The following is a 144,179-nucleotide window of genomic DNA, read 5'->3' on the forward strand; positions in this document are numbered from 1 at the left end:
CCATACAGTATTTGCAATTGTACATCTGTGGAAAATTTCTCAGATTGCCTTAACATTAAAATTTGTTTCCTGTACCATATCAAATCTTCCTTTAAATACTTTAATCAATCAAACACTTGTTCTGTTGATTAAAGTATTAAGTCCATTTATATCGTATGTGCCTTTCTGGAATTTGGCTATACCAAATTATTTCTTTACATTTATCTAAATACAGTGGGGTAAAAAAGTATTTAGTCAGCCACCAATTGTGCAAGTTCTCCCACTTAAAAAGATGAGAGAGGCCTGTAATTGGCATCATAGGTAGACCTCAACTATGAGAGACAAAATGAGAAAAAAAATCCAGACAATCACATTGGCTAATTTGCAAAGAATTTATTTGCAAATTATGGTGGAAAATAAGTATTTGGTCACCTACAAACAAGCAGGATTTCTGGCTCTCTCCTTCTTTAAGAGGCTCCTCTGTCCTGCACTCATTACCTGTATCAATGGCACCTGTTTGAACTTGTTATCAGTATAAATGACACCTGTCCACAACCTCAAACAGTCAGACTCCAAACTCCACTATGGTGAAGACCAAAGAGCTGTCGAAGGAAACCAGAAACAAAATTGTAGACCTGCACCAGGCTGGGAAGACTGAATCTGCAATAGGCAAGCAGCTTGATGTGAACAAATCAACTGTGGGAGCAATAATTAGAAAATGGAAGACATACAAGACCACTAATAATCTCTCTCGATCTGGGGCTCCATGCAAGATCTCACCCCGTGGGGTCAAAATGATCACAAGAACGGTGAGCAAAAATCCCAGGACCACACAGGGGGACCTAGTGAATGACCTGCAGAGAGCTGGGACCAATGTAACAAAGGCTACCATCAGTAACACACTACGCTGCCAGGGACTCAGATCCTGCAGTGCCAGACGTGTCCCCCTGCTTAAGCCAGTACATGTCCGGGCCGTCTGAAGTTTGCTAGAGAGAGTTTGGATGATCCAGAAGAGGATTGGGAGAATGTCATATGGTCAGATGAAACCAAAATAGACCTGTTTGGTAGAAACACAACTCGTCGTGTTTGGAGGAGAGAGAATGCTGAGTTGCATCCAAAGAACACCATACCTACTGTGAAGCATGGGGGTGGCAACATCATGCTTTGGGGTTGTTTCTCCGCAAAGGGACCAGGACGACTGATCCATGTACAGGACAGAATGAATGGGGCCATGTATCGTGAGATTTTGAGTGCAAACCTCCTTCCATCAGCAAGGGTATTGAAGATGAAACGTGGCTGGGTCTTCCAACATGACAATGATCCCAAACATACCGCCAACAAAGGAGTGGCTTCGTAAGAAGCATTTCAAGGTCCTGGAGTGGCCTAGCCAGTCTCCAGATCTCAACCCCATAGAAAACCTTTGGAGGGAGTTGAAAGTCCGTGTTGCCCAGCGACAGCCCCAAAACATCACTGCTCTAGAGGAGATCTGCATGGAGAAATGGGCCAACATACCAGCAACAGTGTGTGCCAACCTTGTGAAGACTTACAGGAAACGTTTGACCTCTGTCATTGCCAACAAAGGATATATAACAAAGTATTGAGATGAACTTTTGATATTGACCAAATACTTATTTTCCACCATAATTTGCAAATAAATTCTTTCCAAATCAGCCAATGTGATTGTCTGGATTTTTTTTCTCATTTTGTCTCTCATAGTTGAGGTCTACCTATGATGCCAATTACAGGCCTCTCTCATCTTTTTAAGTGGGAGAACTTGCACAATTGGTGGCTCACTAAATAATTTTTTGCCCCACTGTACATCTATTTAACCACTTACCCTCCAAAGGATTTACCCCCCTTCCTGACCAGGCTATTTTTTTGCGTTACGGCACTCTGTTACTTTAATTGACAATTGCGCAGTCATGCAAAGCTGCACCCAAATTAAATGTATGTACTTTTTTTCCCCACAAACAGATCTTTCTTTTGGTGGTACTTTATCACCTGTGCGTTTTTAATTTTTTGGGCTTGAAAAAAAAAAGTCCGACAATTTTGAGAAAAAAAAAATTTGTTTTTACTTTTTTCTATTAAACATGTCCAGTAAAAAATTTTAAATAATCTAATTTCGTCATAAATTCAGGCTAAAATGTATTCTGCTACATGTCTTTGCTAAAAATTAAAATCCCAATACGTGTAAATTAATTGGTTTACCTGAAAGTTAGAGTGTTTACAAATGGCGGTATATATAGTGGGATTTTTTTAATTATTTTTTATTTTTACTAGTAATGTGGCGGGCATTCTGACACTGAGGGGAACTGACCTGGTGTCACTGACATCCCCAGTGACACCAATGACACTAATAAAAAGCACTGACACTGTATTAATGGCACTAGGCAGGAAGGGGTTAGCATGTGGGGCAATCAAAGGGTTAGCTGTGTGCTGTGTGCCGTTTTACATAGTGTGCTGTGTTAGTGCTTCACTCTAAGCACACTGGTTTGCATGGCTGTGCATAGCACAGCCATGAAAAGCAGTGTGCGGGAGCTAACAGGAGAGAGAACTGTTTTGTTTACAAACAATTCCCCCCCCTCCATCGTAGATTCTTAGCAATCACCGGGCGCCGGTGAGTAATTGACAGCCAAGGCCGTGTATGGTGGCGTAGGTAGCGCGCACGCACCGCTTGCACGCACGCACCCCCAACCCTGAAATGCAAAGTCACGAATATATACGTGATTTTGCACACCCGTGCCGCACCGTAGCAGTGCTTCTGCTGTAGGGCGGATGGGAAATGGTTAAATACAGCAATACCTTGTTTTTATTTCTGTTTTATAATGTCCAACTGTAGGAAATGTTTTATTTATTTTTAATAGCAATTTCACCTCACTTGCTGCCAGGACAGAAAGTGATATTCAATGTCTTCAATGGAAACGCAAAGACCCTTTTATAGAGTAAAGACAGGTTAGAAGTTCTGAAAATGCTTTATTTCTGTCCATGCTTTCCTTTTCTGGGGACAATCATTACCCAATTACCTGTGTGGGTGTTACAGGCACAGGAATTGAGGGAAAATCTCTCCAGTGAGGTCATAGACAGAAATAAAACCTGACAAATAGTTTAACTCTAGAGCTAGAAAATAAATTGGATCGAGTTAGGCTTTAAGGTAGATGTAGATGCCTTCAAAATATAATTTAATCAGTATCCTAGGGTCTAAAATACTTCTTTACTGACTACCCAGCAACTAACAATTAACTTAGCATGTTAAGAAGGCATCTGATTCTATTCTGGGTCATTAACAGCAGATAGTATGGGCAGGAGAGAAAAACATATGGAAGAGGATTGTGGATTGTATGACAGGAGGAAACTTGGAGGAGTGTGAAGAGTATGCCAGGGGGCAATATATGCAGCAGGAGAGTGTGCATGTTATTAAAGCAGTCAGTATATGGAAAGGAGAGCTGAGGGTGTTATGGGGAAGGAAGGGGAAATTTGTGAAGAAGAGGCATACAAAGGGTGTGGTAGTTGGCATGAAGTACCCCCTAGTTGTGGGTTGAATAACCAGTTCAAGCATAGAGGCATACAGTCCAATTTTCAGTAATGGAGGGTCATGGTACTGGCAATGCAAGAGGCAAAGGTGGTGGTGCGCACGAATCACATCCTCATAAAATACTGGTGGTAACCAAAGTCACATTACTGCTGTTTCCATTCAGTCCCATCCTAGGTAGTCTCCAATGTGTTTTCCCCCAGGAGAAGGTGTGTTATAATTCAGTTCTCGTTATGATTTTGTCTCTTCTCTGTCTCTCTTCCCAAGAACCCCTGACCCTTCCCGCCAGGCTCTAAATCTCCTAAATCTCCTACTTGGGAGCATGGTTGAAAGATATAACAGCTACCTAGCAATCTCTGGATAGGACTACTCATTACTGATCTTTCAATAAATAGCAATCAAATCAATAAAAAAATTGGTCATAGCTATGCAGATGGATGAGAAATGCAGAGACATTTTGATCAAAATGCATTAATTAACAGTAATTATAAAGCGGCAGCATGGGAGCCAAGCTACTTACATAGAATGTTTTATGCAGTAAGAATGGAGATTAAATTCAATGTCCAGGAAAGGGGCTCACTAAAATTGAACCAAGTAATGCAGGGACAGGGGAACAAGCCTGGATTCTGTCAGCAATATCGTGGTCATCAAGGTAATGGATACTGAAACTGAGAAGGCTGAGTGTGTCCATGGAATTGGGGAGACAACTGAGGTAGAAAGGATACACCAAATTTGATCAGTTTAATTGCAGTCCAGGAGTCCAGGAACAGAAGAGGTAGTGCTGAGAACATTGGAGATGGGGCAGGGTTATGTTGCCAGGAATTCCTTTGACAAGAAATAGAGCAGTGGAATGGAGATTTCCACTGGACCAGAGACAGTGAAGTTAAGATTGATACTCGGTGTTGTTCGAAATATATGTGTTTATTTGACACGCGCTGGAGATATGTGGCTGAGGGATTACCACACATGTGCTGGGCATACAAGGGTTATTCAACATGCACTGAGGACTAACCACTGTAGGATAAATGCACATGTGCTACTGGTATCTAAGAGATTAATATGCATAAGCAGAAAAATAGGTGCTTTTAGAGTAAAGTACATACAGTGCTCAGCATAAAGGAGTACACCCCTTTTGAAAAGTAAAATTTTAATCAATATCTAAATGAACACAATAACAATTTCCAAAAATTTTTAAAAAACTGAGTCTTCTAGAATATTTGTTTAGCTCATCACATTAAAGCAGTGTTTCTCAATTCCAGTCCTCATGGACCCCCAACAGGTCATGTTTTCAGGATTTCCATTATTTTGCACAGGTGATTTGATCAGTTTCACTGCTTTAGTAATTACCACAGCTGTTTCATCTGAGGGAAATCCTGAAAACATGACCTGTTGGGGGTCCATTAGGACTGGAGTTGAGAAACACTGCATTAAAGTAAGGTTAATAATATAACTTAGATTACAAAATCTTCAGTTTTACTCAAATTAGTTGATGCAAAAATGAATACACCCCACAACAAAAACTACTACATCTAGTATTTTGTGACCTCCATGATTTAGAAGGACAGCACCAACTCTTCTAGGCATGGAATGAACAAGTTGGTGACATATTGCAACATCTATCTTTTTCCATTCTTCAAGAATGACCTTCTTTAGAGCCTGGATACTGGATGGAGAGTGATGCTCAACTTGTCTCTTCAGAATTCCCCATAGGTGTTCGATTGGGTTCAGATCAGGAGACATACTTAGCCACTGAATCACTTTCATACTGTTTTTCTTCAGAAATGCAACAGTGGCCTTAGATGTGTGACTTGGATCATTGTCATTTTGGAAAAGTGCACGACAACCAAGGACATGGAGTGATGGTAGCATCTTCTCTTTCAGTACAGAGCAGTACATCTGCGAATTCATGATACCATCAATGAAATGCAGCTCCCTGACACCAGCAGCACTCATGCAGCCCCACAGAAGGACACTGCCACCACCATGTTTCACTGTGGGCACCAGGCATTTTTCTTTGTACTCCTCACCTTTGCAACGCCATAGAGTTTTGAAGCCATCAGTTCCAAAAACATTTATTTTGGTCTCATCACTCCAGGGTACAGAGTCCCAGTAGTCTTCTTCTTTTTCAGAGTGGGCCCTGGAAAATTCTAGGTGGGCTTTTTGTGCATGGGCGGTTGGAGAGGCTTCCTTCGTGGACGACACTCATGTATGCCATTCCTCTGTAGGGTACTCCATATTGTGTCACGGGAAACAATCACCCCAATCTGGCTTTCTACTTCTTTAACTAACTGCAGTGAACTTGCCAGGCGATTTTATTCAACCCTTCTCATCAGAAGACACTCCTGTTGAGGTGTTAACTTCCGTGGACGGCCTGGATGTCTCTGTGAGATGGTTGCAATTCCATCTTTGGTAAATGTTTGTATCATTTTTGCTACAGTATTCTGACTTATAAGTAAAGTTTTGTTGATCTTCTTGTAGTCTTCACCTTTCTTGTGTAAAGAAATTATTTTCTTTCTTAGGCCTTGTGACATTTCTCTTCCATGTGGTGCCATTGCTGACCGCATGCATGGGAAGGAGTTTTCTTTGTTAAGTAACACCTTTTTATAATGAACTGTCTGCTGGACACCTGTTTAATGAATAATTAGACTCCCTCTTAGTTTAATTATTGTTAATTAAGATTTTGTTGTCTAAAATTTAGCTTTGCTCCTAAGACTTTCACTAGGATGTATTCATTTTTGCAACATGGTCTTGAATTAATTTGTTAGGAAAAATACTTTTTTTGTGTGTGCAAATTAACAAATTGTGTTTGCAAATCAAGGGCCAGCATTTTTGGGAGTATGTTGTAGTATAGTGTCCCATAGAAAATGTTGATTCTAAAAGTAAAGGTTTTCTGACAAATCTGTTGAGGTGTACTCATTTATGCTGAGCACTGTACACTAAGTACTGGGTACTGAGGGGTTTACCTACATGAGCTGGGTACTGGATGCTAAGGGGGAACATACATGCCTGGGTCTGAGCGTTGAGGAGATAATGGACATGCTTAAGGACTGGACACAAAGATATAATGGATTTGCTGAGGAATGGAGATTGCGAGGGGTTATCCCATATGTGCAATGGAATGAGCGCTGAGGGATTACAGCGTTTGAGCTGGGGCTAGGAATTAAGAGGTAAATGCTTATATTATAGGGGCTAGCTCACTGAGGGGTAATGCACACACACTGAATAATTATCAGACAGGTCACTGAGTAGTTAGTGCTTACAATGTGGGGGGGCTAGGTGTATGCAAGGTGCAAGGTACAGTTGAGAGATCAATGTGTGTTCTACATACAGGGTGTGCCGGAAAAGAACAATGATGAAAACAAGGGCCTCTTTCCCACATCCCTGACCCAGTGAAAGCGAGGATCGGTGGGAAAGTGGCATTGATGTCAGTGGAGAAGAACCATGAAGAAGCTGATTTGCACAGCGGCAAAGTGAAAGTAGAACTTACACATTATATAATATATATAGAAAATCCTGAAGCAAGGGTTAAAAGCCTGTGCTGGCAGCACATAGGCAAGTTAGACCACAGCTCTCACACACACACACAGCTCTCCTGTGGTTCTACATGCTCCACTCAATGCCATTCTTTCTGAGTTGAGCTGTTGATTAGAACAGTGTTCAGGGGCATGTGACCGTTTGCCTGTTGTTTGTGTTAAAGCAGCAGCCCAGCTGCTACAAGTCCAGTTTTTAACTTAACAGATAAATATATAGAATAAAACAGGCAAAAAGTGACCTATTTATTACTGCAATTGAGCTTTTGACTTATTCAGATGGTAGATTTTTACCGCCCTCCATGGAAAGCCATTGGCAGATGCATGTGCGTCCATCTCAGAGCTGCATGCAGGTGGACTATTACAGTGGATGCACATGTAGTGCCAGCACAGACACAATCTTTGATCGTGTGGGCAAGAGTAGATGTATGGATATGAACACAGAGGCTCTGTCCCTATGTCAGACCTTGACATGGGTTTATGTCTGTGATGATGCTGCATGCACATCCAATTCTATGGGTTACCTGCACACAGCTCTGAGCAGTTCTGTGTAATGAACAGAGTGCAGGGTTCAGGAGTACATAATGCACAACGCCCAGTGGTCAGGAGAACATAACAAACACCTGTAACGTAGGCTGCACAGGGCCCCATGATTTCTAACAGCAGCCCTGGGCCTACTCACAGAAGTTCTTACACCTGTTTAAAGCTACAGCAGCTGTTCTTAAGAAGTTGTTGCCCTTGGGGTATCCTATATCTCATCCTGTCTCTCATGATGCATTCCTTCCCACCCGGCCTATAGTAAAATGATGGCCGGGTGAGCCTCTCGACCCTCCAGGAGGGCGTCATATGATCACCTCCCGGATCGTGCCTCGTGCGTGCCTGCAGGGCCGCTCTGTGGCAAAATCTGTCAACAGCTGTGTACCTCAGACATGGCCGGTGACAGATCTGTGTACCGACCCCGTTGCCAGTACCATGTGACCTGCTGTGACCAATCACAGCAGGTCACATGACAGTTGTAAACAATGAATGGCTTCCTTTCATATCATCCATTGTATACAAGTGTGTCGAGCCGTGAATGGTCACAGTGATCACATGCACAGGTTGGGCTAATCACAGCCCGTCATGTGTCATGTGATTAGCCGTGGCCAATCACAGCTAATCACAACAAAAAAACCTGAATGAATCAATTTCATTCAGTTAAATGCTTGCTTATAGCAAAAAAATAATTTGCAATAAGCAATAAAATTGTGTAAAAAAATAAAATACTGATCACTTCCTATGGTAACATTATACTACTTTTGTCATAGTGTAATATGAAAAAAAAATCTTAGAGAGAAAAAAATGTAATAAAAAAAAACTGAAAAAAAATTATAATTTTTTTTTTCATACTGTCATCATTCAGTGTCCCTGATCACCGCCACACCAGTTATATGATGATGCTGTACTGCACTGGTGACAGTATGTAAAAAAAATTTGAGAAAATAATTTTTTTTAATTTCTTCATTGTTCAAAAAATTATGACAAAAAAGTTACAACTTCAAAAACTCGCCATGCCTCTTATGAAATACGTTAGACTGTCTACTTTGCAAAAAGTGGTCATTTGGGGGATATCTGTACTGTCCTGACATTCTTGGGCTTCAAGAAATTAGATTGGCTGTCAGTACTTCAGGATTGATCAATTTTCAGATATATCCCATAGTTTGTGAACTCTATAACTTTCCTACAGACTAAATAATAAATACTGATTAGGGTTATTTTCACCAAAGAAATGTAGCAGAATACATCTTGGTCTATATTTATGAAGAACAATTATTTATTTGCAAACTTGTTTAACAGAAACAAAGAAAGATGTGTTTTTTGTTAAATTATCAAAAAATAAAAACTCCAGTGGTGATTAAATACCACCAAAAGAAAGCTCTAGTTGTGTGAACAAAATGATAACATTTTAGTTTGGGTACAGTGTTGCATGACTGCGCAATTGTCATTCAAGGTGTGAGAGTGCTGAAACCTGAAAATTGGCCTGGGAGGGAAGGGGGGAAAGTGCCCGGTATTGAAGTGGTTAATATTATATTTATTGTCATATTTTTCATCCTTTGTTGAATCTTAGTGCTGGTGATCTGTTACAGGCTCTTTGCAGCCATTTCCTCTCAACATGCACACAAGCAATGGCTGCACACAGGGGTGGACTAATCATTTGGGCACTCGGGCACTGCCCGAGGGCCCAGGGTCAGTAGGGGGCCCCATGAGATGCCCCTAGTACCTTTTATAGGCTTATTTGGGTGTGGTTTTGAGTGTTGGTGAGGACACAGGGGCCCCATGATCTCCTATTGCCCGGGGGCCCCATGAGTTGTCAGTCTGCCCCTGGCTGCACAGCATTTCTCTGGATGGGTTTCCTGATGGTGATGACAATGGACCATGCATGTGTAATGCATGTTGAAACGGCCATTTGTGGTCTCTATCAGAAGCCCATATGACAACACGAGTATAACTGGGGGCGGGAACAGAGAGATGTCACAGGAAGTGCCTGTACAAGGAATTTCATGCAGAATGCAAAATAATATTTTATTGCAAGCTGCAAATGTTATAAACATTATAAAATTATTAAATCTCAGGTGAGATTTTAGTAATTACTTTTACATATACCTTAACAAACATCACAGCATCTGATGCCTTCCTGACTAGAGGACTAGTGAAAATGAGTGCTCTCAGGCACGATAAATTGTAGAATCTGTTGATAATTAGGATACTAGCATTTCATTTCCAGGATGCCGCTCTTCCCTCTGTAAATGTATAAAGTATGAGTCCTTGTAAATCAAACAATTTTTAATCAGCAGTTCATTAGTGCTTGAGAACAAAAAGTGGAATGTTTTAATGAGTATTATTTGCATATCATCAAACATTTATTTTTCTCCCCTTTACATGCTTTTTTCCTACAAAGAGACAAGAGAACATTTACTAAATTCAATTTGGAACAATTTGCTATTATGAAAATTTTTATGTGAATGTGCCCGTTATAAACAGAAGGACTCATACATCCAATACAGTGATGTAAATTATTGCTTCAAAGATATCTAACCCCAAGAACAGATCTAATACATTACTGCCTGGCAGTACTAAGGTCATTGGTTTGAATCCCAACCATGGCACCACCTGCCTGGGGTTTGCATGTTCTCCCTGTAGCTCGGTGACTTTCCCCTGGGTATTGATGGTGATGTTAAAATATTTTTAATGGCTAGTCAAACACAGTCATGCTGGGTATCTTTGCTATGTTATTCATATTCTGATGTTGATGCTGTACAATGACTTTGGATGATGTATTGTATGTTGTGTCTACATGTTAAAAAAAAAATTTTGACAAAATAAAAAGCTTGTACTTTTTTTAAAACCTCTTTTGATACATATTCAAGCCTTCAAAGTCCAAAGTCCTATAGGGGGTTCCTTTGCTTCACTTATCTTCCTCCCTGTACTCTGGTCTCCTCCCACATTTCAAAGACATGCTGATAGGTTAATTGGTTCCTATGTAAATTGGCCCTAGTATGTAAATATATGAATGTGAGTGAGGGACCTTAGATTGTACGCCCCTTGAGGGTTAGGGACTGTTGTGAATGTAGAATATATATGTAAAGCGTTGCATAAATTATAAACAACGCTATGTAAGTACCTGTAATAAAAGAATAAAGTATAATAATAGTCCTTAGATGTGGTGACTGCATTAGTTTTCTGTTTCATAGGCTAAGTACATTTTCTATAAGAAATATAAATAAACAGCGCAAAAATAGATTTCTAAATCCACTCATAAAAAATTGTTATATAAAGTGCATGAATTAATAGTGAATATCCTCAATTATATTATTATAAAACACCAAAAGTCCATGTGTAATAAAGATCAAAAATTCCAGAAATTCTTCAAATATAAAGAAAAACTTCCACCTGTCACCTGTGCAGAAACCAACATCAAATGCACTCACCAGAACTTGGTGAGTAAGAAGCCTTTAAGGAATTTTAAAGGGATCCTAAACCCTCTTTAGCATCCACTCTATAGAATTCTTCACCATCCAAATAGGCTACACCGTTCACCAAGAGAAAAAAATCTCAAATAGTGTAATATTGCCAAATAATGGTAAAATTTCAAAGCACAGATTAAAGCCACTCACATGTCAGCAACTTGTAAAAGGCACATTTATTGAATATAATAGCCTCCAGATAAAACATGAGCGTTTTAACAGCCTCCTTATTCCAGGAATCTCACATCAGCCACAGGATAGAGCAGAGAATTCACACAGACCAACACAGCTCCCAAAGATGGCCGCTGGAACGCACCGCTCGGCGTGTGCTCCACTCATCGGAAGTGATGTCAGACGTACGGGGTATTGACCGGAAATGCGTCAACGCGTTTCGCCCCTCCCATCGGGCGTTCTCAAGACCTTTTGAATCTTATGAAGATTTTGTAGTTTTTGGCGCAGGAATAAGTTTTATTAAGTACATTTTCTGCAAGTACAGTGCAGGTACCTTGATTCAATCATGTACAATCTAGGACTGTTAGTGCAATTGCAGGCCAGAGTGCCTTAGAAAAGTGGCTTCCAGGGACTGGTTGCACAGATTGAGGGAGCCTGTCCGAGCTAGAAATAAGGTAAGTGACACAGCCTATTCTTCCACCTCTGAATTCAAATATGACTTACCTCTGCAAAGTCCCTCACCAGCACTGGCATTTTTGTTCTCTGCTTCTTTTCGGTGCCGGTGTTCTTCTTGATTGGCCGTAGCAAGATGATATCACTCCTTCACATGTGTGGGAGCCATCCATTCCTGCACACTGGTACTGTGTCAAATATTTAAACTAAGCTGCACATGCACAGATCAGTATGCATTGTACATAAGATTGTGAACAGGATGATTTCTTTTTTGCAAACAAGAACGTGCCTGCTTGTAAGGGGTTTTCTTAGCATTAATTCTGCTTTAACAAGCCTTTAGTCTTGCAGGGTGGGGGAAGGGGCCCATGGCAAGGGTTTTTTTTTCTTATGCTCAGAGTTGGGAAACATCACCTTGCTTTTCTTAGGCAAAACCAAAAGAGAGGGTTATAACCCCTGTCAGATTTTTTTTTCGTGATCTATGTCCCATTGCAGAGATTTCCCTTCACTTCTTGTCCCATAGCCAAACAGGAAGTGAGAGGAAACCCCTGCAAATTAAGGGAATTTCTTGGGGAACTAGTGTCCCCATTGGAAGATCTCCTCTCTATTTCTTTTTCTGGGGATATCCCAGAATTTGGGATTTTTACTTTCAATGATAATGGTAAACAAAACAAATAGGAAAGATGAATCTCTCAAATGGGGGGCACAGACAGCAATAAAAACCGACAGGTGTTCTAATCCATCTCCACTCTATTCAAAACAAACAAACAAAAAGTTTTGCCTTTAGTCATACTTTAAGCTGACCATACATGGATCGACATTTAGCCCGTTCAACATGCACCAGCCAAATCTTCACCCAAGTGCGTGCACTGTGGTTGAACAGAAGATCTAATGTTGGTATTAACTACTACTAGAGCCTACTTGAAGCGTGTTAAAAAATAACCCCAAAGAAACACCTTTCTCCTTTTTTCTGAAACTTAACCCTTTGGTGACCAGCATTCATTGATGCCTAGATGCCCAGAAAAAAAAGCACACTCAGCATGCACCAGTTAAAAGGACAACAATTGCATTGCTAATTTGAAAAACTAAATTTTAACCATTAGATTAGCTATATGATGTATATATATATATATATACTGTAATATAAATATATTTATTATGTATTTACTTTTTGTTAAGGACATAAAAGGCTTTTATGTTGTACAATTTTTTTCAAGCTGAAAGATCATTTTGTCAGTGAACTACTCTGGTTAGTTCTTGGTCCTCAGTGGGGACCAGATCTGGCATGACTGAGAGCCAGTTGCTTGACAAAGCTTTGGCTACTGGCTAACAAAGGGAAGATGTTTATCAATGTATGTCCGCTACTGGAAAACAGTAAATAGATTTTGGGTGGGAGGGGATTAAAACTAACCTCCGTACAAATGAAAGATAACTTGGAAGATAAATGATACCATTTGAGGTGTTCAAAGCATGATTAAAGAGATGTAGTAATTTCCCAATAACTGTACATCCTACAGGTATTTTTGTGGCCCCTGTGAACGTTATCCATTACATTACATTCTTTTGGCCAGTAGAGTGTCCACCGTAGCAGCAGGAAGTGCAGCTGTTCCCAAGGCCTTGGATATGAATATGGCCAAGACTAAAACCTAGTACACCACTCCCATATCAAAGAATAAGAGGTCTTCCATGATTTTTCTGTGCATCAAGAAGCTTTAAAGTGGTTGTAAAGGCTCAAGATTTTTTACCTTTATGCATTCTATGAATGAAGGTAAAAAAAAAACCTTCTGTGTGCTGCTACCCTCACAGCCCCCCTAATACTCACCTGAGCCCCCTCTGAAAACAGCACAAGATCCTCAGGTGTCCTGGGTCTCTCCTCCTCATTGGCTGAGACATAACAGCAGGGGCCATTGGCTCCCATTGCTGTCAAGCACAGCCAGTGAGGAAAGAGCAGGGGGTGAGGCCGAGCCGTGGCTCTCTATGTCTTGTGTCTTATGGGTGCATAGAGCAGGATTAAGGAGCGTTCAGGCTCCAGTGCCCCCATAGAAGGCAGCTTGCATTTGTGGGCACTGGTCAAGGGAGAGGAGCCAGGAGCACCAGTGGGGGACCTGAGAAGAGGGGGATCATGGCTGCTCTGTGCAAAACCACTGCACCCAGCAGGTACGTATAACATGTTCGTTATTTAAAAAAAAAAAAGATGAAACTTTAATATCACTTTCATTTAATTTCACTGTGGGAACTGGTCAGTTAAGCATTCTACAGAAACAGTTTTTTTGTCAAAATAATGACACATGTGGACGTGCTTCATGTTTCTAAAAAGCATTCAGCAGCTTTATTAAGTTACAGCTACAGAAAGCTAATAAAATAGCAAATATAAATAATACACAGCTTCTCTATTATTATATACATGAAAAAGGTGACTGTTATTTTTTTCTCAAACAATGATACAGTGCATTAATTATCAGTTTGTGGAACCATATGACTTGAAGTAAAGCTGCAACTTAAAGAGCAGGAGTCTCCAAGACACAGCGGAGACATTCATTTTGAGTGTCAAATCAGTATTCAGATTCATGGCTCTAATGCCTAAGGGCACAATGTGAAAAAAATCATCCCTGACATTAAAACACACCAGTTCACATTCCTATGTGTGAACAAACTAACTCAAGCCTATGGAACCAATACTTTATATATGTTGCAACCAAATGACAACTTCTTAGCCATATGGTGCCCAAGTGCCGAATTAAATAGGATTCAGTCAATTGTGTGTATTGAGGAGCCTGAAGGAACTCAAAAAATCACAATGCTGTCAAAGAGAAGCCCATTTAGCAAAAAACCTATAGGTGGCATCCTCCAGCTCTCAACATGGCTGCCTCCAAAGTGTATAAGGTGTGTCCAGAAAGCAATAAGAATATTTTTAAAATTCTATTATTGAAACAATTTGCCATTGAACATTGTATGTTTCAAAGTATGCACCTTGTGAGTGTACACAATGCTCCCAGTGATTTTTCCATTCTTCATAGCATCCCCTTGAACATAGAAACTTCATTCTCATTATATTCTGGAGACCCATCGTACACATAACAGATGCTCTTGAAGACCACATGTACCGATCATGTTACATCCCAAGGTAAGTGCAGGATGGAAGAACACAATTTATACAAATATATTTATGCAGAAATACTGTCTAAATCTACATTGTTGTATATTTAACAACAAATGTCAATTTATGTGCTTTACAGTTGCATAGCCATGCAGGCTCTGTGTAGAAATTTAGACTTGTGCTATTTACAGAATATATATACTGATCTCTTTGCATTTGATGGTTATGTAACAAGTTAACAAACAGTATTGTCATTTATTTGGAAGAGGCAACTGCTGAAAGAGCATACAAAGGGTTACAAGGTGCTCCACACCAGTAACTTTTCCTAACAAGTTAAAAACATACTACACAAGCGTAATATAAATTAACAATATAATATTAATAACAGCAATAATAAACTACAACTACTCTACAATGAACATTTATGTAAAACACACAAACAGGTCCTCGGGAGCTGCAGAGTTACACACCCAGAGAGATACCTTATTGCTCAATTTTATTGCCTATGCTTTAATTAGGGACAATCCTAAGAGCCATTATAGTCCCATGCCTACAATGTACAGTCCTCAAGTTTGGTAAAAGTTTTCAAGTGTCACAGGATATATTAACCTCATGTATAAAAAAATACTGGAAAGACAAAGTGGAGATGTGGCCCTATAAAAATGACAGGTGTAACTGGACTGGGAGTTGAGGGCATCACCTTCACTTTACTTTCCTCCAGGTTTTAAAAATGAGACCAAACAACCACCCATAAAATCACTCATAAACCTATATTCAAAATATATGCCAGCCTAATAATTTACAGGGGTAATTATATACAGTATATATATAAAAAAAATACTTGTCAATATTAAGGCAGTGTGTTGCCTGGGATAAATAAAATATATTCTTTTATTAGGGGACTTTATTGGATACAGATAGTAAATAAATTATTGATGTGTTTATTTTTAATTGCTAACTATGTGCCACATCAGTTACACAGTAAAGATTCTGTAAGCCATTACTAAATCCCAAGTTCACTCAGCAAATACGCTTCCTGCGAAGAGTTTTTTTCTCTAAATGTTTCCAGCAACAGAACTGACTACAAAAATGACGTGTAATAATCTGAAGCTCCACTTTTGAACCGTTCTCAGTGATTTCTCAATCTTTTTTTATATTATTCACCTACCTCTGTCCAAACAAATGTGTCAGGCCCCTAAAAAGATTCTCCTATCTTTGGCCATGTCATATAACAAAGGTGTCAAGCTGTCGGAATTACATAAAAGACTTTAGTTGTCTTTTATGTAATACATATATATATATATATATATATATATATATATACTAAATATATAATATTTTACGTAATTCTTAATGTAAAGCTTTGTAGACTGACAGCAGGACACGGAGTGTGCCTACTGCCCCAGTTTATAACCTGGTACAAAGCTAACAAGGAGAAATGTGAATGTGAATAGCATCAAGCACACCTATCCCTGAGAGATTGGGCTATACATTGTAACAAGTTAAAACTGGAGATTCAGAATCTTGCAAATGCCTATCCAGCTTTGTTTCTTGCACCTCTTGCTTTGTAATAACTGCAGCAAGCTCAAATGAATTGAAAAACCTCCATGTGACTGTATACTGGCATTCGCTAAGTGTGTTGCATGAGGAACATTTTTAAACTTTGCAAGTAGAAACTGAATAAGGCTCTATTGAAATGCCAAAACTGCTCATGTGGTATTTTTCCATTTGAATATACACATTAAATTTGGCATTTTTTAATTTAAAATATAAAATTATATTGTATAAATGTTAATTTTAGACATTTTATAGTGTGACTGCATCTTTAGTATAGATTATGCTTTCCCTTTTTTGTCTGTGTTTCCCTTTCTATGTGCTGACACCTGAAGAAGCAGACAATGGAGCTAAAGGGCACTAAATTCTTCACACTGTGCTACCAGAAATCTGTTTTTTATGAGAACAAAGTTCCTGTGTTCATCACTAGTATACTGCTGAAAACAAAGATGTGATGTTTTTATACAAAAAGCCGTGTCATAATTTCCAGGTCACCCATTTTTATCTCTATACTGTGAGATTGCTTGGCGGTAATGAAATCTGTCCTTGCGAGGACAAATTAATTAAAAGTACATTTTAACTTAGATTTCAATTAACACCAAGTAATAAAGGAACAATATGTTTCATAACATCTCCTACCAATTTGGTATAAAGGAGCACACTGTAATTTCTCCTTGCAAATTTTGTTTTGTAAATTAATTTCGAACTCCACTAAGAATTGCCAAAAAACGCTGTCACTCAATGACAACAATGTGCGGGGTTGACATTGGCACTATTATGTGTCTATAACCCCTATCTGGCATCTAGATTATCTGGATGTTAAAGACATCAAATAATTCAGAACAATGACAGCCATTCACAGGTTTTGACTAAATGTTACCAACCGGTGTGCATTAGTCTAGCCAATTTCAATTTCTCTAGTTGGGATCTAAAAAATTATCTTATTTGCTTATTGGTAAAACTAATTAAAACATTACTGTGCATTAAAACGAATACTGGTGAATCCAGCCATTGCTACCAGCAGTGATATATTATGAAGGCCATCCAACTTCATTTACCAGTTTAAGATTGGCCCACCTTTAGGGATTTTTAGGTTATTTTTGTGAAAATGGTATTATGTATGGCCATTATGCATAAGCAGATCTGTCACCCTATACAATAAAAAAATCTGACATTGTCTTTATCGCACTACAGTTTCTTGGGCCAGGAGTTTAAAGCAAAAACTGAATATTTCCCAACAACTAGCAGCAAAGCATGGAACTCAGTGTTCTGTAACACTGGATCGCCAATGCTATTTCCAATGATCTATCCTACAAAAATATATGACCTATTTACAATATAAATTTTACTGGTCAACTACATATTCCAAATCCTTGGTGGCATAGGTTGTGTCCAGGAATGTCACTGATGGCCCAGTCCAGTTGAGTCTATAGCATGTGATGGTATAACAAATTGTGGCGGTGTAAGGAGTCTGTAACATGTACAGGAATGCAATAGTTGAATCATAGGCCTCTCCTGCTCTAGCGTTGGCCTGCTTCCCGGATCCTGCATGCCACGGCTGTGATGAGTGCTGCTCCCTTTCCACTGCCATCTTCTGACTGCATAAAGGTCACCTGACACTTTGGAGACAGTTCTTTCACAGTTTGGTGCATGATGGAGGAAAAGCTGCAAAGAAATAAAAAAAAAGTATTACACTAATGAAGTGAGCTATAGAAAACACTACACATTTGTGGATGCACAAGTATGCTTCATAGAGACATTTATTTATTTATTTATTATAGGTACCTATATAGCGCCGTCAATTTACGCAGTGCTATACATATATATTGCATGTTCACATCAGTCCCTAACCCTCAAGGGTTGTACAATCTAAGGTCCCTAACTTACATTCATACACACACATACTAGGGACAATTTAGACAGGATCCAATTAACCTGCCAGAATGTCTTTGGAGTGCCTCTCTGCAATGCATTGACTTTCTGCTAACTTAGGGTAAATGCTTAGATATTTTAAAGTATATATCAATACACAAGCAGGAATGGAATTTATTAGACTGTTAATGCATAATTGTTTATTTAAAATTAACAACAGAGTCTGTGAGATAAACTGTGTCCAAGCAAGGGTACAACTATTGCCATAGCAGGCAATGCAACTCTTCTGGGGCCCAGAAACACAAGAAGAAACACAAGTAAAGCTGGATATCAAGTGATTTATGCAGGTGGCAAAAGCATTTGTTTAACTTGATTGTATATAGAGTTTGAAAAAATATATTTAACTGATATAAAAGCATTTAGTATTCTCTATTGCTAGAGGAATTAACTTGGGGAATAGAGAAGCAGGAAATACCATTGATTCAGTTGCCCATTATACATAGTTTTGGTCCTATGCAAAAGGATGGCAAGCTCTGTTGTTTAAAGGCTAATCATTTTTCCCTTTAAGACCTCCAGCTAAGACATACCATATATAGGTGTTAGGCATCACATGATGGTATTGTACCAGTGGCAGAATGGCTGGGCTGCTTGAAGCACATCTGGATCTTAGATGGTAGATCCAGACACATTTTTAGCTGTATATTTGACTAACAAGTCAACGCAGATAGGATAGGAAATGTTGAGAATCTACATTACTTGATTATTCAAATTTCTTGTAAGTTTCATAGGACTTACTGTGGGTGAAGCTTATAGAGAGTTCCATCCACTCCCACTGTGACCTTTAGGGTCTCCAGTCCACGGTTTTCCCTAATCTTGTCAACCACAGCGGCCACTCCAGCTCCACATAGCTGAGCACCTCTCCGGGCCACGACTGTGCACACCTCCTTCACAATGATACTGTCATCACACGTGCTGTCCAATCCAAGGTGCTGGAGAATGGAGCGTACCTGCAGCAATGCCAAGCGATCACTGGCAAGAGAAGACATAAACTAAGTATACAACTTTTAATCTTCTTAAAATAAACAGAATAATGTCTTATAAATCAATATGGCCCATATAAATTATGACAGTTTCGGATCTGCAAAGTTCTGCTTTGGATGAGGTAAAGAGCGGTCATGACACGAATCCCACTTTGTCCAATCAGAGAACGCCTTGTATTCTTAGAAAAAAATACAAGGCGTTCTGTGAATGACAGCAGTACCAAGAGAGCAACTCCCTGTGCACAGGCCCTGGACTTGGAAGTTTGCGGTGATCACTGTAGAAGTCAGTGATTGTTAGCTTCCACAGTTGGACCAATGTAGGTAGGCAATTGATATCATACATGGAATTCAGCATCAAGTCATAATTAAACTTTGCCCTTACTGTAGTTAAGCATTAGCTGCCCTCTGCCTTTGCTTAGCCCAACCTTTCTCAACCAGGGTGCCCAGGCACCCTGGGGTGCCTTGAGGTTTCTTCAGGGGTGACTTGGCAAAAGGTCTAAAAATTGTCCAAAACTTGTTATACAAGCCAGCGTGTGGAACAAGCCTGTCTTTTAGTTACACAAAGTCACAGGTTTCATTGTGCACCATTACAACCTTCTAGCCACTGAAATCCTAACAACCAATGACATCATCAGTTGATAAGGAGGATGTCACCTGTCTGCACAGAATCCTAGTTTGACCCTCCCCTGCCTCTCTCCATCAGTGCTGGGGGTCACATTAGCTCAGTGATGGAGAAAAACTGAGGGAGAAGAGAAACACTCAGTAACAGTGTGCAAAGGTGTATTTGCTTTGGAAGAATAAATCACTTCTAATGTTGGGTGTCCTACATGTGTGGATGTGTTATATAAAACCATTAGATTAGTTTTTCACATTTTATAATGGGGTTCTCTTTTAAAATTATAGACAGTCTTGAGGCACCCCATTTTAGAATGGGGTGCCTCAAGACTATCCATAATTTTAAAGGGTGCCTCAGGACTGTCCTTAATTTTAAAGAGTGCCTTGACTGAAAAAAGGTTGAGAAACACTGGCTTAGCCTATACTGCCCAATCACATTTCAGCACCTGACTGCTGACTGAGGGGATGGGGTATATTCCTGAAAGCAGCTGGGCTAAATCTAGACTTGAACAGAAGTGGAAGAAAATGTCCAGCCAAGGCCTAGGATCCAAGAGGGTTCCACAGGTTTATGCTTTTATAATGCTAACTATCAGGACCACAAGGTGTTTACATCTCAATAGTACTGTTTACTTAGAAAGTTAGGTCTAGTTCACTTTACGGAGGACTAAAGTAACATTCTGGAAACCTTTTTATTTTTTCTAAAGGTGCACGTGATGATACTCTTACAGGTGGGAGCTGGGCTACACTATGCACACGCACCTCGCATGTAGTGCATGGCTTCCACACCTACTGAAAAATGTGTACAGTTAAAATCTCTATTTTTATTAAAATGTTAGAAACAGGTTTTTATTAGGTTATTTCTGCTGGATGGCAAGGGTTGAGTGATTTAGAATATGGTTAATGCACGTTTGTTGATTTCCTCCGTCCACATGCAACAAACTTGCTAGCTTTATACATTTGTTAATATGTTATTCACTATGTTTTAGTTAAGGGAAAGAATGTATGTCAGTAGAAAAGGAAATGGAACTCTCATTATAGGATCATTCTACAATGTGGTGAAAGAGACAAAAAGTACTGAGTAAAATGTCTTCACATGCACTTACCTCTCAATCTGAGACAGAAATTTTGTTTCAAAGATGCCCCTTGTCTTGAGTCTTTCAGAGATCTTTCCACGGAACAGGAGTCCTCGTTTGGTAAAGTCTATCAAAATATTCCTGACTATCTCCCCAAGGTACATGCCACTGATCATCTTTTCAAACCTGAAATCAAAAGGAAATTTACTAATTGGGCTCTAACCTTCATTACCATCATGAAGAACAGTATGTCATGAAGAAGCATAGAGAAAAGTTAGTGTCTGTGTGGCCTATAAAAACCAATGCATTTATATTTGTTAAAAGAATATATAAACCCAGTATTTCATATTCCTGATATGTGCCTACTATACCATGTACTTTTATTTGCAAAAGCATCCTGTTCTCCTTGTATTTCTTCCTTTGTGTGAAATCCCTGGCGTTCCTGCCAGTTTCCTGCTAAAAACTGGCCACGCTAAGCAGGAGAGCTGTGTTGGAACTCACAAAAGGTATTTATAATGTTATATATACCCACATGGAAGAAAAATATATTTGAAATATATTTTAAAAGTATTCTTCCCAAATATATTGACATATATTTGAAATACTACAATTTTGTCCATATTCCCTATATTTCAAAATAGATTTCAATAAATATAAATTAAAAAAAAAAATATATATATATATATATATATACACACACACACACATATACAGTATATACTGCATGTTGAAATGCGTTTTTATTACAAAATATGTTAAAAATATTTTGAAAAATACATTTCAAATATACTGTATGTCTTTAAAAATACAAATCTACATGTTTGGAATGCATTTACAAATATATGTAAAAATATATGTTAAAATTACTTTTTTATATGTAAAAAAAAATCTGAAGAATATATTTAAAAAATATATATTTTAAAATATATTCTTCAAATTTTTTTTAACATATATTTTTACATATATTTATAAATGCATTCCAAAAATGTAGATTGGTATTTGTAAAGACATACAGTACATTTGAAATGTATTTTTAAAAATATTTTTCATACGTTTTGTAATAAAAACGCATTTCAACATTCAGTGTATGTATATATATATATATATATTGAAATATATGGAATATGGCCAAAATTGTACAATGTATGTCAATGTACATTGTATGTCAATGTACAATGTATGTCAATGTATTTGGGAAGAATTTTTTTTTTTTTTTAATTTCTTCCATATGGGTTTACTGTATGTATATACTGTATATATATATATATATATATATATATATATATATATATACTGTATAAAATATGTTTGCTCAGAAATACACTTTAGGTATTCACCATATACCGTGTAACAAAATTAGGATGACAAATACTCTAAATTTACAAATAGGTTTTAGACCAGTCCTGTAGGTTGGTATGTATTATGTTATGTTTGTGACATAAATCCTTTGTATCTGTCATGGTAGAACCAAATCAGCAGTAATGGCTTGCAGGAGACAAAGCTAAAGATAATAAGCCCAGTACAGAATTTTACTCTCTAATCCACCCACTCTGCAGACACAGATGACACATTATACATGCACACATGACACTTTGTCAAGGTAAAGCCAGGGCTGCGATCTCGAAAATTTCATACTGAATTTCTCAGTGTTTCCATGACAGCTAGATAGGGCTACATTTGTTTCTGTTGAATTTCGGTTACTGGTGTCAAAAGGAGACCTACCTCTGCTTTCCAGGGTTAAGAGACAGCTCATCCACTGCCGTGTCAAACTCTGTACGGAAATCTTCCAGACAATCATTATCACCAAATGCTCCCCACTCCATATTGATGCACATTCTACCTTCTCCTCCCTCCACCAGGTCCACATTCCTCATCTCTTCCATGTAACAGGCATTACTGCCAGTACCTGACATACACAAAGAAAAGAATGGTATTAATTGATATACTGATTACACATCAGTATTATAATTTTTTTCAGGAAAATAAATTATGCCCCTCCTATTAATCTCTATTACTGAGACTTGATTTTTGCAGGGAATAGCAGCCACAAGTTTGAAGAGACTCTGTCAACAATCTAAATTTGCAGATATTGCAGACAGAAAAATCAAGTATTTAAAATGCTTATTCAGAGTTTTTCCTGTCAATGAATGATTTGTTTATTTATATGCAATGCAACATTGAACTTGCTAGGAAGTGTGACTAGTTTAAAAGAGCCAGTTCCTTACCATAGTCCCCTCCCTCGTTATGCCTGTGCTGGCCCAGCATCTTAAAGCAGAACGAAATTTCCACTCTCATAAACTGCAGGTTCTTTATTGCAGAAGAGACTTTAGATGTCTCTTCTGAAATAAAATACACCTACCTGCCTGCTTGCTGTCTCCTCCGGCATGTAATTTGATTTGTGCATGCGCAGCTCAGTTTACATTACTGGCACAATCCCTGTGTTCTGGGATGACTAACTCCTGTACATGCACAGGACCGACATGATCCCATGCCAGCCAAAGAAGACTGCCACCCAGCAGAAGATGTCAATGCCGGTGAAGGATGGAGATTATTGAAAGAAAGGTAAGTTTAGCTCTGCTTTAACCTCCCTACATTATCTTTTATACAACTTTCAAGAAAATAACGAAGAGGAATATACTATAGAGAGTCACTTGTATGACAGTTCAGAGTCTGCTGGGGCTGCTGATGATATATCAAAGATGATGGCACCCAGCAGCAGTCTCAGGGCTTTTGGATGTCTACCCAAAGGAAGCTTTTACAATGCATAGCATATGTTATGCGAAAGTATTACCTTATTAAAAAGGTTTTTGTTGAATTGAATGGTCTGGTGACAGGGTCTGATTAAGTATCCTCCATAGGAAAGGATTGGTCTGGTGACAGGGTGTCATTAAGTATCCTCCATAGGAAAGGATTGGTCTGGTGACAGGGTCTGATTAAGTATCCTCCATAGGAAAGGATTGGTCTGGTGACAGGGTCTGATTAAGTATCCTCCATAGGAAAGGATTGGTCTGGTGACAGGGTGTCATTAAGTATCCTCCATAGGAAAGGATTGGTCTGGTGACAGGGTCTGATTAAGTATCCTCCATAGGAAAGGATTGGTCTGGTGACAGGGTCTCATTAAGTATCCTCCATAGGAAATTATTGGTCTGGTGACACGGTTTCATTAAGTACCCCCTATATGAAATTATTGGTCTGGTGACAGGTTCTCTTTAAGTATCCCTCATAGGAAATGATTGGTCTGGTGACAGGATCTTTTTAAGTATCCCCCATAGGAAATGACTGGTCTGGTGACAGGGTCTGATTAAGTATCCTCCATAGGAAATGATTGGTCTGGTGACACGGTTTCATTAAGTATCCCCTATAGGAAATGATTGGTCTGGTGATACGATTTCATTAAGTATTCCCTATAGGAAATGATTGGTCTGGTGACAGGGTCTCATTAAGTCTCTCCTATAGGAAAGGATTGGTCTGGTGACAGGGTCTCATTAAGTATCCCCTATAGGAAATGATTGGTCTGGTGACAGGGTCTCTTTAAGTATCCCCCATAGGAAATGATTGGTCTGGTAACAGGGTCTCTTTAGGTATTGCTCATAGTGCCCAGTTCTGTTGTTCTGCTTTATAAGGAGAATCGGACTTGAAGTCCATTTATATCAATCTGGAAATTATTAAAAAGACCTACAATATTGTAACTGATACAACTGTATGTGCTCACAGGAGCTTTTCCAGCAGAATAATTGGCTCTGTCTATTACATCCACAGTTCTTCTCCCAGATGGCCTTTATAATCATAAATGTAGATTTGCAACTTACCGACAATCAGTCCCATTTCACAGTATGGGTCTTCATAGCCACATGTCATCATGGTGCCTACTGTGTCGTTCACAACAGCTACTACATCCAAGTCAAACTCCTGTGGAGAGCAGAGTAAGACTTATGTAACAACTAGTGATGGATTTGAATGGGTACTCTCATTTTAAAATGACATTCTTTTAGTTAAAGGACCAATGAGGATATAATGCCAGTAAGTATAGAGAAATGTTGGTTATTAACTGAAGACATAGAGGCATTTGTAATGAAAATCTGCAGCTTTACTTTACTGTTTTAAACTTCAAGGGTTACAACACTTTCCCCTTGAAAAATGGAGCGATCCTTCAACTTTGTATACTCTAAAACACGTGTGTCAAACTTGTGTCCCTCCAGCTGTTGCCAAACTACAAGTCCCATGAGGCATTGCAAGATTGACAGTTACAACTACCAAAGGTAGAGGCATGATGGGACTTGTAGTTTCGCAACAGCTAGTGGGCCACCAGTTTGACACCCCTGCCCTAAAACATGCTGCCCACATTTAACATTCACACAGCTTGAATGTTGGATGAACACTTATTATAAAGTTTGTGTTTGCCAGCCAAACTTACATGCAAATAGTTTCAAGTCAGAACTAATGATAGGATCCTCACTGCTGTGCAATGCTAGACTAGTCACTAGCATCATTGCCTCATTATTAAGATAAATTACCAGTCACACAGGGAGTGCATTGTTTTCAGTGAGTTATCTTAATTAAAAGCTGGAAATACACATGGCAACTCTCAGCCACTGTGGAGAAGGTTTTTGCAGTTATGCTGAGAAGAAGGTTCCTTACTCTCTTTGTGGAAGCAGTAGTCTCTCTGTACAGGTCTGACTCACTAGGAGGCATGCAATCAGAAAATCTCATGTTCCTTGCTGATTGGAGACTTCTGGCTCTGGTGTGTATCCGACCCCCTGTGCTTCCACACAGTGAGCAAGAGACCTTCTCCGCAGCTTGGTTGCAGGGAATAGGCTTTTCTACTCGGTCTGTAGCTACTTTATAAAGTAATCAAACTGTAATACTTTGCATTTGAAATGTTTTAGCCTGTTTTAAGCTGAAAGTTAAGCTAGGCTTTAGCTAACTGGGTAACAAAAAAATGGTGCTGAGCAATTCCCAACCCATACTGGGCCTTTGCAGTGTTGGCCTTCCATATTGCTCAGGGTCTTACTCAGAAGAAGGATGGCAGAAGCCTTGGCCAGTACAGACCCCACCCTTCTTGTCCTTCATTCTGAAACAGATACCCACTGCTAGAGAGCATGAGAGCGTACGGAACAGGAAAACCCTGCCACAGGCTGTAAAGGCTTGTAAGTGCTCAGCAGTGCTTTGACGGGCACAAGTAGCCAAGATAATTTACCATTTTGCAGCATTCACAGCAATTGCTTCAGGGCAGAAAATTAGTTTAACATTACAATTATCCTTTAATTAATGTACAGCATGTCTTATCAGTAATGCAATGCAAACAGCAAAGGACATCAACCCATAGACAGTTAGATTTCTTTCATTCAACAGAATCCTCCATCCACACAAACAAGGTGGATGGAGGAATCAGCCCCACCGGGACATTGTACTCTAACAGCGAGGTCTGTCACTGTCAGAATTCATTGATCTGTGGCTGCAGCTGCTGATCGAGAAAAATTTTCCAGAAGTTGATCAAACAATTGACTTCTGTTGAGCAAGGACGGCGAAACACTGATTGAAATTTGTCTAGTTCCTGCTGAACTGGCCAAATTTCATTCAGTCTGTGGCCAGTTTATATTTTAGGTTACTCTAGTGAGACAAGTGACAGATGATTCCTGATTTCTCACTATGGCTGATGCCTTCTGCTTATGAAATAAGCTTTGTCTAAATGTACAAAATATAAGTGAAGACCCTCGGCAACCAGATTGCAGGAAGCACTCAGGGGCCATGGAGCACGGAGTAGAGCTGGCCAGAAGTGTCATCAGCACTGGGGATCAAACTTGGGAGTGGCCACACATTTTGGGGGCACCCAGGAGCATGACAAATGAGCTGGGCGGCCCTGAAATCCCTGTTTGGCCCCCAGTGCTGAAGTCACTTCTAGCTGGCTCTGCGCTCCATGGCCCCTGATCGCTTCCTGGTTTCCGAGGCTCTTCAGCCAATCCGACCAGCGGTGGTGACCTTTACCTTCTGGACTGTACTGATTGATCCTAGGTGCAGTGTATGACATACAGTATTTGTGACATGCACCTATTTTCACTGCCAGATATCAGTTGCCACTTTGTTTTTATACACTTTGAATATAGGTGAACACCAGAGGTTGCTAATCTGAGTGTAGTAATGTACATAGTGATCTCTTCAGTCTCTGATAAGCTGCAACAAGTGTATTAGCCTCTTGTGACTATTATCTTATTGACCATTTTAAACTACAAAGCTAACCATTTATTTGCATGTTCCTTAATGGGTGTGCAAAATAGTTTGTACTCACTTCTCTTCTGTGGATAGCTTCTTTCAAGAGATTCACAACATCTTCTCCTTCACAGCCAGATGCCTTGAAACCTTTTGTCCACTTCAAAAGAATGCCCTGTGGATAAAGAGTTGAGGTAAGAATGACAGTGGCATATATTCTTGTTAATTATTGTGTATTTAATAATAAATGTTCTCTGTGGGCTGCCTTGATGAAAGCCTGTTGATCAGCAAATCTCTGTGAATGTAAAAGCAGTCCAGAGGCTGTAGAAGTGATAGACGTTGCTCTGACTTTATCACATTTGGAAACTGACTGAATGTGATTTATTTCTAAGCCAAGATACTTGCTGTATCAAAAAAAGCTGGGCAACTTTTATCAGTCCTCCAGAAGCCCAAAACTGTTCTTCATCCATGGAGAACAGATGGTTGGCAGAGGTCTAGACAAGGTGACCACACCGCTCAGAACTGGTTTGTAGCTTGAGTGGTTTTCCACTTTATAGCAAAAGCTGGTAATGCCTTTAATTGGTATAGATTTTAATTCCGTATAAAATGCCCGGGTATTTTTATGTGTGTGCAGTGAGAGTTGAGGAAGGAAAAGGTAGAGGGCGACCAGATGGTCTCTTGCCTCCTAACTCTAAAACCCCCAAATGTTCATGGGATACAGCAAGTATTCTGTTCTGCTCATTTTACAAGTTGGAAATCAAGAGCCAGCATGTATCATTAGGTATTACCAATCCTTTAAAAAGCATTCCTTTAGAGTTGTGAAGAGACAAGGGTTGGGGGGCAAGAGATGTTGAGAATGTTGCCTGTTAGCAGTCTAGCCGTATTCTCTCACATGACAGTCTAATGTCGAACTCCTGTAAAATGCATCTATCTCTACTATGGCAGACTGACAATCTTTTATTATAGAAGTAGCAGTAAAAGAGGATATCATAAAGGTTTGTAGGTATAAACTCTACAGTTTAGATAGGGTTTGTAAATCTGTTCAGCCTCTTTCAAGATCTAGACACCTCTGCCATGCCACACAGCACAGAGATGCTGGGGCATTACCTGTCTCCTCTGCAGTTAGGCAACACAACTTGTTCATTAGCCTATCCCAGCCCATGGATAATCAAGAAGCAAAATCACACGGATAAGGCCATACTTTCGCTCTCCCCTTTTGTAAGCATGTTCAGATAAAGAGAGCTGGGCATACACTAGGAGATTTTCAAACAAATGTTCATGCGAAAATTTTTAGTACATTCAATGATTTGATGGATGTCGATTTAAAGTACAATCTAGTTTGATTTTAATACTAGAATTTGAAATGAATGGACTTTTCCAAACGAAAATCCCACACACTTAGAAATTTGTTAATTCGAGAAAAAAAAAATTCATCCTGCTCCTTCAAAATTTCCTATCACTACGGCTGAAAAAAAATGTTGATTTGACCACATTAATGAGTAGAAAATAGAACGAACATGCTTAAAAGAGAAGCAGGGGTCTTAAAATAAACATTTATACTCACCTAGGTGGACCAATGTTGCATCTTTCTCCCACTTCCTCTAGAATGAGAACTGAGCGATCAAAGACCACTGATCATTCCGTTCTTGTTCTTTAATAAGCTGGTGACAATCAGTCACCGGCTCTCTGTTCTGCCCCTCCAGACCTCACTGGAGCACCGGATTGTAGGGGGACGGGAGCGGCTGGCTCAAGCTCCCATCGGTTCTGAGAGACAGCTGCCGGTCCAGGCATCTAGGTGAATCACAACATTAAAGTGGGATCTCTCCAGAGTCTGGGCAGGCTGAGTGACATCAGCTGACAGCGGGCTAATGTCTGCTGTATAATAATATGGGTCACAGGAGTGTAGAATGAAGTGTGCTCCTGTGACCTACAGGAGATGCAGGGCCAAAAGAGCTTTGGCCCTACTTCTTTAAAATGAAAAACGTTGAATACACTTCTATTAGTGCCAGTGGCCTGCTTAACAGCACTGTACAAAGCAATGGAGCCGGGACGCCTCAGAATGCTGCCCCTCCCTCTCCCAGTATGAGAGATGCTATTCAGAAGATTAACAAAGGCTGAAATTAAGATGTTTCATTAGTTTTTAATGACTGCATACATTGAATAAATTGCATACTTTTATATCTGCTTGTTCGGCTTTAATAATGCATACGGTTTTTTTGTTCTATTGGTAACTGCATGGTGGTTTATGCAATGCAAAACCACCATGCATGTTCACCGTTTATTATATTGGTTGCTCCGATCATTTTATTAGTTGTTGTGGGAATTGTAGAAAACATATATTATTATTATTATACAGGATTTATATAGCGCCAACAGTTTGCTCAGCACTTTACAATATAATGGGAGACAATACAGTTCAATACAAGAGGGATAGGAGGGCCCTGCTCCTTGGAGCTTACAATCTATATATGCAGTGAATTTCTTTCTGTATGCTTATATGGACTAAACCATTACAGTCTTTTCTCCACTCAAAGCTCCACATGCACACTGGACGTTTTTACAGCTGCGGTTTTTGGCTTTTGCCGCTTTTTTCTACAGCCAGTAAACTCTAAAGCATCTTATTCTATGTGTCCATGCACACATAGACTGTAATCAATGTTTTTTGGCAGGGACATTTTTGGGCTGGAAAAAAACTCAGAACTAGTGGGTTTCTAGAAGAGTTTTTTAGCTGTAAAAACGCTCTAATGCTGAAAAATGTGGTAAACGCCGCAAACCGGCGTTTTTGGACTTTTTTTGATTAAAAAAAATATTTTTTTTGGTAAGAAAACGCTAAAAACTGCAAACGCGGAAAAACTTGGGAAAACTCTGCTAAACACGGCAAAACGCCGCTAAATGCTAATGCAAAAACGCTAAAAAACACTGAAAAACGTTTTTAATTTGATTCCAACAGCTAATGTTACCAGCATTATAAAAACGCCCCGTGTGCATGGAGCCTAATACATTTTTTTATGTCTGTGGGCTGAACAAAAGAAAATCTACCATATTCTTCTATTTATACAGTGTGGATGGATGAGTCTCCCACTGCAGCTATTGTATTTTGACAGCCAGTCTCAGCCTGAACATACCTGAACAGTGGCTGCATCTGCCCGGATGCAGTCACTGTTCAGCCAACAATTTTTCACCCAGGTCCTTTGATCTCTCAGTTGAAGAATGTTGGGCAGGAAGGGGTCACCAGGGTCACCCAGTAAATGGGATTTGGACAGTTCATCAGGAACTGTGGAGTGAATTAGATGGACCAGAGTAACTACTGTATGTAACCATCTGGTTACAACCACCTTAACCTTTTTGCTGTTGATATCTTAAAGAAGACCCAATGAATGAATAAAGGTGCATGTTTATATGATAGAGAATAATGCTGAATTATTGATAGTTACCGCGTCTAGGCTGTTCTGGTGGCAAGGAAAAGAGAAGGTGAACCCAAGTGGTAGGGACACTCCTTTCATGCCCATATATTCCAGGAAGTCGGCAATGCAGTGCACAATGTGATCGAACAGCTGTAAAAGAATTTCAGGATTGTCACTGTGATATCATAAGGTCTGAAAGTATTATTATACACACTTCTAAAACAATGCTACTACTGTCAGGAATCATCTATAGCTAATCAATTAAATCAGCCAGCAGGCTGATTAAAAAAAAGAACCCAGCCACAAAGGTGAGGTAGATAGAGGAATCTTTCCCACTGTGCCATTGTATTCTGACAACGGGACTCCTCCGCAGTCAGAATACACCGATCAACAACTGCAGTTGCTGATCATCAAAAGTTTTTCAATATTCTCATTCAACAGAAGTCGATTGTTACATCAACTTCTGTTGAGTGGGAAAGGCCATAAATTGATCAAAATTTGGCTTGTCCCTGCTGAACTGGCCCATTTTCGATTCATCTAAGGTCAGCTTGAGCTCTGCTGTACTTGGGATTACAAGAGGCCGATACCGGGACAAATTCTGGTTGCATTAAAAAGGACTTTTAATGAAGTCCCAATGAATACAGAGCTGCATTAATTTGAGTCTTTTATATCTGTTCAGCTTTAAATTCATTTGAACAAATTTTCAACCAAGCACAGAGGTGGCCAGACCCCACCATATATATATATAAATCTCACCTCTTCTCCGGTCCCCTGCATGACATCCTGGGGAATGGTGTAGATCTTGTTGTGCATTTCCACTCCGCGTCTCATTCCATTCCGAACACGCACCAGGAGTACCCGGAAATTAGTGCCCCCGAGATCCAATGCCAGGAAGTCACCCCGCTCTGGACCAAAATGGAATATAGTATCATTATATCTCGCATGCCACATTGCCTCTTGTACTACTGTGTATTGAGCAATTTATGTGAATTTATGATAAAGAACAAGCCTAAAATACTGATTCACTTCTCATTTGATATAACTATATTCACCACCTTGGCCAATGCTATTGAAATAAAGGTTAAGTAAATCAGTCACTGATCATTCAAATCCCTGCAAATTATAAGAATCATTTGCACCCCCCACCCCAGGTCACCAGAACTAGTGCCCCATTGCAATATTTCCACTCTACTACTTTTCTAGGGACAACCCAAAATTTGGGATTTTCTTTACTTTCACTTTTGATGATAATGGTAAACAGGACAAATAAAGAGGGCGACTCTCCCAAATGGAGGCACAGACAGCAATAAAAGCTAACAGGGGTTTGAATCCCTCTTCTCTCTCTTCACTCTATCTAAAACTAAAAAAAAAATCTGCCTTTAGTTATACTTTAAGCTGAAACTGAATCGAAATCACAAAGAATGTTATCTTCTCTTGCATGCCATCTTCTCTAAACTTCCAATGTCCCCATGTGAAGGAGATGAAGAGAGGGGGGAAATGTTTATAGTCCAAATTTGTAGAGCAACCTAGGTGACAACCACGACTTCTCTATTAATACAGTAGAGAAATTAGTGCAGCCACCCTAAGACAAGATGTTTAATTTACAATTTCCAGGTAAAAATAAAACTAAAACCCTACAGAAAAACGAATGCAGCCATCATATCTTAGGACTGGTAAGCTGAAATAATATAAAAATTTTGCTCTACGGTTACAAAACACTTTCATGGAGTGGAAACACCTTACCTGTTCCATCAGGAGTAGACCGCACATATGTGGGCAGCATCTTCACTGTGGCCTCATCGTGACTTGCCTTTTTCAGGCCTCTATCCATTTCCACTCTCATGAGTCTCTTGACCTCTAGAAGCTGCTTATTGCTCAAGTTCAGAGATTCAAGAGTCTTCTCACGCTCGTGACGCTGGTCAGCCAATCGGTATGCTACAGCTGTCACCATGGCCGCTCCTTTACCACTGCCATCTTCCGAACGGATGAATCGAACATCGCAGTCAGGTACAAGTCGGCGAACAGTCTTCTGAAGCAGACGGGCAAAACTGCAGATAATTACAAATAGAATGCAGACTTAGCTAGGTGTCTACCATGGAAGGTTTACTATCTGCCTCTGGCCTTTTACTTCATTTTTTTAAATAATTACTTTTGGTGGAAAAAAAAAACACCTAAAAATGTAAAACAAGTTAAAAAATATATTTAAAACTATAACACTAACCATATAATTGAAAAAAGACCTGTTCATAAATATGTGTTTGCTGTAAATCTAAATTATTAGAAATCATACCACAAACAGAAGACCTAGCATTATTTGAGGTGTAACTTTTGTATAAAGAGAACTAGAGATGAGAATTATATATAATCATATACTGGAACTGAATTTATTCTCTCTTGAGAAGAGGAGATTAAGGGGGGATATGATCAACATGTATAAATACATCAGTGGTTCATATAGTGAACTCGGTGTAGAGCTATTCACCCTGAGGTCATCACAGAGGACAAGGGGGCACTCTTTATGGAGGAAAAGAGATTTAATCTCCAAACACAGAAAGATTTCTTCACAGTGAGAGCTGTGAAAATGTGGAATAGACTCCCTCAAGAGTTGGTTCTGGCCATCTCAATGGATTGCTTTAAAAAAGGCCTGGATTATTTCTTGGATACACAGAATATAACTGGATACTAACATTTATAAAGCTAATCCCGGGAATATCCGATTGCCTCTCGGGGATCAGGAAGGAACTTTTTCCCCTGCAGGAGCAAATTGGATCATGCGTTGCTGTTTTTTTGCCTTCCTCTGCATCAGCTGTGGGTGTAGCTTTTTTTTTTTTTTTTTTATGGTTGAACTGGATGGATCTTTGTCTTTTTTCAGCCAGACTAATTATTTAACTATATAATCTATACTAACGCCAAACAGCCAATCGGGTAAGTATAATATTAAAGGAATACAAACATCTCCTATGACCAGCTGCTGGACGTAAGCATAGGTTTGATGAGGCTGCAGAAGCACCAAAAAATAAACCACACAGATGTTTCTTAAATACAGGCCTAAAAACGAAATGAATTTATCTGATGTATGCAGTGGGTATAACACCTCCTGTAATCTACAGAGAGCAGGAACTGACTAAACCTGCAGGATAAGTCCACCATGGCACCACCAGCTATATATTATAACATAAATGGAACAGAGGCATCTAAAAGATGCTTGATCATCTACCCCAGGGATTTTTGTCAACTATATCCCCCCTGGCCGAGGCCTGTGTGTCATCCCATAATATCAATCCCTGTCTGTTGCCTTTCTACATATTTAGGCCTTTTTGCTCAAACATATTCCACCAGTATATGCCTAGCCCAGGGGCGGACTGACCATTTGGAAACTTGGGCACTGCCTGAGGGCCCGGAGTCAGTAGGGGGCTCAATGAGATGACCCTGGTACCTTTTTCATAGGTTTTTTTGAGTTTGGGCAAGGACACAGGGGCCCCATGATCCCCTATTGCCCGGGGGCCCCATGATTTGTCAGTCCGCCCCTGGCCTAGCCTATTCTTATCTCCATGCTTACACTTGACCAGTATGTATCTAGCTTTGAGAAGTCTTCACACTTACTGGGGGTGATTTTTGTACACAGATCCATCCACGCCCACAGTTGATCTCAGTCGTTCCACACCCTTGTTCTCCCGAATACGCCTCAGGACTGCAGAAAGTGTGGCTGCACATAAATTGGCAGATCTGGTGGACACAATTTGGCAGATTCGGTGGGTTGCTACACAGTCTTCATGTGAAGGTTCCAGTCCCAATTTGCTTAGGATTGCATGTGCTGTTTTGATCCCTTCTTTATCTCTGTAAAAGCAGAAGGAGGCAATGAAGTAAATCCATATTACATCCAGTGAACAATGACCTGCTACCCCAAACACAGAATAGAACATTCCAATATACTTCAAAGGTAAGTAGCTTAATACTGAAAGGACGTTTAATATAGAGCATAAAGACCAGAAAACCAAAAAAAGTTTTATGTGTGTGAAAAGGTTTAATTTTTCATTACTAACAGACATATTGGGGTTCATTTACTAAAGGCAAATACACCATGCACTTTGTACAGTGCAGTTGCACTCTGCAAGAGCAGTTTCTCCATAGCTTAGTAAATGAGCAGAAGCTCTGATGACTTCCTTTATCCAATCATATGCAAGCAAAAATGCATTTTTTTTTATTTTCCTTGCACATGATTGGGTATTCTTTGCAAAGCGAAGCTTTGCCTTATTCCCTAAGCTCAGGAGCAAATGCACTTGCAGAGTGCAACTGCACTTTAAAAAGTGCACAGTCTATTTGCCTTTAGTAAATCAACCCCATTGAGTTGGTTTTGTTAATAAGTCATTTTGATGATCTTACTTTTCAATTTCTGATACATAGCGTGTCTCAAAGTGTCCAGTGGTCAATAGATCAGCAGTGATTCTTCCGCCAAACAGGAGATCTTCCTTGGCCATCTTGACTAGAATGAGCCGGACCAGCTCTCCCATGTACATCCCACTGATCATCTTCTCAAACCTAAAAAGAGTAGAAGATCTAACTGTCAGCACCGTGCAGCTACATGGACATGGTGCAAAGAGTAGTTATGTGCAACATTCTACAGCAGCCACAGGTCAGCTACCAACAATCAAATTTTCAACTAAAAAAAAAAAAATAAAAAGAAGGCGCACCAGCCTAGTGCATTATCCCATAGCATTTATTTAAAATCTACATAAATTATACTCACAAACCTGTGAATTAAAATTCAATCATCAAGTTACTCCACTGTTGCACAGTATTCCTTGATTTGGCACAGTCCAGAATACAGGGGGACCTCACCGGAATCTTTTAACGGCTGATGCGATTCAAAGGAAACCCCTTCTTCATCAGAGCCAAGTTCCTCTTCATCAGAGTTTTGGCTCTGTTGAAGAAGGGGTTTCCTTCGAAACATGTCAGCTGTTAAAGACTCCCCTGTACTCTGGACTGTGCTGAGTCAAGGACCACTGGGGTACAGACGAGTAGCTGCAGGAGATGAGCAATTTTAATTCACATGTTTATGAGTACACTTTATGTTCATTTAAATAAACTTTGTGGAATAATGCACTAGGCTGGTGCGCACTCTTTTGTTCATTTTTTGTGGCTTCAGAACATTCCCAGTCCTTGAGGGCAGTAAGACTATAAACAATTCCCCAGTGGGAGTTATCTTCTATAGCTATATCAGGCTATCACACTTATGCACAGAAGGCATTTTGTTTATACCAACAATCCAATTTATACTAATGAAATCTGACTTCTGATTGGTTACCCCTCATGACAGTATAACCAATAAATTATGCATTTTATTTATTCATTTCAGGTACTCAAATAGAGCTGTCAATTTACGCAGCACTTTACATATATATTGTACATTCACATAAGTCCCTAACCCTCAAGAGGTATACAATCTAAGGTCCCTAACTTACATTCATACATACACATACTAGGACCAATTTAGACAGGATCCAATTAACCTACCAGCATGTCTTTGGAATGTGGGAGGAAACCAGAGTACCCAGAGGAAACCCACACAGGCACAAGGAAAACATGCAATCTCCAGGCAGGATGTGCCATGGCTGGGATTCGAGCCAACTACCCTAGTACTGCCAGGCGGAAGTGCTAACCATTTAGCCAGTGTGTTTTAAATTACAATCCATAGATTCTTCTTTTATACTACACTTCACTATTACCTCAGTAACACTGGGATAACTTAATAACACTGTGGCAGAGTGACCAGGACATATTTTTATTACAATACAGTAAATGATCTTCTACATTGTAACCCTTTTCACTCACTCAAGACCATGTGTCAGCTGTGCAACTGCTACCAAACTTTGTTTGGTGTAATAACATGAAATGGCCACTGGGTGGCAAAGTTGCAATTGTTGTGACAGGTTTTGTGATTATTATTACATTTACTAGATAAGATAATGAAATGGCCATTTAGTAATGTGTAGTATATTATAAACCTCAATATTTATTTTTCATGAATTGAATATTAATGCATTTACATTCCTTAGCATTTTTTGAATATCATCTATTGCCTTCTGTTTGCATTTATCATTCATTTATAGTTTAAGGTGGGATGCACTTTGATTTTATTTCAGGTCTAATAAGTATGAACTGCTGCTGGACTTATAGTATATACATAAACAAAGTAAGATACTTACATCTGCTTTCCAGGGTTAAGAGATCCCATGTCAATCTCTCTGTCAAACTCAGTCCTAATGTCATCCAGTGTTCCATCATCTCCAAATGCTCCCCACTCCATGTTGACACACATGCGTCCCTCGTCACCCTCCACCAGATCTAAGTGACGCATATCTTCCATGTAGCAGGCATTGGTGCCAGTACCTGTGAAAACGCAGTCATTAACATGAGGACACTAAGAGAGCTGATGGGAGGCTGCAAGTAGTAAATCTTCAGAAAACAGCTGGAAGCCTGGCATAATATATATATATGTATTGTATATATATATATATATATATATAACAGAGGGAGGGACACACACACACACACACTAAAAAAAATACTTTCTTACCTATAATAAGTCCAATCTCACAGTTGTGGTCATCAAATCCACAGGTCATCATTGTCCCCACTGTGTCATTCACCACTGCCACGATATCAATGTCAAAATCCTGTACAAAAATTAAATGGATACATTTAATTTCTGAGTTTATGCATTTCACATACCTTTCCTGGGTCACTCTTGATACAGTGTAATGTGTTTTGTTGCACATATCAATATTCACTATCATGTCAAATTCTTATTTTAATACATATATTTTGTACATATTGTTATTGTTATTGTTATTATTATTAATAATACATAATAATAATATTATTATTATTATTAATTGTATTTGCATGTATTAGCAATGTTAAATCTAGGGAGAAGAGGATGTCACAATGTAGAACTGAAGCACGTGGTTTTTAAATATGAATTCTATCATTATTTCAGTAAGGACTGGCTGCAAAAATACCTTAAAGTGTAACTTCGGCCAGGGCATGGATATTCAGATACTTATATATTCAGATACGTATATATTAGTAACTAGTAAACATGCTTTATAACAAGTGCTCTTTGACCTCTGTAATTAGAAGCACTGTGGGGTAATTCATCCTCAAGTTTTACAGACAAGCACTGAAATGACAGTCACTTTAAAATGGTAGTAAACTCAATTTTTTAACTTTTACCTACAGGTAAGTTTGTAATAAAGCTTACCTGTAGGTAAAATTAATATCTCCTAAACGTGCACCATACATGTGCTCTGAAGGAACGGCATACCTGTGCCATTCCTTCAGAGCATTGTGCCATGGCCTGGGACGTCATCACAGCCCGAGCCAGTCAGACGACCAGAGCTCACGAACCCGGAAAGAAGGCCTGGTGAAGATGGAAGCCTCTGTAGCTGTGACAGCGTGCCGTTGGAGGGCTTCGTTTTAAGGTAAGTCCTACATGATGTGCTAGTATACGATGCATACTAGCATATTATGACATTACCTTGCAGGAGATTTTTTAATTTCTTTTTTTTCCAGAGGTTTACTACCACTTTAAAGTCCTTCTCCCAGCAGCTCAGTTCCCTCTGCATTCTCTCCCAAAGAACCTGCTGTGTGTTTACATTAGAGATTAGAAAGTTAGAAGTCTGCAAAAGCACTGGTAGGTGGGAGAAGTGGGATCTGAGTTTTTGAGTCACTGTTGAGAGGTGGGAGCAGGACTGCTGAGCCGCTGAGCCACTATTGAGAAAAGGGAGCAGGGAGAGTTGAGCTGCCTGAGAGAAGGACTTGAATGACTTCAAGTGATTCTAAAGGTTAAAAAAAAAATGTATGTAATGAACATATACTTACCTGCTCTGTGCAATGGTTATGCACAGAGCAGCCCTGAACCTCCTCTTCTGAGGTCCCAATGGCGTTCCTGGCTCCTCCTCCCTTTCAAATGCTGCTTGCTATGGTGGCACTCACATAGGCTTGCTCCAGAGCCAGGTAATGTGGGTCCATTGACATACACAGCATGGCTTTTCTCCACCTCTTCCGCTCTGAACTCACTGGATTTGATTGACAGCAGCAGCAACCAATGGCTCATGTTGCTGTCCCCAATCTCCAGTGAGGAGATATAGCAGTGTTGCTGCTCTCGGGTTCAGCCCTGGATCAAGATTAAGCATTTAGGAGGGAGCAATCACAGGGTTTTTTTACCTTAAGAGAATGCATTAAGGTAAAAAAAACTTCATGCCCTTACAACCACTTTCAGTGTTCCTACTGTGAACCTTGGAGGTGAATTGCTCCATAATGCCAGCAGCTAAAGAGAGTGTGATTTAATGTTTATTTACTTCATTTTATGTAAATATTTGAATGTCCATAGATTAGCCACAGATTCAATTTAGTGATTAAGTTACATGAAATATTTTATGCATAGAACAATTTCCACCAACATTCGAAAAGATCCACTATACTTAGAATAAGGGAAACAAGTTACAAGTAAACCAAGTAGAGGGAACTCACCCCACGTTTCTTAATTGCTTGCCGTAAAAGGGTTACCACATCTTTTCCTTCCACTCCACAGGCCTTAAATCCTTTGGTCCAGTTTACCAGTATGCTCTAGGAAAAGAGACAGAACAATTACAGATCATGGGCAGCTATATCATACCCTCAATCATCTTCATCTGGAACAGAATATCTCAGTGGTTGAAGGTTAATGAATCATACAAAATAAACTTCACTGCTAAATCAGTGCATTTCTGCCATTTAGCTTTCTACTTTTATACCAGGATGTGTTTTTAATAAATTAATTAAAAAAGTATTTTAAAAAATGGTGCCAATCTCTCAAATGTGTATTGCTGTTATTTTTAAGGTTTCTTTTATACAACTTATGGCAAAATTGGAAGTAAAAACATCATTGTGCACAATTTAATAATTTAATACCAAGGGGGTTATTTATTAAAACTCTATGGTGCAAAGTCTGGTGCAGCTCTGCATAGAAACCAATCAGCTTCCAGGTTTTATTGTCAAAGCTTAATTGAATAAGTTGAAGTTAGAAGCTGATTGACTGCCATGCACAGCTGCACCAGATTCTGAGTGCTCCAGTTTTAGTAAATTTCCCCACCAAGGCTCAAAGAAACTCTTGTCTACCCAGGATTTAGGGTTGACCTCTACAAGGTTGCATCCTATAACAAGAAGCATATATATAGCAGGCTGTTAATTAGGAGATGTGTAGCCATGGAAACATCTATGGAGAAAGCTCCCTATACATATGATATGTGATATTTTGAATACTTGAGATACATTTGAGACTATGCAAGTAACGACAAGCAATCAGCAAAGCTTAAGATTTCTGAAGTTTCTATCTGTCACCATACCTTCACTGACGCAGACCGATTACAAAAGATAGTGGTTGGCTGTCGGCCAGTACGCTATGTAAACTGCTTCCTGCCCTTACTCAAACATGGAGGAACCGGTTTACTGGGAAACGAGGCACTCTTTCTTGTCTGGGTGCACTTGTGTGTAACATCTACACAGGCCTGAAGTCTGAACTGCATCTAGATAATGGTCATATCATTACCGGCTAATGAACTGCAACACTTTGAGACCAAGTGAGAGGTGCAGGACAGTCATAAACTAATGGTCACAGAGCACCTTCAGCCCTCCAGACCCATGTAGTTGCCAGCAAATGGAAAGCCAAAGCTTACTTTGGAGTTATTTATTTACTGATTTATTTCAGGTACTTATATAGCGCCGTCAATTACGCAGAGCTTTACACATATATATAGTACATTCACATCAGTCCCTAACCCTCAAGGGGTGTATAATCTAAGGTCCCTAACTCACATTCATACATACAGATATTAGAGACAATTTAGACAGAATCCAGTTAGCCTACCAGCATGTCTTTGGAGTGTGGAAGGAAACTGGAGTACCCGGAGGAAATCCACGCAACGACAGGGAGAACATGCAAACTCCAGGCAGGTGGTGCCGTGGCTGGGATTCTAACCAACGACTCTAGTACTGCCAGGCAGAAGTGCTAACCATTTAGCCACTGTGCTGCCTATTTATTTATTTATTGATTTATTTATTACAGGCATTTTTATAACACTTAACTTAAATATATTGTACATTTACATCAATCCCTTCCCTTGAGGAGCTTACAATCTAAGGTCCCTAACTCACATTCATACACATACATACTAGGGCCAATACAGACAGGAACCAATTAATCTCACAGTATGTTTTTAAAGTGTGGAGGAAACCCATTCAAACACAAGGAGAACGTGCTTTGTAAAATGTTCATGCTTGATTGGTGCAGTGAAGATGAAATTGAACAGCTTCACTGCATTAGCTCTTTACCCTGGAAGGGCACAGTCATAAATTATGTCCAAAACATTGGGATCTAGTTATAAAAAACTTACTGTGGATTCGCCCAGCCTTCACAAGTAATTCCTGTAATCTGCCTTTAATGTTTATTTCCTATGAGCACCAGCTCCATCTAGTGGCCATAATGTGGTACTTATCTGATTGAGGAATGTCAGGAAAATACTACATTGTGATATCCACTAGCTGGCGACCATAGAAAATAAACATGGGAATTATTCATGATGGTGTGTGAATGCTTGAGATGTTCACAAAGCACATTTCTTAACAATAAACCCCAAAGTGTCTGATCTGCGCACAAGGAATTTTAAGCCTCTTTTCAAACATAGAGGTTTTAATTAAAATTGACACTTTGATTGTAGTTTTAATGTGTTTACAGGGAAAGCAACCTACATTACTAGCATGCTGGTATAAAGAAGACCTGTTGAGGTAATTTATTATGGTGAAGTGATGAGAATTTTGGCTCACATCAAACACACAATCAGATAATGGGGATAGTGAAAAAAAAAAAAAGATAGGCCTCCTGTACACGATTACATGCCTGAAGAGAATACAGGTTCCCTTTCCTTCATTCCACTAAACCAGCCCAAATAAAACTGTGTCACATAGCAGAGGGTATGCTGGTCCCGGTAGACAGTTTAGTATTGTAGGACTAATCTCCACTCACCTCATCTAGTTTAGTCTGGTAGCAGGGAAATGAGAAGGTGAATCCTAGAGGAAGCGTCTGGTCTTTAATGTTTAGTTTCTCCATGAAGTTGGCCAGACATTCAGCAATGTGGTCAAACAACTGAAATATAAAAACGTGCATGTAATAAGAAGCAGAAGAAAAACTCTTGCGACCTCTGGTAATAAGCCATTTGAGGAGATGTAAATTACAGTTTGCTTTGTCCTGATGTCAGCAGAAAGTTCAAGTATATCAGCAGCATGACATTTCCTACGGGTCATGATTATCCAATTGCAATAAAAAAAGAATGCTGACGAATGTACGCAACTAGTTCAATCAGTACTTGAATGTTGAGTCATTGGTTGACCTTGTTCATTTATTTTTGTATATTATGGTGTTTTTGGGATGGACTGGCACTGGCAACCAGGAGCCCAAGGACCTAGATTGTAAGTTACTGTATGTACAGTCCTGTTCAAAAGTTTGCATACCCTGGCAGAAATTGTGGACTTTTGGCATTGATATTGAAAATATGAGTGATCATGCCAGAAAATGCTCTTTTATTGAATGATAATGGTCATATGAAGCCATTTATCAAATAGTTGTTTGGCTCCTTGTTAAATCATAATGATAACAGAAATCACCCAAATGGCCATGATCAAAAGTTTACATACCCTGGAATGTTTGGCCTTGGTACAGACACACAAGGTCACACACATGGTTTAAAATGCCAATTAGAGGTTAATGTCCCACATCTGTGGCTTATTTAATTGCAATTAGTGTCAGTGTATAAATAGTCAATGAGTTTGTTAGCTCTTACGGGGAAGCACTGACTAGGCTAGATATTGAGCCATGGGGATCAGAAAAGAATTGTCAAAAGTCCTGCGTAACAAGGTAATGGAACTTTAAAAAGATGGAAAAGGACACAAAAAGATGTCCAAAGCCTTGAATATTCCAATCAGTATTGTTAAATCACCTATTAAGAAGTGGAAAGTTTGGGGTCTCTTGATACCAAGCCAAGGTCAGGTAGACCTTAAAATTTAAGGGAGACCTTATGGGGTTTATTTACTAAAGCTGGAGAGTCCAAAATCAGACTCCCTTCTGCATAGAAACCAATCAGCTTCTAACCTCAGCTTGTTCAATGAAGCTTTGGCAATGAAACCTGGAAGCTGATTGGTTTCTATGTAGAAGGGAGTCTGATTTTGGACGCTCCAGCTTTAGTAAATAAACCCCTATCAGTCTACCGCTGCTCTTTTACTGTCCAGTCAGTGGACACACACACACACATATATACATATTTATATATATATATATATATATATATATATACACTGTCATCTACATGTAAAACCCTGGACTAGATGGACAGAAATACAAATTCTTTGGCAGGTAAAACAACTCTCTTACATGTATTTTATATGTGCATTTATATGATGCCCCATATCTAAAACTAAAAACAACATTGAAATCTATTGCAGTGTTCCAGTTGTTTGATGCAGTGGCTACATTCATTTTTTTCAGGTATTTTTCCTTTTTTTTTTCACTTGGTAATTATGTGAATAACACACTTCCTCTCCCTTCATATCTACACTCATTTCTCCACAGCATCTATAGGGGAAGCCATGTTTGTCACACAGCCTGGACTCCAGATATGCCTGCCTTTGTTCATGTTTCTACATCTGCATTTAGGTGGTAGTGCTCACTTGGACCTGCAGGTAAATTTATAATAAAGCTTACCTTTAGGTATAATTAATATCTCCTAAACATGCACAGTTTAGGAGATATTCACTATTTCTGTAGCCAGTCACCGGCACATGTGCACTGCGCTCGGCCGAGGCTCTTGTACACATGCGTAAGAGTGATATCATAGTGGCTCGGCCATTCAAATGGTCAGAGCTTGCAAACCAGGAAGGAAGACCGGGTGAAGATGGAAGCCCTGTCAACGGTGACAGGGTGCTGTCGGAGGGCTTCATTTTAAGGTAAGTCTTTAGTAATGTGCTAGTATGCTATGCATACTAGCAAATTATGACATTACCTTGCAGGGGGGAGATTGTTGTTTTTTTTTTCAGAAAGTTTACTACCGCTTTAAGTTTTCTCAAACATTATTGTAAATTCTATTTGTAATTTTTTATACGAGTAAATTTCATATTTAATGATCCTTTATATGTATTTAACTAAAGCACTTTATTAGTAGCGCATAAAGCTACATCAAGGGGTTTCCACTGTTTCTTTAATTAAAAGTAAATAACTCAATAAGCATTATACTAAGAAATAATCAGTATAATAATGAAAATATCAATATTAATTCCCCATTCCCATATCATATTAAACACGATTTAATAGGAATAATAACGTCGAAATATTTGCGTGTGGCAGGGGTTTTTTTTACAGCAGCCCTTTGCCAGACTGTAATACTGGAAGACTGTAAGGCTGGCTCAGTCATTTCAGACTGATGGCTTCTTTTTTATTACATTGTTTTCTTTGCCAAGCTCCTGACAAAACATGTCACAGCTAATCAGAGCATTAAAGATGGCAGGAGCTGAGCAGAGTGAAGCCGGATTGTGCAAGTTATTGTAGTTGAGCAGTCGTGTTTAAATTCCTGAAATCACTCATTGGCAGCAAAATTACACTTGTGTGCAGGGGGGGAGCTATGAGCAGCACGCAGGAAATGCTGAGGAGGGCACATTCTGTAAGCTGACCACATTGTGTATGACTTCCAGAAGACTGCGTCTTCATCAATTCACTTATTACACAAGACCCGATAAGAGGTAAGCCGCTGAGGACACAACCGGAATTTATGTTGGTATCAGACTCTAAAGACCTGTGTAGACGGGGATTTGTTCACTTCAACAAGTCTATGGCAATGCAAAATCTGCTTGAAGCAAGTCAAACACAGGTCAGAAGGTCAAATGCACCAATTAATTCTCAGAGATGGTCTCAAAGGTGTCTCAAACTGATGTAAAACTGATGCCATGGACACAAGCCCAAAGCCCGCAGGCACAGTCCCTAAAAAAACGTATTCCATAGTTCTTAAAAGCTGAGTTTTTTTCAGTACACAAGGAAGGTAGTAAATTGAATGAGAATTGTCCCTTGTGCTGATGGATGTTCTCTTGGAATCTGCACTCCCCGCACCCCATAAACCTGCAACCTTAATTTTCCGGTGCTATGGGGGTTAAACATAAGCTGCTGGGCTTGTCATAGGCACTCATCAAGTTGTTCACTCTTTCCGCCCCCCTCTTCCATTCATAGAAGCTGCACTATAGCTTCCCGCAATGAACAGCACTCTATGAATAGAAAAGGTAGACCAAGGTTTCTCAGTCAGGGTTCCATGGGACCTTAGCGTTCCTCCAGGGCTTTCTTGAGCAATGAGCAATTTCTGCCTGTCAGATAATTCCCACTGACACCATTGATCTTTTTCACTCTCTATAAGGGGTTAATTCTTCCCAATGTCCACAATTGTAAGGAGCATTCTTCCCAATGACCATCACACTAATGTATCGTGAGTTGTAGATAGAGTCATTTTTAGCATGGGTTCCCTGAGACTGGAAAGCTATTTCAAGTGTTCCTCTATGTAGAAAAGGTTGAAAAAGGCTGAGGTAGACCTTTCATTCATCTGCCTGTCCTCTATTCATAAAGTGCTTTTCATTGCTATTATAAATCCTAGGAATGGAGGAGGTGGACAGAAAGGGCATAGTCAGCACTTTTGAGTAATGCCTATAACAAGTCCATCAGCTCATATCAGCCTATACAAGGCACCGGACAATTACCACTGCAAAGGTATGAGGGGCAGAGGATGGAAGAGTTCAACTAAGACAGCAAAGACCAGCACAAGGGACATTTCTCATTCAATGTAATTACTGTCCTATGTACTGATTTGTAAAAACAAAATAACTAAAGTTAGGCTTTATGTGCTAATTCGAAGCACATTGATCAATGGCGACCATTCAGAATTCATCTTGTACCTATTCTAACTGGTTCTGTACTTACAAATTAGCAGTCCAGAACACTGTTAAATAAGGCAGTCAGGTATACATAAAAAATGAAAAGTCACCAGCACTCTCTTGTAGATCAAGAATTAATGCAGTTTTATTCTTGTCATGTCACATAAGTCAAATACAGCCAAAGTTTTGGAACTTCAATTCTCAGGACCCTGTAAGAACCCAAAATGTTGGCTGTATTTGACTATGAACACTGTATTTGACTATGACTATGACCATGACAAGAATAAAACCATGTTAATTCTGAGTGCTGGTGACATTTTGTCTTCCATTGAAGTATTGCACAACACCATCCGTTACTGTCACTATGACCACATAGTGATCACCACACTGTATGGGGTACAGCCCAAGACTTTGTTACTCTAAGGCAGTGTTGCTCAACATTTTTTCAGTTTGTGGCACCCTTTAATAGTATGCAAAATCTCAAGGCAACGTAGTCTAAAAAGTATGGTATGGTATGGCATGATGGTGAAACATCTAAAAAAGTTAAAGGGTCACCAAGGGTAAAACGTCTGTACACACACCCTCTATGAACGGTATACAGGACCTGATACAAACTAGCAGCAAGTCTGTATATGTATTGACCTAGGATACTCCAGACACTCCTAGCTCATGCTCTCACCTGTGATCCACTCCCCCTCATCAGATCCTCAGGGATGGCATAAATCTGATTCTCCATCTCTACTTTCTTTTTTCCATTATCTGAAACTTTCACCCGTAAAACACGGAAGTTGGTTCCTCCCAAATCCAGTGCCAGGAAATCTCCATTTTCTGTGGAAGAAAAGAAATTCATGCATTAAATTTAACCAGTCAGCTTAGTACCTGATCTTTTTTTTTAAGACAGACTGTGATCTAATAATTCACCAATTTCTTCTAAATTCAAAGTAAGCTACAAATTCAAAATTGATGAATACCCAGAACTCAGAAGGAATGATTCTACTACTGGGACAATAATAAAAACTGCATTGTGCATCCTCCTGCTCTATTGTGAATGTTTTTTTAACAAAATCTTGGTGTACTATCAAAAACAAAAATACTAAAGAGTATAATGTGATCAAAGAAGGCAGCCTCTGCTTGACTTTTCCCAGATTTTGAAAATAAAACTTTAGGAAGCACACAGGAGCATGGCATACCTGAAGTCCACCACAATTCACCTCAATTATTGGGATAGGATTTTTAGCTCAGTCATTGGTTTCATTAGCTGGAATTGCCAATCTAAATGTATGTACAGATAAAACGTTTGTTGTAGTTTTGGATAAAGTATGAGTAAAACCCTGTGTACCATTGGGAAATTTTCCCTTCACTTCCCGTACTTGACAGGCCACAGGAAGTTAGAGGGAATCTCTTGAAGTCAGGGGAATTCCTAGGCACCTGTCCCCGGAAGAGGTGCCTCATTTGAATATTTTCCCTTACAGGTTTTTCTGGGGACAGCTCAAAAATTTTGGATTTCCCCTCACTTTGTTTCTCGATGGAAATGAGTACAAGTACAGATAGAGAGTATAAATATTCCCACTGGATATAAAATCCTGACATGTGGCCTAATCCTTCCTAACTTTATCTTAAACTATAACAAAAAAGGTTTTGCCTATAGATTCACTTTAAGGTAGTTTAAAACCCATCACCTGGCAAAAAAATAAGTTTTCCTATGCTGTAAGGCTGTGCCTGCACTGCACGGGTGAACTGCTTGTTTTGTCTAGGGGTGAGGAGAAAGATACTCACCCAGTCCTTCGCTCCCCCAGAAAACAGTGCTCCACTGTGGTCCAGCAGTGGACTGTTCCTGGTCTACGGAGCCTGCTCTGGACTTGATGACGTCAGGAATAGCCCACAATTCAAGGCCTCTGGAGCATGGGGGTGCTGAACCGGTCTTGTGCTGCGAGGATAGGAGGATTAGGTAAATAAATCTCTTTTCTCCTCTCTCCTAGACAAAAACAAGCAGCAAACCCATGCGGTGTGAACACAGGCCCACTGCATGGAAAGACGTTTTCTGGTTCAATAATTTTTATTGGGTTTCAAGACAGAACAAAATGAGTACCAATATTGCTCACACAGGGACTATGGAAGAAGCATCCCATAATGCAAAACATAGTGGAGTGTCAAAGAAAGCCAGAACAATATTAAATATGAACAGGTGAGTGGGAAGACCATATAGGGAACCCCATAATGTAGATCTTTGGAAGCCAGAAAGTAGGCTTCCCATCCATGAGGTAATAAAAGAGACCCCAAGAGAAAGAAAAAGGAAATAAAGAGAAGAAAAGGTGGATGTAGAGGATGAGGAAGGGGATGAGGGGAGTGGGGGGATTTGGGACCACCTCACGTGTCAATCAAAGGCGACCAATTCTAGCCGAATGCATCAAGGGGAAACACTACTCAATCCAAGATTACCAAATTTTGAGAAATTTGGAAAGGGAGTCCATCAAAATATTAGACATAGTATTGGAGAGGAGCCATGGAGAGGAGATATAAAGTAGCCTAGGAAACCCTGATCAACAATGGTATATCTTTACTTGTTGTAAGATATCAAAATGGATGTGAAATGGGCTTATAAAGAGAAAGACATGCGTCAAAAAAGATATAAAGGCTAGCTATATGCTTTGTTCAAATAAACCAGTTAGTAACTGATACCGAAACATTCCATAATTGTGCTCTGGAACAGGGGCGGACTGACCATTTGGAAACTCGGGCACTGCCCGAGGGCCCAGGGTCAGTAGGGGGCCCCATGAGATGCCCCTGGTACCTTTTTCATAGGCTTTTTTGAGTTTGGGCAAGGACACAGGGCCCCCATGATCACTTATTGCCCGGGGGCCCCATGAGTTGTCAGTCCGCCGCTGCTCTGGAACTATGTATTGTAAAGGGTATTATTATATCATCTTAGTTACCAGCATTAGCATTACATCTATGCTTCATGTACAACACAAGGGTCATATTAGGAATAAAATGCAACCGCACATGTGAATCATGCCAACACACATTTGTTTATATGGCCATAAGCTACCAAGACTGGTATGATCATAATGGTTATACATTCATGTCAATACCAGTTTAATTCTCTTAGCAGACTTTCATTAGCCCACAGATGCTTCCATTAAACCACAAATAATGTCAAAAGGCCCTGACAAATGCCAACATCTCCATACTGCCAATCTGAGCCTGTACTGCACTGCCTCACTCTACTGTCACCCTTGCTAGTTATTATCTCTGAGAATGTAAAGCTAAACTGCAGGATAAGCAAATGTTGTCTAAATACACAAGTCATGTATATTCTTACTTGAATCTTGGTGTACGTTGTGTATTTCTTCAGATCTGTGCAGTAATCCAGTGCAAAACGTTGTCTCTGTGTAGGAGATTTCTGTAATAGAGACCAGTCACTGCTGCTCTCTCTCCTTGTGTTGGTCTTGTCTCCGCCCCATCCTGTAGTTTTCTACAGGCAGCCTGTAGTGGGTAGGGCCTGTTGGCCCCTCCCAAAGCTCTGATTTCTGCACAGTGATGATGTCACTGCTACTTTTACAAGATAATACCTGGGTTTACAAAAGCATTTGGTGCACAAAAAGAGCATTTATAACCTTTGTGGCTGCTGAGGAGTATATTTAAATGAAAATTGTTCTGCCTAGGGTTGAGCTTTAATTATGTTATATAATACGGTAGTAATGTACTGTTGCTGTATTGTCTCCCGTTATATTGTAAAGCGCTGAGCATACTGTTGGCGCTATATAAATCCTGTATAATAATAATAGAATCAATGCTAGTTGTCTTGCTATGCCAAGTTATTGACATATTGTGGAACCCGGTGTAGTGACACTCAAACTGAATGACTTGATAGTGCCTAGGATGTGAGACCTGGAATGACCTCTCTCAGCACTCTATTCCAGGCAATGATTCTGCTGTGCTGGCTCCAGTGCGGGGGATTACACTGCCCAGAACCATTGTGTTTATACAATGAGAAGGCCATATAAATCAAAGATAGCCGGGCGTATTTAACCCCACCGAAGCCAGGAAGCTGGATCTGCGCAGTATTGTTGTATAGACCTGTTTCATTGTAAATATTACAATTGCCTGGTATTAATTCATTGTCTTCCCTGGGATAATGGAAAACACATGTTTTCTAGGAATATCTCCATAGAGACTCTACATCTAAATAGCTCTTCATCTGAATATTCACCTTTTCTGCTCATCCTCCAGAAATGTCATGAGTAAAGCCTGTTTTATAATTCAATTGGTGTTTTATAAATGGTGTTTTATAATTCAATTGTAAAATTCAACATATATATAGATATGTGCTACTTTTGATAAATAAAAAATGTATTTTTATTTATGGAGCTATACTATGGGAGAGATTTACTAAAACTGCTGCACACATAATCTGGGGCAGCTGTACATAGCAACCAATCAGCTTCTAGGTTTTATTGTCAAAGCTTAAAGTGTTACTAAACCCACGACAGTAAAATCTGTCTGTGTATGCAGTAAAGCATGCTCGTTATGCTCACTGTGGAACCTAAGGGGCTAATCCACCGCAGTGTGTTAAAAGGCTGTTTGATCCTGTCTTCTTTGATCCTCCCCTTCTTCCACTGTCCCCAATCGATCTGCTGATGGTACAGAGCTCTAGGAGGCACTCTGCACATGCTCAGTTTAGTGTTTGTTGCTAGAGAGTTTTTTTTTCGTTTGGGAAGGTGCATGTGATCAGCACAGGGCCAATCAGCACTGATAATGAAGTTCAGGAGTCATGCAGTCTCATAGGACAGTTAGAGGAGAATGAAAACTCCTCCTACAAGCTTTAAACAGTGCTCAGTCACAAGACTGCTCTATACTGCTGATGAGAAAAGTTATTTAGCAGTTAATATTTACTAAAATAATTGCATTTCCTGTGGAAGACCAAATATAATGAATGCAGGGTCCCGGGTTTAGTAACACTTTAATTGAACAAGCTGAAGTTAAAAGCTGATTGGTTACTATGCAGAGCTGCACCAGATTCTGTGTGCACCAGTCTTAGTAAATCTCCCCCTATGTGTGTATTTGTGTGTGTCCCCAGCAACCTCATCATATGACAACAGAGGCTACACAAGCAATCTTATGACTCCCTTCTGCTGTCGTCAGAGAAGCATCACTGCCGGATGCCTTTTGTTCACTGTTTATTAAAGTTTACATTACCTGACTCCTACTACTGAGGCTCTGATCAGCTGCATCTCATCTATGCCCAGAACTAGAATGCACTAACATCCTACATTTTAGCTGATGTGATATCATTAAAGGTGAACAGGTATAAAAGATACATTAACGCATTTTGGTATCAGATAAATATATAACAGACACATTAATTCAAATCTGTATCATGTGTAAAAGGCACAATAACGCAGGTCAGTATCATATATAAAAGACATATTAATACAGGTAATGTCCATTATTAAATCATCCAATGTAATTTTAAGTTTACATCTAGTGCAAGTACCTGATTTTCATTTGATTTGGCCTTGTACAGTAGCACTTAGACCGGGAGAGGGATGATCCAGGACTGGGAGTCCGTTTTGCCAGTTGCATGCTAAATAGTATTACACCCAGGGGCAGACTGACAACTCATGGGACCCCCAGGCAATTGGGGATAATGGGGCCCGTGTCATTGCCCAAACTCAAAAAAGCCTATGAAAAAGGTACCAGGGCATCTCATGGGGCCCCCTACTGACCCCTCGGGCAGTGCCCAAGTTTCCAAATAGTCAGTCCGCCCCTGATTACACCCCTTTCACATGGGGTGGATCTGCTTTGCTCAGCAGGGGATCTTTCCGCTAAGCCCATATTGAGCAGAGCAGGCGGATGACAGATCCATATCCGCTCAGTTCCTGCATGGAGTCTACACCCGGCTACCTCCGAACTGATCCACCTACACGGAGGAGAACAGATTCCCTTTCATTTGTTTTTACCAGATTGGAGTTAGGCGGGTCCATTTCATCCACAGGGATGAATGGATTGTCCGAACAGGTCCACTGATTCAGGTCCACCTGAAAAACTGACAGGCAGATCTGATCAGTACGGTCATTTGAAAGGGAGCTTAAACCTGACAGGAGGTGCAGGCAGAGAAAACAGACGGATGGCCTCATCAGTCTTCTTCTGCTCCTTCACAGCCCATTTAGCAGGCTGAGGCTAGGGTAGTATAAGCAAGGCATAAAGAAATGGCAACCATCCCTAAGTTTTTGCTAGTTTTGAACTACGGTGCACATGAAATGTTCACCTTACTTGAAAAGTGGTTGCCATTGGCTCCTGCTGCTGTAAGTCAAATCCTGTAAGGTGGGAGTGGGGGAGGGGCCGAGACACGCTGTATGTGTCTATGGATGCACACAGCCCAGCTCGGGAGCGCACCCACATGACAGCCCCCACAGCAAGCATTTTGAGAGAGAGGAGAGTGCCAGCGGGGACCCCAAAAAAGAAGGTTTGGAACCGCTCTGTGCAAAACCACTAAATATAAGAGTTAAGGCCCGCACTATAAAGAGTGCCCCATTTTGTTTTATTTGCAGGCTAGCTGGTATGATGAGAAAACCTTTGTTTGTGTAGTGTAAGCAGTGCATTTCCTGTCATCAGAAATTGAGGGGAGATCTCCCCCTCAGTGGACACAGCAATAAAAACATTGGAAGTGTTCTGAAATTTCTCCATTTTAGTTAAAAAAAAGATTGTCTGTACCTCCACTTTAAGTGGTAAAGGGTTATGCAATTTATCTCCTGATTTCCACTGCAACCCCCTCCTACTTGCCTTCCCCCAATTGTGTATGTAATCAGCTTACTTAACATGACCACAAACCTCTAAACATGTGTAAATATTCAACCACCAGTCTGCACATGTATTGTTCCTCTCTATATTTCAGCTTTTTTGCACTTCTTGCAATATTGCCCACTTCATTTTTCAACTTCCCTGTTGGTCAATTCATGTTCCTGTTTACACAAATATCTACAGAGCCAGACCTATCATTTATTATAAAATGAACATTTGCAGAGTCTACAGTTGGCAAGAAGAAATATGAATTTCCCTAGACACAAGTGCCATTTTGAATTAGGTTCATTCCCGAAAACCAGAGGTATATGGTACCCATGTAGGGGGTGAGCTGTAAAGGATCATGTATAAGGTCTGATCATAGATAGAAGATTAACAAATACCAATGGGAGGTGACCCTTCCACCCTTCATCACACCAGTTGTGACCCATGACATTGTGGTCTGTGACCAACACGTAGAGCAGCCCACATACAATTGAATACTTCACACAGTTTTCTCTTACAGTGAGAAAGATTATTAGACAACTGACAAATCTATAAGATTACACAGGATTTGGATGGTTAGAAGAGCTTATTACTGTCCCTTAAGAAAGCTCTTTGCAACCTGGTCCTCGCCCAATCATGACATCAGGAACTGAGCCATGTGTGGTTACCTTCAGTAATCCATAGGATTTGATGGAACAGGACAATGTCCTGGTTTTCTTTATACCTGAGTTTTCAACATGAGCACTGAAGTCTTTTGGATTTATTTAATTGCCAGTCAAACAGCAATTTGTCAGGTTGAGTAGCAGAGCCACCTCATTAAAATTCAGGTAGTTACAATACATGAACAGAACTAGTCTTACCAACCTCATTAAGGCTCTTTTTTATTAAACGTGTGCCTATAGGCAGTAAGTCACATGAGCGATCTTGTCATGATTGCTAAAAAACCAATTACCTATCGCTATTAAGTTACCCTTCACTAGCCAAACCAGCAACATGCCACTGCTTCCCTCCCTTGCTAGTAGGTGAAATTCAGCAGATTTCCAAGCCATAGAGGGAGTGATTCTATTAAGTGAAATCCTCCTCTTTGTGGTTCTTCTGCTGGCGATGTGTGCCAGCAACAGACTCACCCACATGACATTGTGGGCTCATTCTGATGTGTAGCAGCCCTTTCCTCCTCTCTGAAAAGTGAGCCACCATGTTTGACAGACAGTTAGGAGGTGATATCTTGTTTCTTTGCCACCTGTTTTAACTTAAAATGATTGAACCACCACATGCAATGCACACAACTGCAGGATGGTTGTGCCGCGGCCCCTTAACTTGAACGTGTCCCATTCTACGGCACCATACAACCAAATATGACCACTTTAAGTGTATGGAGCCATGCCACACCTGTGTGCATTATAAACATTTGTGGCATGGCCCCATACACTTGAGTGGGTCATGTTTGGAGCTGGTACTTCCTGCCAAATGCAACATGCAGTTTGATTCCTACTGTACTAAATTGTATTGTAATTGTACTGTCTACCCTTATGTTGCAAAGCGATATATAAATTATGTTACAGCGATATATAAATCCTGTATAATAATAATTTCCTTAAGTTCCTTACATAGTTTCCATCTTTTGCCCACCACTGGACAACTATGACTTCATTCAGCAAGGGCACTACAAGGGAAGGTGGCAAAGGGGGTGCCGAGAGGAACCATAAAGCAAACTATTGTTAAAGTGGTACTAAAGTCTAAACACCCCGGCTCAGGACCCAACAGTAGTGCGCATGCACAGGAGTCTCCTTAGCACCTGGCTTGCTACAGGAGGCCCCTAAAGGAGGGATGAACCAACAGTGCCAGTGGGGGGACTGCCAAAAGAGAAGAAAAGTGACTTTTTTTTGCAATATCATTGCACAGAGCAGGTGTTTCCTCTTTTTGGTTAAAAAAAAATTCCTAACACTTTAAGTAAACATAAAACCATCTTTTTTTATTGGTGTTCCATACCACTGAAAAGTACGAGGGGGGTTCAAGTCAAACCTGGACTTTTAACTTTACAGGTATAAAAAGAGATGCTAGCGAGGCGGTACTACACACAGTAGTAAGTGGCAAATGTGTCCTATTATTGATAGGCGGCACACATGTCGCAGGTCAGTCCAGAGACCATTACTCAAGATGGCAGACAACAGTGTGGTGCATGGAACAGTGTGTGGTGATGAAGATTCTTGTGAACAAAGGTGTAAAACCCGATGATATCTACAGAAGACTTCAAGCACAGTACAGCAATGAGACGCTCAGCCGCAGTAAAACATTTGAATGGTGTAAACATTTCAAAGATGGCCGTACGTCCATCAGTGACAATCCCGGCCGTGGTGGTTCCCAGCCCACAGCAGTCATTCCTGTGAATATTCAGCACGTGGAATGTCTGATCCTGGATAATTGATACATAACCTGTTGTAAAATTACACAAGAGATGAATCAGTTTTTCAGCACTGATGACGAAGTGAAGCAAGCTGTCCTAGGATGGTTCAGGTGTACTGACAAATCTTTCTATGCTGAAGCTTTCCAGGCATTAGTTAAACACTGGGTAAGGGTATAAATGTAGCAGGGGAATATGTTGAAAAATAAATTCAGTTTCCACTCCTTCAAATTTGTTCTTTTTTTATATAAAGTCAAAAGTCCCAGTTTGACTTGAACACCCCTCAAGTTCTGCATATAAAGCCATTTTGGCTCCAATGGATGACTCTAGGGAATGTTTTTATTGAAATTCTCATGTAATACAATTGTCCGAGCTTGCAGAAAATAGGCATTGCCATTCAAATATACCTGGGGCAGTGTGGTGTCTTAAAAGAGCATGTGCAAAGCCCCTATAGTCAAGTAAATGTTCTTGTTACCACCATCTAGGACAGGGAAAGGGCTGGGGAAACCTTGGATTGCCCTGCAACCAGTCACTTTAGCAGCCAATGAGATCCCTGCTATCATCCTCTAGACTAGAGCAAACTACCAAATAAAAGCAGGGATTTGATAGGTTGGAATGTGTAATACTACCAGATCATCTCCAAGGTCACTGGCAATGACAATGTGGAAAGATGCTGGTATCATGTGTCAAGCAACTATTAAATAAACTTCAACCCGGTCCCTGATTACTCCACTTCCTATTAGTAAGTAAGTGACGACTAACGGCCCGTGTTATTGCTGCTGTAAAATCTGGAGTAATCTGGAGAGCGAGAATAATGCAATGCTTTTGTAATAAGGAATGCCATGCTATAGATAACAAGTTATGACCATTAAGATAAGGCCTACTACAGAGGAAATCTTGTCTAGAAGACACTTATGGGAAAGTAGGTTAAAAGTAACAATTAGATGGAAAACATATGCAGAATTTCCATACAGCTGGTGTGCAGGTGTGACCTCTACGCTGCCTTCATTAGACAGAGAGGAATTTATATGGGTTAAATATTCTATTGGATTCAGTATAGTAAGGAATCTACCGTAGTTATGATTTGGACAGAAATCTGCTCTGTTTTTTCATTAGCCAATCAGGATGCTACGTTCTGTCAGAAGCTGTATGGCGACAATAATAGTAAAATAGAAAAACTAATTTTAATTTTTTTCACAGAACAGTGGCCATCATTTAAAGCAGAACGGCTTTCTCTCAATCAACACTCACTATATTTACTCATTGCACTCATAGAGTTAATAAATAAGAAAGTATAAAAACTTTAAAAGTTTTAAACTTTAGTTTTTTTACATTTCTTCAATGACTTCTTAGTTTTCAGGCCAGGTCGATCATTGCTTCTGATCATGCATGTTTTTTTCTATTTGATTATTTCCATACGATTACTGTACACATTGAGTGAAAATTGGACACTGTGTTGAGGTACGATAAATATTGGCTGTCGAAAGTACTATACTAACAATCAGATAATCGACCGATCGTTCCTCGTATGGAATTTTTGTTCTGATTTTCTTATAGTGTGTACCCAGCTTAAGAACTACCTGAATCTGGCACACATGTCGGTATTTGAAATGAAACTGGAGGAAAACTTTCATGAATAAAGGTGGGAATACATGATTAAAAAATCAACTGATCAGTCATCCAACGACCGAGAGGCATTTGTTCATTGGTCGAAATTGTGGCCCACATTAACCAATCTAAAAAAATCGTTTGTCGGGCAATAAGTAGTGTTGACGTCTTCCGTACAAGTGGAAGTGATGCAGTGTGCGTGTGACCTTGTAGGCATGCCCTTCCGGGCAGAACGAACGATATACACAATTAACAGCAATGAGTATACTATAGTTTATTACATTGCCTATATACAGAAATAGTGATACATAAAATATAATATGCATAATTCTGGTTTCATTATCTTATTAGGCCAATCTACTTTTAACATTTGGATTTTTCATTTGTGTTTATGAAAATTCCTTGGACACAGGGGCGGACTGACCCTTTGGGAACTCGGGCGATGCCCGAGGACCCGGGGTCAGTAGGGTCACCACGAGATGCCCCTGGTACCTTTCATAGGCTTTTTTGGGTGTGGTTTGAGTGTGGGCTAGGACACAGGGGCCCCATGATCCCCTATTGCTCGGGGGCGCCATGAGTTGTCAGTCCGCCCCTGCTTGGACATAAATATCCGGGTCATCTTCTGTTTCCGCACATGCGTGATAGCGCTTGATAGATTTTTTTCGTACGACTGTCATACCACCTCATAGAAAATCTGTAGTTCGTATGCAAATAAACAACATTTTTCACTGTTGTTCAACCGGATTTTTTCGTTCACAATATCGTTATCGGTTAAAACATCCTGCTCATCAACGAAGAGGAAATCGTTCGATCAGTGGTTTTGCGAAATTTTTCATACGATTTTCTTATCATGTGTACGGGGCATTAGGCACAGGCCATATTCAATGGACCATACTGCCAGATAAGTGACCTTACTGTTTTAATGAGTTCCTATTTTTATATAGCAAATGGAAATGCTTGCAGATAAACTTTATTTTTTTTTCTGGATGATACTGTTTGTGCTGGTCTAAGTAAAATAAATGGAAGTAGGAATAATCATTCCTTTTTCAGATCAGCAGTCCCTACTCTCATGGATTGCAGGAGTGAGATCTCCCCTCTAAGGCTAGGTTTACATCTGGTGCCGCTGCGGATCTGCAGAAAAATCCGTGTCACCTGCACAGAGGAACGTGGACCCACGGCCGGGTGCCATTGATTCTAATGGCACGCGTTTTCAGAAGTGCAGGGATCCTTCCCTGCGTATCCCGAGGCATGGGAGTCCATTCAAATGAATGGGCTCTCATGCCTGCGCAAAACGAGGCCTGCAGGAACATGGATATGTGAACCAGGGGTAAGGGCTCGTACACACTAGCTGTTGAGGGGTGGTAAAAACCAGGGGCGGACAGACCATTTGGAAACTCGAGCACTGCCTGAGGGCCCGGGGTCAGTAGGGGGCCCCATGAGATGCCCCTGGTACCTTTTTCATAGGTTTTTTTGAGTTTGGGCAAGGACACAGGGGTCCCATGATACCCTATTGAGGGCCCGGGGTCAGTAGGGGGCCCCATGAGATGCCCCATACCTTTTTCATAGGCTTTTTGAGTTTGGGCAAAGACACAGGGGCCCCATGATCCCCTATTGCCCGGGGGCCCCATGAATTTTCAGTCCGCTCCTGGTAAAAACCCCACAGTTGAGTCATGTTTTCACTGCCCCAACTGTTCCCCCTTCAGCTGCAAAGGCAACGACTGTGGGTGCACTTGCAATGGCCACGATGCTTTGCATCACAGCAAGGAAGCAAGGAGGCAGGAATTATATCCTCTGTTGCTTTCAATGGGTGTAGCACCTGTCGAGGCCAACCCATTAAAGTGAATGGGGCCACTCTGGAAGAGCCCTGCAACCACGTACAAAGTGCGCAATGATAGCACAATAGTGCAGGCTTTAGGGTAAGGGGTAAAGCAAGCAGTGAGGAGGACATAAGATGAATGAGAATTCTAGCAGGAAGGGTGATAGGTAATTATATACAGAAATACAATTCTGCTACAATGAATGTAAACCATTCAGACATTAAGTATAAGAAAATTGCTCTTCTTTTTAGCCCATAAAAATTAAGTCATGTATTTACGGTATGTACACCATATAATATGAGACCGCTTTTGATCCCTCCTGTATTAATTTGTATTGTGATTGTACTGTCTGCCCTTTTGTTGTAAAGCAATGCGTAAACTGTTGCCACTATATAAATCCTGTATAACTGGTTCCTCGGCACCCTATAGCAAAAATACTGCTACATGGCGGCATGGGTGCGCAAAATCACGTATATCTACGTGATTTTGCAGTTCCGAGTAGGGGGCCCTACCCTCGCCACCATTCGTGGCCTGGACTGTATAGCAGAGCCATAAAAAGCAGTGTGTTTACAGTGGAAACCACACACACAGCCAACATAGTAAAACAGCACACAGTTAACCTTTTGATTGCCCCATATGTTAACCCCTTACTAGTGTCATTAGTACATTTTCAGTGCTTTTTATTAGCACTGATCACTGTATTGGTGTCATTGGGGATGTCAATGACACAAAGTCAGCTCCCCCCAGTGTCAGAATGCCCACCGCAGTCCCACTATAAGCTGGTGATCGCCACCATTACTAGTAAAAAAAAAAAAATTCCAGTATCTATACTGCCAGTTGTAAATGCTATAACTTTCACGATAACCAATTACTTTACACGTATTGGGATTTTTTTTTAGCAAAGACATGTAGCAGAATACATTTTGGCCTAAATTTATGCCGAAATTTGATTTTTTTAATTTTTTTACTGGACATGTTTAATAGCAAAAAGTCAAAAATATTGTTTTTTTCTCAAAATTGTTTATAGCACAAAAAATGCACAGGCGATCAAATACCAACAAAATAAAGCTCTATTTGTGGGGAAAAAAAGGACATAAATTTAATTTGGGTGCAGCATTGCATGACCGCGCAATTGTCAGTTAAAGTAACGCAGAGCTGTATCACAAAAAATGGTCTGGTCAGGAAGGGGGGTAAATCCTCTGGAGGGCAAGTGGATAATAATAATAATAATAATGTAATTAAAATTTTCCTTCCCTGTATAGGAAAGAAATGCATGTTACGTGTCAGTTAACCTGGTGACCTTGCAGTGAAGTCATTGCTGTCATGATGGATCCACGCCTCATTTTTACGTCAGGAGTGGCTTTCTTTCCCCAGTTGCTGTTACATTGCAAGAGGCTATATTTAATCAGTGGGTGTCTGCACCACCCCAACACAAAGGCTGCTCCCTTTTCTCTGTACACACAGCTGTAGAAAGAAAACCTCCTGATTAAACACAAGCTCACATGTAGCAATTATCTGCCAAGTATGCAGCGTCACAAACCTGTGCAGTCCACTGAGCTGGTGTGGTGAGCAAGGTCGTGTAATGGGAAGAATCTCCCACTTCTCTAAAAATCTAAGTTGACAGCCTGAGTTACACATAGGAGGAAATTCAACTTTGATTAATTGAGACAGGGGTTGGCTTGAATTTTCTACAGATAGAAAATCACTGTTTGATTGTTGTTATTATTCTTTAATTCATACTTTATATGTTATTTTACTTTTTAAGACAAACTTGAGTACGAGTTTTATCATACCACAACTAGGTAAAGTGGTAGTAATGGCTAATATTGACTATTCGTAAAAATGTTCTCTCCCCCTTGTCAAAGACCGTGTCCTGTCTTTTTTCACACTACACTTTTTGTTTTTTGCTAATGAGTACCATGTAAATCATACTCATTCATATAGGGGGTGGAGGAATCTTGGGGCCCCCTTGTTAAAGGGGGCTTCCAGATTCTGATAAGCCCCCTGCTCACAGACCCCCACAACCACCGGCAAGGGTTGTGGGGAAGAGGCCCTTGCAGCCAATTCTTTTACATTCAGCTGTCAGTGGGGAACCCCGCTGACAGCTAAAACATTAACAAATGGTTGTCACTACTAAAATACCGCATGGCTTGATAAAATAACTCATACAGTATTTTAGTAGCATTTACTTTTTTCTGACCTTCGGAACTAAATGGTTTTCAATGCATTCCTATTGGAAACGGTGTTTTGGTTTACAAATTTTTCCCTATACAAAAAGTCCTGCAGAACGAATTATATTCGTAAACCGAGGTATTACTGTAGTTAGTATTAACCTTATCACCCACTTTAAAGCTGGGCGTAAACTGATTGAAATATGGCCAGTACAGCAGGGAATGGCCGAATTTTGATCCATGCATGGCCAGGGGCGGACTGACCATTAGGGGGCCCTATGAGATGCCCCTGGTACCTTTTTCATAGGCTTTTTTGAATTTGGGCAAGGACAAAGGGGCCCCATGATCAGCTATTGCCTGGGGGGGTCAGTAGGGGGCCCCATGAGATGCCCCTGGTACCTTTTTCATAGGCTTTTTTGAGTTTGGGCAAGGACACAAGGGCCCCATGATCCCCTATTGCCCGGGGGCCCATGAGTTGTCAGTCCGCCCCTGTGCATGGCCCTCTCTGTTCAGCAGATTTGATCATTAGATTGATTTCAGTTGAACAGACACACTGGAAAATGTTTACCGATCAGCAGCTGCAGCCACTGATCAGTGTATTCTGACAGCAGCAGGAGCCACTGTCAGTATACAATGACCCAGGTGTACATGAATTGGTCAGCACCATCAATGTGGTGGAGAAGAGCAGGGATTTGAAATCCCTGGAGCACTAAAGTGGCTGCAGGGGTGCTGACAGTTTGACAACCCTGAAGGTAAGTACAGGAACCGGGGGGGGGGCTGATGCTATTTCACCTTTACATTTTTTCCGTAAAAGTGAACAAACATTTTAAGTCCTTATACGCTGGTTACAGATGTCTACAGTCATGTCTAATATATTTTTTAATTTACACTGAAGTTGCAAAATATTAGGAAAAAAACTTTTGACTGCTTCTGCTTACTTTGACCTACAACCCAATGAAAAACCTTGTGGCTGATCTCAACAACTGTAAGAGAAAGGTTAGGTCTGTAGTAAACTGCACAAAAAAATTAAACAAATGGTCCCCCCATAGGCTCATTTTATAATCTGTTAGTATCAGGTGCGGACTGACAACTCATGGGGCCTCCAGGCAATAGAAAATCATAGGGCCCCTGTGTCCTCTCCCACTCTCAAACCACACCCAAAAAAGCCTATGAAAAAGGTACCAGGGGCATCTCATGGGGCCCCCTACTGACCCCGGGCCCTCGGGTAGTGACTAAATGGGCAGTCCACCCCTGGTTAGTATGCATTGCATACTAGCACATGATGAAAGACTTACCTTAAAAGGCAGCGCTCTGTCACTGCTGAAAGGGCTGCCCTCTTTACCTGGTCTTCCTTCGAAGAATGTTTGAATGGTCGAATGACATATGTGCTGGAGTCGGCTGCAGCGCAGTTCTCTCAATGGACAGCATGCCACCCATTAAGAGTGCAGTGCGCATGCGACAGTGAAGTCAACAGCAGCTACTAAAGTAAATATCTCCTAAACGGTGCACGTTTAGGAGATATTTGCTGTACCTACAGGTAAGCCTTATTATAGTCTTACCTGTATAATTGTAAAAAAAGCAGACCTTACTACAGCTTTAAATACATTTTCATCTAATACAGAGCTCCATCTAGCGTTTATTCTGTATGTAGGCTCTAGGCATTCCTGTGCCTACTTATGCTGTGCATATGTGTTTATGACTACTCTGCTGTTTTGCTTGCTGGAGAGGAAGCTGTACCTGAGGATCTGTAGTGCAAAGATCTCCCTGCTTCTGCTTTATTCTGGGGATCTGTAATTTGAGCACTTCTGCTACTTCTTTATCATCGCTCCACCATTCATCAGATTCCCAGTAATCAGGGGCAGCTTTGACATGAGAAAACAATGCCCTGATTCTTTACCAAGATGTGTGCCCTGCACAGAGGCACAGTGCAAAACATGGTATTAAAGGTCAGTAATGGGGAAAAGATCAGCTGCAGGGGGCCTACAGGCAATACTGGTGATAAGATATTTGCCCTTGGCTTTTTAGATACAGTGACCTCAGTTTAGGTCCTCTTTAGGGATCTCTACAATCAGGTTATAGTGTTTGTAGACAGCCTTACACTCCTGTAGATGGTTCTGATATACATCTTCTTATGCCCTATATAAGGAGGATAATGTGGTAGACGCTTTTCTTAGCACTGTTAGTACATTGTTTCACCACAAAGACATGTTTAGAGCGGCGTCTGCCCAAAGACCTCCCTGTTCTTGCGTAACTATGACAGATGCCAAAATTCCAGGCTTGGGCAGGTCTGCTGCTTATTTCTTGATTATAATTAATAAACATTTAGACATTTAACTGCAGTTCCTAAGGCACCGAAAACGCCATGATTTCACCTAAGAGCTTAAAAATTAAATGTTTACTGTGTTGCAATAAAATGCAGGTTCCTACAGATTGTGCTTGTTACTACCTGTATGAAAAAAAAGCAATACATTCCTAAAATGACACTAAATTATTATACTGGCTTCTACATAAACTGGCGGGAGAATGTGTGTGTGTCCTTATCAGGGGCGATTGACAACTCATGGGGCCCCCGGGCAATAGGGGATCATGGGGCCCCTGTGTCCTTGCCCAAACTCAAAAAAGCCTATGAAAAAGGTACCAGGGGCCCCCGGGCAATAGGGGATCATGGGGCCCCTGTGTCCTTGCCCAAACTCAAAAAAGCCTATGAAAAAGGTACCAGGGGCATCTCATGGGGCCCCCTACTGACCCTGGGCCCTCAGGCAGTGCCCGAGTTTCTAAATGGTCAGTCCGCCCCTGGTCCTTATGTAACTGCATTAGGGACATTAGACTGTCAGCTCCACAGGGACTGGCACCCTAACTGATTATTTTCTAAAACACTGTGTAATGTGTTTGTGCTATGTAAAAAATAGAATAAATATTAATGAAATACTAAATTGTCATCTAGTAAAGCCACGTGCACACCTCTGAATGCAGCTCTATGGTAGTCAATGGATGGAGTGCAAAATCTGGTGCAGCTCTACATAGAAACCAATCAATCAGCTTCCAAGTGTTTTTGCCAAAACCTAATAGAACAAGCTGAAGTTAGAAGCTGATTGGCTACTATGCACAGCTGTAGCAGATTCTGGGCGCACCAGTTTTAGAAAATCTCCCCCAATATGTCTATACACCATATAGCATTTAGATTTGTATTTTAGAGCAGCATTTAGGGCCATTAAAAAAATGCCTCAAACCTGCATCCAGAAAGAAGTGTATTGGCATAAATGCACATAAATGCATGTTTGTCGTTTCAGTGTAAAGTGTAAAACAAATAAATAATCTGTTTACTGGAAAGAAATTGTGTGCCAGGCCAAGCGTTTTTTACACTGGATTTTTCTGTCAACTCCTGGCAGAAAGATCCAGCAAAAATGGGATTATTTTATTGTGCCTGTGTACATGCTGCCTAAGCTGCGGTTCACAGATATGTGAATTAGATGCATTTTGAACCACATCCAATTTGCATGGCATGTGCACCAAACTGACTTTTTATGGAGTCCGCAGTGCATTTTTAAAATGGGCCCAGTATGATTTTAAGTCTGTTTCAGGTGCAATTTGAAGTGTCATACACTTGAACCTAAAATTGCACTTTGAATTGAAATTCGCACCTGAGCCGTTGAAGGAAACCACATTGGACTGGAACTGACACCACACATTTGTGAACCCAGCTTAAAGGTTTGCTACAGCAACAAACCTGTGTTTACATTCCTGAAGTGTCAGTCGTTCTCCAAAGCATAATCTGACTGCTGAAAGATCTATGTATTGATATAAATTTTTATAGAGGGGGGACAGTATGGGATCTTATGAGAAAATAAATCTAGCCTGGCCAATCAATTCTCCCCCAAAATGGTCAGTCATGGCATGTTCATGGGGGCCCATGGGCGGACTGACAACTCATGGGGCCCCCGGGCAATAGGGGATCATGGGGCCCCTGTGTCCTTGCCCAAACTCAAAAAAGCCTATGAAAAAGGTACCAGGGGCATCTCATGGGGCCCCCTACTGACCCCGGGCCCTCGGGTAGTGCCCGAGTTTCCAAATGGTCAGTCCGCCCCTGGGGGCCCCAACAACATACAACCAGTTCCCATTCTAGCTGAGACTATCATGATCAGCAACTAATATGTGACACATGCATACTAACTAGCACCATTAAGAACATGCCACTACTGCTTACATCTACTAAAGCTTTGGGCATATTGCTTGGTATAGTGTGTCAGATGCTGGCAGTTGGAATTCTGGGCTTTCACTGGCCCTTGTCCCAAGGTCAGTACAGTGCAGCAAAATAATAATCTGGTGAATAGATTGCCCCAACCTGCTAAGGATAGACATGTCAGCCTATGGATCACAGTAGACCAGTGTATGCTTCTATTACCAATATATGCTAAGTGCAGTAATTAAGGTGTTATTTATTGGTACCAGTGCTGAGCTAATAAAGTACCCGGATCTATATCATTGCCGTGCACATTGACTGCGGTTCAGCAGCCCGTAGAAAGTCCCACCAGTCCTTTTGGAAATGTCAGAGCTGCCAAATCTCCAGTCTAAAGCTGCGGATGGCTGTGTGCAACTCATGCTACATAAAAAGCAGAAATGATGCTGCTTCTGAAATATAGACCCAGCAGACACCGAGAGGGAGCGGTCATGGTCAACTGATCCCTTTCTGCATATGTATGGCTTGTAGATCTGTTTGATTTAAAGATTGGTTAACTGCTTGTTTTTTCACCAAAAGGCTATACTTACACGATTCTTCAATCCTTCGGAAAACACGCTCCCCCACGTCCTGTGGTGGACTGTTCCTGCTGTCCTCACATTCAAAGCCAGTTTATAGACGTGATGATGTCAGGAACAGTCCATTCAGATGGCCGCTAGAGTGGGGGGGCAGGAGCGGTGGGGATTGGTCTTGCGCTTGAAGGATCAGCAGATTAGGTAAGTATATCTCTGCAATACAACCCCCTAGACAAAAACAAGCATTTAACCCATGCAGTGAGGGCACAGCCCCACTGCATGGGAAAATACAAATTTTGCCCAGAATTCTTCTTTAATTTGGACCTGAATTTGATTGGCTCTATCCACTATATTAAAGAGATATATACAGTAGTACTATATAAAGTAAAGTGACTCTAGGTCACATTTATTCCTACCTGTTCCATCGGGTGTGGATCGCACAAATGTTGGCAACATCTTCACACAGGCTGTGGGGTTGGTCTCTGCCCCAAGTCCCTTGTCCATTTCTTTGTAGAACCTGTTTGATATCTCCAGGAGTGTCTCATCAGACAGGCGCATGTGATAGAGGTATTTGTCCACCTGCAGAGAGACAACAAAAATCACAATCCTAAGAATGGGATATTGAAGGGCATGCAAAGAACACCTGTCATATAATACTCTCCCCTATTCATTATGTGGCTAGTTTTGTTTTATTTGTGTAACCCAATGATCTCAGATCTCATTGAGAGTACCCTATGGTGAGGGTATCTGTAGACACTAGATGATATTTACCCAGCATTGCTACTTTTAACAGGTTTGGGCAACAATTTCTGTCAATATTTTCTGATATTAGCAGAACCAGTGGCCATTACATCTTTGTAATCTATTGGTGAGAGTGAATCACAACCCCTCCCCCCCAAATAATGCCCCCGTTGTGAGTGTTTAGCTGAATACATACACATGCAATACATTTTAAATGTGGAACAAGGCACTATTCTATTGTTCTACCTGCTTCACATAAATACTTGCTCTTTGGAACTTGGCCTTAATAAAGGATTATGTAAAGACCCAATATCACTGCAGGAGGATAGTATTTAACTGCTACTTTGATGGTTGTTGGTGCATTTGGGTATCTATAACCACACAATTAAAGAGCTATTTTTGCTTGGAAACTTTAAGTTCCTTGGGTTGGCTATTTCTTGTAATGATATGGTAGCCATGCAAGGACTTAATTTGCGCTCATTCAGCCCGCAAGCACCCTACAAACCTGAACAGTGATAGCATCTGATAGCAGAGCCCCTCATGGCTCAATTTTTTTCATCAGGAATTAGCACACTATTAACTTTCATGGAGGACTAAATTGATCCATGTATGGCTACCAAAACAGAGTGGATGGAGAAATCTTTATTACTGTTACATTCAGGCAGCTGTGGCACCCAAAAAACCTAAACAGTGACAGCATCTGATATCGGAGCCCCTCATGGCTTGGTGTTTGTTCAGCAAGAATTGGCCCACACTGTTAGCATGGATGGGGGGGCAATTGATCTATTTGCATCTACAGTAACAGCATGGATAAAACAAATCTCCACTTCTCACTATAAAAGTCAGACAGTGACAGCACCCTAAAAATCTGAACAGTGACAGCATCTGATGAGCAGAGTCCCTCAAGGCTCGATTTTTGTTCAGCAAAAATCGCCCCACTCTGTAAGCATGGATGGAGAACTCGGTTGATCCATGTATGGCTACTATAACAGAGTAAATGAAGGAATCTCCACTGTTACTGTATTCAAGCAGCTGTGGCAAACTATATGGAAACCAGGGGTGGACTGACCATTTGGAAACTCGGGCACTGCCCGAGGGCCCAGGGTCAGTAGGGGGCCCCATGAGATGCCCTTGGTACCTTTTTCATAGGCTTTTTTGAATTTTAGCAAGGACACAGGGGCCCCATGATCCCTTATTGCCCGGGGCCCCATGAGTTGTCAGTCCGCCCCTGATGGAAACTATTTATTTTTTATTGCATAAGCAGTCTTTAAAAGCTACATTTTACAACAACACATTACTAAGCAATTTAAATTTACTGGTATAATGGCACTATTCTAAAAACATTGATACAGAATAAGAACACATGTAGCCAGTATCTTTTGCCTTTTTTTCTTTGTCAGAGATGTTGCCAAATCATTGCCTTCTACCCTAAAATCAAATATACCTCCTAAACTAATGTAAGAACATTATGTTTCACTATGAATTCATTGTAAGGTGCAGACAATAGCTGTCAAGCCTTTATATTAAAGCAGCATAGACTGTACTCTATAAAATTATAAATATTTGGTATTAACTGGCTAATGGTAAATGCATGTCTTAAGAAATGTTACGTAAGTTATCACACATTGCACCATGTGAAGTCAGTTCTATAGTAAAGGATGTGTGCTTCTCATTGTCACATGCTCTGCTTTCATAAGGTCTTGGCGGACCAGGGCTGCAGCATGGTGTCACTATGCATGGATTAGTGTGAGTCAGCTTCCTCCACCCTAAGAGTCTGGTTTCATCTCTAAGAAATGTCAAAGGGGGCCCAGGGAACTTCTCAAACAACTTCTGGGAAACCGGAGGCGTGTCAGACATGAAGAGCTGTTCTCTGTAAAAGCTTAGAAACGACTATATCAACGTTACCCTATATCCACCATACTTAGAGTGATGGAATTATCAGCTTATTTCTAATGTTCTACCTCTATTTTTGAAGATATGGAGTAGGTAATAACGACATCAAAATGTACAGTCATCGCAACAAATGTCTTCATTGGATTATTTAATCTCGATTCCTGTTCTAGTTTAAAACTCATAGTTTTGGATTTTCCCTCACTTTCTCCAGAGGTATTTTGTCATCAGAACAAATAGAGGAATGGCACTAAGGCTACGTTCACACTAGCGTTGTGTGCAGGCGGCAGAAAGGCATTTGGGAAGCGTTTTTACCGCTTCCCAAATGCCTCTGACAATTCTGCACATTGCAGCACATGGTGCTGTTCTAACGGGAGTGTTAGCGTCACGTCGCGGCAAAACGGACGCCTCTGGTTGAGGCCTCCTATTCTAGTCTATGGTGCAGTTGCGGGGTGTTTGCAGAGCGGTAACACCATTCAAACTTCATTATAGGCGTTTGTGGGGCGTTTTTAACGCTCGGCAAATGCCTAGCAACCGCCGCTAAACCGCATATGCGGAGCGTTTGCCGAGCGTTAAAAAATGGTCCGCAAACGCCGGACCAACGCTTGCCAAACGCTATAGGGGCATTGGCAAGCGTTTGGTAAAACAGTCAAGTGTGAACGAGCCCTTAAAGAGTTAGTTCAAAGAAAAGGTGAACCAAGGCAACCCATAGATAATTCCATTTTCTTTCCTTCCACCACTGTGTTGATGTTGGGAATATCTGCCACAGTACTATTGTGTTCCGCCAGTTGGGGGGGTGTGGGGAGCCTTTCCAGCTGCCTGAACACAATCATTACTGCTAGCAGCTATAGCAGCCAGCAGGCTGGTTGTACCCAAGTTGATCAATAAATTGACTTGGGTACAATCAGCCTGCCCATACATGGATCAAATTTCGTCCGGTTCCTGCTGAACCAGCCAAATTTCAATCCACATATGACCAGTTTAACACCATTCAACCTCCCTGCCCACCCACCCCAGTTCCTGCTCTATTTACCTCCAAGGGGGATAAGCTGTCAGTGCCCACACAACCGCGGTTTGGGGATCGAGATTTGAAATCCCTGTGCTTCTCCCAATTATTTCTGCAGGTCTTCCAGGATGGATCAGAGTGATGCTCTGTGCCTGCACTGACCAAACAAATTGGTCTAATCTATCTGTCTTGCAGAAAGAACAGGGAGAAGCGTGGGGATTTCAAAACGAAGAGGTGATCAAATACCACTGAAAGAATGTCCTATTTGTGGGGGAAAAAATGCCACAAATTTCATTTATATATAGCGTTGCATGACCGCGCAATTGTTAGTTAAAATAACGTATCACAAAAAATGGCTTGGTCAGGAATGGGGGGTAAATCCTCTGAAGGGCAAGTGGTTAAAGTTTTTATACTGCAGCCAAGTTGTGGCGCAGTGACAAGTGTTAATATGCATTTTTCCACATTGCACATCGCCACTGTGTTGTATTGATATCAAGGGACAAAAAAAAACATTTGTTTTCTATGTGTCCTTGCAGTGACCCACACCGATCAGGTGAAAAAAAAAGCAGGTCAAAGCGTATGGTGTGAAAAGAAGACTATGCAAATGATCATCTAATAGCAGCTTTTCTACTCCATATTAGTTTCCTGTTGCTGTAGTAAATGTACAGTATATAGTAACACGTATTGCACGGGGATATCATCTCCTCTTCCCCTGACTCATTGTGAACTCTCTGATCTCAATTGACTGGAACTCACTACTCATAATGGAATCGGAAAGTACCATTGAAGATAATGTAACAAACAATGCACCTCCCCCACAAGGTGGCAGTTCAATGTATCTTCTACAGCAGCAGTCACTAAATAGCAGACCACGGACCAAGAAAGGCCCCAGCAGCGCTCCCTTCCAGACCTCCAGCCTGCAATGACAGATCCACCGCTGAGCAAGGTGGACGTCACGGCAACATGACATCACAGTGTGCGCCCCGCCCCTTGCAGCAGGGGCACAGATAAGGGGGAGGTCAGGGGGGTCTGAACATCCCCCCCAAAGGAGAGTTGCCAACCATCCCTGCAGCACTCGAAATTTACACTCACCCGTGAGTGGAAATAAGGTAGGGGCGGCGAGTGGTCCCGGGACTAGGGGTGTGTGGGAGGGGTGGTTTGGGGCGGTGACAAGCAGCGATCTCCTCTATGGCTTTCAATAAAGCAGCTGGAAGCCACGGGAGGGAGAGGAGGAGAATCGGCTTTCAGTTGCTTCACTGGAAGTCATACAGGAGATCGCTGCTTGTCACCACCCCCACCGCTGAAAAGAACATACCTGATGGCTCAGTTTTCTTTCTACCCCCTCTCCCTCCCACCGCCGCTGTGTTCTTCTCAATGCTCAGCCCCTCCCTCCATCCTCCGCACCAAAAGGAGAAGAGGAGAGAGAGGCTGGATCTGCTCTGCCTACCCCTGTGCCTGTCCACACTCCAGTCCATGCAGCTTCAGAGGATGTGTGGGCGGTGAACTGAACACAGCAGCCAACAGCTCTGATGCATCTGAGTCACATGAGTCCAATCTACATTACACCCACCCACCCCTACCTTCTTTCCTCCCACCCCTCCCTTCCTTCCACCCACCCCTTCCTTCCCTCCTTCTTTCCTCCCATCCTTCCACCCATCCCTTTCTTCCTTCCACCCATCCCTCCCTTGCTTCCACCCACCCCCTCCTTCCTTCCTTCCTTCCATCTTTCCACCCCCCCTTCCTTCCTTCCTTCCACCCATCCCTCCCTTCCTTTCATCCACCCCTTCCTTCCATCCACCCACCCTTCCTTCCATCCACCTACCCACCCACCCTTCCTTCCATCCACCTACCTCTTCCTTCCATCCACCCACCCCTTCCTTCCTGCCATCCATTCCTACCTTCCTTCCACCCACCCTTTCCTTCCTGCCACCCACCTGTACCTTCCTTCCACCCACCTGTACCTTCCATCTACTCCTTCCTATGGAAATTATACATTTCTCATTCTTTTATAGACATACAGTGACTACACTCTGAGTCATAGCACAAACATGAGATTCGGACCTCGGCCAGAAGAAAATTATAGTGACCGGACCAGATCTGGAACTGACTGCACTGGTGTGAACTAGGGCCATTGGAATACATGGAAAACACTGTGCATGCATTTTTCATGCAGAAAAAAAATGTAATGGACTGCATATAGTGTGAACTAGCCCTTAAATTGCCAAATGCAACATGCAGATTAATTTTTGTCATGGCCGCGAAGCAAAGCATCATGGCTGTGGAAAGTGTACAGCCAGAGTGGCTTTATGCCCTTCTTTAGGTGGGCAATCAGGGGCCCCTCAGCCCCGCGTGTAAATGAGCGAGGCAAAACTTTTTTTTTTTTTAGATTTGTATAGAGTGGTGAGCGGTTAGGACCACTGACAGGTTTGTTCTCTGTGTCCTGTTAAGGAAATTCACTCTCTCTAATGTACTGATCCTCAATGTCACCAGGAATGAAAGTCAGGGTAAATACAAATTTTTAAGGTGCCTCCAGAAGAGGAATAAAGGGGAAATCCTCTACTTGTTCCACTGACAGCTGTCTAAGAAGAGTTCTCCCTATCACTTCCTCCTGAGTCTACAGGACAGAAAATAAAGAGAAATCTCCCTAATGAGACTGCAAAAAAAAAAAAAATAGCACAAAGGGTTTAAACTCCCCCTACTCTATCCCGTATTAAAAACAGTTTTGCTTTTATATATACTTTTATTTTTCCTCTGCAGTATTAATGGATGTAAGCACCAATTGGATCAACTTCAAGTTTTTAAGAAATATAAAGCTCTAATAAAGACCTATGGTATTATCGAAACATGACAAATGGCTTCTAATGCCAAAGGTTGAGTAGGAGGCCCATTCATGCAAAGAGCCATACACATGAGTTATATACTCATTCTACAAAGGATGCAGGCACAATTCACAGATCAGCACTAGAATGTGAGTTTACAGAGGTGCGCACACTTCATCCTTTGTCCAATCAGAGGCTGAGAAAGAGGTTTGACCTCTGCAGTCATCCCTGCCTAGAGCCTACATCATTACAACCTCCTTGCATCAGCTGTACACTGCAGGGGAATAATGCAGAGGGGGCTGTGTGCATGAACACTTTTCTAACCCTCCTGACCTAGGAAGATTTCTAGCCATGGGAATCTAGGGTTTTATATATATATATATATATATATATATATATATATATATATATATTTTTTTATATATTATACTGTATATATATATATATTTATTTTGTTTTTAATTTATTTATTCCCAGATATATATGTATATGAGAATTTATTTTTTATTTTTATTTATTTGAAGGGTTCAGCGCAGCTGCTTTGAAATTCTGTTGGATGGAACCATCAGCATCCAGCTTCTGATTTATTTTGTATGGGATAGAATGGGCTTGGAGATTAAAGGCCATAGCAGCTTCCATCAGAGGCTTCTGTGGCAGGAGCAGGGCTTTTTTTCAGTAGGAGTGCAGGGAAACGCAGTTCCAGAACTTAATGAACGTAATGGTAAGGGGTGTGCTGGAGGGTGTATTGCTGGCTGCTGAGGATCTGTTGTCGCTGGGGGGGGTCTATTGTTGCAGGGGGATCTACTGTTGTTTGGGCAGGGAACAATTGTTGCTGGAAGGGATCTACTGTTGTCGGAGGAGTCTATTGTTTCTGGCTGCTGGGGGGTCTGTTTACTACTGGCTACTGGGAGATCCATTGTTGCTAGTGGGAGTATATTGTTGCTGGGGTGGATGGTTTCTGGGGTAGTGATATTTTGTTGGTGGGGATTTATTGTTGCTGGAGGATTTATTGTTGCTGGGGAAGGAGGGGTATCTGTTGTTGCTGGCTGCAGGGGATCTTCCTATCCTGATATCATTAATAAATTCCATACAAATTATTTAGCACCACAAAATGATTCTTGGTTCTGTATTCTCTGAAAGAGGTGGTACTGGGAGGTAGGTAGAGGGTGGAATCAAAGAATGGTACCCAGAGGTGGGTAGGGAGAGGAGACAAGGTGTGACTCGGAAGTGGGGAGTTCCTACATCTATTCACTGAGAAAAAAAGCCCTGGGCAGGAGTATATCATAGGCTGCTAATCTATGAAAACTAGATTACATGAAACGTGGTGCTAGACTTAAGTACTAATGTAATCATACTGAAGTGCATCTGCTAGGGCATTACATAAATGACATTACCAGAATGAACATAAAATTACTGGCAGGCACTTCGGATTCAGGCACGTACTGAATGTTGGCAGTCTAAAGTATGCCTTCCGAAGGAAGTTCCTCCTGAGCTGTTAATTGGCCTCTGCTCTTGACCATGCTATTAATGTTTAAGAAATAGATCCAAACACATCAGATCTGCTGAAAATAAAGAGAGGCAACAACAACCCTTTTTACGTTGCTCCAGTTTTCATACAACAACTCAAAGATCTTCGAGAATCTTGATTTGGCCTATTTGATCCAGTTCTCTATATTCCCTCTCTGCACGCCTGCCTTGGAGAAAAGTCTGGAATTAGAATCACAATATGAACCAGTCTGGTTACTTTCCAGGGTTGGGTCTTCAACCATTTTCTTAAGATCTCATAGGATAATGCAGCTTAACCACTTCTCATCCAGACCGGGTAATTATTTTCCTAATGCAGCTTTTACCGCATTTTTTTTTCTATTTGTGGACAAAAGATTGTTTGGACAGTTGTAATGAGTCATCACCGACATATCAAGTCAATTCCCAGAAAGGAAATTCCATTTCCTCCGACCACAGTGTACGCTGCGTTCTGTGGGCAGGAGGCACCACACAGCTTGTACATTAGCAGGTAGTTGTGATAATGTTGGAATGTTTACAATTTGCATTTCTTATCCTTTTCTGGAATTTCAAGCTACTTATCACATTGTGGGATCCCAAACATGGAATCTTCAGCTTCAGATGAACTCTTCATTCAGTTGAAAACTTTGCTCTAAACTGTAAAATATTATGTTACTAGAACCATCTAAATGTAATGACATCTGTCATGATGGCCAATTTTCGAAAAATTAATTAGTGGGAACCCTTTCCTGCTGAGCTGACATAACTAAAATTGTTTGGCTCATGTACATCTCATGTGAGCTAGAGGCCTCATGCTATGGCCTGGTTTAGGCACCTTAAAGGGTATACATAGTAAAAACTGTTTTCCAGGTGCCAACATTGCAGCATACATGTGGTAGGTGAGGGTTATTCCCACATGTATGCTGCCATGGGTTGGCGCCAGGAAAAGAATATTATGGAACATATTGATACAATTTTACATTTTCCTGGCACCAGCATGGCAGCATACATGTGGTAGTATCCCCCACCTACCACATGTATGCTGTCATGGATTGGCACCAGGAAAGTAAAATTATGGTAAGTATTTGATACATTTTTATGTTTTCCTGGCGCCAACATGGCAGCACACATGTTAATAATATCCCCCACCTACCACATGTATGCTTCCATGGATTGGTGCCAGTATAGGAAAATGATGGTAAGTCATTGATACAATTGTCTGTTATTTTTGGTTTTGGCAGCAAAGCGAAGGGTTAAAGCTACTTTAACTGCAACTTTATGTTTTGCTGCCTGTGTACCATTGGGGGAATTTCCTTTTTCTTCAGGAAGTTAGAGGAAATCTCCCAAATGAAGACCATTCTCCCATTAGGGCTCACTTACAGGTGTTTCGAGCCACCACAGATCACTTTTCACAGTGCAGATGTGGCTGACATGTATTCAAGAGGAGATACTGCCATCTCCTAAACGCCTGTGTTTTTTTCCCTTTCAACAGCCAAATGGCCTTTTTTAATAGGAATACCGCATCGCAACTGCAAGTCTAGCGTTTTCACATGAATGGCTCATGTTCAGCCCACTGAATGCAACAGGAGGAATCTTTTTTGGCACATCTTAAAGCAGCAGCACATGTGCACACCCCAATTTGGCTCATTTTGGAGGGAGGGGGAAGGGTGGTAAAAATGCAGATCAACTGCCTAATTTTACTGCTGAAACTGTGAGTATAAACTAAGCCTTAGATAGTTATCTCTAGTACAGGAGTCCCCATTGGAAGATTTCCTGATTTCCCCTTAGCTCTTGCTTTGGGGAGAAGTCTACAGTTTTGGATTCCCCCCCAGTAACAATGGTCACCAGTACAAATAAAAAAATAGGGACACAGACAGTAAAAAAAAAAATAACAGAGGGTTTAGCCCTTCCCCATACTAATTAAATGAAATAAAATGGTTTTGCCTAGAGATGCCCTTTAATCTCCTGCATTTTGAGGAACTTAGGCAAGCGCAAAACTCAGATTCCTGTATTTCCGGGTGGATTCCAAGACGTTCACAGTCTATAATCCTATCTATATTTAATGTATTTCCCAGGGTCTTCTTCTAGTAGATGTGTAGATCCCAAATAGATTTGAGCTTGGGTCTGATGAGAATTTGTGTTTGAACCAACCCAAGCTCATCTCTAGATCCCAAGGGAGCCTCTCAAGGGGCGTCCTTAAAGACATATTGTTGGAATTTGAAACATTTGTCAGCTTCTTTTATGCCTGAACTCCAATAAACTCAATTAACTATTACAAGTAAGATGCTACTCTTGCTTCTGGAGTTTTCACTAATTATCGATATCAGAGAGCAGCATTACGTGCAATGGGGAAGTGAGGTCTTAAAAAAGGGACCCACTGCAGAAATCGCAGTTTTTGGTAGACTTAAAATATTAATACCAAAGCTTAATGCTCAAAACATTGGACAGTTCTAAAACCCTTTGTCTTAAGAAATCAATGACTGTTTATAGCTATTCTGTTGCTCTAATAACCAGAAATATAAATCCTGTCAATCTCTGGTCGACAGGTCTTGCTGGAACTTGCAGTTACTCAGTAGATGGAGAGGTTCCTGTAGTTGTACAATATAATAACACTTATTTATTGAATAGCCTGCCTAATTGCTCTTACAATGCCACATGGCTTTTCTATACATCTTTCTTTAGTATGTTTGTTCTCTCTTATGCTTGAAAGGTCTTCACTCAGCAGTCAAGGATAAACCATTCAAACAGCATCCTCGTCGTCCCGACATATCTCCCTACAGAAATTTTCCTAGAAGCACCCTAGCAACCTTTATTATCAGTCCTTAACACGCAGAGGCATCCAACACACCAGATCAATGTGCCAGAGATAGGAATAAATCAAATGACGCAGAGCCATTATCCCAGCACATGGAGTTTTTGGTTGTCTGGGCATTAAGGCAACTGACTGTGTTGATAGGAGAATCGAGCAATTTTCTTTCCTTCAACCCATGGTTGAAAGAAAGAAAATTGCATAATCTATGGCAGCCTATTGCAAACCAGACAAGGGTCGAGTTCCGAACTAATTTTCTTTAGAAAATCTGAAATTTTGTGCATTTTGTAGTCCGATGGTGCCACCATTGATTTTAAAATTCGACCAACCAAGCTTTAAATTTCACCTCATTTTGCTACAGGAAAGAATTTTCGTGGCCAAGAATTTTCTTTTCTTTCCAGGTCACAGCTCATGTTAAATTATTTTTCAATTACATTTCTCACACAATTCTCCCATCATTGATTAGAATTTGTTCATTTTTCAAAAAATTTCCAGCATGCCCGATCACTCAAATTCGATGGTTGCTCGTAAATTGCCCGTTTCTGTGGCCCACTAATGGTGCGAAATTCAAACGAAAATTCTTAGAAAATATTTTCTAAAGAAAATTATTTCGGAATTCGACTTATAAAGGGCCGGATTAAGTCAATTGACACGAGCACCATAAGGAACCTGAAAGTTGTACATTGGTAGTGATATCATGAAAGCACCCTTAAAATGCATTACAGCTGTTTAATGAAAAGTTAAAGTGGTCGTAAAGGCTGAAGGTTGTATGCATGAAGGTAAAAAAAACTTCAGTGTGCAGCCCCCTCAATACTTACCTGAGCCCAATCCCGATCCAGCGATGTGCACGAGAGCAGTGGCTCTCTTGGGTTTCTCTCGCCTCATTGGCTGAGACATTGGCTACCGCTGCTGTCAATCACAGCCAGTGAGGAAGGGGCGGGGCTGAGACGAGCTCTGTGTGTCTTATAGACAGCTTGCTCTGGGGCACTCAGCAAGGGGGAAGGGGCCAGGAGCCCAAGCGGGGGACCCGAGAAGAGGAGGATCGGGGCTCTGCACAGACCACTGCACAGAGCAGGTAAGTATAACATGGTTGCTTTTTTAATGAAAAAAAATCTGAACATTTACAGACGCTTTAAACCAAGAGCAGCCAATCAGATAATCGCAGCAGGGATATCACATGTAGAAACTGGCTGATATGGGACAGGGCTTAAAGTGACACCAAATGATATCCTTATTCTCCAAAAATAATCCATACACATCCACTACTTAAAGTGTTACTAAACCCACAACAGAAAAATCAGTCTGAATATGCAGTAAAGCATGCTTTTTATATTCACTGTGGAACTTAAGGGGTTAATCCTCTGCATTGTGTAAAAAGGATGTTTGATCCTGTCTTCTCTGATCCTTCCCTTCTTCTACAGTATGTTCCCCATTTCATCTCCTGATAGAACACAGCCTTGGGGACACTCTGCACATGCTCAGTTTGGAGTGTACTGCTAGAGTTTTTCTTTATCTTGCGAGGGTGCATGTGATCAACACAGGGCCAATCAGCACTGTCCAAACAGAGGGTCAGGGGTTATGCAATCTCATAGGGCAGTGAGAGAATGAAAACTCCTCCTACCAGCTTTAACCAGTGCTCAGCTGGACGCTGATAGAAGTCACAAGACTGCTCTAACTGCTGATGAGAAAAGGAATTTAGCAGTTTATATTTACTAAAATGATTGTATTTTCATGTTTTGTGTACTATGGGAGACCAGATATAGCGAATGCAGGGTCTGTTAAAGGGTGGCAAAGTTTGATCTCCATAGACCCACTGTGAGGCTGATTTACTGAAACTGGAGAGTGCTAAATCTGGCACCGCTCTGCATAGAAATCAGCTTAGAGGTTTTTTTTGGCAAGGCTTAATTGAACAAGCTGAAGATAGAGGCTGATTGGCTACTATGCACAGCTGTACCATATTTTACACTCCCCAGTTTAAGGCTCCATTCACACCTGTGCAGTTTGCTTTTTTTCCGTTTGCAATGCTTTTCGCAGTTCGTTTTGCATTTTTCTACATGCGTTTTTTCTGTGATTTTGCTGCGTTTTGTATTCTGTTCAGCTTTTTTTTTTAAAGTGAATTTTTTTTTGCTGAGCAGAATAAAAATACATAACGCAAAACGCGGCAAAATCACAGCAAAAACGCTGCAAAAACACACTACCATGCATTTCAGCAGATTCTCCATTGAACTCTATTGTACCAAAATGCTGCTTTTTGCTTTTAAAAAAGTCCCTGACCCTTTTGAAAAAGGTAGCAGCTCAAAAAAGCATAGAAGTGAACGTATTCCATAGGAAACCATGTTAAATGGACTGTATTGCGTTTCTGCAAAAAGCATTAAAAAACGCATTGGTGTGAATGGATCCTAAGTAAATCACCCCTGTATGTAGGAACATAGTCACCCTCTCTTGCTTGCTCCTGAACTGGAATATGGAATTTGTAGTGTGCATAGAGCAGTGCACATGACTGCAACTAGTGTGCATAGAGCAGTGCACGTGACTGCAACTAGCGTGCACTGCTCATTACAAACAAATGCTAGAGAGAGGGAAAGGGAGAGGTTTGGAACCTCACAGAGGATGTTACAAGGAGGCAAAAAACACAAGAAACTATTTAATGAAAAATAGAGTACAGCGTTTTCAAGAAGAATTTAAAGCGGAGCTCTACCCAAATGGGGAAGTTCCATTTTAAAGAATGATCCCCCGCTTACCATTAAGGACTGGTACCTTTTGGGAGAGGTGGGGGGCAGGTACCTGAATTTGACAGGTATCAGCTCCTACTTCCTTTTTCCATTGCCTAGGCGATGCGAAGCGGAATTTGTCCTCCCCTCCTCCCTCCCCGTAGTCTTCGAGGACACGTGGCAGGTCCCAAAAGACTACGGGACTATTCAGAAAGTGCAGCGCTACTCGCGCATGCGCAGTGGGCATCCTGCTGTGAAGCCGCAAGCTGTCACAGCCAGGTGCTCATACTGAAGATGCTGGCGCCAGGAACACCGGCCGGCTGGTGAAACGGGCTGCAGGGAGGACAGGTAAGTGGCTGGTTTTTAAAAGTCAGCAGCTACAGTTTTTGTAGCTGCTGACTTTTATTTTTTTGCAGTGTGACTGGAACTCCGCTTTAAGTATGGATTATGTTTGGTGAATAAGAATATAGCTTATGATACTTTAAAGCAAAACAGCCCACTCAGTTTAAAATAGAAATGCATAAATAAATATATATACTTTTTTTAAAGTGATCACATATTCTCTGTCCTCAGCTGCATAAAGGGCTTTAAAGAGAATGGAGTGGAGACTGCAGGGGGCGTGTTGGCAGGAGGCAGAGAAACTGCAGTACACTGATCTTGCTAGTGATTAGCTGTGCAGGGGGTGTGTCAGCAGAAGTCTGACCACTGGATTGCTCCCAAGTAGGATTTTCATACATATACATGGCAACACAGACACACATCAGAAGTATGATATGTTGGGCTGACATACAGTTTAAGATCAGATATACAGCAACTTCTGATGCAGAAAATATTTATTGAGAATAAACTCTATCAGATCAATCTTGTTCAGTTTCCATAATGCTAGACATACTTCCTGCTTCAGCCGAACCTTTTCTTTTCCATTGTGTCATCACTGTACTATATAGAGGATGAAACAAAGCACGTGATGATGGGGAAGTCGCAGCCAAGGTAAAGACTGCAGTGCTGCCTGCTACCTTGCTGTAATGATTTCCTTCATTAACAATAGATCACCAGTGTGAGTCTGGACTACAATGACAGGCAGACCAACCAACATGCTCTATACAGACCATCATCCTGGATTCTTACAAAACTACATGGATCAGCTTCACTTTTTCACTTTGCCATGTGGCCATTGTAAAGGTGTAGAAAGCCATGAAATGCCCCTCAGTCCTAGTCCTGACGTATTCATACTGAAGAAGAGCATCTTCAAAGGCTTTATATGAATGTCACTACAGGAAAGAGCAGAGCATTACTGGAAGTTCTCAGTGTTGGCTGTCTACATTATTCTGGGAAGAAATCCATTGGAATTTTAGGCTCAGTGAATAAATGACATGAGAATATGACTGCCCCATGCCATGTCATACTATCCAGCATGTGTGTCCCTGCTAACCTGAACATCCATTCCTGTCCCCAGACACGTGGAGCTGCTACAAGACAAGGTGGTATGCTGGTGGCTGGGAGTCCCTGGATTTCATCATCAGACTAGACCAGAATACATCATTGATTTCAATGGTGACCTTTATTCCAGAGGAATTAACACACTGTTGGAAACTAAAATTACAGAACTGCTACTCAATAAATAAGACAGAGAGGAGGGAGAAAGAGGAATAGAAAAAGAGGGGAGAGAAGGGGGTAGAGACAGAGGAGAAAAAGAGTGGTGAGATGGGGGGGAGAGCAAGAGGAGAGAAAGAGAGAAAAGAGAAGAGAGAAAGGGGGATAGAAAGAGAGGGGGATAGAGAGAGAGGAAAGAGAGGTGAGATGGGGGGAGAGCAAGAGGAGAGAGAGAAGAGAGAAAGGGGGATAGAAAGAGAGGGGATAGAGAGAGAGGTGAGATGGGGGGGAGCAAGAAGAGAGAGAAGAGAGAAATTGGGGATAGAAAGAGAGGGGACAGAGAGAGGAGAGAAAGAGAGGTGGGATGGGGGGAGAGCAAGAAGAGAGAGAAGAGAGAAAGGGGGGAAGGAAAGAGAGGCAGATAGAGAGAGATGAGAGAAAGAGAGGTGAAATGGGGGGTAGCAAAAAAGAGAGAAAGGGGGGACAGAAAGAAAGGGGGGTAGATAGAGAGGAGAGAAAGAGAGGTGAGATGGGGGAGAGTAAGAGGAGAGAAAGGGGGGATAGAGAGGAGAGAAAGAGAGGTGAGATTGGGGAACCAGCAAGAGAAGAGAGAGAGAAGAGAGAAAGGGGGATAGAAAGAGAGGGAAGAGAGGGGGATAGAGAGAGAGAGAAAAAGAAGTGAGATGGGGGATAAAAAGTGGACAGGGAAGTATAGAGAAAAAGAGAGGGAGAGAAGGAGAGAGAAGAGGGGGAAAGAAAGAGAGGGGAGAAGGAGAGATGGGATGGGGGGAGCGGGAAGAGAGAGAGAAGACAGGAAAAGAGAAGTGATGGTGGATAGAAAGAGGACATGGAAGGATAGAGAGATGGGGGGGGTAGAAAGAGGAGAGAGAATGGCAGAAAAAGAGGGGAGAGAGGAGGAATAGAGAGAGAAGAGAAACAGACAGGTGATATGGGGGAGAGAAAGAGGACAAGGAAGGATAGACAAAGAATGAGAGGAATGATGAGAGAGCAGAGAGAGAGATGAGATGGGGAGATAGACAGAGGAGAGAGAAGGATAGAGGGAGAGGGGGATAGAAAGAGGAAAGAGAGAGGGACAAAGACAGGGAAATAAATATAAAAAGAGAGGGTTAGAAAAGAAGAGGGAGAAAGGGAATAGGATAAAAAGGGAGGGAAGGGGTAGATTGTAGAAGGGGGGGGGGGGTAGAGAGAGATGATAGAAAGAGGGGATAGAAAGAGGAGACGGGGGAGATATAAAGAAGGTAGGGAAGCGAGAGCAATAAAAGGATAGATAAAGAAAGGGTGAGCGAAAGGGAAAAGAGAACCAGGGGATAGATAAAGAAAGGCTATGAAAGAGAAGAAAGAGAGGGAGATAGAAGAGCCAGAGAGTAAGATTGGGGGGTAAGAGAGAAAGAGGGACAGAGGAAGAGGGGTAGAGAGAGATGGATAGAAAGAGGGGATAAAGGGAGAGAGGAATGCAAAAGGAGGGAAAGAAAAAAAGAAGGGAGAAAGAAAAAAAGAACGGAGAAAAAAGAAAGAAAGAAAGATAGATAGATCAGTGATCCATGTGATGGGTAGACAACGGTAGGTGACGTAGATGGAGTCACTTACCTTCTGTACTTGGTCATGGTTGAGCTCGGTGAAGAAGTACGCCAGCAGATGAGATGCTATCATGACTAGAACCGGCTGAGCTCCCCTCTAAGGACAATAAATACGATATAAATATGACCTCTCTAGAAATACGTCCCTCTCTCTCTCGGTCCCTCTCTCTCTCTCGGTCCCTCTCGGTCTCTGTGTGTAGCCGTGTGTAGCGCTCTCCTCCGTGGATGTGCCGGCTTTCCTCTGACTTGTGCTCTCTATTACAATGCTCTCCATTCAGTGATGTCGGAGCTGCCAAGCCCCCAGTGATGTCACTGCTTCCCATTAACCCGTTCCCCGCCGAGAGCACGTTCTCTGCATCATCATCATCATCATCATCACCGCCTCTCCCTCCTCCTCTCCCCTGTGAGTCAGTGTCATGTATGTGATCGGGGTGTAGAGAGGAATGGAGGAGGACAGGACCATCTATATACAGTCTATATACAAGGAGATACTTGGTATCCATCCTGAATCCAGGGATGGGGTACAGGGCACTCCCCACCATCATTCCTAGAGACCACCTAATGGGCTCCACTCACTCATCTTTCATATCTTTATTGAAGCCACGTGACTGTCATTGACACGTCTTATTGGCCTCTACTGACAATACCTGACACTTTGTATAACACCTTCTCCTAGAGATCATGAGTGTGGTGAATACAGATTGGTGCACAGTAATTGTAAGCCGTCATGTATGTCCTGTGATGGGGCACTGATTGTTCTTCGACACCACCCGCCATAATGGTGACGAGGATGATGATGATGGGAGCCCGCTATAACATTGCCGGTGTAATACGGCACATAACAGGCGATGGGTTACGATGTACAGGAACCGGTACGACAGTCTATTGGTTTAGGACAGGGGTGTGTGAAAGGCCGACCGGAAAAGAGCCAATCGGAGTGCTCGTGGGCGTGGTCGCCCAACTCGGTGTTCAAGTCTGAGCAGCACGCTGGAGGCTTGATGTGGGCGGGGCGGAGAGATGCCGGTGTGACAGCGCTCTCCTCCCTGGCCGGTGTATGGCACGGAGTGAGCTATGGGTGATGCTGCATAGAGATGAGGGAGAGGGGCAGAGTGGAAGATGCTGCCAGTGGTGTATTCAGGTGTCGTGCTGCCCTAGGTAGCACACAAATTGGCTCCCCCCACAGAAAGACCCTGACATCGAGCAGCATCCCCCACGAAGAGAGCCTGACATTGACCAACAACACTGCAGCCCCCCACCCGAGAGAGCCTTCCACGTCCCCAGGAACAAGAGTCAGGCTCTGCATAAACCATCAAGCAGCCCGCAGCCTCTCTCAGATCCCACCAGGTCCCCATGCTGCGTGTGTCCCTTCTTCCATCCCTTCCTTTGCGGGGCAGCGCTGCCCCCCTGAAAAATGACACTGACCCACTCAGAGGTGTATTTACCACAAGGCAAACGAGGCATTTGCCTAGGGGGGCAGCACTGCCCCTTGGAAGAAGGGACAGAAGAAGGGACACACGCAGTAGGGGACCTGGTGGGTTCCGAGATAGGCTGTGGGTTTCATGACGGTGTATGTACAGCCTGACTCTCGTTCCTGGGGATGTCCAGAGCTGTGAAGGTGAATGTCTTTCTCTCTCTCGCCATGGGTGATGGTGGCTGGTGTATGGGGGCAGTGGTAGTGGAAGGCTCAGGGTAGGGGTGTTGATGGTCAATGTCAGGCTCTCTCTGCGCGGAGGGGGGGGGGGGGTACTGATTTTTTTATTGCCTAGGGCAGCACAAAAGTTAATACACCACTGGCCCCACTGAAATATGCTGCTGCCCCCCCCCCCCCCCCGATAAATGCTGCCCTAGGCAAATTCCCTGTTTGCCTTGTAAATACACCCCTGGATACTGCTAGGATCACTGTAGAAGGCACACCTAGGATCACTGTAGAAGACACACCTAGGATCACTGTAGAAGACACTGCTAGGATCATTACAGAAGACAATGCTGGAATCATTGTAGAAGACACTTCTAGGATCATTGTAGAAGACACTGCTGGGATCATTGTAGAAGACACTGCTGGGATCATTGTAGAAGACACACCTGGGATCATTGTAGAAGACAGTTCTGTCATTGCAGAAGACATACCTGAGATCATTGCAGAAGACTCACCTAGGATCATTGTAGAAGACACTTCTAGGATCATTGTAGAAGACACACCTAGGATCATTGTAGAAGACACTTCCGGGATCATTGTAGAAGACACACCTGGGATCATTGTAGAAGACACGTCTAGGATCATTGTAGAAGACACACCTGGGATCATCGTAGAAGACACTTCTAGGATCATTGTAGAAGACACGTCTAGGATCATTGTAGAAAACACCCCTGGGATCATTGTAGAAGACACTTCTAGGATCATTGTAGAAGACACACCTAGGATCATGGTAGAAGACACTTCTGGGATCATTGTAGAAAACACTTCTAGAATCATTGTAGAAGACACACCTGGGATCATTGTAGAAGACACTTCTAGGATCATTGTAGAAGACACACCTAGGATCATTGTAGAAGACACACCTGGGATCATTGTAGAAGACAGTTCTGTCATTGCAGAAGACATACCTGAGATCATTGTAGGAGACTCACCTAGGATCATTGTAGAAGACACTTCTAGGATCGTAAGCTCGAAAGAGCAGAGCCCTCAATCCCCTCATGTTTTGCATTGTATTGGTATTGTTCTGTCACATGATCTGTCCCCCTCTGTAATGTACAGCGCTGAGCGAACTATTGGCGCTTTATAAATACTGTATTATAATAATAATAATAATAATAATTGTAAAAGACACACCTAGGATAATTGTAGAAGACACTTCCAGGATCATTGTAGAAGACACACCTGGGATCATTGTAGAAGACACGTCTAGGATCATTGTAGAAGATCCACCTAGGATCATTGTAGAAGACACTTCTGGGATCATTGTAGAAAACACTTCTAGAATCATTGTAGAAGACACACCTGGGATCATTGTAGAAGACACTTCTAGGATCATTGTAGAAGACACTTCTAGGATCATTGTAGAAGAGACGTCTAGGATCATTGTAGAAGACACAGCTGGGATCATTGTAGAAGACACTTCTAGGATCATTGTAGAAGACACACCTAGGATCATTGTAGAAGACACTTCTAGGATCATTGTAGAAGACACACCTAGGATCATTGTAGAAGACACTTCTAGGATCATTGTAGAAGACACACCTGGGATCATTGTAGAAGACACTTCTGGGATCATTGTAGAAGATATTTCTAGGATCATTATAGAAGACACTTCTAGGATCATTGTAGAAGATACTGCTAAGATCATTGTAGAAGACAGTGCTAGGATCATGGTAGAAGACAGTGCTAGGATAATGGTATAGAAGACATTTCTAGGATTGTGGTATAGAAGACATTGCTAGGATCGTGGTAAAAGACACTGCTAGGATCATTAAAGAAGACACTGCTAGGATCATTGTAGAAGACACATCTAGGATCATTGTAGAAGACACATCTAGGATCCTTGTAGAAGACATTGCTAGGATCATGGTATAGAAAACATTGCTAGGATCATTGTAGAAGACACTTCTAGGATCTTTGTAGAAGACATTGCTAGAATAATTGTAGCAGACATTGCTAGGATCATGCTAGAAACCCTTTCTTCCACTGCATTTCAGCGGAACACAATATGTGCATTGTGGTGCATTGTCCAGTGCTGTAAGTCTTTTGGGGTGCTATTCACAATAAATGGCACTGTACCACAGTAGGACATGAGCATTGACACAAATTACTATAATGCATAAGTTTGAATGGGCTTGAGCTTAAGAAAATCATATGATCTTTTCTTCTGTCAATGACATTTTCCTCTCCAGCTCCCTCAATCTACTTGCTATTACCAAAACCAGGCTCCAGGAATCCGACACTGCCTCTCCAGCTGCCCTGTCCCATGGTGTCCTCCTCTGGACTCACTCACCCAGACCCAGCAGATGAAAAGGAGGCGGAGTTGGACTTCTCCTCTCACCACAAAGCCCCTTCCAGGTTCTTCTTACACCTCCCTCTCTTTCCCTCTATTCCTTTGAAGTGCACTGCATTCGTTTTTTTCTCCAGTTTGAAGATTGCAGTAATTTACCGGCCTCACAGCCCTGTGGCACACTTTCTCGATGATATCTCCACATTGCTACCATACTTTCTCTCCTCTGAAGTATCTGCCATCATTCTTGGTGACTTTAACATTCCAATTAATGTTAACTTCTCAACTACTCAACATAACCTCCTCTTTTTACCTAACACAATGGACTCAAACCGCCACTCACTCCAATGGCAACACCCCTGACCTTGTATTCTCCCTCTTCTGCACTCCCTGCAGCTTCTTTATCATCCCCTTTCCTCTCTCTGATCACAACCTTATCAGTTTCACACTCTCCCTGTCTCCTACCTCATATGCCGCCAACCTACTAATGGTTATCCACAGGGACTTTTGCCACCTCAACCCTTCCCTTCTTCATCCTGCTACTGACTGCCTTTATGATAAAATCACACCCCTATCATGTATGCAAATTATGCCTTTGAATATTTTAATGGTCTGTTGAGTTTATAACACAGACTAAGGGTTTTATGTGATTCTACTACCAATGCATTTTTATTGTGATCCTTATGGGCAAGCATTGTGTGTAATTTAATGCTATTTGTTTCTATGATCACACTTCATGTCAATTGTGTACAATTTGGGTCAATAACCCCCCCCCCCCCCACAGTTGGAGGAAGCTGCCCAACATCATGTGATTTCACCATTTAGCTTTACAAAGACTGTGTATCAGGCAGGATTGGCTTTGAGGAAGAGGGGACTGTCCCTTGAAACACGTCAGCCATCTGAGGGACTTCTCGAGATTTGGGAGTTGACCTGGTGACCTAGTCGCTTTGGAAATTATGATGCCTTTGATACATAATTGTTTGTGAGTATATATTTTGGTGTTTTCATAAAAATTTTATTCTCAGGTAATGCATTAGGCTGGTGTGCCCTTTCTTCCATTGTTTTTGCCGATCCACAACTGTATGAGTTGCTACCTCACTAACAAAAACCTTCTTGATCCCCTACAGTCTGGCTTTTGCCCACAACATTCCACTAAAACCGCCTTTTTAAAACTCAGCCCTTTTAAAACTCACCAATGACCTACTAAAATCAAGGACCAGTACTCCATACTCATACTCTTTGACCTTTCTGCTGCTTTTGACACAGTTGACCACCCAGTTCTCCTCAAGAAACTCCACTCCCTTGGCCTCCATGACTCTGCTCTTTACTGGTTCTACTTCTACTTATCTCAGCGCACTTTCAGTGTAACATACAATACCATCTCCTCTGCTCCTCCTCCTCTTTTTTTTGTTGTAACCCAAGGCTCCGTCCTCAGGCCCCTATTCCTCTCTCTCTATGCCTCTCCCCTGCACCAGTTGGTAGCCTCCCATGGTTTCTAATATCACCTCTATGTTGATGACACCCATATCTATCTCTAAACTCCTCAGCTCACCCCCTCAATCTCCTTATGCATCACAAATTTACTGAGTGACATATCACTATGGATTTCATACCACTTCCTCAAACTCAATCTTTCCAAATCTGAGCATGTCATATTTCCTCCTCTCCGATCCCCTCCCCACAACTTTACCATTGAGATCAATGGAAAAACCATTGGTCCCCGCACACATGCCAGGGTGCTAGGTGTAATCCTAGACTCTGATCTCTCCTTCAGCTCCCACATCCAATCTCTGGCTAAATCTTGTCCCTTAACCTGTGCAACATTTCCAGAAATCGCCCCTTCCTGACTAACGACACCACAGAACAGCTTATTCACTCCTTGGTTATTTTCCGCCTTGGCTACTGCAACTCCCTCCTCACTGGCCTACCCCTGCACAGACTATCCCCCCTTCAGTCTATTATGAATGCTGCTGCTGGACTAATACACCTTACTAACCGATCCGTGACTGCTGCCCCTCTCTGCCAATCCCTTCACTGCCTTCCACTAGCCCAACATATAAAATTCAAAATACTAACCACAACGTACAAAGCCATCCAAAACGTTACCTCCAGCTACATCACCAACCTCATCTGCAGATATTGCCCAAATCATCTTCAACGCTCCTCTCAAGACCTCCTGCTCTCCAGTTCCCTTGTTACCTCCTCCCATGCTCACCTCCATGACTTCTCTAGAGTATCTCCCAACCTCTGGAACTCCCTGCCCCAGTATGTCCGATTAGCTCCTACCCTGTCTGTCTTTAGGCAATCCTTAAAAACACATTTATTGAGGGAAGCCTAACCCACCTCCACCTAAGAACTGTACTTGAGTCACCTCCATTAAATCATCCTCTGCAGCTATTACATTCTGTACTGCCTCCCCTTCCTTTAGATTGTAAGCTGCATGAGCAGGGCCCCCCTATTCCTTCTGCATTGAACTGTATTGTAATTTTACTGTCCCCCTTTTAAAGTGCTGTGTAAACTGTTGACGCTATATAAATCCTGTATTATAAAAATAATAATAATATTAAGATGTGCATTGTGGTGCAGTGTCCACTGCTGTAAGTCTGTTGGGGTGCCATTCATAATAAATGGCACTGCACCACCATAGGACGTGCATTGACACGTTACTACAATGCATAAATCTGAATGGGCTTGAGTTTAAGAAAATCATAAACTTCACAGCAGATTTAGCAGTCAACTGGCTGTAACAAATTTAGTTAAATAATTTGTTATTGTTATCGTTGGATAAGAATCTGTGCTCCGTGTTCCCAAGAGAAATGTTTCCATTAGTCCGTTTTTAAATGTTTCTGGAGTGGAGGTTCTCCTAGATCTTACTATAATTCTGTCAGTAGACTCTTGGGCAAAAAAAAAAATCCACCTCAGGAGAATATTCTTAGATTTATTTGGAATCACAGTTTTTTTAATTTTTCCAGGAAAAGAATGGTGTATGGCCTTTCAGTTTTTCCATATGCATGCAGCAGAGTTAGAAAAACATTAGTAGGCAATTTCAGAGGAAAGGGGGTGTTATGTTTTATTCATTTAGATAATGTTCATCATTCCACAATACAAAATCATTCTGGAGTGTCTACATGGATTCATATGCTGCAATCCTTGGAGTTTCAAATAAAAAGCTTTCTCTAGGGCCAATTCAATGCATTCAATTTCTGAGTTTACATCTTATCCCAGGCAAGCTTCCATTGGCAGTCCCTGTAGAAAAATTTCAGGCCATTTAGTCATATTTTTCAATGAAAATTTAGGGAAAAGATTACTGCTATAATAAACTGGTTGAACTTATAAATTGATATAACTTTCAGTCTCCAGGGAATTAATTGTATTGTAGAGAGCTACAGTTTATTTCTACTGCTAATCGTTCCATCAGAAATTTATGGACTTTTAGGCCTCCCTTGTGAACCATAGGAAGAACTGGAAACTTGGCTAGAGTGAGCCCTTGCCTCACAAAGATTAAAAGAGAAATATGGGAAACATTTTTTTTTTAAATCATACTTACCTAGGTGTATGTAGCATTGGTCCAATGCTGCATCTGTCCCCCACCAGCTTTTGACCGCTGATCACTGAGTTCTCACCACCACTGTGAGCAAAGAGTGGTGACTGACAGTCACCACTGTCTGCTCTGTCCATCTACGCTCACTGGAGCATTGGGCTGTGTAGGGGGTGGAAGTGGCAGGCTCAGGCTCTCAGCGGCTTGCTCGGAGGCTGAGCCAAGTGCAGCTCCAGACTCTGGGGTTGATCCCAACCATATGGTTGTGATCCTTCTCCAGCCTGGGCCAGCTCTTTGATGTAAGTTGACAGTGTGCTTCAGCCCACTGTCAGCTGAAAATGGGTCACAGGAGTGCAGAACGAACTGCACCCCTGTGATCCATGGGATAAATACAGCCTAAAGAGCTTGGCCTGTACTACTTCTTTAATGCAGGCCCAAAATCTGTATGTAATAATGTACCCTTTTTAAGAATGGTTAAAGATGAACTCTGGAAGTGTTACAAAATCTAACCCCAGTAACCCCCTCCTCTTAGCCACACTGAAAGGGTTATATGTTTGTTAAGTCTAGGGGTAGAAAAATAAGGCATAATAGTCCTCACTGCAGCAGGCTCCAGCACTCTCCTCCTTCTCTCTGGCGATCTGGGTTGTGGCTCTTCACATATCATGTATGATTATTGGTCTTTCATTGTACTTGGTGACATCAGCATGCAACCAGTTATATTTTTTTTTATGCCGGTCTACTTGTCTGGAACCAGTTTCTCCATTCCTGACCTGGCCATCAGCCTACTCACCCTGCTGTTCTGTGCTTTCTGCTCTGATCTTCCATCTGATGAACTGCACCATCTTGTATCTGTTGTGTCTTTGGCCGTCTGTTGCTCCTGGCAGCACAAACTGTCTACGAAACTCTATAACATTGCTCTTCCACTCCTTTGGAGTTTAACTTGATTAGGGATATCTAAAATCTTTCTTTATTTAACATAGACTGACTTCTTAAACAGACTTGCAGAATTTAGAAAGAAAACTAAGAATGAATGGCAAAATTCAGTCAAACTAATTATATCTTTTGTAACATTTTACAGAAATTCTCTTTCCCATTGACTCCAATGCATTTTGCAGAAATTTGGTGTAAGTGAAAAATATAAATTGAAGGGAAAATGATTTTACATTTGTTGAAATGCACTGGAGTCAATGGGAAAGCAATTTTACTGGAATGTTGCCAAAGGGAAAGTTTTGCCCCTCGTCACCAAGAAAACTTCCCAGTGTCCTTATTGCTGAGCCCTTATTTAGAGCTGCTTAGAATTATGCTGTTGGCTGTTTGGACTGATGTAAGTAATTAAATACTGGCCACTTTTAATACTGCTGTTTGAGGGGAGCAGTTGCTGCTAAAGAAGTCTCGCTAGGGGTGTTTGGCAACCATCAAAAGAGATGGTCTTCTATTAGTTTGTTCACTAAGAATTACTGGCATCCTGAGAAGAATGTCTTCCATGAGGAAAGACATCAAAATTGTGCTATTTTCCCATCAGCTGTTGCTAGGAGGCAACCTCCAAACAAACAGGACATTCCAACCTGCAAGAATCCTTTGTCCAAAGAAATGAATTGCCATGTAGCAATAGCTCCATTGCCTCCATCCGAAGATCTTGTTTATTCCTGAAGATTTTACGCTTTCTATAATATCTGACAATGGGGGCGGGGAGGGGTTGGATTCTTTATATCCTGACATCTCTTTTTGCTCTCTTCTTTAAAGAGGACCTGTCACCAACCTAAAAAAATTACAGGAAAACGCATAGAAAGATCAAGTGTTTTAAGGGTGGGTTTACACCAGATGTGTTGGGATTGTGCTCATCAAACCTTCCCAGTTCAATCCTAATGCATAGAAAAGCCAAATGCTTTGTTTTGTATTAGGTTAGTTCACACCAACTTGTTGCGGTGGTGTACTCTACAAAAAGTACAGTATGCAGTACTTATTTTCAGTGCAGTGCAACTCTATCTACTGCACTTTATGACATTTTGTTAAAATTAAAAAAAAAAATTTTGCAGTGCAATGTGCTTTTTCAGCAGCATGGCATCGCAGCCTTTTGGTGTAAAGGAGTCCTAAATGCCTACTTGGAGTGTTTTTTCCTTTCCATAAATGTTCATGTAGTTGCTGGGGGAAGACTAGAGAGAAACACTATAGAGTGTTGTTTGAGTGACAAACTGAGTGTGTAGGGCTGATGAAAACAAAGGTGACGGCACCCAGCAGCAGTCTCAGGTCTTTTGGTTTTCTATACAAGGGGGATTTTTACAGACTAATAAAATACGTAAAATGTACATATAATTATCTTATGGAAAGATTTTGTTGAATATAACTCCAGGAAGGAGCCAACTGAGAAGGTCAATTCAACGGAACGTTATCTCCGCTTAACATCATCTGTTTTTATTCAACACTGTGTTGGCTGGTTTCTTCATACTATGGTTCATGTTTCTTAGAACTATATCAGCCACATCAGTACTGTCTCTGCCATGACTATTTTTAAGAGATTTTACAGTGATTATGGAGTACTTTATGGTTTCATTAATTTTCCCATTCTCCTTGTTTCAGTAAAGCTGGCTGTACACTGTATTATCTTTGTCTGGTTCTTGAGGAACCACCTGAAATTTGTTCAGTGGATGGCCCTGTCAGCTGCCTCCCACTAAACATTCCTCAACTGAAAAATCAAAGGAGTCTGGTGAAAACTGTTGGTCAAAAAGTGGCTGCATCCAACAAGATGCAGCTGCTGTATCTTGCTGCCAGCTGTAAAAATACTAACAGTGTGCAACCAGCTCATAGAGCAGCACAGAAGAGGCATTTCAGACAGAAATAACATCAGCCTTGTGGTGTTTGCTTTTAGATAAGACTTTTACTTTTAACCCCTGGTTCACACTAGTGTGGCCCACGTTTGCTCGGGCATGGCAACCCATCCCATATGGAAGAAAAATATATTTGAAATATATTTAAAAAATATTCGTCCCAAATATATTGCCATATATTTGAAATACTACAATTTTGGCCATGTTCAATATATTTCAATATATATATATATATTACACACATATATATATATATATATATATATATATATATAAATAAATACATACATACATACATATAAAAATACATACATACACACACACTTCAGGTTGAAATGCGTTATTACAAAATATATGAAATATATTTTTAAAAATACATTTCAAATATACTGTATGTCTTTAAAAATACAAATCTAAATTTTTGGAATGCATTCCAAAAATGTAGATTTGTATTTTTAAAGACATACAGTATATTTGAAATGTATTTTTAAAACTATTTTTCATATATTTCGTAATAAAAGCGCATTTCAACATGCTGTGTGTGTGTGTGTATGTATATATATATATATATTGAATATGTCCAAAATTTTAGTATTTGAAATATATGGCAATATATTTGGGAAGAATTTCTTGAGGTCCAAGAATGTCAGAACAGTACAGATACCCCGCAAATGACCACTTTTTGCAAAGTAGACAGTCCGACATATTTCATAAGAGGCATAAGAGGCATGGTGAGTTTTTTGAAGTTGTAGTTTTTTTTTTTAACATACTGTCACCAGTGCAGTACAGCGTCATCATTTAACTGGCATGGTGATAATCAGGGACACTGACTGGTGACAATATGAAAAAAAAATTATAATTTTTTAAAGAAAATTTTATTAGTTTTAATTTTTTATTACATTTTTTTTCTTTTTTTTAAGATTTTTTTTCATATTTCACTATGACCAAAGTAGTACAATGTTACCATAGTAACTAGTAACATAGTACTATAGGCCAGGCAGGACCCTGTTAATCACATGATACAGGGTGCTGTGATTGGCCCAGGTACCATGTGATACCTGTCGGCCAATAACAGCACCACTATAGGAATCATAACTGTTATGTATCACATTATTCATAACAGCTTTGATGACATTGTGATTATGCGGCTGGGTACCGGGAGTCGAAATCTGCTGTGTGCTGTGGACACAGCAGTCGTGAATGCCCAGGGGGCACGCAGGTGTGCATGCGCTAAGCGATTTACAGGTATGTCACTTTGTCTGTAGCTGCTGCCTGTCCCTTAGTTCCAGTGAAGGGAACTTTTAAGGTGTCAGCATACCAAGACATTTTGGATAACTTCATGCTCCAAACTTTGTGGGAACAGTTTTGGGATGGCTCCTTCCTGTTCCAACATGACTGCACACCAGTGCACAAAGCAAGGTCCATAAAGACATGAATGAGCGAGTTTGGGGTGGAGGAACCTGACTGGCCTGCACAGAGTCCTGACCTCAACCTGATAGAACACCTTTGGGATGAATTAGAGTGGAAATTGAGAGCCAGGCCTTCTCCTCCGACCAGGGGTGGACTGACTATTTGGAAACTCGGGCAGTACCCGAGGGCCCGGGGTCAGTAGGGGGCCCCATGAGATGCCCCTGGTACCTTTTTTCATAGGCTTTTTTGAGTTTGGGCAAGGACACAGGGGCCCAATGATCCCCTATTGCCCGGGGGCCCCATGAGTTGTCAGTCCGCCCCTGCCTCCGACATCACTGTGTGACCTCACAAATGCTCTTCTGGAAGAATGGTCAAATGGAATGTCTTCCATAGACACACTCCTAAACCTTGCGGACAGCCTTCTCAGAAGAGTTGAAGCTGTTATAGCTGCAAAGGGAGTGCCAACTCAATATTGAACCCTACAAACTAAGATTGGGGTGCCATTAAAGTTCATGTGCGTGTAAAGGCAGCGTCCCAATGACTTTGGCAATATAGTGTACATGTTCATGTCACCTTGAATCAGTATCCAATATTTTTTTCTTAGCAAAAAAAGGTGACTGAACTGATGAAATTTGTGTGAAAGGACTGAAATTGGCCGTGAAAGGAGTGTAACCCTCTACAGTTTTTTCAACATAACCCTTCCTAGTGATCCATTGTTTACATACAGATAGTGCTTTATATTACTACCTACGTAGACACACACCTTCCAAGTCCCATAGTAACGACTTACATTACTCATATCACACCTGTCAACTGGCTGAATGTTTATACAGTATATGTTTTATATATTTTACATCCGGAATATTACACATACCGCTACTGCCTATAAGCACTTTACACATTCTCACCATTTTTAAATAGGGTGGTGTAGCACTTAATTTATAAGGGATTGAAAGTTTGCATCACCAAAGTTCTGGCACATTAACCACCTTACCCCCAGGCCAATTCTGACATTTCTGTCATACATGTAAAAAGCATTTTTTTTTTTGCTAGAAAATTACTTAAAACCACCAAACACTGCATATATTTGAAAGCAGAGACCCTGGAGAATAAAATGGAGGTTGAAGAAATTTTCTGTTGATATTTGCACAGCCAGTTTTTAAATGCAAATTGGTAGGAAGAAATATGCTTTAATGAATTTAAGTGCACAAAAACAAAATATAATATCCAATTTTTTGGTAAAATACAAAAGAAAGTATTACAATGAATAAATAGATACCTAACATTTCATACTTTAAAACTGTGTAGGGCCGAGGAAGGTGCCAAAATATAGTGCCAAAAAAACTCCATAGGCGACGCTTTAAAGTGGTTCTAAAGGTTGAAGGTTTTTTACCTTCATGCACTCTATGCATGAAGGTAAAAAAACCTTCTGTATGCAGCAGCCCCCCCCAATTCTTACCTGAGCCACCTCTCGATCCAGTGATGTCCACGAGAGCCTCGGCTCTACGGGGACTCTCATTTCCGATTGGCTGAGGCATCAGGAGATGGATGGAGCACGCCTGCTTGGGTGCCCTTTTGGGAGCCAGAACCGTTGGCGAGGGTGATTTGTGCAAAACCATTGCACAGAACAGGTAGGTATGACATTTGTTATTTAACCGCTTCCACGCTACCCTATAGCAGAAATACTGCTAGCAAAAACGTAGCAGAATACATTTTGGCCTAAATTTATGACGAAATTTTATTTATTTTATTTTTTTATTGGACATGTTTAATAGCAAAAAATCAAAAATATAGTTTTTTTCTCAAAATAGTCTTTTTTTGTTTATAGCACAAAAAATAAAAAGGCGATCAAATACCACCGAAAGAAAGCTCTATTTGTGGGAACAAAAGAATGTAAATTTCATTTGGTTGCAGCGTTGCATTACCACGCAATTGTCAGTTAAGGTAACACAGCACCATATTGCAAAATATGGCTTGGTCAGGAAGGGGGGTAAATCCTCTGGAGGGCAAGTGGTTAAAGAAACCAGAAAAAACTTTGATATTTTAAAAGCCTTTACAGGTTACCAATTTAGAGTTACACAGGAGGTCTGGTGCCAGAATTACTGCGCCTGTTCTGAAGTTCACTGTGATACCTCACATGTGTGGTGCGATCACTATTTACATATGCGTGCAGGACTTATGTTTGTATTTGCACATGAGCAGGGGGGACATTTATTATTTATTTTTTTAAACTTTTTTTACACTGTCCCTTTAATTTTTTTATCAACTTTATTGCTATCACAACATCCCTTGTGATAGCAATAAGCATTACAGTCCTCTTTATGGAGAGATCTTATGCCCCAAGACCCCATATCTCTCCTGTGCCCTCAAAAGCATCTGATCAAACTGAGATCTGTTTGATCAGATGCTTTACAAGCTGGTAATGGCTTGTAAACATCAAACTAAAACTGTAAGTGATGAAATCCTTGTCACTTCTGGTTCTGTGGCAGCACCCAGATATTGCAGAGTTCCCCTTTATCTCTAGCAGCCTCTGCTTGCAAAAGCAAGGTCACCAGCTCACTTCCCCCCTCCCTTATTTCCTGTGAATTAATGTGTTCCAGCTTGTAGCTGGTATCCTTATCTGGAGCTGGCATTCAAGGCCGCATACTGCACAGCCTTTTGAATGTACAGAAAGTGAAAGAGGAAAAATATGCATTGTGACGTAATTGTTAAAATCTATACTCTGTGAGATGTTTTGAAGAAACTTAGCTTTGCAAACATGAGTCTGGCTAAGTCTCAACCAGCGCTGGTTAAATAAAAGGTTTGTTTTCCTCACGTTTGTGTCCGGACTTTACCTGGTATCCCCTAAGTTGTCGCTACAGTTCCTTACATTAAAGAGGGAAGGCGTGTATGGATGTACCTATTCCTCTAAGTGTACATGGATAACAAACAGCGACAGTGCAGGGCCCCCTTCTGCGCACTGTAGAAGTGATTGAGCGGCTGTATAGCCACTCAGATCACTTCTACAAGAAAGCCCATCGCCTGTTGAAAAGTTTGATACTGCAATGATGCCTGCAGGTGCATGCTTGATACTAGTAAAACCACTTCAAGCTGAGGAGTACAGGTATGTCCTAAGGGATTGAAGTGGATAAGGTACCTTAATTACCTTAATTATGTAGGCTGTCATTGTTGACCTCTCCTTTTGAGAATGTTATTTTTCTGACTTCATAGAGATAAGGAATTCTGACACCTTTTTACAACATGCATATTTTGAGTCTGTGACGCAAGCAACTTGTATTTCAGAAGAAAGTTAGCAATGGCAGCCCCATTACTTTCTCATGAAAGGTGTTGTTTCAGTTAAGGTGCATGTAAACCTAAAAACTACATTTGTATAGGTTGCTGCACATGCAACCTAATATCATTATGGTTTAAATGTTTTCTTTGCAAAAAACTTACCTTATTAAAGTTTTACCCCTGATTCTTCCTTTTTCTTTTTTTAATGTGACAATGATCATATGAAAGAAAGTCAGTATGCTGAGTTTCCATTTGCTTTAATAAAGTGTTTATGAAAATCCAATGAAATGTTGCCAGGCAGCCAGGGGGATTCAAGTGTAATGAGAGTCCAGTTCAGAAGACTGGGTACTCTTAGACCCAGTTCACACATGAATTGCACAGGGACGCACTTTGCGTTCCTGTGTTACTCAGTACGTTGTGATTTTTAGCCCATTCACTCTAGATCACAGAAAAACTAGTGCATGCACCACTTTTCAAAAATGCACTGCAACAAATCACATGGTACTGTGACAGCAGGTGATCTGGTGCAGGCAAAAACACTGTATGTGCGTAATGTGCATTTGGTGTTGTGTTAAGACCATGCTGACGCTCGCAGCAGATCACACACCCAGTGCAGTTTGTACATGGTGTAGGAAACACACATGGAACGCGCCTTTCCTGAACCACGTTCTGTTGTGAACCAGCCCTTAAATTATAACTAAAGGCAGACCTTTTTTTTAGTTTTGGATAGAGTGGTGAGGAATTAGAACACTTTTCAGTTTTTATTGCTGTCTGTGCCCCTGTTAGGGACATTCATCCTCTCGATTTTTCCTATTTACGATTATTAGTAAAACTAAAAGAAAATCACACATTTTGGGTTGTCCTCAGAAAAGTAATAGTGGGGAAATCTTCCAATTGGGACAATAGTTCTGGTGACCTGGGAGACCTTAATTTGCAGGGATTTCCCCTCACTTCCTGTTTGGCTATAGGACAGGAACTGAAGGGAAGTCTTGGTGATGGTGAAAAAAATCTGACAGGGGTTATAACCCTCCCTTGCTCTATCAAACATGGGAAAAAAAGTTTTGCCTTTAGTTCTACTTTAAGCTGGCTAGACGCTACTATATTTTTTGAATTAACGTTCAGATAAATTTGCATAGGAACATTCGTTTGAAAACTCTTTGTACAATTGAAGACTGGATAAATGTTGTTTAACCACTTTCCGTCTGCCTGCTGTTTATAAACGGCAGGACAGTGACACTTCAGGGGCGGGTTGCCGTTCATAAATGCATTTTCTAGCTGTGCGCGCTCCATGGGAGCACGCAGCACCGCGATCCAGTGCCCGCTGTGTCCTCCGGACACAATGGAACACCAATCGTCGGACGGGACCTCTGTGCGAGGTCCCGATCATGTGATCACTCTTTGACCAATCAGTGATCACATGCAGAGTAGTAAGCAAGATGTCATTTGTGACATCATTGCTTACTACATGTGAAATCTGTGAATGATCACAGAGGTCACATGGTATAAGGCTATTCACAACAGCCTTGTACCATGTGACAAGCTGTGACCAATCACAGCTCACACAGTATTTATCAATGGCTGCAAGAATGCAGCTAGAGAGAAGGAGAAATGATTGCTTTTACAGCTTTTATGGGTGTAAAAGCAATCAGTGTTAAAAAAAAAAATCTTCATCACCCCCCACAAGTAGTACAGTGTCACCATGGTGACAGTATGTAAATATATATATATATATATATATATATATAATAAAAAAAATAAAAAAAATGTAAAAAAAAAGTTTAAAAATTATAATTTTTGGTTATAAACTACTTTGGGTTATATTTTTTTACTAAAAAGAGAACAGAATAAATTTTGGCCAAGATTTATGATGAAATACTATTTATTTGCAAAATTTTATAAGAAAAACACTTTTTTTCAAAATTTGTGGACTTTTTCATTTACATTGCAAAAAAAAAAAATCCCAGTGGTGAATAAATACCACCAAAACAAAGCTTTATCTGTCTCAAAAAAATGCTAAAAAATTCATATGGGTACAGTGTTGCATGACCGCGCAATTGTCATTCAAAGTGTGATAGTGCTGAAAGCTGAAAATTGGCCTGGACAGGAAGGGGGTGAAAGTGTCCGGATTTGAAGTGGTTAAAAGTACTTCATAATTTTGTTTGCTTTTTATATTCAATTTTGGATGGAATTTGGATGGGAAGAGTTTTCCATCCTCCTCCTTTCTCGCCACTGTGGTAGAAAGTACCCTAAGTAGATTTGACCCCCCTAACAAAAAATAGAATGAATGTTTTTAAAATTAAAAAATAAAAATATTGAAATTCTACTAGTGTACAGCCATTCCTATACATGATAACCAATATATTTCCTGTTCACACCTCTCCCCCTAGCTATGTCTAGTGGCATCTCTTGAAAAGATTTTTCCTAAATACGAGATAGGAGACCCGAGGCTCCGGAATTCTCTTGCACTTGTTTAACAGGTTCTCAATCACATATGTCACTGTCAACTGCTGCCATCTCTTTAGTTGCATGCTAATTACTTAGGTCTTATCTGATAATGAAGATGAAAGACAAGACTGACTAGTGTGCTCATTTACAGACTGTTCATGGACAAGATATGTGTACAGTTTTATCTTTTTTTTCTGGTGTTGCTTCAGTAGGCAAATGGGGCATATAACCCCAGTGCTGGCCTTATCGGTGGTAAAAAAAAAAAAAAATAGCAAGTGGCCTGAAGTAGAAGACCTTGCAGTGACAGCATTAAATGATTATAGCTACTTCTGGCCTTTCCATGCCACCATGTCCATATTTGGCAAGTTTTTATTATGTAACACTCAACACCTAAAGGGCTCTCTGAATGGTCCCAAGGTTCTTTCTCCAATAAGTGTACTAGCAGTCAGGCACACAGTCTCAGTCATTCCTCTGGCTTAGTAATTATTCTAGCGGTATCCTTTTTGATGCTTTATTGAGAACTTGAACTTGGATGGGTGTCCTTTTTAATGTCTCTGGATAGTTGCATGCCTCCTTCCAATATAACCCAGTAATTTCACCTGTGAACTCTTCAAACCAGATCCCCAAAAGGAAATCCCTCAGTCTGCTCCAGCAAGTTCACTAGAATAGGTCCCCCAGCTAGCTCGCCTGGGACCTTAATGAGTTAATGAAGTAGCGTGGGTGAACTGCCCAGAAGGGCAGCAGCTCCTCAGGCTGGGATCGTTTCCTCCTGGACAAGAACCCCTCGGCTCCAGGCCTCAATCTATTTATGCCCCCTCCCAGCCACCTTCTGGGCACTCTCCCCTAGGGATTGGCTGGGGCCACATAAATATTCATACTGTAGATTTGACTTTCACAGCCCACTACTTTCCAGAACCATCCAGAAAGCAAGGGGAAGCAGTTAAACCTGCAGCATTTGAAACCAAGAGCAAACCCAAGTAATCACAGGCAGCTCCACTGATTACAGGAGAGCTAAAGAACTAACTTTACCTAACCTAGCACCTATCTAGCAGGGTGCTACAATTAGATTGAAAGGGTCATCTTCAATACAAACACTGGACAACTACCTGCAGATTTCCCTAATACATTGGATGTTTCATCCATGTAACACACCCCAATGGTAAGTGTAGATATTATATTATTTGGGGGAGCCCAGGATTTCCAGCCAAGCGAGTTGGTAAAAGCAAAGAATCTTTATTTTCCAAAAGATAACCAAAAACAGCTTATTGCAGCAAAAAAAACAAGCAGTCCATTCACCTCTGGTATAAATCAGCTGGTCAACCGCTGTCACAAGTTTGTCCTATCTCAGGGTTTTTAAGGTTCCCACATGCTTCAGAGGTTCAGAAATGTTGTAATATCTCAGCAGCAACATCTCAGTAACAAGGCAATATATAGGAGAGTATAAAAGAGTAAGGGACTTTTAAGGTACCAGGAAGTCATAAAGTGCTTACAGTATAAAAAAAAATGGAAGTTTTTATTTAGACACTCATAAAATAGAACATATTTGAGCTTGATATAACAAGACTCGCACATAGTTAAATACTAACCACCATGACCATATTCCCCATATTGCCTGTAAACTGTTCTATATAATCAGAACACTGTCTTATAAAGATCCATTTATAGTATAATCGTAACATTTGAGAGAGATGAGAAATCAACTCTACATGTTTCGTTGATTTCCTCAGGAGTTCTTTTTGATCAGTAAAAAGACAAGCCACAATCCTCACACAATTGTATACTGCTCCACTGACAGACACCTGCTAACTGCTTCCTTCCCCTTTCAGACATTTCTCCCATAGTCAAGGTCAGAGGCTTTTTCCCACCCAAAATCTCCCCAAACCTCTGAATTCTGGGTCCCAAACCAGGGCATAACAAGCCTGGGAAAACCATAAGTCCATGTCCCCTTTTGCTGAATCAATCTGGGGGAGGGGTTCAGTCCCCCTGTCAGAACACAATAGCTCAGTGGGGAGATTGTTGTTTAAAAATTGGATAGTTAGTACAGTGAACTCCTCACGAGCTCCTCTGATTTTTTTCATTCAGCCCACTGGGTTTAACGAAAAAAAAAAAAACAATGGATAGTGTGCACTTAGCTTTAAGCTCATCAGTGTGCTGTTTTTCCTTCACAGCAGAAAAAAATCAGTTCTGCTCCCCTGACAGACCGGGCTATGCTGTGTGACAGAGTTGTGTACATCTCAGAGCTGGATGGACCTAAAAACAAATCATTTGGCAGATAAAATAGCTCACATACATGTGTTTCAGCTCAGTATTTAGCTGTTTACCTTAAAAGAGAAGTATGGGATTAGAAAAAAATAAAAATCATACTTACCTAGATGACTACAGCACTGATCCCAGCTGCACTTGTACCCTGCCACCTCTAAGACTGAGAACTGAGCGATCAAACACCACTGATCTTGGTCTACTGTTAATCATCGCCTCTCTGCTCTGCCCTTCCAGGGCTCACTGGAGCACTGGGCTGTGGAGGGGGCAGCAGTGGCTTGCTGAGAGGCTGAGCCAGTTGACCATATGTTGAGAATCTTTTCAGAGCCTGGACTGGGTCTGTGACATCAACCGACAGCAGGCTTTATCCCACTGTCGACTGAGAACAGGTCACAGGAGTGCAATACTAACTGCAATACTTTGATCCATAAAAGTATAGCAAAAAAAAGCTTTGGCTATACTTCTCTAAAGATCTTGAATCCTTGCATTATAGACTAAGTTGGTCAAAAACTGCTGGCTTTTAAAGTGTTAGAAAATGAGATACTGGCTACTTTTCCCAATGTCAGCTTCCAAGGAACTTTGACAATCAGTTTGCATTCCTAAGTTTCGATCAGAAAGAGCTAGTTTGTTAGCTGTACTGGATACGAAAGATATCACACTCTGTTCTGAACAAGAATCTCTGTTGTATTGCATATTGAAGAAAAATTAAACTGTCTTTTTTAAAATCCACAATGAATAAAGACAAGCTCCAGGCAACAAGTAAAACCAGTCTTTTAACAGCTAATGCACCTAAGAAAAACTACATCTGTGCAAAAAGAATGATTTAGGCTCCTTGCACATAGGGCCGGCTAGCTATATTGTATCCCTCTGGGGGTTTTATTGCACCCAGAAGGGACAGGTGCTGCGTCTAGCCCTGCTGCATGGGCTATGGTAGGCTGCAGCTGGATGGGGCTGAATGCTGTACTCAAAAGGTAACCGTGTTTAGGGTCCTATGAGTTCAGGGATGAAAGCCTGGAATGCACAAAACCTGTGAAAAAAAATCAGAACAAAAGAATTATAGCCAAACAAGAAAAGAGGGCTGATGTCATTGTATGCAGGCAAAAAATAAAATTCACAAATGATATCTAAGGTTTGGTATGAAAGATAGAGATTTGGAGAGAGAGAGAGAGAGAGAGCAATAAAGAGCTTACAGAAGGGTTAACATTGGCTGAGAAGTCCAATCGCCATACCATGTTGTAAACCTGGAAGAAGGTAATATTGTGGTGAGTGAAAAATGGTTATGGGAGGACAATGAAGTCCAATTAATTTTCTAAGGGCACCCTCTCTAGAACAACATATGTACCTGAAATGCAGTTCCACAGCAATCTTTGCTTAGCAGCCAACCCAAACCCATACACCCTCTCTTCATAATCTTCTCTATTGCCTTCAAAGTGGAAATTGACAAGCTTCACAGGGTTTCCTATTGAGTTTGGGCTACGTATGTGCCATGGTCTAGATCAGGAGTCTCCAAACTTTCTTAACGAAGGGCCAGATTACTGTCCTTCAGACGTTAGGGGGGCTGGACTGTGGCCAATGGGAGTTAAAAATGCCCTGGCATCAGTGGGAATAAATAATGACTCAGCCCTGGTTGTCAGTGGTAGTAAGAAAATTAAATAGTGCTTGTGGTCAGAAGGTCCAGAAATAGTGCCCATAATTTGATATTTGTGATATTTGTGGGAGGAATAGTGCTCCATACCCTGTGCAAGTGGAAGGGATAGTGTTCAATCATTGGTGACAGTGGGAGGAATAGTGCCCCTTTGTTGATGTATGTGGGAGAAATAGTACCCCATTGATGGTGTCAGTGAGAGGAATAGCACCCCATTGCTGGCGTCAGTGAGAGGAATATTACCCCACTGCTAGTATCAATGAGAGAATTAGTACCCCCATTGGTGGTGTCATTGCAACGAATAGTGCCCCATTGCTGATGTCAGCGGAAATAATAGCGCTCCATCACTGGTATCAGTCCGAGGAATGATGCCTCATTGTAGGTATCAGTGGTAAGAATAGTGCCTCGTATTAGTGGGCAGACTGGTGTTCCAAGAGCCAGCTAAAGCAAGCAAAGAGCTGCATCTGATCCCCGAGCCACAGTTTGAAGACCATTAGTCTAGATGCAAGTCTGGGAAGATTTTAAAGAAAGATTGTTGCTATGGACTAGCTACAGACTACGGATCACTGGGAAGCTACATACAGTATAAGGTATGTTATATTGCACAACATGGGAGAAGGTGAAAGGACATAGAGATGTACCATTAACCTTTAACCACAAAGTGGAGAGTTTCCACACTGGTCTCAGCACTATATTGGTTTTCCCCTTTCAGCAAGAAGTTGAAATACCCTGCACTAGAGGTCCAGTCCTAAATAACTGAGGTCACCAAGCTTAGCCCTCCATGGATCAGCAGTTTTCCAGAAAAGAGGAGTTGAAGTTCTCTGAGCTTCTAAGCCTTTTTAGTATGAAACAGCTCAGCCTTACAAACACATAAACATCACTATCAGGGGCGGACTGACCATTTGGAAACTCTGGCACTGCTCGAGGGCCCGGAGTCAGTAGGGGGCCCCATGAGATGCCCCTGGTACCTTTTTCATATGCTTTTTTGAGTTTGGGCAAGGACACAGGGGCCCCATGATACCCTATTGACCGGGGGCCCCATGAGTTGTCAGTCCGCCCCTGATCACTATAGGACTTCATGCCGCCAGTGGAGGGGATTTCTTGTTGAAAGTCTTTTCAATAACAGTATGATGAATACTAATGTAATATCCAAGCATTGTGGTACTCATAAAACAACATGTTTCAACAACCCATTTAATGTGGGTTTCATACGTACCAAACACCACTGTATTACATCTGTTGTTTTACCTAATTACCATAATCTCAGTATTTTATCCTGCATTTATGGATAATCTGTATAAAACATTGAGCAATACAATTTCAACAAGCACGTTCCTGCCTCAACCATTTATATCTTTTTCTGGTTCTTAGAGAACACAAGTTCTCAATCCGTGGTACGTGTGGTACATGTTTTATTTATGGCAGATTTATGTAGAATATGCTAATAAAATTTAAATGGGTGCAGGGCTAATAACGAATAAATGTATACAAAGTGCTTGATGTAGATGGAGAATGATGACTCATTCAACTCATATAACATATAAAGTGACGATAGTGCAAAAAGTCAAAATAGTGACATAGGTGTTGAAGATGAAACATACAGGTGAAACTCGAAAAATTTGAATATCGTGCAGAAGTTCATTTATTTCAGTTATGCAACTTAAAAGGTGAAACTAATATATGAGATAGGCTCATTACATGCAAAGCAAGATAGTTCAAGCCGTGATTTGTCATAATTGTGATGCTTATGGTTTACAGCTCATGAAAACCCCAAATCCACAATCTCAGAAAATTAGAATATTACATGCAATCAATAAAACAAGGATTGTACATAGAACAATATCGGACCTCTGAAAAGTATAAGCATGCATATGTACTCAGTACTTGGTTTGGGCCCCTTTTCCAGCAATTACTGCCTCAATGCGGCGTGGCATAGAAGCTATCAGCCTGTGGCACTGCTGAGGTGTTATGGAAGACCAGGATGCTTCAATAGCGGCCTTTAGCTCTTCTGCATTGTTCGGTCTCATGTATCTCATCTTTCTCTTGGCAATGCCCCATAGATTCTCTATGGGGTTCAGGTCAGGTGAGTTTGCTGGCCAATCAAGCACAGTAATCCCACGGTCACTGAACCAGGTTTTGGTGCTTTTGGCAGTGTGGGAAGGTGCCACGTCCTGCTGGAAAATGAAGTCTGCATCCCCATAAAGCTCGTCTGTGGAAGGAATCATGAAGTGCTCCAAAATCTCCTTCCTTATGGAGGGTGCCAATGATGGTTTTCTGCACAACTGTCAGGTCAGCAGTCTTTCCCATGATTGTGATTCCTACTGAACCAGACTGAGAGACCATTTAAAGGCTCGGGAACCCTTTGCAGGTGTTATGGCTTAATTAGCTGATTAGAGTGGGACACTTTGAGCCTAGAATATTGCACCTTTTCACCATATTCAAATTTTCTGAGATTGTGGATTTGGGGTTTTCATGAGCTGTAAGCCATAATCATCACAATTATGACAAATCACGGCTTGAACTATCTTGCTTTGCATGTAATGAGTCTATCTCATATATTAGTTTCACCTTTTAAGTTGCATTACTGAAATAAATGAACTTTTGTACAATATTCTAATTTTTCGAGTTTCACCTGTATATAAAAATACAATAAATATAAAGTGCACAATCAAAACCACATGAAGTGGTTAAAGTGATAGGTGTAAGTCCAATTAATTGAACGTGCGGATCATAAAAGATCTCAAAATAGATATTCCAATTTCTTATTCCAGAGTGGTAGATGGTGTGACCGATAATAGGTAAATTGCACACTCACCAGATGCGTGATTTAATCACACATTTGAGATATAACTGTCTCATCAGGTCGGCCAGATCATCCATTATGGTGCATAGCCAGGTTCCTGTTCCCTTCAGGGTCCTCCAATTAGTAACAGTAACGTCAGGTTTCCTCTAAGATAGGCTCTGTGAATGGTTAGACTCACATGGCTGCGTCTGAATATAAAGCTATGTATATGTAGGATATGCTGTATGTATGTATATATACAGTGAGGAACAGAAGTATTTGAACACCCTGCGATTTTGCAAGTTCTCCCAGTTAGATATCATGGAGGGGTCAGAAATTCACATTGTAGGTACATTCCCACTCTGAGAGACAGAATTTAAAAAGAAAATTCAGGAAATCAAATTGTATGATTTTTAAAGAATTTATTTGCCTTGCACTGCTGAACATAAGTAATTGAACACCTGAGAAAATCAGTGTTAATATTTGGTACAGAAGCCTTTGTTTGCAATTACAGAGGTCAAACGTTTCCTGTAGTTCTTGACCAGGTTTGCACATACTGCAACAGGGATTTTGGCCCACTCCTCCACATAGATCTCCTCTAGATCTGTCAGATTTCGGGGCTGTCGCTGAGCAACACGGAGTTTCAGCTCCCTCCAAAGATGTTCTATTGTATTTAGGTCTGGAGACTGGCTAGGCCACTCCAGAACCTTGATATGCTTCTTAGGGAGCCACTCCTTGGTTATCCTGGCTGTGTGCTTCAGGTCGTTGTCATGTTGGAAGACCCAGCCACGACCCATCTTGAATGCTCTGACTGAGGGAAGGAGGGTGTTGCTTAAAATCTCACAATAAATGGCCCCATTCATCCTTTCCTTAATACAGTGCAGTCGTCCTGTCCCCTTCGCATGAAAAGCACCCCCAAAGCATGATGTTACCACCTCCATGCTTCACAGTAGGGATGGTGTTCTTGGGATGCAACTCATCCTTTTTCCTCCAAACACGACGAGTGAAGTTTAGACCAAAAAGTTCTACTTTGGTCTCATCTGACTACGTGACTTTCTCCCATGCCTCCTCTGGATCATCTAGATGGTCATTGGCAAACTTCAGACGGGCCTGGACATGTGATGACTTGAGCAGGGGAACCTTCTGTGCAATGCATGATTTGAAACCATGACGGCGTAGTGCTCTACCGATAGTGACCTTTGAAACTGTGGTCCCAGCTCTCTTCATGTCATTGACCAGCTCCTCCCTTGTAGTTCTGGGCTGATTCCTCACCTTTCTTATCATCAGTGATACCCCACGAGGTGAGATCTTGCATGGAGCCCCAGTCCGAGGGAGACTGACAGTCGTCTTTAGCCTCTTCCATTTTCAGTTGATCTATTTTCACCAAGCTGCTTGGCAATTTCCCTTTCCAGCCTTGTGGAGGTCCACAATTTTGTCTCTGGTGTCTTTTGACAGCTCTTTGGTCTTGCCCATGGTAGTAGTTGGCGTCTGACTGACTGTGGGGTGGACAGGTGTCTTTAAAGAGCTCAGACAGGTGCTACTAAGTTAGATTGAGTGGAGTAGAGGTGGATTTTTTAAAGGCACAGTAACAGGTCTTTGAGAGCCGGAATTCTTGCTGTTTCTTAGGTGTTCAAATACTTATGATCAGCAGTGCAAGACAAATAAATTCTTTAAAAATCATACAATGTGATTTCCTGAATTTTTTTAAAATTCTGTCTCTCAGAGTGGGAATGCACCTACAATATGAATTTCAGACCCCTCCATGATTTCTAAGTGGGAGAACTTGCAAAATCGCAGGGTGTTCAAATACTTCTAATCCTCACTGTATATCGTCATGGCCAAAAATATTGACACCCCTGCATTTCTGTCAGATAATGCACCACTTCACCCAGAAAATTGTTACAATTACAAATGGTTACGCATTCTCATGTTTATTTCTTTTGTTTGTATTGATAGAACACAAAAAAGTGGAAATAAAAATAGCCAAATCTGACACATTCCATGCAAACCCCATGGACAAAATTTTTGGCACCTTCCTAAAATTGTCAGAAATAATTGCATTCCAAGTTTGTGAAGATCCTTCTGTAATTTGTAATTAAACTCACCTGTATCAATTAACAGATCTTAATGTTCCTGTGTTCACAGTGCACAACATTGTCAAGGCGTTTCCAGCCCGTGGCACTGTATCTAATCTCCCTGGATATGGACAAAAGAGAAAAATGTCTCAAAGTTTGCAACAAAGGATTGTTCAAATGGTGGATAAAGAACCTCGATCAACATCCAGACAAATTCAAGCTGACCTTCAAGCTGACCTTCAGGCACAGGGTACAACTGTGTCAGTTTGCACTCTGTCACAATCTGAATGAAAAGGGATGCAATGGTAGGAGACCTAGGAGGACCCACCACTGACACAAAAACCTAAAAAAGCCAGATTTAAGTTTGCCAAAACTTACCTGAGGAAGCTAAAATCCTTTTGGGAAAATGTGCTGTGGACAGACGAAAAAAACGTACAGCTTTTATGGTAAAGTCCATCATTTTTTTTCAGAACAAGAAATTAGGCTTTTAAGGAAAAGAATACAGTCCTTACAGTGAAGCATGGTGGATGTTCACTGATGTTTTGGGGTTGCTTTGTGGCCTCAGGCACTGGATGTCTTGACTGTGTGCATGGCATTACGAAATCTGAAGACTACCAAAGAATTCTGGGTGCAATGTAGGCAATGTAGGGCCCAGTGTCAGAAAGTTGGGTATTCGTCAGAGGTCATGGGTCTTACAGCAGAATAATGACCCAAAGCACACATCAAAAAGCACCTAGAAATGGTTTCGGACAAAACGCTGGAGAGTACTGTACTGACCAGCAATGAGTCCAGATCTCAATCCCATAGAGCACCTCTCGAGAGATCTCAAAACAGCAAACAGTTGGGAAAAGGTACCCTTCCAATCATAGAGACCTGAAGCAGTTGGCAAAAGAAAAGTGGTCCAAAATTCCAGTAGAGTGGTGTAAGAGACTCATTGATTTCAGCTATTTTTTTCCAAAGGGTGTGGTACCAAATATTAAATTGAGGGTTCCAATAACTTTGTCCAGTCTATTTTTGGGGTTTTGCATGGAATGGGTTAGATTTGGCTTTTTGTTTCTCCACTGTTTTGTGTCATACCAATACAAACAAAACAAATAAACATGAGAATGCCTGAACATTTGTAATTGTAACAATTTTCTGAGTGAAGTGGTGCATTATCTGACAGAAATGCAGGGGTGCCAATATTTTTGGTCATGACTGTATATACAGTATATGCTGTTTTTAATGTGTACATAGGTATTTGCTAGCTTCACTCAAGTCATTGGGCTAGCCTTATGCGACACACAAAATCGCTTGAGAATCACTCTTTGAAAATCACGTAGCAGGAATGCTCGTTCCCACTACAAGATATGTGAACGGGGCCTAGCAGGGTGATTGTGCTGCTGTGTGATTTCAGTGCAGAAAGAACAGCGTTGTCACTCACGGCAGCCATTTTCTTGGTTGGAAACTTTTGTTCAGTCAATGCTGGTTATATTATTAGTTGATGTACGTGCATCTTTTAATAAATTGGCCAAAGTTTTGATTAATTACTACACTATGAGCTTTTTCTGTTCTATATTCCTTTTCTAAACATCGGATGGGAGATTCTTGGAAGTATAACAATTCTTAAAGTGGAAAGCTCATTTTATATGTGCAAGAGGATTTCCTTTCTGGATCACCTGTCGTTTTGAGTCCCTATTATATGGTGCTTACTGACTGGTACTATTGAAGATTCTCCATCACGGAGCCATTATTCCATCCGGAAGATGATATCCATTGAAAATATTCATCATATCTACCCTTCATCACACTGCGCATACTGACCACTGTATACGGTCAAAGTGTAAAGGGCCATCTTTTCCGGGTGTTGGTGTATATGGTCAAGACCAGTCTTCTACATTTTTGTTTTATAATGTTTTGAGGACTTTTCAAGATTTTAATTTGGACTTTACAATTATATAATTTTCTTTCATTTGCGCTGCATTTTATTTAGTTTACAAGTTGTCACTACAGTAAGTGGAAAACACCTGCTAAAGTAATAAAATCAGAATGTAATAAAATATATTATGGGAAAAATAAAAACTGCTGTGTTAATGCTAGTGATAAATTACTGATTTGGTATCATTTTGTTTTTATTTTAGCCATAGCTACAGTTATGGTTACAGACCACATCAATTTCTTAAGTCACAAAACAGAATTTTGTGATGTGTTTTACACCAGATTCCTTACAGCTTGCTAATCTTTACATTCAGCCTGTAATACAAACGCCTTATTACAGGCAGTCCCCCAATTACACACAGAAACAGTCTGGCCTTTATTCATCACCTCTGCACACACCTATTAATACTAGTAGTGGATAAGGCTACAAGATGCCCTTTGTGGCAGAGTGCGACTACTTAACCTCTGAATGACTCTTCTTCTAAACTCCAGGGAATGTCACTCTGTCTATACATTGTCCTGGAAAGGACCACACAAGGTGACAAGGGTGGAATGAAAGGATATTGCAACATCAGAGCATTTGCAATATAAAATCTGCAAAGAATTAGAAAAATAAAACTCTATAAAACCCAAAGGGGCAATTTTATTATATTTTAGGTTTTCATCGAAAAAGGTCAGAAAAATTTCTGATTGGAAAACCAAAAAAAAAAAAAAAAGGTACAATTTTACTTATTTCCTGTTAAAAGTCACGTTGCCAGACATTCAAAATGTGAATTTTTTTTTTTTTAATTTTAGGTTATTTTACAGAGAATTTAGCATGTATGTTTGAGCACCTACTGAAAATACATTAAAAATCAACTATGACTGTAATTTCTTATTTTAATCAAAAGATTGCAGCAATGGTTCAATGATAAAAGGTCATAAAACGGTTGTGGTAATGGTCAAATGAGAAAACTGTTCAGCAAAGACTCCAGGACAGTCCGTGAAGTAGAAAGTCACCCTCCAAGGAATCATTTGCAATGTGAATGAAAAAAAAAGAGCACAAGTTAAAAGGCAAACATATTTTTACAGTGCTAGTATACTGATAATTTTTTACATTAGTTATAAAGATTTCTCACAGCTGCACACAATGCAGTTTATGTTATTTTCATGCTGAATTTATAATGCACCAATGTTGCTAAGGCTATTGACTGTTATGGAATAGATTTGCATTTGTAATGGTAAAGGCATGATGCAGCAGGTCTGCCCTGAACTCAGGTCTAATTTCTGCTACACAAACCCTTGGGGACGTGTGACGTCATAGCACATGAATAGTCTTGTGACAGGTGCACAGTGAGAGCTGTGGGGGAGGGATGATCTGAGACATAGACTAGGAATCAGCTGTAATCTGGTTTAGTGCTATCCCTCTATTGGAATGTAATACAGTTGTTTCATTTCCTTTAAAACTCTGTGCACACGATTGTTCTTTCTGGTGTCCTCTGCTAACTTAAACCGAGTATAAAGTAATGAATGACCCGGCTTATTATACCATATACAGGTGAAACTCGAAAAATTAGAATATCGTGCAAAAGTTGATTTATTTCAGTAATGCAACTTAAAAGGTGAAACTAATATATGAGATAGACTCATTACATGCAAAGCAAGATAGTTCAAACCGTGATTTGTCATAATTGTGATGATTATGGCTTACAGCTCATGAAAACCCCAAATCCACAATCTCAGAAAATGCAATCAATACATGCAATCAATAAAACAAGGATTGTACATAGAACAATATCGGACCTCTGAAAAGTATAAGCATGCATATGTACTCAGTACTTGGTTTGGGCCCCTTTTGCAGCAATTACTGCCTCAATGCGGCGTCGCATGGAAGCTATCAGCCTGTGGCACTGCTGAGGTGTTATGGAAGACCAGGATGCTTCAATAGCGGCCTTCAGCTCTTCTGCATTGTTCTATACCTGTGTGATGTAAAAAGGGGAAAGGTTGGGCCTGGAGGGTGTTCCCTCCAGAGCATCAAAACATTCCTGTTGCCTAGGACTGGAGCCGCTAGAAGAACTCTACCTTGGAACACTGCCGGATACTATATCTACCACCTAAGGAAAATGCCAGTTATGGGTTCATGCCTGTTGCAGGTATGCCTGGGCAGCTCCAATTAGCTAGTTATGGTTAAACTTTATTCCTTATGTGACTGTGAACTCATGCATGCACTTCAGTAAAGCTTTTAAATGTTTTGAGCCTGGTCTGAAGTTATTCAAAGGGTGCATGGTAGATTTTGGCGTATCAAGAGAACAGTGCTAGTGCGGGGTTAAAGCAGGCGGTACAGCGTCCCCACACGGCCTGTCAAATGCTCCCTGAAGAGCATTCCAAGTGTGGATCACCCCTCAGAGACCAAAGCAAGTGTGAATAAGCCTGTATCATTCCTCTGACAACTCAAAAGTTTGAATTTTCCCTCTATTTCTGTCCCAGTGAAAATGGTCACCAGGATAAACAGAGAGGGGATTATCCTTAACGGAGTCACTGACAGCAATAAATATTCTTTGGACAAAGAGAAATCTAGATTCTGACAAAAAAAGAATATAAAAGAAACCCAAAAAAGTGGCATTGTTATTTTTCTGCCGTCACTCCTCTATGTCTGTGACAAAAACCTGACAGGGTTTTTTACCTTTCCCTACTCTATATAAAATATGAAAAAAGCGGTTTTGGCTTTAGAGCCCATTCACACTTGTGCGACTTGTCATGAGACTTTGGGGTCCAAAGTTGAATGACAAGTCGCAGCCCATGTTTCCCAATGAGTACCATTTATATCTGTACGACTTCAAGTCACAGCGACTTGAAAGTAGTTCCTGTACTACTTTGATCCGACTTTCATGCGACTTGAGGGCCATAGACTTCAATGTAAACCCTCCAAAGTCGCATGAAAGTCTCACCTGAATGATATACATGTGGCTTTGTAGAGCACAATCATCCTTGGTCAAAGTCAAAGTTGCACTTATCCAAAGTCGCATCAGAGTAATGTTCGAGTCGCACTGTAAAGTCGCAATGAAAATTGCACGATTTTGAAGTCGCACAAGTGTGAATGAAGCCTTAGATAAACTTTACATTCAAAATGAGAACAAAATTAAGATGTAAGATCTGCATCTATGTTCAGTTACCAATCTTATTCATGTTTTCTTCCCGCCTCTGATAAAATGACTCCTTGTACTTGCAAGATCATATTACTGTATGAAGCTTTACGAGCACCAAGAGACCTTGTATTAATATGGTTACATAATCACATCAACCCTACACAAGTGTCTTGAGTATTTATTCTATAAAAGCTTAGGCATGCTGCTACATTTTGATGCATGAAATTATCTATTGACACAAGTGCTTGTACAGACATGAACATGAAGCAGTCAACTTAATATAAATCTTAGCATAAAGATAATATATAAAAATAGTGAAAAAGATCAGAAACCAGTTTAACCACATGCCGCCCAGCCACTGTAAAAATACGGCAGCAGGGCGGCATGGCTGGGCAAAAGCAAGTTTTAAAATGTGTGTTTTGTAAACAGGTATGGGGCGCGCGTGAGGCGCGCCGCCGCCCTACCTGTCCTGCCGATCACAGCCGCGGATGTCAGTTGCCGGGTCACAGCCGGTCGTTACTGGCTATGTCCCGGCGATCGGTGGCAATCGCTGACAGAGAGCACAGCTGCAGTAGCTGTGCTTTCTGTCAGTTCCCTGACAGCTCCAGGACACACTGATCGGGACAGAAGAGTTTCTCTCTCCAGATCAGTGGTGTTCCGTGCAGCACACACCCCCGCCCCCTAGTAAAACACTCCCCTCACACATTTAACCCGTTCACTGCATAATAAACTTAACCCCTTCCTCCCCAGTGCCATTAGTACAGTGTCTGTGTTTTTTTTTTTTGCACTGATCACTGTATTGGGGTCACTGGGGATGTCAGTGACCCCAAGTCAGTACCCCCCAAAGTCAGAATGTCCGCCGCAGTTCCACTATAAGTCACTGTTGCCGCCATAAGTCACTGATCGCCGCCATATTTCGCTGATTGCCGCCATTATTAGTATAAAAAAAAATTAAAAATCCCAGTATCTTTCCCGCCATTTGTAAACGCTATAACTTTCACGTAAACCAAATAATTTACAAGTATTGGGGTTTTTTTTTAGCACAGACATGTCGCAGAATGCATTTTGGCAGAAATTTATGACTAAATTTGATTTTTAAATTTTTTTTTACTGGACATGTTTTATAGCAAAAAGTCCAAAATATTGTTTTTTTTCCTCAAAATTGTCAGCCTTTTTTTTTATAGCGCAAAAAATAAAAACCGTACAGGCAATCAAATACCAACGAAAGAAAGCTCAATTTGTGGGAAAAAAAGGATGTAAATTTCATTTATGTACCGTATTGTATGACCGCGCAATTGTCCGTTAAACTAGCGCAGCGCTGTATAGCAAAAAAATGGCGTAAATTGCAGTATCTATACCATAGATTGTAGACGCTATAACTTTCACACAAAGCAATCAATATACACTTATTGGGATTTTTTTTACCAAAAACATGTAGCAGAATACATTTTGGCCTAAATTTATAACCAACTTTGAGTTTACTATATATTTTTTTATAGCTGAAAGTAAAAAATATTGTTTTTCTTCAAAATTTTTGGCCTTTTTTTGTTTATAGCGTGAAAAATAAAAAGCGCACAGATGATCAAATACCACCAAAAGAAAGCTCTATTTGTGTGAAAAAAAGGACGTAAATTTTGTTTGGGTGCAGCATTGCATGACCGCGCAATTATCAGTTGAATTAGTGCAGCGCCGAGTAGCAAAAAGAGGCCTGGTCATTAAGGGGGGTAAATCCTCTGGAGGTCAAGTGGTTAAAGATAAACTTGAATAAAATTAGCAAAAATGTTCCAACATCTATTTTGTTTTCTGGCTTAACTAAGAAGGAAGGAATGGTAAAAAAAAGGCATAGTTTTTAGGAACATGTGATCATTACAGACATTGGATAGACATGTACAGAACGGAAAAATTTGTTTCAATTCGTTATTTAAATAATTTTGTTTCACTAAATTTGTTTAATTTATTTTCGGAATTTGTTTAGATACATTTTCGAATTCGATTCTATTCTAATTCAATTCAACTGAATTTGAATTGGCATTCGAAATATAATATATTCTATTCAAAATTAGAATTTCAGAAGATGGTTTAATTTTTTTTTTTATTCATTTTATTCTATTTTATTGTTTCTTCTGTTCTATTCTTTTCCGTTCTATTACCTTATTTTCTATTCTAATCTATTTGAAATTCGAATTCCAGAAGATGGAGATATATTTTCTATTTTATTCTATTCTGTTGAATTGAGTTCTATTGTTTTTTCTATTATACTCTATTATTTTCTATTCTATTCTTTTCTAATCAAAATAAAATATATTAACCAAATTAGTTAACTGTAAATAAATACATGCTTGTCCCAAGCATGTCTAAATTCACTTGCTGTTGACTGACTCACTATCTCTGCTAGAAGTTTATTCCAAGCATCAACTATCTTTTCAGTAAAATAATACTTTCTAAGATTAGTTTTTAACTTTCCCAATGCTAGTGTAAGGTCTTGTACCTGTGTTCTTGATCTTTAGAACTATAGGTAAAACTTTTTTCATTTTGGATAAAGTAAAGGAGGGTTATAACCCAAATCAATTTATTTTTTTGCCATCTGTGGCATTGGGGAGATTTCCCTTCACTTCCTGTCTCATAGCCAAAACAGAAAGTGAAAGATAATCCCTACAAATTAAGGGAATTCCTTGGGGAGTCCCATATCTTCAGAACTAGTCTCCATTGGGAGAATTCCTCTATTACTTTTCTAGGGACAACCCAAAATTTGGGATTATTTTTTACTTTCACTTTTAATGATAATGGCAAACAGGACAAATAGAGGGGGTGAATCTCCATAATGGGGGGCACAGACAGCAATAAAAATCTGAGAGGGTTTCTAATCCCGTTTCACTAAAAAAAAAGATTTTGCCTTTAGTTTTACTTTAAAGATTTCGTTTGTGTCTCCCCTTTCCATTCTTTCCTCCAGACCAGGGGAGAACTGATAACTCATGGGGCCCCAGACAATACACTGTGTCCTCATCCACACTCAAACCACACCCATACAAAGAGGGGGGGGGGTGAGAGAGAGACTCCTCTCACAATCTGTGATCCTTCTCTATAAATGCATATTCTCCAGCCTGAACATTCTCCTTTACCACCTCTCTTGCCACTCTCCTTTCAGGATCACTTTCCTTCACATCTATTTAGCACCATTTTGTTCATTGGCCACTATAGGGACAAGCCTAGGGAACACTTACCGCGCTCTGTTTAACCTGTGTGACAGGCGGGAAGAGATGATGTAGGTGCCGATAACAGCGGTACCTGGAATCCGGGTACTAAGGATGCTAATGGCACCCCACCGCCTCCATATTATACCAACTGTGTCTCGGCCCCGGGAGAAGGAGTATGATGACTGGGCACAGCGGCGAGGTGGAGGCGGGAAGAGGGGACAGCTGGCTTTTGAGGGGAGAGACCAAAAATGGGGGGGCTATAAGCCTATCATGGGGCCTCCCACTAGCCATGGGCACTGGGGCAGTGCCCAAATGCCGGAATGGTCATTCTGCCCCTGCTCTAGACTGTTCATAATAAGTTCCTGAAGTCTCTCCTGATATGTTTCATCCCTCAAACCTTTCACCACTTTTGTTGCCCATCTCTGGACTCGTTCTATCTTATCAAAATCTTTTTATAGGTGAGGTCTCCAGAATTGCACACAGTATTCTAAATTAAGTCAAACTAAAGATCTATATAGGGGACCCAGGACCTTCTTCCTCCTTCTGGTGACCCCTCCAGTGATACATCCTAGAATTCTACTTGATTTTCCCACTGCATGGACACACTGTTTGCTAATTTTGCAATAATCTGTCAAAAGATTCTTTTTCCCCAGGTGCATTATTTTACATTCAGAAACATTGAATATCAACTCCATTGCACACCTTTGTGTTATTAGCAAAAAACATACCTTACCCACCAAACCGTTAGTTATATCACTTACATATGGATTAAATAGAACAGGACATAGTACAGAGCATTGTGGTACACCACTAGCGATGGGTCTCTGTTCCAAATGAATTCCACTTACAGCCACACTCTGGTATCTATCCTTCAGCCAACTGCATATCCACTGAACCACCTAAGGGCTAAGTCTTAGCTTGCACAATTTTGTTATTAGATCAATATGTTAACTAAATTAGTAAACATGGTGTAAGAATGAGCCAGACTTCTCTATGTAACTTTTGTGGTTGTGCCTGGCTACCACAGCTTAAGGCCGATGTGGAACTTTGGTGTTTATTCCATAATCTTGGCCTCTGCTTAGTTGGAGATCATTTTGTCATCCAAGGTCAAACTAAAGCTGGATATACAGTTGCAAGAAAAAGTATGTGAACCCCTTGGGATTACGTGGAGTTTTGCATGAATTGGGCATAAAATGTGCTCTGAACGTCATCTAAGTCACAACAATAGAAGAACACAGTCTGCTGAACATAATACTACACAAACATTAGATGTTGCCATGGTTTAATTGCACATAACATGTAAACATTCACAGTGCAAGGAGAAAAAATATGTGAACCTTTGGACTTGATAACTGGTTGACCCTCCTTTGGCAGCAATAACCTCAACCAAACATTTCCTGTAGTTGCAGATCAGACCTGCACAACGATCTGGAGTAATTTTGGACCACTCCTCTTCACAAAACTGTTTCAGTGTAGCAATATTCTTGGGATGTCTGGTGTGAATCGCTCTCTTAAGGTCATGCCACAGCATTTCAATCGGGTTGAGGTCAGGACTCTGACTGGGCCACTCCAGAAGGCATATTCTGTGCTGTTGCAGCCATTGTTTTGTTGAATTACTTGTATGCTTTGGGTCATTGTCCTGTTGCATCACCCATCCTCTGCGGAGCTTCAGTTGGCGGACAGATGGTCGTACGTTTTCCTGCAAAATGTCTTGATAAACTCTGGAATTCATTTTCCCATCAATGACAACAATCCGTCCAGGCCCTGAGGCAGCAAAGCAGCCCCAAACCATGATGCTCCCTTCGCCATGTTTTACAGTGGGGATGAGGTTTTGATGTTGGTGTGCTGTGCCTTTTTTTCTCCACACATAGTGTTGTGTGTTCTTCCCAAACAACTCAATCTTGGTTTCATCTGTCCACAGTATATTTTGCCAGTAGTGCTGTGGAACATCCAGGTGCTCTTTTGCAAACTTCAAACGTGCTGCAATATTCTTTTTGGACTGCAATGGCTTCCTCCGTGGTGTCCTCCCATGTACTCCATTCTTGTTTAATGTTTTCCTTATTGTAGATGTGTCAACAAAAATGCTAGCATGTGCCAGAGATTTCTGTAGGTCTTTAGCTGACACTCTGGGATTCTTCTTTACCTCATGCAGCATTCTGCGCTGTGCTCTTGCAGTCATTTTTACAGGACGACCACGCCTAGGGAGAGTAGCAACAGTGCTAAACTTTCTCCATTTGTAGACAGTCTGTCTTACCGTGGACACATGAACATCAAGGCTTTTGGAGATACTTTTGTAACCCTTTCCAGCTTCATGCAAGTCAACAATTCTTGACCGTAGGTCTTCTGAGAGCTCTTTTCTGCGAGGCATGGTTCACATCAGACAGTGCTTCTTGAAACCAGTAAACCCAAAACAGGTGTGTGTTTTTTAAGGGCAGGACAGCTGTCAGCAACACATCCAATGTCATCACACTGATTGGAGTCAAGGTTGGCTCATTCCTGGCTCCAATTATCTCTGGGAGAAGTCATTAAGCTAGGGCCTCACATACTTTTTCCTCCCTGCACTGTGAATGTTTACATGTTATGTGCAATTAAACCATGGCAACATCTAATGTTTGTGTAGTATTATGTTCAGCAGACTGTGTTCTTCTATTGTTGTGACTTAGATGACGTTCAGAGCACATTTTATGCCCAGTTCATGCAAAACTCCATGTAATCCCAAGGGGTTCACATACTTTTTCTTGCAACTGTACATGTATCAAAATTCAGCCTGTTCATCAGGAACCAACCAAATTTCAAGCTGTGTATACCCTCTCTGTTCAACAGAAGCTGATTGTTAGACCAGCTTCTGTGGAACAGGCCTGTTGAAAAACCAGCATCTCATCAGCTGCTGCAGCGCTGATCAGTGTATTCTGATGGGGGAAGTCTCCACCATCAGAATATGAAAAGTACTGTGGGAGAGATGCCTGCATCTACATCAATTGCATGGATCTATGAATCTACGTATATAATCTATGGATTTTTTTTTTCATTCAGCCTGCTGGTTGAACTAAAAAAACTCAATCCCACATCCCTTAGGTTACTCTACCCAAACAAGGACTTTAGACCCGGACATAGGGGTGCAATTATCTGACTGTCTGGACAGGTGACAGCCCTAATTCAACGCTCTTGTGGCATAATAAAATAAGCTAAAGTGCTTACAGTAAACAATTAGTTATAGATTTATATTAAAGGGAAAAAATGTGTGAAGGAAAAGTTGTCTAAGTTTTAACCTAAAACGATAAGAGCTGTTTTCAGCAAGTCATTCTGCTATTTCTTTTTTAAATCCTAGTCTTGTTTTAACTTGTCCATTGGATTTCTGGTGACCACACACAGACTCCTACAGACGAGCACTAAAGGAAGATTGGAGGAGAATTTTTTCCAGGAGAGGTAACTATTCCAGTCTTTATATTAAACTTTATCCACCATTCCAACAAGACTGTTAATAAAGCTTTAACTAATTTGAGCTTCCTTATAATTAGATGCATCTCTAGAAATTAAGCATGTCAGAGAGGGGCATTCTTTCCTAACCCTCTTGTCTTGAATTGTATTGTACCTGTAGTGTCTCTCTTTATTTTATAAAGTACTGCACAAACTGTGGTACTATATACATTCCTGTATGCTAATACACGTGTGTATACCGTATATATATATATATATATATATATATATATATATATATATATATATATATACACACACACACACACACACACACACACACACATATATATATATATATATATATACACACATACACACACACACATATATATATATACACATACACACATATATATATACAGTCAGGTCCATAAATATTGGGACATCAACACAATTCTAACATTTTTGGCTCTATACACCACCACAATGGATATGAAATGAAACGAACAAGATGTGCTTTAACTGCAGACTGTCAGCTTTGATTTGAGGGTATTTACATCCAAATCAGGTGAACGGTGTAGGAATTACAACAGTTTGTATATGTGCCTCCCACTTGTTAAAGGACCAAAAGTAATGGGACAATTGGCTTCTCAGCTGTTCCATGGCCAGGTGTGTGTTATTCCTCATTATCCCAATTACAATGAGCAGATAAAAGGACCAGAGTTCATTTCAAGTGTGCTATTTGCATTTGGAATCTGTTGCTGTCAACTCTCAAGATGAGATCCAAAGAGCTGTCATTATCAGTGAAGCAAGCCATCATTAGGCTGAAAAAACAAAACAAACCCATCAGAGAGATAGCAAAAACATTAGGCGTGGCTAAAACAACTGTTTGGAACATTCTTAAAAAGAAGGAACACACCGGTGAGCTCAGCAACACCAAAAGACCCGGAAGACCACGGAAAACAACTGTGGTGGATGACCGAAAAATTCTTTCCCTGGTGAAGAAAACACCCTTCACAACAGTTGGCCAGATCAAGAACACTCTCCAGGAGGTAGGTGTATGTGTGTCAAAGTCAACAATCAAGAGAAGACTTCACCAGAGTGAATACAGAGGGTTCACCACAAGATGGAAACCATTGGTGAGCCTCAAAAACAGGAAGGCCAGATTAGAGTTTGCCAAAGGACATCTAAAAAAGCCTTCACAGTTCTGGGACAACATCCTATGGATAGATGAGACCAAGATCAACTTGTACCAGAGTGATGGGAAGAGAAGAGTATGGAGAAGGAAAGGAACTTCTCATGATCCTAAGCATACCACCTCATCAGTGAAGCATGGTGGTGGTAGTGTCATGGCGTGGGCATGTATGGCTGCCAATGGAACTGGTTCTCTTGTATTTATTGATGATGTGACTGCTGACAAAAGCAGCAGGATGAATTCTGAAGTGTTTCGGGAATATTATCTGCTCATATTCAGCCAAATGCTTCAGAACTCATTGGACGCTTCACAGTGCAGATGGACAATGACCCAAAGCAGACTGCAAAAGCAACCAAAGAGTTTTTTAAGGGAAAGAAGTGGAATGTTATGCAATGGCCAAGTCAATCACCTGACCTGAATCTGATTGAGCATGCATTTCACTTGCTGAAGACAAAACTGAAGGGAAAATGCCCCAAGAACAAGCAGGAACTGAAGACAGTTGCAGTAGAGGCCTGGCAGAGCATCACCAGGGATGAAACCCAGCGTCTGGTGATGTCTATGCGTTCCAGACTTCAGGCTGTAATTGACTGCAAAAGATTTGCAACCAAGTATTAAAAAGTGAAAGTTTGATTTATGATTATTATTCTGTCCCATTACTTTTGGTCCCTTAACAAGTGGGAGGCACATATGCAAACTGTTGTAATTCCTACACCGTTCACCTGATTTGGATGTAAATACCCTCAAATTAAAGCTGACAGTCTGCAGTTAAAGCACATCTTGTTCGTTTCATTTCAAATCCATTGTGGTTGTGTATAGAGCCACAAATGTTAGAATTGTGTCGATGTCCCAATATTTATGGACCTGACTGTACATACACATACACACACACATACACACTCACATGTATACATACACATACACACACACACATATATATATATACATACATACACAGGGATTTTTAGCAGAAACACGGCAGTACACAATTCTGGCACCTGTATTAAAGCGGAGGTCCAGTCAAAATAAAAAAAATAAAAGTCAGCACCTACAAAAACTGTAGCTTCTGACTTTTAAAAAACAGACACTCACTTGTCCCTCAATCCCTTGGTGTCTTCACACCTACCATCTTCACCTGTGTCCCTGGCATCTTCAGTGTTGGCACCCAGCTGTGACAGCTTGTGGCTTCACAGCCAGGTGCCCACTGCGCATGCTACGAGTAGGTAGTCACTTTGTGAATGGTCCCGTACTCTTCTGGGACCTGTAACAAGTCCCAGAAGACTACAGGGGGGGGGGGGACAACTTCTGCTTCCGATCGCCTAGGCATTCACAGCGGAAGTGGGTGCGGGTACCTGTCAAATTCGGGTACCCTCTATCCTTTCCCCAAAGGTGCCAATCTTTAGCAGGGAGCAGGGGACAAAGTTTTAAAGCAGAATCTCCCCTTTTGGGGGGAACTCCACTTTAATTAAAATCTGATCTATTTGTTTTTTTTTACATTTTATTTTATATATATATATATACAGTATATATATATATATATATATATATATATATATATATATATATAGTAGTTTTCATAGTGACACATATGTAAAAAAAAAAAAGTATAATCTACATATAAGCATTTAACAAAATAGACTGTAGTAATATTATTGCAACACATACACATACACATACACATACATCAGTATTGCCTGTAAGTGCAGCTTGCAGGATTCATTTATACAAGAGGGGCTAAAGCAAGTGCAGCAGGAGCAAGAAGCCATGTGTGTACAAGGTTTTTGGATTACGCTTTTGGGGTCACCTGGTATGTCCTAGATCAAGCAAATACACATTACAAAAATGCATTAAAATGAAAAAAGTATTAATAAAAAAAAGACAAATATTTAAAGGGAAGGTGGAAATAAATATGTTGATTAGGGCAAACAAAGGGCAATGATATTGAGTTGCAAAAAAGAGTCCTTTTTATCATTTATCATTGTGGGGAAGCCCTGGAAGTATGCTCAAGAAAACCCTACCTGAAAGCATATGAGGGAGTATACATGTAGGAGCTCCTCAATATGTGCCTTCTGTTTGTAAGGCATATGTGTGCTGCTGAGAATTTCTGGAAAGATTTCCTGAGTGGGTGCAAATGTGCACACACGTATTTCCAGTCTAAAAAGCTTTGTTCTAGTAAAATCAATGGAACAAGCAGTGTTTTAGAGAATGTATTTTATATGCATTTTATTATATTCAATGAGCCCATTTTATCATAATTTTATCTGAACATAATATATATATATATATATATATATATATATATATATATATATATATATACATATACACACACATATACATATATACAGTGGGGATCGAAAGTTTGGGCACCCCAGCTAAAAATTTGTATTAATGTGCATAAAGAAGCCAAGGAAAGATGGAAAAATCTCCAAAAGGCATCAAATTACAGATTAGACATTCTTATAATATGTCAACAAAATTTAGATTTTATTTCCATCATTTACACTTTCAAAATAACAGAAAACAAAAAAATGGCGTCTGCAAAAGTTTGGGCACCCTGCAGAATTTATAGCATGCACTGCCCCCTTTGCAAAGCTGAGACCTGCCAGTGTCATGGATTGTTCTCAATCATCGTCTGGGCAGACCAGGTGATGTCAATCTCAAAGGTTTTAAATGCCCAGACTCATCTGACCTTGCCCCAACAATCAGCACCATGGGTTCTTCTAAGCAGTTGTCTATAAAACTGAAACTGAAAATAGTTGACGCTCACAAAGCTGGAGAAGGCTATAAGAAGATAGCAAAGCGTTTTCAGATGTCAATATCCTCTGTTCGGAATGTAATTAAGAAATGGCAGTCATCAGGAACAGTGGAAGTTAAAGCAAGATCTGGAAGACCAAGAAAAATATCAGACAGAACAGCTCGCAGGATTGTGAGAAAAACAATTCAAAACCCACGTTTGACTGCACGATCCCTCCAGAAAGATCTGGCAGACACTGGAGTTGTGGTACACTATTCCACTATAAAGAAATACTTGTACAAATATGGTCTTCATGGAAGAGTCATCAGAAGAAAACTTCTTCTACGTCCTCACCACAAAAATCATCATTTGAACTTTGCAAATGAACATATAGACAAGCCTGATGAATTTTGAAAACAAGTTCTGTGGGCCGATGAGGTTAAAATTAAACTTTTTGGCCGGAATGAGCAAAGGTACATTTGGAGAAGAAGGGGCACAGAATTTAATGAAAAGAAACTCTGTCCATCTGTGAAGCATGGGGTTGGGTCAATCATGCTTTGGGGTTGTGTTGCAGCCAGTGGCACAGGGAACATCTCACGAGTAGAAGGAAAAATGGATTCAATAAAATTTCAGCAAATTTTGGATGGTAACTTGATGCCGTCTGTGAAAAAGCTGAAGTTAAAGAGAGGATGGCTTCTACAAATGGATAATGATCCTAAACACACCTCGAAATCCATGGGGGATTACATCAAGAGGCGTAAACTGAAGGTTTTGCCATGGCCTTCCCAATCTCCTGACCTCAACATAATTGAAAATCTATGGATAGACCTTAAAAGAGCAGTGCGTGACAGACAGCCCAGAAATCTCAAAGAACTGGAAGACTTTTGTAAGGAAGAATGGGCAAAGATACCTCAAACAAGAATTGAAAGACTCTTGGCTGGCTACAAAAAGCGTTTACAAGCTGTGATACTTGCCAAAGGGGGCAGTACAAGATATTAACTCTGCAGGGTGCCCAAACTTTTGCAGACGCCATTTTTTTGTTTTCTGTTATTTTGAAAGTGTAAATGATGGAAATAAAAATCTAACTTTTGTTGACATATTATAAGAATGTCTAATCTGTAATTAGATGCCTTTTGGAGATTTTTCCATCTTTCCTTGGCTTCTTTATGCACATTAATACAAATTTTTAGCTGGGGTGCCCAAACTTTCGATCCCCACTGTATATATACACATACACACGTTTTATATATATATATATATATACACACACACACACACACACATACACACATATATATATATATATATATATATATATATATATATATATATATATATATATATATACATACATACATACATACAGAGAGAGAGAGAAAGAGAGGAAGAGAAGAAAAGAAGAAAGTCAGCGAAAGAGAAAAGAAGAAAGAGACAGAGAGACAGCAAGAGAGAAAGAAAGAAAGAGAGTTAAATACTGTAAATTGTGGGATTCTTTGTATCCGATAATCTAGAAATGTATAGAGCAATTTAACTTAACACATTTAAAGCCTTGTGCTGAAAATAATATAAAATGAGTTATCCTAAATTTTCATTTTTCTTTTATTTTTGTTATTATGATCATTTGTAGTTGGCTGCATATCAAAGATTTTTCACAAAACAACGCTGTGTTCTCAAAACACTGGAGCATGCTTTTGACTTTTATAAATCAGATTTTTCTTTATGCAATGAACCTCAACAAATGAAAAAAACAATCACCAAAAAAAAAAAAGAAAAAAGATTCATGTTTTTACATCACTGTAAAAGTTGCTTTCCCCCCCATCTGCACACCCCTTTATTCAACAAAATTTAAGTTAACATATATGGTAGGTTTTAAAGGAATACAGCTAGGCAGGTCCTTTCCCACTCTTCCAGATACACTTTCTCTCTTTTTTTTATGTTCTTTCTGTGCTACGTTATAGTATTAGTACCAAATACCAATCAACTGAAAATGAAAATTACATAACATTCAGTATAATAGATTCTTCTGATGGTTTAGAATTAAATCTGACATTTGTTTTTAGTGAACACGACATTTTCATTGCATTGTATAAGTTTGTTGTATAGGATATGCATTTATTTGTCATTTATATCAGAAAGGAATACAAAATGTGAGACATATTTAAAGGCTCTTCCATTGTCTAGTGTCAGCTAAGCAGTCAGCATTACTAGAGTGGTTGCTACAGCAACTGTGTGTTCTAAGCGTGTCTGTGGTGGTACGTGAGAGAAGGCATGCACAATTTTGAAGAGGTCTCCCCTCCCCAACCCAACCTGTGACTCAATCAAAGGGAGCTGGATAGATGAGAGCTCAGGCAGATTTACTGACTGCAGATTGTCATGTAGTCTGCATGTGCTGATCTTAGAGGAATCCTTTCCAGGGTCATTTAGCATCGCACGTTAGGATGTCCACCAGGAACAACGCATGATCTCCAAGCTGATAAAGTGCCACAGTCAATGTTACCAGCCGATAATGAGTGCATTGAAATATTGACTGCTGCTTACAATATCTATGGATACATTGTCATGATTACATTTATTTATTATATAGCGCCATCAATTTACGCAGTGCTTTACATATATATTGTACATTCACATCAATCCCTAACCCTCAAGGGGTGTACAATCTAAGGTCCCTAACACACATTCATACATACACACATTAGGGCCAATTTAGACAGGAGCCAATTCACCTACCAGCATGTATTTGGAGCGTGGGAGGAAGCCAGAGTACATGGAGGAAACCCACACAGGCACAGGGAGAACATGCAAACTCCAGGCAGGTGGTGCATGGTTGGGATTCAAGCCAACAACCCTAGTCCTGCCAGGTGGAAGTGCTAACCATTTAGCCACTGTGAAATGACATGGCTACAAGGATTGTACTCCCTGATTACAGCACTAGGTTTCCACCCCTTGTATTATATATTAATATCATCCAGGGATCTGTTTTTGCTACCCCAAAACACAGCCACTATACTAAATACTACCCTAATTACCAGGAGTATTATATAGAATTCTTATGATTCCTTGCAGCTAAGTTTACCAGTACTATAGGACTACAATCACACAGGCACAACGTTAGATTGTCGCTGGCCACATTAAACACTGCCTGCACACTGTGTGCGACTAGCAGCAGCTGTCATCAGTGACGGTCAAGTTTGTACTGTACATTGTACAAATCAGCATTATCAGTGTTTGTATGCAACTGCTCATCTGAGGGGTTAAATGCGAATAGAGCCTCTAACTGACCATGGATGCAGACAATATGTACCCAGGGTTGGCATTTGTGCAGAGTTTGTGCAGCCATAGCATAGAATTTTGTTCCATCCAGAAGGGGCATTTAGCTTCCTCTGAACAAAACAAACTATCTGCCCTTAGCCACCTATGTAAATGTTGCTTTGTGTACATGGCAATATGATTTTGTCACTGTATGCTTGTACTAACATTTACATGCATACAGCACAAATGAGGACTCATACAGCTCTTGCTGCCTGATGCCTTTGATCACTAGGATGTAAAGGGCTTCTGCCACCTAGTATCCTCAGTTGCCTAGATCCTGCCACCTGGTGTCCTTGACTACTAGGATGTAGATGGCTTCTGCCACCTAGTCTCCATGGTTGTTGGGACTCAGGCAGCCCCTGCTGCCTTGCATCCCAGGTTTCTAGGATGTAGGTGGCTCCTGCCACCTAGTATCCTCAGTTGCCTAGATCCTGCCACCTGGTGTCCTTGACTACTAGGATGTAGATGGCTTCTGCCACCTAGTCTGCACGGTTGCTGAGACTCAGGCAGCCCCTGCTGCCTTGCCTCCCAGGTTTCTAGGATGTAGGTGGCTCCTGCCACCTAATATCCTCAGTTGCCTAGATCCTGCTACCTGGTGTCCTTTACTACTAGGATGTAGATGGCTTCTGCCACCTAGTCTGCACGGTTGCTGGGGCTCAGGCAGCCCCTTCTGCCTTGCATTCTAGGTTTCTACGATGTAGGTGGCTCCTGCCACCTAGTATCCTCAGTTGCCTAGATCCTGCCACCTGATTTCCTTGATTACTAGAATGTAGGTGACTTCCGCCACCTAGACTCATTGTTTGTTGGAACTCAAGCATCCCCTGCCACTGTGCATCCTAGGTTTCTACAATGTAGGCAGTTCTTTCCCCCTAGTGTCTTCAGTTGCTTAACTACTACCGCCTGGTGTCCATGATTACTAGGATGTAGGTAGCTTCTGCCACCCAATCTCCTTGGTTGCTTGGACTCAGGAAGCCCCTGCCACCTTGCATCCTAGGTTTCTAGGATGCAGGCTGCTTCTGCCACCTAGAGTCTTCACTAGCCTAGTTTGCTTGTCATTCAGGGCCAGTAGCATACATTTACATTAAAAATTTACACGCATACAGTGTTAAATATGGTACATATGCAGGTAAGTGAAAGTAGATTTTTTTTTTCCCATCTAAATGCAGCTCCAGCTCACAGAACTGTAGACAGCTACGTGCATTTATCTATAGCGTAATAAACAGCTGTGTACAGATCTATATAATAAAAAATATATATGTCTTGCGGATATGAATACAGCATATTTTATGCCCATGTGCATGAATCCTTACAGTGTATCTAGGCAGAAATGCAGCTCCTTGCCACTTCTGTCCTGTGCAATTTTCTTTCCTCAGATCTGCTTTTCTTTGCATATAATGCATTATCCACATAATTGTAGGCTCATGATTATATGTTGCCACAACACAGATAAGAATACTGGATTATGGCCTGGTGTACAGGAGGTCCTCCCACCATTCTTCAGGACCAGCCATTAGAGTTAGATTGTGAATGTTTTTTGAAATATCTTGATCCAAACTGCATAACTGAAGAGCACAGTGGGGTGATGAGATGCTGATGTAATGTATGGATATGACGCCTGCTCCATCTTCTCTGCTGGCTGTATTTTGTATACTAGAAAGAAACAGCAGGAGTTGTAAGATCTCCAGCAGCACATTGCAAAGGTGTGTGTGTGTGTGTGTGTGTGTGTGTGTGTGTGTGTGTGTGTGTGTGTGTAAAGGAGCTGCATATACTAACATTTTACACAAATAAATGTAGCGCTCTCTAGAGTACATAGTTGTTTAGAGTAGCTGGAGGCTTGCTAGAAGCCTGGGTTTAGACAAAGGGTTACTTCAGGTTAAGTTGGAGGGCTGTACAGGTCAGTCCTCTGGTACCTCCCCCTGCTCTAGAAGCTTGGAGAAGCTTCTAGAAGTTAGTAGGCGGAGATGAGAAGGGGCTGATCTGCATATTCATGGGAGTCTGACCAACCCCAGGCAGGAGGCCTGGCACACCAGCCTATAAATATGATAGAACCTAGCCAGCAGGGGAGTCAGGTGGAAGGACTGGTGAAGTGCTGCTGTGTAGTCTAGGTGGGGCCCCTGGAGAAGGGGGGTTCTGCCTCCAGGCTGCAGGAAAGAGGAAGGCTGAAGAAGGGAGCTCCACTGCCCTGCATTCCACTGGGGAAGGACAGACTGCATAGCTTGGAGAGGAACCAACCCATCAGAAGACCTAAAAGCAGTTCTATCTACAGCTGCAGGACAAGGACAGTGTGAGTACCTTTATACCCCCAGGGCCTAGAAGGGAGAAATCTGCTAGGGGACAGTTCATAGCTTACCCAATCTCTTGTCCTGGGATCAAATACCATAGCCAGGTGGGGTGGTATTTTGTTCACTTAGGGGACTAAGAGCTCCTATAAGTTGGGACTTTGCTCAAAATCCATTCAAGGGAACTCAGAGCTCCTTGCAAGCTGTCACTTTACTAAAGACTGTTATGGTTCCAGCTGGAACACAGTCAAATATCTGCCATTTTTGTGGTAGTCTAGAGAAGTAAATTGTCCTCATTTGTTATTCTTCAGTCAAGTTAGGCATCCCATAACCCCTTTACCCTATCCAAGGTAAATTCCCTAAAAAAAATCCTAAAAACCAAGCCCATAGACTATTTCTTGTTTCTGGAAAATGCATGTTGCCTGGTTGTGGCAAGTAAAGGGGGACAAGAAAACAGCGGCTCTCAAGAGGCTAGTGCTACATCAGGCTAGGTTCACACTGGCAGTAGTCCCTACTGTCCCTCTGAAAAGATAGATCACTTTTCAGAGGCTGTGTGCAAGCATTCAAGAGGTAATACTTCTGCTTCCTGAATGCTTGTTTCAATCTCCATCTCTGCAGCCTCAGCAGCACAGAATGAATGGACAGGAATAGCTCTGTACAGAGCTTCCCGTTCATTCATAAACTGAAGTATAGTAAACACAGTTTACTATGCATTAGTTATGAATGGGCAAAGTAAATGATCGGTACCAATCATAGGCTGTCCATTCAGACAAGGAAGGGACCAGGAAATTAGTTATTTACCGGCCCCTTCCTCGCTCTCCATCCTGGCAGATCCAACACAGAAGCCAGTGGGAGAAGGGAGGGGGGAACCTGTGGGAGATGAGGGGGGGACAGATGTTGGGGGAGTACACACAAGCCCGGGGCAGCAGGTGGTGGAGGGGCAGGGGGGGAGCATTTAGAGGAACTGATCTGTTCATTTCTTTCCTGAATGCCCGCTTATCTTCCTCTCCATCCTACAGGCATTCAGCAGATGCAGGAGAGAAATGGACAGATGATTGGTTCCCCTATATGCCACCCCTCCTATACAGACGGCTCCGGCCCACCAGACAAATGCCCTATGGCCAGTCCGGGCCTGCCTAAACCAGTCTTTTAAAACATGGTTCCATGGTTTTCATTTTAAAAATAATGGCTATTACAAAATATTATTTTATTAAATTGAGAAAGGAGGTATTAAAAATAATTCACCTTGTGTGTCAAATACTCCAGGTATGCCAATGTCTTTATTCTTTAATTTAACATTATTATATCTAGAACTTTCTGATCTTGAAAATAGTCTGTAGATGTATTTTTCACAGGGGTTCCCCAAGACCTAAAAATTATTTCAAAAGGTTTATGTGCAGTGAAATAAATTGAGAAAAGCTGCCCTACAACCCCAAACTCACACTAGATATATCTGTAGTCTTAACCCACACACTAACCTGTATATAACCCCAAACTTCGCACTAACTCTATTACTCTAAGCCTCACACTAACCCCTTCTTGTAACCTCAACTTTCATAGTAAACCACCCTGTAACTTCAACCCTCACACCAAATCTCCCTGTAGCCCCAACCATAGTTATCCTAAGCAAAAAGCCCCTTTTCCATACCTAAATGTATGGTCATGTCACATGCTGGGTTCCAAACCTTCTATATTTTTCACTGCAGAGAAAAAGGGTCCTTGTTCAGGTGAAAAGGTCACTGCTAGGGTGACGTAGATACTTCTTAAAGCTGTCCTACAGCAGGGTTCTCTGGGGCTCCAGAAGATTGCACAGCATGATGGTGTCATGAAAAGGTGCTTGATGACGGAACAGACTACAGAGCTGAATCAGTGGTTGCCTCTCCTAGAAGAGATGCCAAAAAGAGACATGGACAATGAAGTTAGGTGATTAAAGGCAAAACTTACCTACTGTGATGGCCAAAAATATTTTCACCCCTGTATTTTTGTCAGATAATGCACCACTTCGCCCAGAAAATTGTTGTAATTACAAATGTTTAGGTATTCTCGTGTTTATTTTTTTGTTTGTATTGGTATGACATAAAAAAGTGGAGAAACAAATAGCCAAATCTGACACATTACACGCAAAACTCCAAAAATGGTCTGGAGAAAATTATTGGCATCCTCAATTTAATACTTGGTAGCACACACCTTCGAAAGAATAACTGAAATCAATCGCATTCCTGTAACCAATGAGTTTCTTAGACCTCTACTGGAATTTTGGACCACTCTTCTTTCGCCTACTGCTCCAGTTCTCTCAGATTGGAAGGTTTCCTTTTCCCAACTACTGTTTTGAGATCTCTCCACAGGTGCTCTATGGGATTGAGATCTGGACTCATTGCTGGCCAATTCAGTACCCTTCAGCGCTTTTTCTTAAACCATTTCTGGGAGTTTTCTGACGTGTGCTTTGGGTCATTGACCTCTGATAGAGACCCAACTTTCTGACACTGGGCCCTACATTGCACCCCAGAATTCTTTGGCAGTCTTCAGATTTCATAATACCATACACACGGTCAAGACATCCAGTGCCTGAAGCGGCAAAGTGAACCCAAAACATCAGTGAACCTCTACCATGTTTGACTGTAGGGACTGTATTATATTATTTAAAGGTCTCATTTCTTTTTCTGAAAACAGTAGAATGATGGGCTTTACCAAAAAGCTGTAATTTTGTTTCATCCGTCCACAGCACATTCTCCCAAAAAGATTTTGGTTTCCTCAGGTAAGTTTTGACAAACTCCAATCTGCTCGTTTTATTTTTCTGTGTCAGCAGTGGGGTCCTCCTGGGTCTCCTACCATAGCATCCCTTTTCATTCAGATGGCGATGCATAGGGTGAGCTGACACAGTTGTACCCTGTAGCTGAAGGTCAGCTTGAATTTGCCTGGAAGTTGATCAAGGTTCTATAGCCACCATTCAGACAATCCTTCATTGCAATCTTTGATCAATTCATCTTTTCTCTTTCATCCATGTCCAGGGAGATTAGCAACAGTGCCGTGAGTTGTAAACGTTTTGACAATGTTGCGCACAGTGGACACAGGAACATTAAGATCTCTGATCTCTGAGATGTAACCTTGAGATTGTCCATGCTTTTCCACAATTTTTGTTCTCAAATCCTCAGACAATTCTTTATTGCTCTTTCTGTTCCCTGTGCTCCATGTGGCACACAGACACACACACACACACACACAACGGAAAGTTTGAGTCAATTTTCCACCATTTTAACTGGTTACCCGTGTGATTTCTATATTGTCAGTTGATACAGGTGAGTTTAATTACAAATTACAAGTGAGTGCAATTACAAATTACAGGAGCATCACAAACTTGGAATGCAATTATTTCTTACTATTTTGAGAAGGTGCCAATAATATTGTCCAGTCCAATTTTAGATTGTTGCATGGAATGTGTCAGATTTGGCTTTTTGCTTCTACACTTTTTTGCATCATACCAATACAAAAAAAAGAAATAAACATGAGAATGCCTAAACATTTGTAATTGCAACAGTTTTGTAGGTGAAGTGGTGCATTGTCTAACAGAAATTCAGGGGTGCCAATATTTTTGGTCCTGACTGTACGTCATTTAGGGAGATTTTCCCTCCCTTCATGTTCCAGGGATCACCAGTCATTAGGACAAGAGGTGAGGTGTAATCTTTCAACAGAAACAGAACAACCTGACCAAAGTCCTTATGGTCACTTTACTCTAAAAAGTGTGGTTATTGTTGAGGATCAATTAGTGGAAACCTGTCGACAGGTTAGGCGGTGAAGGTCAATCTCTCCAACTGCAGTACAGATAGCACCAAACAGAACTGGTAACCCACCTCCAATCTTTCCAGTCTTTTTTAAAAAAAAAAAAGTTTTAGCTGGAATTCCACTTTAACAGGCTATTGTAAAGAACCCATCCTGGTGTTATAGTGACTGTTTACTGGGTCATATAATTACTTTTCAGCATGTGCACTAAGCAATTCATTAGCAAAACCAACAAATTGTAGATATCATGGTATCTTAAAAGATCAAATTTGGACAACCAGATAGCCCTTTAAAGATTTTGTTGTGGGGCTTGATTAAATATATTGAAATATGTGCATTTGATATTTTTAGTTATTCTACCATTGTTACAATCTAGTTTACAATTAATAAGTTGCATGCCTTACCAAGCAAAAAATGCTGTCACAAATTTACAAGCTTATTAAAAGGCAATGGATATAATGAAAGGCGTTGTGCCTACTCACAGCTCTTGTTGCACACCAGCATAAAACAAAACTTTCTCTAGAGAAGCAGAAACATGATGCTGTGCACGGGCAGTCCAGACTCCTAATTAAGGGCTTCCAAGAGACGCTAGTTCTGTGTAATATCAAATTACCCTCACTTTTGTCTCCATCTGAAACACATTTGGTTATATAGTTCATGCATAGTTTAACAGTTAGTAAAAAGCAAATGTACAAACATTTAGTTTGAAATGTACAGACACACTGCCTCAAAGTACACCTGTAATAAGGGCTGTCATAAGAGAAATATGTGAACCGTCATTGCCATTCTTCTAAAAATGCTAGATGTCTGGACGTCATTGAGATTTATATTTCTGAGTCACAGAACTAGAAATTAATGAATTTAAAAAGCAAAGGGAGTGTTCCTTATGTAGTGCTACCCCCTTTAGAGCCGCTGAGTATTTTGGGTTCCCTGTCTGTTCTGAGCCTGTTTTGGAAGTACCACCCCTGCTGACACCACCATGAAACCTTAACCAAGAGGATTCCCTGGGTTGGAACCATAAAATAAACACAGTTTAAGGTGAACAAATATTCTGATTGTATTGAGGTCAAAGTATAGGGAATGCAAATAAAAAATGACAATAGATGTGAAATTAAACAGCCTAAATGGTTAAACAAAATAATAAAGCACAGTATCACTTTAAGTAAATCTAAATGTTCTGCAGGATCAGAATTTAAACACCAGTTCCAGCTTCTGAGATATCTCTCCCCATGTGTACTGAAGTGACCTTTCAAGATGCTGAGCTAATTCACTTTTGGGTCCTCAATAGCTCAGAACTGGGTTTAACTCTTCAGATGAATTTTTATAATCAATAATATTCCCTTTAGTATCTAATCAAATAATGGTGACAAATCTTCTGTGTGCTTGATGGGACACTGAACTGAACATTTGAAAATGTAACTTGTGACGATCTGGGTTATGGAACCTTCTTACCCGGTCTGTAGTATATGCAGCGTGAGCAGTGGTCTCTTGGTTGGGGGGGGGGGCCCAGTGTTCCCTTGATCCCTCTGTCAAGGAAGTGATGCCGATAGCAGCAATACAATCTGCCTGCCTACAGGATTGACTATCCTGCTTATCAGAGATACCAGCGGTCTGAAGTCTCTCTTTTCCTGTAGGCTGTGTGGCCCGATTCAGCCTGGATCCTCTGAGCCCTGCATGGTCTTCCCCACACACACATCCCTTGCCTCCAGGGGTGGATGGACAACTTATGGGGCCCCCGGGCAATAGGGGATCATGGGGCCCCTGTGTCCTTGCCCAAACTAAAAAAAAGCCTATGAAAAAGGTACCAGGGGCATCTCATGGGGCCCCCTACTGACCCCGGGCCCTCAGGCAGTGCCCGAGTTTCCAAATGGTCAGTCCATCCCTGCTTGCCTCTCACCATCCACTTCCTTTCTGTAACGTTCTCAGTAAATACTTCCTGCCCCTTTGCCAGCTCTTCTGGGAAATGTAGTCTGGCCACTCCTTGTCTGAATGCAGAAGTCCTGCTATCGGCATGCAAGTTTAAAGCGGAGCTCCACCCAAAAGGGGAAGTTCCACTTTAAAGACTGCTCCCCTGCTCCCCATTAAGGATGGGCACCTTTGGGGAGCGGGTACCCAAATTTGACAGGTACCTGCTCCCACTTCCGGTCCGATTGCCTAGGCAATCGGAAGGTGTCCTCCCTCCCTCCCTGTAGACTTTTGGGACACATGACAGGTCCCAGAAGACTACAGGACCATTCACAAAGCGTGGCGCTACTCGCACATGCGCAGTGGGTACCTGGCTGTGAAGCCGCAAGCTGTTACAGCCGGGAGCCCACACTGAAGATGCCAGCCTCCTGGAATACAGGACGACCTGTGAAACGAGCTGCAGCGGACACACAACGGGACCGAGAGACAGGTAAGTGGCTGTTCTTTAAAAGTCAGCAGCTACAGTTCTTGTAGCTGCTGACTTATTTTTTGATAGGTTGAGTGGAACTCCGCTTTAACAACACTTTGCTTCAACAAAGTCTGAAAAACTGAACCGCAGAACACTGCCATCTTGTGGTCAATTAACATCCTGCAATCAGGATAGTGCAGTGTGTTACACTTATCTCCATACTTGTACTAGGCCAGTGAGATCAGTGTTGGCTGTCCATATATTTTTTCTCACAACAGTTGTGATTTAAAACTATGTTTTGTTTAACTAAAACACCCTAATACCCTAACTGAGGATGCTGACTTATCCGGAGCACTGCCAAGTGTCGATTTTACCAGAAATGTATTTTCTACTTTCAAAGGACAGTTAGGGTCTGGATGTTAAGAAACTATGTTACACTTTATTCTTTTATCTATCCAAAACTGAGCTCGCAATATTTCCTCCCCCACGTGCCTCTTCCCCTGATTTCTCGGTCAAGATGAATAGCACCACTATCAACCCATCCCTGCATGCCAGGGTGCTAGGTGTAACCCTGGATTCTGAACTATCCTTTCAGGCCCACATCCAATCCTTGTCCAAACCATGCCGCCTCAATCTCCACAACATCTACAGAATACGTCCTTTTTTACCAATGATACCACAAAGCTCCTAATTCACTCCCTGGTCATCTCTTGCCTTGACTACTGCAACTGCCTCCTCATTGGCTTACCTTTGCATAGGCTATCCCCTCTCCAGTCCATCATGAATGCTGCTGCCAGGCTCATCCACCTTACCAACTGTTCAGTGTCTGCTACCCCTCTCTGCCAATCCTTCCACTGGTTTCCACTCACTCAACGAATAAAATTCAAAATACTAACAACAACTTACAAAGCCATCCACAACTCTGCCCCCAGCTATATCATCAACCTGGTCTCAAAAATATCAACTAAACTGCTCTCTACTAACCTCCCAAGACCTTCTGCTCTCTAGTTCCCATGTCACCTCCTCCCGTGCTCGCCTTCAGGACTTCTCCCGAGCTTCTCCCATCCTATGGAACTCCCTACCCCAATCTGTCCAGCTGTCTTCTAATCTATCCACATTTAGGCGATCCCTGAAAAACTCTTTAAAGAAGCCTATCCTGCTTCTACCTAGTGAACCTATATTTACTTCCTCCATCAACTCATCCCCCCACAGCGATCACCTTTTGTAACCCTTCCTCCTAGATTGTAAGCTCTAACGAGCAGGGCCCTCTGTTTCCTCGTACCAAATTGTATTGTAACTGTAATGTCTGTCTTCATTTTGTAAAGCACGGCGCAAACTGTTGGCGCTATATAAATCCTGTATAATAATAATTATGTTCCACTTCATAACTTTCATTAAAGTTTGTTCAGCTTTCTTAAGCTTGGTCTAAAGTTACTAAAGGGGTGCATGGCGGTCACATGGCAGATACACTACATGACTTTGGATCAGTAAAACAGATACGGGATATAAAGCAGGTCAGAGAGGTTAATTCAGCATGTGATGGAAGAGAGTAGTCGCTATGGATAACCAAAAGACCGGTGTCAAGTGAAAAGTAGCCTCTCATGAAGTGTGGTACCTCGGCAAGGTGAGTGTCCTCTAATAGTGAGGGGGTTACTGCTTTTGGCTTCCTCCCTAGTGGTCTGTCTCCTGGGGGCAGACCAGTGTTATGGAGACCCTCAGCTTCACCAGCAGGTATGAAAGATAAGAAGTTGATTGAGTGCATGTATGAGGTCTGGGTTGGTTGCAGAGAGGGACCCCATTCTGTCACTGGGAATGAGGTGACAGAGGTTTGATGGACAGGTGGAGTGGGCACATCCTCAGTGGTGTCCCTCCTTAATGCAGCAATTACAGTCAAGGTGTGCAGTAACATGGGACAGCATGTTTTACTGGGACTCAGAATGTACATTTGAAGGAAAACCGAGTGCTGGGCCCACAGATTCAGAGGGTACACGATGCCACACAGACACAGACAGCGGTTCTTTTACAACAATTACGTTTACTGAACAGTTATAGTGAACAAGTAGTTGAGCATACATAAACAGAATGATAACAGCGCATAACCATACAGTAAGAATAATACTGTCTAACACTAACCCCGTACTTGCGGACTTTTCCCCAATGTCCAGAAAGCAGCCTGGCTCCGCCTGAATGTTCCTGAGCAAGATATAACATTGGGGTGCACCCTAAGTATTGCGCAATACTATTTGTAATTCAAAGGAAAGTGGAGTATGTCTCTTAAAGCTTTCTGGTATATCCAAAATGTAACTGAACATATGTGGTGCGATGTGCTGCAGTAAAGCCGCACTTACAGTTCCTTGGCAGGCTCTTGGTGCTTTTTTCTGATCCACTGGTCCACTCCAGAACCGGACCATACAGTCACTTGTTTCCCGGTCTCGTCGCTGTGAATCTTCCCTAGGTGCCGTCGCCAGACTCCACTGTGAGTCGTAAATCCTCTTCCAGGCTCCACACAGATTCTCCAGACGTCCTCAGCATACACCAGCCAGACACAGCCTACCTGTCACTACCTGCTCTGCACCGGAACTCCTCCGCTTCCCAGAGAGTTTGTGATGCAGTAAGTAATTTCCTAATTGCAGCCTCAAACCTGCATTTACAGTTCACTATGACCCTTCTGAGGGTCCTACTCAGCCCCTAAATTAGCATTAATTAAACTTTAGAAGGTAAATAAGCATTAGTTTTGTCTTAGTAAACGTCAATGCAAAATCGATTCTTGCACTTTGCTGCCATCTACTGACCAAAGAGCATATTGCAGGCATATTGCAGTTTAACATTGCACATCAGTATTTATCCATGCCCCACACCCTTACACATTCATTTCACATGGTGCACGGCTCTAAGTCGGGGGCCTGCCTTAAGGCTGATTTACCTGAATGTGGCCGAAACCTGGTCCCAGAGCATGGAGGAGCGCGCACACGGGAAATGTACCCCATGTGTAGGTTGTGTGACCCTGTCCACACTGCTCAGAGTAGCCCAAGAACCTGGTGGGCATACAATCACTAGGAACATCCTCCGCACCAGCCCACAAGCATCCTCATCACCTTCCCCTATGCTCACCTCCAGGACTTCTCCAGAGCCTCTCCTATCCTTTTGGAACTCTTTACCCCAATCTGCCTGGCTATCTTCTACTCTATCCACTTTTAGGCAATCCCTTAAAACCTATCTCTTTAGAGAAGCCTATCCTGCTTCTAACTAATACATTGTCTTTTTACTTTCTCTATCAGTTCATCTCCCACAGTTATTACCTTTTGCATCACTTGACCCTCTCTCTTAGATTGTAAGCTCTAATGACCAGGGATTCCTCTTGTATTGCATTGCATTGTAACTGTACTGTCTGCCTTCAAAACTGTTGCCACTATATAGATCCTGTATTATAATAATAATAATAATAATAATTTCTCATTATGACAAGAGAGTAGAAAAAGTGAGACTCCTGCAACCATGGAAGAGGTCCCAGATCTGAAGAATCACTCAAGCCAAAACTTTTTGTTCTTTTTTGGATAGAGCAGTGAAGGATTTGCACCACTATCAGGTTTTTATTGAGGTCTGTATCTGTTGTAGAGATTTCACCTCAATTCCTGTTAAGTCAGGAAAAAATGTGAATAGGGACACATATAAAACACATTTTAGTAGTGGGGAAGCATTAGACCATCAGATCTATCTGTACACTGCTGTACCCCAAAAATCAAATTAAAAATTAAATAACACTTTCTGACAATATTTTTTTATTGTTGTCCGTGACTTTCTATCCTGATGACAACTGCTCCCCCTATTACTTGTGTGGTCGTCACAGGGACAGGAAAGAGAATCTCCATATTGTGGTCACAGACAAATAAAAACCTGGCTGAAATTGACCAATTATTGTGAGTCGTACCTTTATATGTAACTTTTGCTACTATTCAGACCTCTGCCAGGCCTTATGTGCCTCCCAGCTTTTGACTTTTTATTTCTGCCAACATTTTCAATAAATAATGATTGAAAGTAAAAACCTGGCTGAAATGTTATTGGCTGATAACTCTTCCCCACTAAAGTTAGGCTTTAATGACTAAGGAAGCATAGTTGGGGGACTGCATTACCATGTGGAATTTCTGAGATATATGAAAAATCAACAATGATTTAACCCATACAGAACTAAAAAATAATTGTTGCATGGAGTTAATGGCTTGATTTAAGTTACTAATATGTGAAAGATTCTAAGATTTTACATGCCAAGCTTAGTCCTGGAGGGATGCCATGAAACCAATAACCAAGGTGAAGCCTGCTTCACGCTATGATTTTGCCAGCACTTGGCACTGGAAGTGTGTGTGTTCAGATCTAGGATTAGGGATCCGCCTCAGCACTTATGTATAAAAGAAATTTATGCTGCACTCCACCTTCATGCTATCATCTTTCTATAATGTGGCAGGCATGTACTGTTGGGTAAGATAAGGAGTGTACACACAAAGGTGATCCAAAGGTTTAATTGCACACAGGGGCGGACTGACAACTCATGGGGCCCCCAGGCAATAGGGGGATCATGAGGCCCCTGTGTCCTTGCCCAAACTTAAAAAAGCCTATGAAAAAGGTACCAGGGGCATCTCATGGGGCCCCTACTGACCCCGGGCCCTCGGACAATGCCCGAGTTTCCAAATGGTCAGTCCGCCCCTGATTGCACACTATAAGTAGCAAAGTTAAAGCTGAGTTCCGGGATAAGCAATTATTGTCTAAATACAAGAAACGAGTATTCTAACTAGAATCTTGGTGTGCTTTGTGTATTTCCTCCAGATATTTGCAGTAATTCAGTGTAATAAAGACTGGTCACTGCTGCTCTCTCTACTTGTGCAGAGTGACTGGTCTGGTCTCCGCCCCTTCTGTAGTCCACTGCAGGCAGCCTGTAGTGGAGGGAGCCTCTGAGCCCCTCCTACAGCTCTGCTGTCTGCACAGGCTATGTGCAGCACTGTGATGATGTCATTGTTACTTTTACACAGTAAATACTGGATTTGTATTGGCAATTAGTGCACACAAAGTAGATTTATATCCTTTTTTGGCTATTGAGTTACATTTATTTAAATTAATTATTTTTGGCTGGAGTTCAGTTTTAAGAAAAAAACTAATTATTCTGCAGCACTGTGACACGTGCTGCATTGCATCCAAGATATCACTATGTCAAAGTCAGCAGTTTATAAAGCTAAATTACACCGAGGCAGGCAATGCTACTTCAGTGATATTCATTGAATATAAGAACAAGGAACTAGCTTATGCTTCAGGATAAAGATATTTAGATCATAACTGAAGTTGACAAGTTGATATTCACATTGTATGCCTGAAAAAAATATTATTGCTTATTCCTTCTTGCCAACCTTTAAGTCACTGCTGCTTTTAAAAATAGGATTATGTGGCCTGTCTTCATCACCGCTGAACTGGATCTCTTGCTAGAGTCTGCCCTTCATAAGAGAAATGCGTACTCTTCCCATAAGGAAGCAAAATATATTTTAAATATATTTTTAAAATATTCTTCCCAAAGATATTAACATATATTTGAAATACTACAATTTTGGCCATATTCAATATATGTCAATAAATATAAATATACTGTATGTTGAAATGTGTTTTTATTAAAAAATATATGAAATATATTTGTAAAAATACATTTCAAATATACTGTATGTCTTTAAAAAATACAAATCTACATTTCTAGAATGCATTTACTAATATATGTAAAAATATAAGTTAAAATGAATTTTTTATATGTTAAAAAAAATCTGAAGAATATATTTAAAAAATATATATTTTTAAAAATATATATTTTTAAAATCTATTCTTCAGATTTTTTTTAACATATACAAACATACAGTTTAACATATAAAGACATACAGTATATTTGAATATGTATTTTTAAAAATATTTTTCATATATTTTGGAATAAAAAAGCATTTAAGCATACAGTGTATATATATTTATTTATTGAAATATATTGAATATGGCCAAAATTGTAGTATTTCAAATATATTTGGGAAGAATATTTTTTAAATATATTTCAAATATATTTTTCTTCCATGTGGGTTGTTACCAACCCTTGTATTCTGATAGCAGTAAAGCCGTAAGTGCCAATCCTATACAGCTTGGTTTTCAAATGACATGATTCTACCATACTGTAGTTAAAGCATATCTACACACAAGAACAAAAATGTAACATATTGCAGCCTATTAATCCATAGATGTGGTGGCTCTATTGGTATTCTAATTTCAGGCTACTAACATTTTCAGTAAGTACAGAAAATACCTGTTGATCTTACCATAAATGAAGTGCCCTTATGGGAAGAACTGATGGAATTAACAATATTATCTTCCTTCTGTAAAATACTAATTTCCCTGCACCCTTGTAATGGAGATGAATAGAGGAGGACATGTTTATAGTCCAAATCAGGAGAGCAGCCACTGTTCGCTCCATAGGTACTGTTGAGTTACTCACACAAATACAAGGTAGAAAAAAAGGGAACTAAAGAAAACAAATCCAGTCACTACATCCAAGGACTAGTAAGCAGCAATACTGTATATTATACAGTATTTTTAGTTTTGAATTTAGATACACTTCGAGCATGTTGTGAGGGACAGTCATGTGCTCAGATTTGAAAACAGTTGTTGCACCTCTGTTTACTTTTTGCATCCACCTTTCTGGAATACTTTATGTGCATGCTTCAATACTCAAGAATTTATGCAGCAAAATTTGGAATCTCAACAGTGTGACAGTACCTCCATCAATCAGGGTAGACAGGGATAAGACTGTTGAGAATCTAATGGTATTTCTACCAAGCTGAGGTTGAACAAACCAGAACAGTACTAAAATTGGAAGGCATGAGATCAAGAGGTGAGTCAAACCAGGCAGGTGTAGTTGGTGTCAAGAGACAGAAGGGAATTTTGGGGTCAAGCCAAAAGGTGTCAAGGTCCTACCTTTCCTCAGAGCTTGTGCATCCCATGTGCTGGTGTCCATCTTGGGTTTCTGCAAAGCATGGTGGGAACCTTTATGCCTTCAGGCTTCTGCGGCTCCTCCTCAGAAGGGTGTGGTTCATCACATTTAAACCTGCTGTCTGCAAATGCTCTCTGCATTCGTGTCTTGTGTGTTAGTGTTGCTATAGCTCTGTTTATACTCTCGTAACTCTCCTAGAATCTGACTCGGCTTTGGACTAGACCATTTTCCTTTGATCTGACCTCCCATTGCTGAACCCGGCCAGTGACCTGTTACTCTTGTCTACTGTTCTGTACCGTTTGTCCTGTTGTTGTTGACCCGGCCTGCCCGACTACGCTATTGTCTGATCTGGTTCCTACCAGCTACACGCCATTGGCGGCGGCCATTACCGCAGCTGGGGTGTCTCGGGGGCCACGACCTGGTTCCTGGCTGCGTCAAGTCCATCCCCACCATCAGGAGCCCTGGTGAAGGGCAGCCTGGGACTTAGACTCCGCGCCCTGAGGGACTTCGGTCTGTGGGTGGTGGTTGTCGTCAGTCAGTGCATGACCCTGCCACTAGGTCTGCCTGTCCGTTCCACAGCTCCTGCCCTGACAAAAGGTTAATGTCTGGATGTTCAAACGTTTTGTCACAAAACAGAGTAGCCAAGGTTTGCCATAAAGGGCAGGACAGGTGGAGTTCTGACAAGTCTGGGCAGTCAAAGTGAGCAACAACGATAGTCCAGAAAGATAGATTGCACCCACAAGCCAAGCACTGCAACCTGGAGCCAGACCCTCTAATCTGTCTCCCTATAAATGCCTAACAACCACTTAGACTGCATGTTCCTGGGAGCATTAATAGCTCTCTCCAAGACCCTGGAGCAGTGGCACACAGGTAGGAGGACCCTGATGAAGTAGGAGGAACTAGAAGAGACGTCACAGGCAACTAGAGGACAAAAGCAGAGCAGGGATGTCAGAGACCCCTGGGTTGGCATGTGGCCAGCAAAATTAACAGATGACAAACTCAAAATGCCTGAGTGGGTGAAGCAGGTATATTTATTAAATTACTTCTGTTGAGGAGGAAATCTAAGACTTTAACCTAGGTTTACCTGGAAACATTGTTTTAATTTTCAAATGAAATAATTGATAAGTACATGTCTGCAAGGGAAACAACACAACTCCTTTTGGCCTGTTTGATAAGTTAACCCTTTAGTGACTGAGGGTAAAACAAATCTTAATGCCTGACCACAATTTTGCAACTTTGGCATGCGTCATTAGAATCGTACATATCATTGCAACTGCTTTGTGCATTTAGGTGGATTATACCTTTTTTTGGTGGTAAATGGTAAAAGATATCTTGAGATTTTTTTCCTTATCAAAGGAAAACTGGCCCAAAATAGTAAAAAATATATTTTTTTTAAAATGTAACTGTATATTTATTTCCACTACCATAACCTATCACCAAAGAACAACCCATAATAAATTCTCCTGTTCCCGATGATCACAGCGATACTACATATGTGTGTATTATTTGTTGTTTGTACCTGTAGTGAGGCCCAGAAACAATAGTGCTCATTTTGCTCTTTATTATCCTACCTTCAGTAAAACATACTTACACTAACACTGAGAATAATTTAAAAAATGCTTTTATAAAAAAAATCCTGCCCAGAAAAAACACAGGGACAGGATGCACATTGATCAGGTAACCTGGAATCGGGAGTCCTGGGTCCTGACCGTTAGTGCGGAACCCGGGGCTCCCGGTGACAGCCCGGTCTTTGTGTTGGGAGCACGCTGTGCGGTGCGCTCCCAGCACAAAGAGAGGTGCACATTTATGTGGCCCCATGGAAAAAAAGTCCAGTTCTGTGAGGCTGCATATATGTGTACGGTCAGCGGGAAGGGGCTAAAG

General features: G+C 41.0%; 1 protein-coding gene across 1 annotated transcript; it reads right to left on the reverse strand.

The window, feature by feature from the left end:
* Window positions 1-13,963: 13,963 nt before the first annotated feature.
* LOC149454690 (hexokinase-2) lies at window positions 13,964-82,013 on the reverse strand. Its single transcript, XM_089687168.1, has 18 exons — window positions 81,744-82,013; window positions 65,480-65,642; window positions 46,205-46,353; window positions 41,591-41,710; window positions 39,061-39,156; window positions 37,103-37,202; window positions 36,732-36,915; window positions 34,909-35,064; window positions 34,129-34,362; window positions 32,269-32,573; window positions 31,282-31,430; window positions 30,556-30,675; window positions 27,201-27,296; window positions 24,724-24,823; window positions 22,637-22,820; window positions 20,945-21,100; window positions 18,982-19,215; window positions 13,964-17,979 (listed from the first exon to the last, which is right to left on the reverse strand). Exons 1-18 carry the CDS (start codon window positions 81,804-81,806, stop codon window positions 17,835-17,837), a joined length of 2,754 nt encoding a protein of 917 aa, XP_089543294.1. The 5' UTR covers window positions 81,807-82,013; the 3' UTR covers window positions 13,964-17,834.
* Window positions 82,014-144,179: the final 62,166 nt, after the last annotated feature.

This window comes from Staurois parvus, unplaced genomic scaffold (genome assembly GCF_062004578.1).
Source record: "Staurois parvus isolate SC_StPar_1 unplaced genomic scaffold, SC_StPar_1.0 ptg000420l, whole genome shotgun sequence".
NCBI classification, from domain to species: domain Eukaryota; kingdom Metazoa; phylum Chordata; class Amphibia; order Anura; family Ranidae; genus Staurois; species Staurois parvus.

Coding starts and splice junctions, on each gene's coding strand:
- LOC149454690 (XM_089687168.1), bottom strand. CDS start 81,806: ATGATAGCATCTCATCTGCTGGCGTACTTCTTCACCGAGCTCAACCAT. Junction 32,574..34,128: donor GTGTACAAAAATCACCCCCA/GTAAGTGTGAAG, acceptor AATTATCTGCAG/TTTTGCCCGTCTGCTTCAGA. Junction 22,821..24,723: donor TGAAATGGGACTGATTGTCG/GTAAGTTGCAAA, acceptor TGTGTATGTCAG/GTACTGGCAGTAATGCCTGT.